This window comes from Schistocerca gregaria, chromosome 2 (genome assembly GCF_023897955.1).
Source record: "Schistocerca gregaria isolate iqSchGreg1 chromosome 2, iqSchGreg1.2, whole genome shotgun sequence".
NCBI lineage: Eukaryota > Metazoa > Arthropoda > Insecta > Orthoptera > Acrididae > Schistocerca > Schistocerca gregaria.
Genome location: NC_064921.1, coordinates 644,484,682 through 644,628,860, shown reverse-complemented (window position 1 = coordinate 644,628,860; position 144,179 = coordinate 644,484,682).

Sequence of the window (144,179 nt, the reverse complement as noted above, 5' to 3'; positions counted from 1 at the left end):
CGTGTCTCTCGAACAGCAGCTTGTGCATCACTAAACGAGTCATACTCATAACAATATGGGCCTTGCAGCAACAAACAAACTACAGTAGCAATGAGGCTGACAGGAGCAGTGCAGGATAACAATACTATGCAATAATAAAAGATTTGATAACAGATAGATCAATAATACACCGAAAGAAGTGTGTATTACTTTTTAGTTATATTATTACTTCTACAGCTACTGCTGCTGTTGGCACTGCTGTTGCTGGAAATAACACTACAGTTATTGCTGAGTTAATAACTGTTTCCAAACAAATGTTTGAAAACAATATAGGCTAAAGAACATTTATAAATGTGAGAGGGCTTCTGAAGCCCTGCTTATGCATTCACGGTGTATGGGTAAACGTATTGAATTTTACAAAAAAAACTTAGAAAGATATCTTGTTCTAAGTTGATAGGAGGAATGTCACAGTGTTAGTGAAAGAGTACTGGAAAGCAGTTTGAAATCAAACAAAAAAATTACAGAATTGTTTTAAAAATGAAGACATAAAAGGGCCTCAGAGGACCTGTATGTGCATCCTAGGGTTAATGAGGCCGGTCGTCTGGTCAGTAGGATAAGTGCCTTCAACTGTTTGTAAGAGTTGCTGAGCAAATTGTGCTGTTGTTTCTTCTTTCGACAGTTAACTCTCATATTTTTAGATAGTCGCAGTATTTGTATGTGTGGCCAGAGATGTGATTTTTTTAAAGCATGCACTGATCTCGTCTGCTTGTGTTGACTTGGGGATAACAGGAAGTGTTTGTCGAAAATCTCCTGAGAGTATGAGTAGAGCTCCTTCCATCACTTCGGAATTTCCTCACAACTCTTGTAAAGTTCTGTCCACGCCTTCGAGTGATTTTTTCATATGCCATTGTGCATTCGTCCCAAAAGGTAATTTTACTTTGCTTTAGAAGTTCATCCCGTCCAGATCCTCTTGAGAGTTTACATACCAAAATTATTATTCAGCTATATTTAACGGTAGCTGCAGGGTGGAAAGGGCAGTTCGTCCTCCTTCCATAAGTGTGACTGCTATGCCGGATGGTGCCAATGCAAGTATGCTGTGTTGTTTTGCACGTATTTGCGCCAGCAGTTGATTTATTAGAAAGGTTTTCCCGTTGCCGCCAGGTGCGTCCCAGTAAAGAATTCCATCAGTGTTGTTGCCGGTCCGGTCCATGATTCCTTTTGATTGTCATTGAGGGTGTTTTGTCGTCAACATTGTATTGAAGTAGTTCGTTGATGTTGTAGCTTTTTACCTTTTTAATTTCGAAGTGTAGCTCACTGATAGCACCTTTTTGTAGTATTAAGGTTTGGTTGTTTTTTTGTTTCGAATATTATGGAATCTTCCCGAATATTCCAGAACATCCCAGAACATTCTGGAACACTCTGGAACATTCTGGAATGTTGAGAAATGATTATGAATACTCTCGAATGTTCTGGAGTCTTCTCGAATACCCTCGAATGTTTTGGAATGTTATAGAAATTTCTGGAGGGCGACACTTCCCATCCCTTATATCTTCCAAAGCACGCCCTTCAGATGAAAACGGGAACCTTCCTTATGAATAGGGAATGAAGGGCATCCACACCATATAACCCCCTTGATCGTATCGGGACTCGTTTCTGAGTTTTAGCCGGAGGCACATCGTACACTTTTATAATATGTATTGATCATGATTTTCACTAGGGGTAAGATAGATACTGCCTACAGGAAAATAAAAGAGATATTTGGAGAAAAGAGAATCACTTGCATGAATATCCAGAGCTCAGATGGAAACCCAGTTCTAAGCAAAGAAGGGAAAGCAGAAAGGTGGAAGGAGTATATAGAGTGTCTATACAAGGGCGAGGTACTTGAGGGCAATATTATGGAAATGGAAGAGGAGGAGATGAAGACGAAATGGGTGATGGGATACTGCGTGAAGAGTTTTTGACAGAGCACTGAAAAACCTAAGTCGAAACAAGGCACCGGGAGTAGACAACATTCCATTAGAACTACTGACAGCCTTGGGAGAGCCAGGCCTAAGAGAGCTCTACCATCTAATGAGCAAGATGTATGAGACAGGCGAAATACCCTCAGACTTCAAGAAGAATATAGTAATTCGAATCTCAAAGAAAGCCGGTGTTGACAGATGTGAAAATTACCGTACAATCAGTTTAATAAGCCACAGCTGCAAAATACTAACACGAATTCTTTACAGACGAATGGAAAAACTGGTAGAAGCCGACCTCGGGGAAGATCAGTTTGGATTCCGTAGAATTGTTGGAACACGTGGAGCAATGCTGACCGTACGACTTATCGTAGAAAATAGATTAAGGAAAGACAAACCTACGTTTCTAGCATTTGTAGACTTAGAGAAAGCTTTTGACAGTGTTGACTGGAACACTCTCTATCAAATTCTGAAGGTGGCACGGGTAAAATACAGGGATCGAAATGCTATTTACAGTTTGTACAGAAACCAGATGGCAGTTATAAGAGTCGAGGGACATGAAAGGGAAGCAGTGGTTGGGAAGGGAGTGAGACAGGGTTGTAGCCTATCCCCGATGTTATTCAATCTGTATATTCAGCAAGCAGTAAACGAAACAAGAGAAAAATTAAGAGTAGGAATTAAAATTCATGGAGAAGAAATAAAAATTTTGAGGTTCGTCGATGACAGCGTACTCTGTCAGAGACAGCAAAGGACTTGGAAGAGCAGTTGAATGGAATGGACAGTGTCTTGAGAGGAGTATATAAGATGAACATCAACAAAAGCAAAACGACGATAATGGAATGTAGTCGAATTGAATCGGGCGATGCTGCGGGAATTAGATTAGGAAGTGAGACACTTAAAGTAGTAAATGAGTTTTGCTATTTGAGGATAAAAATACCTGATGATGGTCGAAGCAGAGAGGATATAAAATGTAGACTGGCAATGGCAAGGAAAGCGCTTCTGAAGAAGATAAATTTGTTAACATCGAGTATAGATTTAAGTGTCAGGATGTCGGTTCCGAAAGTATTTGTATGGAATGTAGCCATGTATGGAACTGAAACGTGGACGATAAATAGTTTGGACAAGAAGAGAATAGAAGCTTTCGAAATGTGGTGCCACAGAAGAATGCTGAGGATTATATGGGTAGGTCACATAACTTATCAGGAGGTATTGAATAGAACTGGAGAGAAATTTGTGGCACAGCTTGATTAAAAAAGAAGGGATCGGCTGGTAGGGCATGTTCTGAGTCATCACGGAATCACCAATTTAGTATTGGAGGGCAGCGTGGAGGGTAAAAATCGTAGAGGAAGACCAGGAGATGAATACACTAAACAGATTCAGAACGATGTTGGTTGCAGTAGGTGCTGGGAGATGAAGGAGCTTGCACAGGATAGATTAGCATGGAGAGCTGCATCAAACCAGTCTCTGGACCCAAGACAACAACAACAACAACAACGACATTGATTATGCTGCAGTACGGATGCACGTATTTATCTCCTATAGAGATCCAATACTAATCCGATGAACTGATCGTACCGACAGTAATATTCCAGCCACTGAAAATACGGCTCCCTCCGGTGCCATATTGGCTGCTTCAATCGTTTGTGATAATATGTGCGATACTAGTGAGTTCAAAAATAAAACGTATCATTACTGCAAAAATAGTGCGTCCAATTTAATATTGTAGATTAGCAAGTTCGTGTCTGTAGACTTTCATTCTGTGATGACGAATGCTATTTTTTTAAATATATATTCGCCCGAATGTAGCAAGCGAGACTCAGCCCTCTTGTGTACTTAGAGCGAATGAAGACAGCTAAACAGATGTGCCACCAGAATTTCCTTCTTCCCGTGTTCTCTAATCAACACCTATAGCTCATCACAATTCATATCCTTTTTTTTTGTAACTGATCTGCTCTTAAATTAATTAACTGTTGAGATCATCATGCTGCATCAGAGACAGCATGAAAGTTCTAAAGTGACTTTTGTTGCTAATAAAAGTCTTTTGTGGAGACGTTGATTCCAACTGCACCAGGCTGAGTATTTCAGGTTTGTCCTTTTTTCCTATCAGGTACCTAATGTGGTAGAATTAGGTTAGTCCGTGTGTATTTTACTGAATTTTGGCGAATGGAAAAAACTGTTGTAATATTTAGTAAACATGTAAATGTCGTGTGACTAGGGCCTCACATCAGGTAGACCGTTCGCCGGGTTCAAGTATTTCGATTTGTGCCACTTCGGCGACTTGCTCTTCGATGGGGATGAAATTATGATGATCAGGACAACACAACACCCAGTCCCTGGGCGGAGAAAATCTCCGACCCAGCCGGCAATCGATCCCGGGCCCTTAGGACTGACATGGTCACCACTCAACTACCGGGGGTGGGCGTAATATTCAGTCCCTGCCACCGATAAATCCCGTTATGATTCTTTACTTTGGTCTCGTATTTGTTTCTCCTTGAAGTGAATAGTGCGGTATTCCGCCTGTGCAGCCACGTGGTAAACTTCGCTTGGTGCTGACTCTTTCCCGCCGTGGCGCTACTGTAACGTACAGATATTAGTGTCGGTATGATTTTTCAACCTTTACTTTGGAACCTTTTTTAAATTTATTTTTTGATTGTTTAAATAGGCTTATGTAAATAATTCGCAACTCTGTCTTCGATCATGCGCTGCCAGACTGACACATAATTTTTGTGGCTATATTAAACCATTTATATGGCCCTGTACTGACCGTAATATCCTCTGGCTTTCTGGAAGTTCAATCCACTTTCTTTTGAAGAATGGTGTAACCGTATTAAAATTGATAAAACCAACCTACTAATCCTTTTTACACGTACATCAATGCATCAGCCTATTATAGCATAGAACAGAGGTGTCATTTGGACACTTAATTATTCTGAACTCTAAATACCTTATAAAATACCTTTGTATCAGTATGATATACTGACTGATCGATTAGTTTCAGTATAATGATTGTATTTTGTCCACCGTTTGTAAACACTTACGTAGTCTTTTAACATTAACAATCTTTGGCTAACGTTTTGGAATTATGAGCATTTTTGTGCCAATTTCATCGTATTTCTCTTTTGTTGCTTTGTTTGTGGTTCTTTACTTTCATTGCTCCAATATTATACTACGAGTTTACGTGATATACGCTATAGTATTTACTTTTTTTTGTCGACAAGTTGGTATAGACTGACGGAAAAAATGGCAAAACCAAGAAGTAATTGATATAGTGTCATAAAATTTCGGGAATACATTTGTCTAGCTAACATATTTAAACGATTAACACTGAAGGTCATAGGATGATGAAGCGAGAGTTAAGCCGTTGCGAATGTGAAACGTTGATACATTAATAACCGGTGCAAAAGCCAGAATGTTGAATGTAAGTATGCAAACGTGCATGCACTGTGTTTTACAGGCGCTGGATGTCAGTTTCTGGGATGGAGTTTCATAGATGTTGGACTAGGTCCGTCAATATAGGGACGTTTAATGCTATTTGCCTGTGCGGCTGGTCTCGGCGGAGGTTCGAGTCCTCCCTCGGGCATGGGCATGTGTGTTTGTTCTTAGGATGATTTAGGTTAAATAGCGTGTAAGCTTAGGGACTGAAGACCTTAACAGTTAAGTCCCATAAGATTTCACACATATTTGAACATTTGAGTGCTGTTTGTGGATGACACTGGAGTTGTCATCCGATGATGTCCTATATGTGCTCTATCGGAGACAGATCCGATGTTAGAGCAGGCTAATGCAACATGCTGGCACATTGTAAGCACGTTGGGATACGAGGGTGGTATGTGGGCGAGCGTTATCCTGTTGGAAAACACCTCCTGTAATGCTGTTGACGAACGGCAGCACAAGAGATCGAATCATCAAATTGACGTACAAATTTGCAGTCAGGGTGCCCTGGATAACCACGAAACTGCTCCTTCTGTATTGTAAAGTCTCACCTCAAACCATAACTCGCTATGTAGCTCCAGCGTGTGATACATGCAGACAGGTCGTTCGCAGGCCCTCAACTGGTCCCCTTCTAGCCCGGCCATCACTGAGGCAGAACCAGCAGTCATGAGGAAACACAACAGACCATCTCGCTGCCCTCTAATAAGCTCGCCCTTCACACCACTGAAGTCACAAGCAGCGCTGGTTTGGGGCCAGTGAAATGCACGATACAGGGCTCCTGGCTCGCAGCTGTCCTTGAATTAACCGATTCGTAACAGTTCGATGTGTCACTGTGGTGCCAATTGCTGCAGTATCGCATAAGGAACGTCCAGTTTTTCGTAGCCCTGTTACACAACCCCATTCAAATTCAGTAAGGTGTTGATAATGGTGTCCTTGTCGCCTTGAAGGCATTCTTCACTACGTCCAATCTCAAAGGTGGTTAACGCTCCCGACCGCTTCAGTGCGTATTTAAAGCAAATCAGATTTTCATCCTCATAGTGGCGCTACTAGCGCCACTCTTACGCGAATGGCGTAACATCTGACTAGACATCATCATTCGGTTGTAAAAAGACGCCTGCCAGCTGTCGTTTATGTACCAGAATTCCTTCTTGGTGCTGCGATATTTTTTCCGTCAGCTACATGAAAAGTAAGTCTGCAGGCTTTCGTGACCGTTGACAGTGAAGTTAAAATCTTCTTGGTTATTAATCCGCGTCATATTTCTTCTAAATGATCGACGTTTGCCGGCCGCGGTGGTCTCGCGGTTCTAGGCGCTCAGTCTGGAACCGCGGGACTGCTCCGGTCGCAGGTTCGAATCCTGCCTCGGGCTTGGATGTGTGTGATGTCCTTAGGTTAGTTAGTTTTAAGTAGTTCTAAGTTCTAGGGGACTGATGACCTAAGATGTCAAGTCCCATAGTGGTCACAGCCATGTTTTTGATCGACGTTTCGGCCCCTCTGCTGGGATCATCCTCAGGATCTTCTGGTGTTCACTACTGATAGAACACTCTAGCAATAGTGGACACCAGAAGATCCTGAGGAAGATCCCAGCAGAGGGGTCGAAACGCCGATCATTTAGAAGAAACATCAAGCGGCCTAATGACCCAGAAGATTTTAATTTCAGTTACTCTTTCAGTTAACGGTACAAGAGTGTGTGCGCCTTTCGTATGTTTTGAATAGTGTCCTCTCTTTTGAGTTACTTAACTTTTCTATTAAACTAGTCACATTTGCTTAGCTCACTTATCAGAGGCCTTGAGAATTGAAACGTGTTCATTTATCAGTTTTTTTCATTTCCCCATTTTGGTGAGTGGTTTTTTTTTTTTTTTTTTTTTTTTTTAGTTCCATCATATGATGTAAATTCATATAAAGGCTTTGGTGTGGAGATGCCTTTCTGTTTTCCGCTCACTGCGACATCTCCCAGCTCCTTCCCCCTGCGCCTGTGTGTGAGTGCACCACAACTCTCATATTTTAACCTGTTGTCTGGACTATATAACTCCTCGGTGTTCTTCGATACTGTTAGTTGCTTTATGTTTGTCATTTTGTGACGTGACCGTACAGGCAGCACTTTCAAGAATGGTTAATTTTCTCTTTTCTTGTGGCAAGCGCAGTTCCAACATTTCAGTGTTTCTAGTAACTGTTTACTTATGTAGTAAATATTTCAAATAAATATAAAAATTTGGCGAACAGAGATATACTACAGACCTTTCGGGAGTTTGAAACGTATTAAATAGTTTCCGAAAGTAACGATTTTAACTGTATGCAGAGTGAATACAATCTTAATTTACCACTAGTGGCTAGTCACTTTCTCTTCAAAACTCTCCCTTGTATTCATTATCCTGAGGACTCTATTGCCACAGTACAGAGAACAGAAACTCCAGACACCTAAATTTCTAATAACATCTTAAAATGATTCGTCCTAAGCTATGAGTTGTCTCAACGGTGGGTTATTTCCGTAAATGGGAATTTATATCGCGTCCAATGTGTATCGTAGCCTTGAATTTCGACTTTTTTTTGCATTCAGTCTCTACAGTTTAAGTCGAGAAACACAGAGCTCAGGAGACAAAACTGGCCGATTGTATGAAAAGTTGTGATGGGTATTGTTGCCACAGCAAGTGTTATGTAATGCAGCAGTACATCCTCATCCATCTTGCTGTGAGAGTAACGTTCAGTGATTGATAAGCACGCAAAAGTTTTGTTTCATATTGTAATACCTGAAACAAACTATCAGCTTCACAGATCGATGACACGTACTGATGAAAAAAGGCCATCGTGGTTGCAAGACATGAAAATTGCTCGACGGATTTTAAGTGAACTTCGTTGCACCTGGAATAACGTCCAATTGGGTACTTGTCAAAGATCTTGGTTGTTAAGACGATACTGTGCAAGAGGAGTGGGACCGGCAGCTGCTGCACTGCTTCCAGCACGTTCCTCGCCGGCGTCGATCTGTTCCATGATGCAGGCAGCTCGGGCATAACTTCGCAGCGCTGCTTCCCAAACTTCTGCCGTGTTACACATTGCCGCCGGAGTTGCAGGAAGGTGGTGAGAGAATAATTGAACCGCTATCGGAGGCGTGGTGAGACGTCGTAAATCCTACCCCACGTAAGGATGGAAGCAGGAACTCGGTCACGCGACACGAGCTCTTAACGCAGCCACTGCCGTGCAACGGTACGTATAACGCAATGTAGCTAATGACGTTAGACGTCTCATCCGAAGGGGGAAGTAATGAGACAGAGCAGTACTGACAGTTTCTCTCCTTGCCAACTTACTCAAGGCAATACAACAGCCGCAGAATAAAACCTCATCTATTTCAGTTAAACTTTATTATGCCTATTGTGTCGGATAGTAGTTCACTTCGTTTTTTTGATTTACCGATACCACAAATCTTTTGGAAATAAGAATAATATCAAAGACAAAAGGTATAGTAACTGGAGACCTATTTTCCTATTATAGTGATAAATATGAATAAATATTGTTAATAAATATCTGCCAACTATAGAAGCTCATGCAATTAATTTAAACTTTTAGTTGCTTAACTTCCATACACAAATAATTCATAGACATTTAAAAATTATCAGAGCTAAACGCTGTTGCATTTCATGTTCGAAAAATAACGGAAAGCAAATTCATTTTCAGTCACTTCTTAGCTTTCGCTGCAACTGTGGTGTACATTTCGCAATAGAATTCGATCACCAGTTCCACGTTTAGGAAATTTACTTCGCTTTGTCGGTTTCAACAGGTTAATGAGTCGTCTGCAGATGAACTGAATTTTATTCTGAAACATTCCATAAGAATTTCGAAGTTTGTAAGTGTAAGCAAATATTTAACGTCAAATACTAAAAGGAAATTTTTGGATACAGGCTACAACATTTAGAAATAACGAAGTGTAAGTGATTTCATTGCTAAGTGACATATTTCTGTATTCCTGAATTTCCCTGAAGATTTATTTTATGTCTTTCTTTCGTAGATGTTCTGCAAACAATGGTTTGTTCGCAGTTTCATTATTTGTACCTCAGACTGTCCGTCCACCTTCGCAATTGCTCTTTTCACATACGTCTGTCCCTCTTCATCTGAACTGCCTACTACGGTTTTCATTATCGTTATTATCTATAGCTTTAGAGAAATTTAAGAGTTATGTATCATGTACTGGTTGCGGCCCACAGAAATTAAAGGCCAGTTAAACAGTGCATAACAACGAACTTCCAGTATGCCAGAATAATTGCAGGTATGGATCAGTACAACGGAAAACCAGCCACAGTGCTAGATTTCACGTTTTTATTTACTTGATTACTAGTTTCGGACCGGGACCCATTTTCAAATCATCCAACATGATAGGAAACCAAATTTACAATCGTGTACAATAGTACAGGTGTTGCCAAAATTTAAAAAGCACACACCAAAAATACAGGATGAATTCTTTCAGGATTTACGTACCAGATAGTCAAAATGGTATTTCCAAAACCACAAAAACCAAATCGGAAAGGCATAGTATTATGAAGCTCAAATGAACAGTTACAACACATACAGATTAACTGGCAGCCTACTCCTCACGCTGCCATAAGGAAATCTCAGGATGTAGGAAATCTTTTGTATTTATTGCAATATTTTTCTAATTCACTTCACTGATCCCCGCTATATATACATATATCCCAAGCCTTTGCACTTCCGTCGGCCGAAGTGGCCGAGCGGTTCTAGGCACTACAGTCTGGAACCGCGCGACCACTACGGTCGCAGGTTCGAATCCTGCCTCGGGCTTGGGTGTGTATGATGTCCCTAGGTTAGTTAGTTTTAAGTAGTTCTAAGTTCTAGGAGAATGATGACCATAGCAGTGAAGTCCCATAGTGCTCAGAGCCATTTGAGCCATTTTTTTTGAACTTCTATTTCCAGATTTTATAGCTTTCCTATCAACTTCATACTTCTGACAGTTCACTCTCCAACTCGTGGTGTGCTACAATGCATATAGTCACTGGACAAATGTTGTACATAGTGCATTGGCGTTAAAGAGGTTTACGTCGAAAATTAAGTGCATTTTAAGCTAAACAAAACAATACTTTACTGTCAGGCTGAGAAATACCATATCGCTATATAGCTGATGACTAACAAGGATGTAGCACGGAAATAAATTACTGAATCTTAGTTATTATAGAGTAACTCCGAACTTTCCATTCATGACTACATCAGGAATCTTACATGTGATAGGCTAAACTCCAAACAACCAGGAATAAAAACTGCTGCATGATATCTTGATAAAGAATTTGATTATAAAATGGGAGAAAATATGAACACCCGCACCAAATCAGCACTGACGTACGTGAGAAACTGCAGTCAGGATCACGGAGAACGATGGAGTACGCAAGGGCTTTCCTTTAAAAAAAAATGCGTAAACTATTTTACAGACAATCCTACACATCGTAAAGGAGTGAACTTCTAACACCGTATCCAGGTAATCCAAAGGACGTCCTGACACTACACTCACGTGCTATGGCTGGATTGAGAAATTAATTTTACGTTGTCAGCTATTTTATAAAGTCACTATCCATCCGTTCTACAGCCAAGTTCTTTGCTTTCTCTGAGAGAATTACGATTTTTTTGTTTTTCTCCCTCAACTTCAATTCCCTTTTCAAATTTCCCCACGGTTTCCTTCAACAAAAGTAAAAAAGGGTAATGCAGTGCAGTCGAGTTAAATAGGGCGTTGCTGAGGGATTTTGATCAGGAAATGAAACTCCAAAAGTAGTAGCTAGTTGATCAGCAAAATAACAGATGTTGTCAGAAGTAGGGAGGATATGAAATGCAGACTAGTTATAGAAAGAAAATCATTCAAAACACGAATAAATGTCTTAACATCTATACATACTGTAAATTAATGTCCCCCAACGCTTTTTTTCTAGTTATGTGTAAGGCGTAATCTCACTAACTGCTGTAGGGATCTTATACGGTTTTCATTAATAGAGAGGCTGATTCACGAAGAAGGTTTGCGTGAGTATAATTCGTTACCACTTGGTAATTATGATTATGTAATATATGTATTGTTTCCGTTCCATACTTAATTGGTGTTTGGGTTGACATTTCACAGTGACTGGGGATATGAGCTTATCAGCTACAGACGGGGGCGGTAACTAACGGGTAAATGAGTAAACAGCTACAAGAAGTTGCAGAGAGGCCCGAAGCTTGAACGGAATATATGCTGGTCCTTGTGCTGTTGGTTCCCTTCATTTTAGCAGACACGGTGGCTTAGTGTGTTCGGTTGGGGGACTAGCCAATCCCTCTAATGAAAAACCGAGCTAAGTTTTTATCGATGGAATTTGAGAGTTGTGTTGCTAGATGCACGTGGAACTACAGAAGGAAAACGACGAAGAAACAGGCAGAAAGAAAAGACTAGTTAGTTTGTCAACGGGCAAACTTCATACCTGTCAGCCGAAGTGTTGGGGTACCGTATCCCGGCTGCATCAAGTATTTTTCAGTCTCTCAATGATGTCGAGATTCATAAGAAACGACAAGCGGTTCGAATTCTGCCTCGGGCTTGGGTTTGATAATTGGGGTAGATTAGGGGCAGACAGTTTGCTAATTGGCTTTCTGTCGATGCACTAGACCATCGAAGTGCAAAAAATTTCTAATTACCAGAATGTATATGTATCTTCTTGTTCTACAAAAAATTTCACCACCGTGTATTTCTGTAAGTAAGTGATGGTTAACCTCAGGGACTACTGTAGGAATTGTAATATGGTTTTCGCTATTAGGCTGATTCACGAGGAAGGTTTGAATATATAAGGTATGACCGTTACGCCAGATATGTCGTCCTTGTGTACATACACAGTGCTACCCGTGCGAAGCCGGGTGGTCCACAATAAATGAAAGTGGTGGGAAGTCGTTGTTGAGAGCTCTGTGGAGGAGTGTAGCCTTGTATGGAATTGAAAAGTTGTCAATAAACAGTTCCGACAAGAAAGGAAATAAGCTTTTGAAATGTGGCGTTACAAAATTGCTGAAGATTAGGCGTATGAATCGAGTAACTAATGAGCAGAGACTGAATCGAAATGGAGAAGAAAAATTGTGTGGCAGAACTTGACTGAAAAAAAAAGAGATCGGTTGGAACCACATATCATGAAGCATCAAGGAACCAAGAATTTAACAATGTAGAGAAACGTATGGTTTAAAAATTATAGAGTGAGATCGAGGCTAGAGTACATTAAGCAAGTTCAAATGTTTTAGGAAATGCAAGTTAACTTTGCTGTATTGAGTTTTATGCATTTATTCCGACGGTTATCTGTTTTCATGCATTACCCAGGGACCACATCAATAGACAGAAAGCAACAATACATATTGCTGAAACATCTTACATGGTGAAAATCGAAAAGAAGCGCTTACAAAGAAACACAATACGAGCTTTACGTTTTATTGATCGTGACCGGTCCAAATATCTCACAAAATAAGCGTTAAACGAAAAAAACTACAAAGAGCGAAACTTGTCTAGCTTGAAGGGGGAAACCAGATGCCGCTGTAGTTGGCCCACTAGATGGCGCTGCCATGGGTCAAACGGATGTCAACTGCTTTTTTAAAAAAATAGGTACTCCGATTTTTATTACATATTCGTGTAGTACGTAAAGAAATATGAATGTTTTAGTTGAACCACATTCTTCTCTTTTTGACAGATGGCGCTGTAATAATCACAAACATGTGGATCACAATTTTAGACGAACAGTTGGTAAAATTAAACACAGAACGTAGGTACGTTTGAACATTTTATTTCGGTTGTTCCAATGTGATACATATGCCTTTGTGAATTTATCATTTCTGAGAGCGCATGCTGTTATAGCGTGATTACCTGTAAATACCACATAAATGCGATAAATGCTCAAAATGATGTCCGTCAACGTCAATGCATTTGGCAATACGTGTAACGACATTCCTCTCAACAGCGAGTAGTTCGCCTTCCGTAACGTTCGCACATGCAGTGACAATGCGCTGATGCATGTTGTCAGGCGTTGTCGGTGGATCACGATAGCAAATATCCTTCAACTTTCCCCACAGAAAGAAATCCGGGGACGTCACATCCGGTGAACGTGCGGGCCATGATATGGTGCTCGACGACCTGTCATGAAATACGCTATTCAATACCGCTTCAACCGCACCTGAGCTATGTACCAGACATCTATCATCTTGGAAGTACATCGCTATTCTGTCATGCAGAGAAAGATCTTGTAGTAACATCGATAGAACATTACGTAGGGAGTCAGCATACATTGCACCATTTAGATTGCCATTGATAAAATGGCGACCAATTATCCTTCCTCCCAAACTGCCGCACCATACATTAACCCACAAAGGTCGCTGGTGTTCCACTTGTCGCAGCCATCGTGGATTTTCCGTTGCCCAATAGTGCATATTATGCCGGTTTACGTTACCGCTGTTGGTGAATGACGCTTCGTCGCTAAATAGAACGCGTGCAAAAAATCTGTCATCGTCCGGTAATTTCTCTTGTGCCCAGTGGGAGAACTGTACACGACGTTCAGAGTCGTCGCCGTTCAATTCCTGGTGCATAGAAATATGGTACGGGTGGAGTCGATGTTGATGTAGCATTCTCAACACCGACGTTTTTGAGATTCCCGATTCTCGCACAGTTTGTCTGCTACTGATGTGCGGATTAGCCGCAACAGAAGCTAAAACACCTACTTGAGCATCATTTGTTGCAGGTCGTGGCTGACGTTTCACATGTGGCTGAACAAGTGCTGTTTCCTTAAATAACGTAACTATCCGGCGAACTGTCCGGACACTTGGATGATGTCGTACAGAATACCGAGCAGCATACATAGCACACGCCCGTTGGGAATTTTGGTCACAATATCCATACGTCAACACGATATCGACCTTTTCCGCAATTGGTAAACGGTCCATTTTAACACGAGTAATGTATCACGAAGCAAATAATGTCCGCAGTGGCGGAATGTTACTGATACCATGTACGTATACCTTTGTGACTATTACAGCGCCACTGTCACAAACCGAAAAAAGTGGTCCAACTAAAACATTGATATTTCTTTACGTACTACACGAATATGTAATAAAAGTGGGAGTTCATATTTAAAAAAAACGCAGTTGATATCCGTTTGACCTATGGCAGCGCCATCTAGCGGTCCAACCATAGCGCCATCTGGTTTCCTCCTTCAAGCTAGACGAGTTTCGTTCTTTGTAGTTTTTTCGTTTGATGCTTATTTCGGGAGATATTTGGCCAGATGACGATCAATGGACCACTCTGTATATCATGCCAAAGAAGAGTGCCATACTGCAGAGCATATTCTGGCGTACATCAACAGCTACCAGTGAAATATTGACTGATTCAACTGAGATACAGAGACTCAGCTTCAGGGAGACTTGTAGAACCACAGTAAACATATGGTGTCACAGCAAATAATATATCCGTCAGAGATGTTACAATCCAAAAGAAAGACATGATTTACAATCGATCATTATGAAAGTATCCAACGAATGATGTAACGTTTCCTGTTATAGTACAATATAATCAGATATTCACATATGTGTTCGATCAGGATGTCAAAATAACATTAGAAACCTCAGACTTCTATAAGAACCTACTAGATGAGGAATTACCCATATAGATGTGAAATACTTAATTGTACTGTGTATAAAATAAAGTGAAAGCTTGAAGATTAGAGATTGAACTTACACATAACAAATGGTTCAAATGGCTCTGAGCATTATGGGACTCAACATCTGTGGACATCAGTCCCCTAGAACTTAGAACTACTTAAACCTAATTAACCTAAGGACATCACACACATCCATGCCCGAGGTAGGATTCGAACCTGCAACCGTAGTGGTCATGCAGTGGCAGACTGAAGCGCCTAGAACCGCAGAGCCACACCAGCCGGCTTACACATAACAACAACGTACATTAGTTTGGCATAAAAGCAAAATTGTCTTTCTTGTATATGATGCAATGTCTAAAATTAATGAATAAAGAATTCTTCCAAAGCCACAAGAATAAAATTATTGCTGAGAAGTAAAAAGTACAAAAAATAACATACTACATAAAATGCATACAAGTGCATGCTGGAGGATTATTACATGATAAATGAAGTGACATATAAACAAGAATTGTAATTTAGGTCATGACAGACAAACATGGAACGCCTGGGTAAAACACCAGCACAAAAAGCTTTCCAAAGTTTTTAGAATAATGAAAGACATTTACACACAAATATCGAAGCAACTTTATAATTACATCTGTGCTATAACATTTATAACACCTTCTCCCCATATTTCAATAAGAGATTAGGTAGCACAATGTGAATATCCATCTTAGTAACATCAATTGTTCATTTCTGTCTGTGTGGTATAGTCCGTGAATGATGGCTGAGACGTGAGACCAATCGGAAGAAATGCGTAAAATCCAGTGCAGGAAACTTAACATGCATTTCTTAAAAAACATTCGTGCTGTAGACTGTCGCCTAAAAATGTTTGCAGGATCAGATGGATGGATATTATTCGGAACAAAAGAAGCGTGCACAGCGTACACTAACTTGAGAGTTGTATCAGGTCACTGTTCAGACCGAAGACAACAACAGCAACAAAAGCTATTGTATCATATATTCTCAAACTGTGGGTTATATTTTTAATAACACAATTGTTTTACATCTATATAACAACGCCATGTCTTGTGTTATACGTTGAATAAATCCTGATACTGGTAGAAGATAGCGGAAATATTTCACGATGAGACAGTGCTCCTCTGGCAGCTACAGGAACAACGCTGCTTGTGTTTGATCTATAAAACTACCGAGAAGACTGGAGCATTAAATCAGTTTCAACAATAACTTACGGTACAATAACAGTCTTGCAGGTTCTCAGAGTTCGGAGTACAAAGCGCGAGTTAGGAGGCAACTAAGGAAACAGCAGGTGGCAGCGCGGCCGGCAACAGCCGGGACCCTGCCCTGCCCTGCCCTGGGAACTGGCCGAGAGCAAACATTTGCCGGTTGTGCCACTGTGCGCTCGCTGAAACAGCAGGCTCGCCCATTACCGGCTGCGTGCAGTTTTAGTTTCTTCTGGTGTTCGGTTCTCTGCGAAATTACTCGCTGCAATATTTTTGTTGCCTCCGCTACAGCTGCAGCGCCTGCCGTTGTTGGAACTCACGTCACGTCACAGAAAATTTTCTATACTTGCGTTTTCTATAGCTAGTTCAGATGTCAGGGAAGACAGTATCTGCATGTTGCTAGCCCCTCATAACATTCTACAGTGAAACGGGGATGTGAATTATTACTAATTTAATTTGAAATCTGATTTTTTCTTTACAGATGGTTTTTGTATCCTTTGTGTGCAATCCTTTCACTAAATGGTCGCGTTTTGCAACTAAAAACTATCCATTATGCTCAAAATAAATTAAAAAATAATGAAACGACAAGAGACACTGTAGAAAAAAATTTAAAAATTTATTACGAGGGTAATCCCAAAAGTAAGGTCTCCTATTTTTTTATAAGTACATAGACCTTTTTATTTCTACAATGGTTTAAATCAGTTTACAGCATGAACATTTAGATATTTTGCGACATAATCATCATTTCTGTCGATGAATTTTTGTAGACGATGTGGCAGTTTTTGTATGCTCATGTCATACCAGCTCGCTGACATGCTGTTAAGTTATGAACCTCTTCTTTCACCTCGTCGTCGGAGCTCAGTGGCTATCCGGCCAAATGTTCTTTTAACTTAGGAAACAGGTGATAGTCACTGGACGCCAAGTCAGAACTGTAGGGTAGGTGGGTGATTATGTTCAACTGAAACTGTTGCAGGATAGCAACGGTTTGCAGAGCGATGTGTGGGCGACAGTTGTCATTGAGAATTTGTATGCTTTTGCTCAACATTCCTCTTATCCGGTTCTAAATTGCCCGTTTGGGTTTTTTTCAGAGTCTCACAGTACCTGTCAGCGTTAATGGTGGTCCCAGTGGGCATAAAGTCGACCAACAATACCCCTTTCCGATCCCAAAAAACGGTTGTTATGACTTTAGCGGCAGACTGTGTTTGTTTGAATTTCCGCGGCTTTGGCACGTGTAAAGTGGAATGCCCAGGTTTCGTTACCCGTGACAATTGAGTCCAGAAAGTTGTCCTGTTTGGCTGCAAGGTGGTGAAGCAATGCGTGGGAAGCATCAAATGGTTGCCGTGTGTGGTCCTCAGTCAGCATGCGTGGCACCCATCATGCACACACCTTCCGGTAGTTCAATGTTTTCGTTAAAATTCTGTGCGAGATGCTTCGGGAAACCTCAGGAACAAAAGCGCAGAGATCATTCAGGGTGATCCGCCTATCTTCACGTATGCTTTGCTCAACCTTCAACATTGTCTCCTCAGAAATTGACGATCTCCCGCTCCTTCGTTCGTCGTGAATTTCGCTCCGACCAGCTGCAAACTCTCTACACCACGAACGAACATTTTTGACATCCTTGCACAACTCACCATATACTTTCGTCAACTGACGATGGATTTCAAATGGCGCAGTGCCTTTTGCGTTCAAAAACCGAATAACTGCGCGCAATTCGCACTTGGCATTAACATCCAACGGGAGCTCCATTCTCAACGGCTGCCAAGCCGAGACTGAGCGCCTCAGTGCGGCGTGTGCCACACACAGCGCGCGAAGCACTCTTCATAACAGTGTGACCAACTGCCACACAAACAGAGGTCTGTACTTATATAAAAAAAGGAGACCTTACTTTTGGGATTACCCTCGTAGTAAGACACCAACACAAATTGGATGAGAAATGAGAGGTAATATGAATACTTGATAAAGAAGACAGGAATTACCGAAGGCAAATGGTAAAACATAAGATGGAGTTGAGATGAAGTACACCAATAGGACAGGTCTTTTAGTACCAGAAATGTGAAAGAGAACTCCTAACACTAGAACAGCGAAAGGGGTCAAAAGACACCTTCCCTTTCTGAAATAACGAAAGCAGCTTTCAACATCTTTCCACCAAACTTCTTGCCTTTCCCTCAATTGTTCTACTTCTGAAAACAGCATACTGAATTTTGGTGCAGTTTTAGGATTTCATATAAATTTCATGAAATATACCTAGCGCAGCACGAGGGGTATGCTGACTCCTTTTTAGAGTATTGGTGTTCTCATAATTACAATTTTACTTGCACTGGATTTTCGTTTGTTCATGTGTCGCTACCTCGAATGATGATGTACAGACTGTCAGAAATGTTTCCTCGCAAAAATCGTAGCATAATTTCTCAGCCGTTGTCGTGTTGCTCTAGTTACTCGTCTCATTAGTGAGTTTGTTTCTCTCCCGTAACAGACGTATTCAAGTAATATTGCGTCACCTCGGTATTAGTAGGAAAGAGATATTTCGTATTCTGGAGAAATACATTGAATCAAAAATCGTTTATCAGCTTCAGATGGTGATTTTCCATCAAAGACAACTGAAGATGGAGACTGGTGCTACCGCCAGCAGAATACTGCCCATCTAATTTTTTGCCGTAGCGGTCTGAAAAAGAAAAGAAGCTCGTTCCTCCTATCTCTGGTCCTCCCCCTCCCACGTCCCACCCAATTTCATTTCACTTCCTGCACTTAAAAATAACACTCTATCACTATTTTTCCATTACTCTTACACAGTACGTAAATATACAACAACAAAATTAAAACTTAATCAAACTGAATAACACACATATAGTTCACTAAAGAAACAAACTAGTGGCAATGTTATGCTGGCAACACTACTAAAAGTAATACACATTCAGAAGTATAAAAATAAACAGCGAACAGTGGTGGGCGAAAAAGTGTGCTATGGGAAACGTAAGAAATATGTACTTCTGCAGAGCAACGGAATATTGGACAACAAGTATTAGTGTCTAATGAAGAAAGACACCAAAGATGTTCTAGCAGATATAATTTCACGATGTAGGCGGGAAAACAAGCAGAAATCACCGTAAGCGAAGACCAACATATTGTTAACGAACTGTTTTCTGATCTTAAAAGCATTTCAAATTGTAAATATCCTCAGTTACAGACCATTCATCAGTGGTCTGTAATTAAAGACATTTACAATTTGCCTCAACAGAACGAAACGTGTGTGGTGGAAAAAAAAAAATATTTTCTCGTAGTTGTTAAGAAGGAATGGAAATACCATCAGGAATTGTAAAAGAAGTACGGACAATATGGCCACACACATGAAGAAAATATTATTGTGTTTACATCGAAAGATCGGTCTGCCGTCTGGCGCATATATTATATATGGTGGTGGTTAGAGTTTAACGTCCCGTCGACAACGAGGTCATTAGAGACGGAGCGCAAGCTCGGGTTAGGTAAGGATTGGAAAGGAAATCGGCCGTGCCCTTTCAAAGGAACCATCCCGGCATTTGCCTGAAACGATTTAGGGAAATCACGGGAAACCTAAATCAGGATGGTTGGAGACGGGATTGAACGGTCGTCTTCCCGAATACGAGTCCAGTGTGCTAACCACTGCGCCACCTCGCTCGGTATATTATATATGTATGGTGTACTTATGCAATACATTTTATTAGCAAACAACTACAATTCTTGTAGCGACATTCCTCGGTGGCCCCCTACCCCCTGCCTTCACCCCTCTCTGGCATGAAAGTGCGCTGTCAACGGCGGGCAATAGCTTCGAAACAATGGACACGCTGGGACGTTGACGCGTGAAGTCCACAGCAGCACGTGCACGTATGGCGCCGTGGACTTCACGAGTACCCTGCTGTTCAGGGAGGGACGAACCAGTAGGCATGGAGTCTTCTATTGTGGGTGGTGATATACAGCATCTGTATGCCCAACCAGCTTAAGTGGTGTAGCTGTTGCACTATCCTTGACTCGAAAGGTTGACCCCAGGGTAGAATGGCTTCGGCTAGTGTGGACCGGTAGATGGTATAAGCCCACAGTGGGGAAACAGCAGCAGGCCTGCTGTTGGTAGATACTGCGTCTTGTAGTGACTGTGTCTTGTAGTGACTGTTTCCAGTTCGGCGTCTACTTGTTTTTTCAAAGCACTGCTTCCAACATCATACACCTAACCAAGTGTGTAGCTCAGAAGTCTAGTACCCAGCCTTCCGATGTCACAATGGCCTATGTTTCTGCTGTATCGATGTTATTGAGTTGTTGGGCGCTGGACCGGCCTGCTACGTGGATATCGATTGGACAGGCCTGCTATGTGGATAGTGATCGGAGCGCTATTGCATGTGACGTAATGGTGTTTTGACCGACAATGCGATTCCTGGCTTCCATACCCCTTTTGTAACAGCCATGGTAGTGCCACTGTTTAACTCTGTAGCATCTATATAAATTGCAGGATGTATACTTGGAAAAGGCCGGGAGAAACGGGAAGATTTCATTTAGATTACATCATGCTCAGGCAGACATTCCGAAATCAGATATTGGGTTATTAGACGTACCCAGGTGCAAATATAGACCCGGATCACAATTTAGTAATGATGAAGAGTAGGATAAAGTTCAAGAGATTAGTCAGAAAGAGTCAGTGAGCAAAAGAGTGGGATACGGAAGTACTAAGGAATGAAGTGTAACAATTGAAGTTCTCTGAGGCTATAGATACTGCGATAGTGAATGCTCACTATGCAATTCAGTTGAAGAGAAGTGGACATTTCTAAAAACGGCAATCAAAGAAGTTGGAAAGAAAATAATAGGTACAAAGGAAGCAACTGCAAAGAAAATAGGGGTAACACAATAAAGACTTCAATTCATAGACGAAAGAACTAAGTAAAAATACAGTCAAGGAAATTCAGGAATACAGAAATAAAAGTCAAGAATGAAATAAACAGCAAGTGGGGGAGGCTAAGGTGAAATGGCTGCATGAAAAATGTGAAGTAATCGAAAACGAAATGATTTTTGGAAGGGCTGACTCACCTTATAGAAAAGTCAAAACTAGCTTAAGTGAAATTAAAAGCAAACGTGGTAACATTAAGACTGCATTAAGAATTTATCTATGAAATGTAGAAAACAGAGCGGATAGAGGGAAAGAGTACCTTAAAGACTTCTGTGAGGACGATTTGTCATAAAGTGACAGAAGAATTATCAGAAGTCGATAGGGAAGATGTAGGGGATCCAGTACTAGAATAAGAATTTAAAAGAGCTTCGGAAGACTTAAGATTAAACAACGCAGAAGGGCTGCACAGCATTCCGTCGGAATTGTTAAAATCATTGAGGGAAGCGACCACAAATCGACAATTCTCGTTGGTGTGTTGAATGTATGAGACTGACGATATACCATCAGACTTTAGAGAAACATCACACGCACAATTCCTGAGATAGCATGAACCGACAAGTGCGAGAATTATCGCACAATCATCTTAACAGATCATGCATCCAAGTTTCTGACAAGAATAATATACAGAATCGTGCAAAAGAAAACTGAAGATCCTTTAGATGACGACGATTGGGCCTTAGGAAAGGTAAAGTCACGTGATAGATAGTTCTGACTTTGCGGTTGATAATGGAAGCAAGACTGAAGAAAAATCAAGACTCGTTCATGTGATCTGTCTGCTTGGAAGAAGCGTTCGATAACATAAAATTGTGCAAGATGTTCGAAGTGCTGAGAAAAATAGGTGTAAGCTATAGTGAAAAGCGGGCACTATACTCGTACAATATGTAAATGAGCAGAAATGGAACAACATGAGTGGAAGATCAAGACCGAAATGCTCTGATTAAAAAGCGTCTAAGACAGGGATGTAGTCTTTCGCCCCTACTGTTTAATCTTTACATCGAAGAAAACATGACTGAAATAAAAGAAAGGTTCAAGAGTGGGATTAAATTTCAATGTTAAAGGATATCAGCGATACGATTCGCTGATGACATTGCTATTCTCAGTGAAAGTAACGAAGAATTACAGGATCTGTTGGATGGAATGAACACCTTAATGAGGACAGGATATGAGTAGAGAGTAAATCGAAGAAAGACGAAAGTACTGAGAAGTAGCAGAAATGAGAACAGCGAGAAACTTGGCTTTAGAATGGGTGGTCACGAGGTACATGAAGTTAAGGAGTTCGGCTATCTAGGCAGCAATATATCCGATGACGGACGGAGCAAGTAGGGCATAAAAAACAGAGCAGCACTGGCGAAAGAGGGCATTCCTCGCCAAAAGGAATCTGCTGTGTCAAACATAGGCCTTTATGTGAGGGGGGAATTTCTAAGAATGTATATATGGCACTCAGCATTGCTGGTAGTGAAACATGGACTGTGGGGAAAATCGGAACGGAAGAGAATCGAAGAATTTGAGTTGTGGAGCTATAGAAGAATGTTGAAAATTACGTGGACTTATACGGTAAGGAATAAGGAGGTTATCTACAGAATCTGTGAGGAAAGGAATACATAGAAAACACTGACAAGAAAAGGGCAGGCTGATAGGACATCTGTTAAGACATGCGGGAGTAACTTCCATAGTAATAGAGTGAGCTTAAAGGGTAAAAACTGTAGTGGAAAACGGAGATATGAATTCATCCTGCAAATAATTGAGGACGTAGTTTGTAAGTGTTACAGAAGACAAATGACTCAAAAAGAAAAAAGAGCAATTATAAATAGTGCCTGCTACTTATGGAACAAGTTCGTGCAAAACTGCGTCTACTGTTGCTGTCTTCATGAAAATCTTGTAGTTGACGAGCAGTTAATTCCAAGAAAGGTACAAGGTTCCCTAGGCTATCTAAGTGTATTTGTAATGCCTTATCATACACTGGCAAGGAAAAACTCCAACCAGATAACCAACCATTGGAAGAATATGTCGTTCCTTGCCTCATGGAGATGTTTCTGAATCGAGGATGTAACGTAACAGACGACTCGTTCTCATACATTCAGCTTGCCCAGAAAATGTTACAGTAAAAAAGGTCGTTATTTGGAAAATGAACTAAATTCACCGAAAACTCTCCAATTGCTCGAGGAAGAACAATTCTGATGTATATTCTACCATCATCTTGAAGACTGATGAGCCAGAGGTAACCCTGACAGTAGACCAAGGGTGGAAGAACAGGAATGTGTACATCTTGAAGTGGAAGTGAGCAAATAAGGAAAGAAGATATCCGGAACTGTTACATTTTATATAGCAACAGGGTTTGATCTTGATGTTGTAGATCAAAAAATTCGTAAATATTCAACTAAGACTGTTTGCACGAGATGGCCGATATGTTGTTGTTGTCATCGTCTTCAGTCCTGAGACTGGTTTGATGCAGCTCTCCATGCTACTCTATCCTGTGCAAGCTTCTTCATCTCCCAGTACCTTCTGCAGCCTTCATCCTTCTGAATCTGCTTAGTTTATTCATCTCTTGGTCTCCTTCTAAGATTTTTACCCTCCACGCTGCCCTCCAATACTAAATTGGTGATCCCTCGATGTATCAGAACATGTCCTACCAACCGATCCCTTCTTCCAGTCAAGTTGTGCCACAAGCTCCTCTTCTCCTCAATTCTACTGAATAGCTTCTCATTAGTTATGTGATATACCCATGGTCGATATAATATTTTATAAATTGCAGTATGCTAATCATGACAGAAACAAATATGTGCATCTTCTACAATCAAATAACCAAAAATAATGTGAAGTGAAGGTGTTCATTTTCCAGGTGGTGAATGGACTCATGAACGAGAAGCAGCAAAGAGCGACACAGGAACAAGAAAGCTAGTCGAACGAAGAGGCAGTTGTAGGACCGGACAAATCAAAAAAGGAGTGTCAAACTTTACAAGCCCAGGAAACAAGACCAACGACGTCCGAGAGAAATGCAGAAAAGCTGCATGTATGAGAAGTGGTATGTCCGCAGACTGAACGATTGAACAAGTTTATCAAAGACTACAGCACTTCTACTGTAACGTGGATTGCAACTAAACATAAAATAAGTCACTTCTTGAATATGGCACTAATGCTTCTTTCGGCCGAAGCCCTGTTGCATTCTCATTGAGTCTAGTTCATTAAACACACACGTTATATACCGAGTGATAAAAAAGTCAGTAAATTTGAAAACCGTATAAATCACGGAATAATGTAGATAGAGAGGTACAAATTGACACACTTGCTTGGAATGACATGGGGTTTTATTAGAACCAAAAATATACAAAAGGTCGAAAAATGACGGACAGATGGCGCTTCATCTGATCAGAATAGCAATAATTAGCATAACAAAGTAAGACAAGCAAAGATGATTTTCTTTACAGGAAATGCTTAGTATGTCCACCATCATTCCTCAACAATAACTGTAGTCGAGGAATAATGTTGTGAACAGCACTGTAAAGCATGTCCGGAGTTATGGTGAGGCATTGGCGTCGGATGTTGTCTTTCAGCATCCCTAGAGATGTCGGTTGATCATGGTACACTTGCGACTTCAGGTAATCCCAAAGCCAATAATCGCACGGACTGAGGTCTGGGGACCTGGGAGGCCAAGCATGACGAAAGTGGCGGCTGAGCACACGATCATCACCAAGCGACGCATGCAAGAGATCTTTCATGCGTCTAGAAATATGGGGTGGAGCGCCATCCTGCATAAACATGTACGTTCCAGCAGGTGTTCATCAGCCAGGCTGGGGACGATGCGATTCCGTGACATATCGGCGTACCTCTCACCCGTCACCGTAGCTGTTACAAAACCAGAATCAAGCATTTCCTCGAAGAAAAAAGGCCCGATAACGGTAAATGTGGTAAATCCAACCCATACCGTGATTTTGTCGTCGTGCAATGGAGTTTCCACGACAGTTCAAGGATTTTCGGTAGCCCAAATTCTGCAGTTGTGGGCGTTGACAGACCCTCGGAGCGTGAAATGAGCTTCGTCGGTCCACAACACGTTACTCAACCAATCGTCAACTTCCGCCATCTTTTGAAACGCCCACACCGCAAATGCCCTCCGCTTCACTAAATCGCCAGGTAACAGTTCATGATACCGATGGATTTTGTGTGGATAGCATCGGAGCGTACGCCTAAGTGCCAACCAAACAGTGGTGTATGGAATGCCGGTGCGACGTGCGACTGCACGAGGGCTGACTTCCCCGTGCTTAGACAAACCCGCTACAGTCTTGATTTCTTCTTGAACTGTCTAAGCAGCATTACGCCTTGTGCTCGGTTGGGCACTACGGGGCCGATCGTCCAAACAACCCGTGGCTTCGAAGATCGAAATTATTCTCGCCACTACTGCATTTGTCAACGGACCTTTACTCATTGGAATCCCCTTCCTATGGCGATAGGATCGTAACGCTGAACTAGCACATTCACCATTTTGATAATACAGCTTCACTAAAAGCGCCTTTACAGGTAACGTCAACGTGTTGCGACTGCTAGCGCATCTGATTCTCTCACTCTCTTTTCTTTTCTTTATTGTAATTTTAAAACCTGTACAACAGGCAGGCTGTCAGCAGCGTTCTATGCTGCTCTTCAGCCAGAGGATACAAGATGATAAAAAACAGAAAGATTACACATAGGTTACAGAACGGTGGGCAAGAAAACAGTTGACACAGAAAGGCAAACACGGAGCCGTTCAAACTTGACGATAGTCCACACTTAAAACTGGTGACACGACGCACAAACACGGAAGACGGCGATGGCACAGATGAACGATGGAGTGCGACGGTGAACACTGAACACTAAACACGACGGCACACACGAGACACTGATGGCGATGATCTCTGGCGCGCGAAAGTCCACGTAGCGTGTGCGAGTCTGGGGACCTGCCAAGAGGGGAAGAAGGGCGGAGGGGGAGGGGTTGAGAGGGGAGAACAAAGACGCCAATGGCTGAGGACATAGGAAGAGGAGTAGAGGGACAGGGGAGGGGAAGCCCAGGGGAGGAGTGGGGAGAAAGGGATGAGGGAGGGAGGATGCCCAAAGAAACAGAGACAGGAAGAGGGAAGGAGGATCAAAGTTGGTAGGAGGGGTACATGGAGGGAAGGAGGACATCATCCGGGAGGGGGAGCTGGTGGAAGCCGCCTTGGGAGTGGGTAAGGTGGGTAGAGAGATGGAGACCGGGTGGGACGTGGGAATACAGGCTCGGCAGCGGGCGGGGGCGGGAGAGGATGGGCGAGACAAGCGGGTGAGGAGGATCGAGTTTGCATGAGGTGTACTGGATCCGTAGCCTCTCAAGGAAAAGGAGGAGGTGGGGGAATGGAATGAGATCATACAGGATCCCCGTGGGGGAGGGTAGACGGATGCAATAGGCGAGGCGGAGAGCATGGCGTTCAAGGATTTGGAGGGATTTGTAAAAGGTAGCGGGGGCAGAGATCCAGGCTAGATGGGCATAACAAAGGATAGGGCGGATGAGGGATTTATAAGTGTGGAGTATGGTGGAGGGGTCTAGACCCCACATACGATGGGAAAGGAGCTTGTGGAGATGGAGACGGGAGCTTGCCTTGGTTAGGATTCTCCGGAGATGTGGGGTCCAGGAGAGTCGACGGTCGAGGGTGACGCCAAGGTACTTGAGGGTGGGGGTGAGGGTGATAGGACGGCCATAGACGGTGAGATAGAAATCAAGGAGGCGGAAGGAAGGGGTGGTTTTGCCTACAACGATCGCCTGGGTTTTGGAGGGATTGACCTTGAGCAACCACTGGTTGCACCAAGCGGTGAACCGGTCAAGATGGGATTGGAGAAGGTGTTGGGAGCGCTGCAGGGTGGGGGCAAGGGCAAGGAAGGCTGTGTCATCGGCAAACTGGAGAAGGTGGATGGGGGGTGACGGCGGCGGCATGTCCGCCGTATACAAAAGGTACAGAAGGGGGGAGAGGACGGAGCCTTGGGGCACACTGGCGGAGGGAAAAAAGGTGTAGGAATCTGTGTTATGGATGGTGACGTAGGAAGGACGGCGGGAGAGAAAGGAGCCGTTCAGACGGACGTAATTAATGGGAAGGGCGAAGGTTTGGAGCTTGAAGAGGAGACCGGAATGCCATACGCGGTCATAAGCACGTTCGAGGTCCAGGGAGAGGAAGATTGCAGAGCGACGGGAGTTAAGCTGTTCAGAAAGGAGATGAGTGAGGTGAAGGAGAAGGTCATCGGAAGAGAAGGATGGCCGAAAGCCACACTGGGTGATGGGAAGGAGGCAGTGCTGGCTGAGATGCTGGTGGATGCGGCGGGTGAGGATAGATTCCAGGACCTTGCTGAAGACCGAGGAAAGGCTGATGGGACGGTAGGAGGAGATGGCGGATGGCGGTTTACCAGGTTTAAGCAACATCAGGATACGTGAGGTTTTCCACAGGTCGGGGTAGTAACCGGTGGACAAGACTACATTGTAGAGCCTGGCCAGGGTGGAGAGGAAAGAGACAGGAGCTTCACGAAGGTGACGGTAGGTGACACGATCGTGACCAGGAGCGGTGTTGCGTTTGGTGCGGAGTGTAGCAATGAGATCCCGTGTAGTGATAGGGGCATTGAGTTCTGTGTGTGCAATGTTGTCCAAGTACTGGAAACCAGGCGCCAGGGGAGGGACAGAGCTGTCAGTTCGATCGCGGACATCCGGGAAGAGGGAGTAATCGAACTGGGGATCATCGGGGATGGAAAACACATCGGAGAGGTAGGAGGCAAAGTGATTGGCCTTACTAAGGGTGTCAGGAAATGGGTGATCATCATGGAGGAGAGGATAGTAGGGGGAGGGTTTAGTTCCGGTAAGGCGACGGAAGGCTGACCTGAACTTGGACGAGTTGATAGGTAGGGTGGCATTCGAACGGGTGCATGTCTGTCGCCAGTCCCGGCGTTTCTTGGCCGCGAGCAAATTACGAATGTGTCGCTGGAGTTGCCGGTGGCGTCGGAGTGTGTCCGGGTCACGCGTGTGGAGGAAGGAACGGTAGAGACGACGGGATTTACGGAGGAGGAGGACGGCCTGTGGGGGTAAGGTAGGACGGTGGGGGTGGATGGCGACAGTAGGGACGTGGGCCTCCACGGCCTCAGACAAGGTCTGCTGGAGAAAGGAGGCGGCATGGGTTACATCGTCAGCGTGGCGGTAGGTGAAGGGGTGGCTATCGACCTGGATGGAGAGGGTATCCCGGTAGGCATTCCAGTTGGCACGGGAATAGTCATGGAGATTCTCTCTCTCATTACAGCTCCTTTTATACACGATTGTCATGCACAGTCACTGACGCATTGCTGTCCAGCGCCATCCGTCGTACATTTTGTGAACTTCGTTTTCTTTGGTTCTAATAAAACCCCATGTCATTCAAAGCATGTGTGTCAATTTTTACCTCTCTATCTACATTATTCCGTGGTTTATTAAGTTTTCCATTTAATACTGACTTTTTGATCGCCCGGTACATCAAATTGCCGAGGGACACTCAGAGTTGAGGTACAAATGAATCAACAAAGACCAATGGGGCAAGTTCAAATTTGCCGGTCCACAAGTTTGTCAAGATGGCAGAGTTTGGCAAGGAGCAGTCGCTGAGTGTATGGCTGGCAGCTCTTGCGGTCGCGATCTCAGTTGTGACTGACAGCAACGTCATGAAGGTGGCCCTCGATAGAGAATTCTAATTGATGGAATCCTTGCGGAATTTGCATCTTGCCCAGGAAACTCAGAATGAACTCACCTGGTCTGCCCAAAGCACTGCCGTAAATACCATTCAGCGCTAGGATGTAACCAGGCCTATTTTCGATGCTTGTCTCGCGGAAGAGAATAAGTTTGTGCGGCCTGCGTCCTCTTGCGTCTGTGGTGTCGCCTTCTTTGACGATCGGGCCATGGCCGCCTGTCTTCCGGAAAATTGTCCCGTATGTGTTAGGGGTCATAGAAGCACTGATATCATGTTGGCTGCTGACACGGCAGACCTTAAGCCTCAGTGCAGTAAAAAGTACCGATGTTCAATGTTTAACTTCTATGTTTTGAAACAAACGAATGAAATACATGAAGAATGGTTAGAGACTTTGGAAGTAGGTCACATTTCCGAGTGGATGAATGGAAAATACAGCAGTCTAACGTTAATCTTATCGATTTTTAAGATTATGTGATCAGAGATAAAGTGATGTCTTCCCGCCGTTCAATGGGTCTTACATACTTAAATGAAGAAGAAACTGAGGAACCATGTTCTGTTTTGACAAAATAAAAAGATGAAAGTTTGAGAAAACGATTAACCTGTCAAAACGTAGGGAACTATAATGACCTAATAACAAGAAAAATTTCGTTTAATTTACTCAAAAACATGTTTAGCCATTTCGTATTAGACGCCTTCTATAGGTTTCTCTTACATAGCATCTGCATCTTTCAATGACTGTTACTGTGAAGGAGGAGTACCCCTTAACACAACATTACCTGTAACTTGCATTTGTCAATAATTAATGGAAATAAGTACTAATCGATAGAATAATGCACTGATTGGAAGTTGTATGCCGATAGCATTACATTTCGAATGTACACGGGGTGGTTTTGTAAAATGCACAGTCTCAAAAATAAAAGAGGAGAAACCAGTGTGACGAGTGACCGTTAATCACACTATACGTTGTTTCATAATTATCATGCTGTACTCACACAGCTGAAGTCCGTATCAGACACGAAGAGCTGTATTTCGAACTGTGAAAGAGAAAAAGAGTTGATCATTTATAAGCAACGAAGAAATACACAGGATATAATGAAATGAACGATAGGAGAGACTGTACAGAGGTGTCCAGAGGTCAGTGGAAAATAATGAGTCAGGTCAGAGATGCTGAATCTTGCAACGGCAACGAAGAAGGAGGATATTCAGTTTCATTAAATTCACTCAAGAGACTTGTTTCATAGGGAACATGACGTACGGTTAGTAGACGGAACAGCGTTTCGTGAAATGTTTGTGTACAGAGCTTTGAAAACAAATGCAGCTAAATATTTTTTCGTTTTATTTCTTTATTATCGGAGCTTATTTAATATGAGTTCAGCCGGCTACAATGAAAGTAGAAACTGTGTACCAATACTTAATAATGAATCGGTGCCCCGGGGAACAACTGTTAACGGTCAAATAATAAGTCTGACATTTGTTTTAGTGAGCGCTGCCGAAAGGCATTTGTAGGAGAGAAAGTTTCTGTATGTACGGAAGACTTTGACTTTGGTGGTCAGCCAATGATTGTCGACGTCTAGAATGGTAAGCACGTTCATACGATAATGTTATGAAATATGTGCGTAATACCACATTTCAGTTACTTACGACGAATTCAGAATTTGAATCAAATTCTGCACCAAACTGCCCTTTCGGACACATGATCATTATAAAAATCAGACAATTGAAACAAATTTATTAGTTGACTCAGATTGATACATTACCTAAATTACTGTCAGTATAAACAACAAAACTGATTTCACTGAACCAATCCCATATATATTCTGTACGGCATTACGGTCAGCTTCGTGAACTTGTTTTATGGAAAGCCCATTGTACAGATTGTTATTTAAATGTTGTATTCGGTGTAGATGACGAGGGAAAATTACGACAAGTAGACCATATAATTTAATGTGCGCATCAGATAACCTATTCAGTAGAATAATAAATTTGCAACTCAAAAAATAAAATGTATTACGAGACCTCGTTATTGTGACACTAAAAAGTGAATGAGTGATACTTCATCTTGCAGAATTTGTTTTAAAGCTACACATCCAGCGCGCATTGAAAGCATTTTCACTAAAACTTTTATACAAATCAAAGTACATAATCTGACCTTTAAAAATTTGACTTGCACAATTTCAGTTTCAATTTACAATGCTTTCCTTTTCTAAGAAGTCAGTGAAGGGAAAACTGTCAGCATAGTCCTACTAATCCGTCTAAGGATGTCAGGGAAATACTTAGGGTAGCTACAGAAACGTAAAGGTTACGATTTAGAAGATCAAAATGAAGCGAGTTCGCCTAAAAATACGAAACAGAATACCGTGCAAGCGACAACAACGATACTAACTTAAGTAATCAAATATGTGATACAGATACTAGGTACACCTATTAAAATCAAAATCTCTTTGATCATCTACAAGATTTCCTAGATTTATTCTATGGTTACGGTCTTTGGAGAAGAACGGTAACGCTGAACTATTACAGACCTTACAGAAGATTGATGAGAGAATAGTATAAAGCCGCTGCAGACAATATCGTTCATTACTTGTGTATGAAATTTAGAGAACTCGCATGGGCACACTCTGCGTTCATCCATTCATTACAAATACACTAGATTGCTTTTCTAAAATCCTCAACCAAGTGCACTCCTGAAGATCCTTTCAGAAAAATCAGAAATCAATTCAAAGCATAAAGACGACAGCCATTCCTGTAACAGATATAATTCGACGTTCCTGATCCATACTTCGCTAAAACTAATTGAAACAAGAAGAAAAAAACTACATTAACAAACACATATTAGTAAAATTACTGGGGACAGCCAAGCAGGCGAGGGCTGAATGCAGTTCTGCCACACAGGGGTGGAAAGGACGCCTGAAAAGTGACGTGGAAGTGCAAGGTTAAAAGGAAAGGGGGAAGATGAAATTCTGTGCTCCAACAGGAACTCATAAGTAAACCTTGTTTCTTTAACTGGAGCACGAATGCCATCAAAATGCCGGAGGGTACGGAAAGTATCAGAAGCAATTTCTCTTCGTAGCACTTTTACGATTAACGTAAAAGCTGAGAAATGACTGAGGCGTGTATATTAAAGACAGATTCCTCTTAACCTGCGTGAAAGTGTTTATCATATACCAATTACCCACGACACACATTTCGAACGGAAGTGGTGGACAGAGTATTCATCATTTTGAGAGAATTAGGCTGCCATTGTTCCTTATTACAACTGATTGTATCTCAGGTATCTTGCACTGATACCAAGCAGTTGCTCTTTCTGAAGGGAGATGTTACAATACGATGATATTTGTTTCTATCAGTATGTGTCCTCACATTCAATGTCGTCTATCTCCTCCGTTCTATCCATAATAATTGGTAAGGATACAAAGTTTCCAGTACACAGCTGGCCAGTAACAATCATTAACATGGCAGCCCCATGCTACTGGATCCAAACAATACCACTTGTGATTATTTCGTCCTTATCGAATACTCTATGGAAAATAGAATGACTATACCTGTAACGAACGTCTAAGTGTTAGTAGAAAACATTTTGAACTGGAACCATTATCTGGAAAAATGCTGTTTCCCTGCTACACCCATTTGAAAACATACTGGTAACACGACCACTTTTACAAATAATTGATTAGGCGTGAGCCAGTACATCACTATTTTTACCTTTCACACATCAATAAGCCAAAGAAATAGCTCGTGTACCTGTTGACGGGTGCTCTTCAATGTGGTGAAGTATCGCCTCTCCCAGTTCGGGTGTGCTGCGTCTCCTCCGAGCACCACAGCTGCGCCTGCTGACTGAAGGTACTGTTTCTCGGAGTCGCTTAGTAATTGTGACGAAACGGGCTTGTCATGCAGTAGGACGTTGTGGAGAACAATCTTAATAAAGGCGACGAGCAGCTTCCATTATTGTGAGCTTCGCCACTCAGGAATATCAAGACGGTGTATTCTGAAAACGTGTACTCACCCATGCTGTTCTAACACTCACAGGCACGTGAATGCCGCTCGAACCGGGTCAGAGATGTAGGATATACTGAGTATTGGCTTTAATGTTTAAGCATATTCTTCAGCAGTCCTCTAGAAAGATCCAGAATGTGTGCATACAGAAGTTCAGAAGCGCTTATTACTATGTTGCTTCATTACATATCTCACGGCCGTTGTACGGTTGGAGTACTATAAATTTCAGACTGAAGCTTTAAGTCAAACCACGTCGCGTTCCTTGGTGGCTTAGCTGGTAAGAGAGATGAGCGCTATAGATACGGACTCTTATCTCGTTCTGTAATTTGTCAGGAAGTTTAATGACGGTGAACATCCTGCTATAGACTGAAGAATTCAACCGGGAAACAATCTGGAAATTTTGTGCAAGACTTTGCCTGTAGCAGTCACTTCCTCGTGGATCCTAGAGCGGCAAGGTGCCCAAGAGACGGTGTAAAGAGTGATGAACACGTTCTGGATGATGGAGCTTTAAATCTGCATCCGGGAACATAAATCACTTGAGGCGAATGCGGGGATGGTTCCTTCTTGTAGGCCATGGTATATTTTTCCCCATAATTGCCCATCTGAGTCAGTACCCCGTCCCTTATATCTGTGCCGGCCGGTGTGGCCCAGCGCTTCTAGGCGCTTCAGTCTGGAACCGCGCGACCGCTACGGTCGCAGGTTCGAATACTGCCTCGGGCATGGATGTGTGTGATGTCCTTAGGTTAGTTAGATTTAAGTAGTTCTAAGTTCTAGGGGACTGATGACCTCAGATGTTAAGTCCCACAGTGCTCAGAGCCATTTGAACCATTTGAACCTTATATCTGTGACGTCGACTTAAATTCTAACATTATCTTTTCCCTTTGAGCTACAAAATATTTGATCAATTTAACATCCGCAGTTGAGGAACCCACGACCGATTTCGAAAGCTTAAAACTTCATCTCCAGGTGCCACAAAAGAATTACGAGAAAATAAATGTGTGGCGGCTGACACAGTAGTCATGACACCTGAAGACTAAGCTTTATGTTTTGAAACCCGTCGTGCAATAAATTAAGAAAATTACTGGCAACTGAAGCGAATTTTGGCTGTATAAATATTTCGTTTTAAAGTTATAAAGACGTAGATATGGAACGGCAGATCGAAGTTACTGAGTCCTGCCGCCTTGCCCTGACGTTTGCTGATGTACCTCAGCTTGTAAGAGTGCCATAAAAGAGTCCATATTAGGCAGTCAGTCCAACGTCCTGATGTAATCTCTGACAAGCTTGTATATCGCAACTCCTTTTACGATGGCTTAAAGAAAAAAAAAGAGAGGACTCATTTTTAAAGGTGTTTAACTCTTTTCCTTTAAGAAAATAGGTCGGTCAACTTAATAAATCTTCGGTAATGTCTTACATTTAATGCTGTAGAATGTTTTTTGTATAAAAATTTTTCAAATCCGTTAGTATGTGTAGACGCCACTCAGTACCACCACAGGCATTTTACACCAAACAGATATCTTTAAAATTTCAACACAAAGCTATAGCTTACAACGTTGGATTTAGTATATGATAGTAGGCATACTAATATTGTAAATGCCAAAGTAGCTCTGCCTTTTGCGTTTTAACGACTAAACCGCTGTACAACTTTCGATGAAATATGGTGTGGAGATGGCTTGAACCCTGAGGAAGAACATAAGCTACTGTAGAAAGTGTGTAGTCATTAAAGATACCTATTGATCTGAAGGATACTACGCGAAATAGGGAACATATTTACCGTTTGAAAAAGCTATTTACTCTTTGAATTTTGAACTTTATCATAGTTGTGAAAAGGCTTTTATTGGTTGATACATTCTATATACGATACACAGCGATGAAGCGATGAATACAATGCATACACAATCCTCAATGTGTTTGATCTGTAATTCCCTGCTGATATTATTAAATACATAAGTAATCCTGTACTAAGTTTTCACGATTAAAACGCTCTACCGGTTTTGGTGAAATTTGCTACGGAGATGGCTTGAACACCTAGAAGGAACAAAGGCTACTTTAGGACATCGTATAATATCTTCGAGCATTATCAGTATTTTTAAATATGCTATAAGAAAGTGGGATACAGACGACCCTTGCGCAGAGCTTGACGACTCGGTGTGTTTACAGATTATTATGTTACTATGGGATGCCACTGTTTACTCGTGCTTGCGGCTTCTGAATTTTTTTTGGGAAAGTATTGCTACACCACCTGGCGAAGACTGACATTTTTTACAAGGAAATATTGTGGAGGTACAATAATAAAATTCGACGGTAAGCCCGACGGCTGGATTTAAAACTTAACTACCTAAAGAAATATATAATATATAGTATTTATTTTACGATATGCCGCGCCAATGTGAGACTGATTTAAAGCATAGTTATGTGAGAGCTTGAACTGCGAGAGTTACCTTAACCAAACAAGCTTCGGAGCAATCTCAGGTCCGCCGGAATTTGGATTCAGAACGTCATGCGGCCTTAAGAGATGGAGAGACATCAGAACAGCCTGTCGCAGTTTAGACGCTGAATACCAAGCCTGAAGACAACGGCGTCATTTAAATGCTGTACGACAAACGGAGAGCCCTTGTGCCTTCACATATAGAATGTCGGGCGCTTTTAGTGAGGCTCATTATAACAAAACTACTGATACGCCACCGCAACTGCGCAGCGGCTAATAAGATACTGCATTGGTGCATAAGTTCGGAGCTTTTCCCGTAAGTCTAATAATACAACAGATACACACAAAAGCAACTTTAGTCACCAATAATAAATTCTTCTTCTCTATTTATAACAGTCTGTCAATGCTGGCGTAACTTTTCGATTCCCGACTATATAAATCACGTAGTTTTAAGGCGAAGGACTCGTCGAGCTATGTTCGTAGCGTGTTTTCATCCGGAAAGGAAGTTCCTTGAAGCTTGTTGGATAGAGAGCGGGGAAGGTGGAAATCTGAGGGTGCAAGATCAGGTGAATAAGATGGGTGCTTAATGACTTTCAACCTCAATTCCTGTGTGGTGTTTTTGTCAGTCCTGCAGAATGTGGGTGGGCGTTATCGTGGAGTAGCAACACTTCATGCGGTCTTCATGGTCACTGATCTTGGACTGCAATTGCAAGACACCTCATTTTTTTTTTTACAGTAAACGTCAGCCCTGGTTGCTACTCCTCGGGGAAGCCCTTCCTACTAACCACATAGTCGCTGTTCCGCCAGATACATAACGTCACCTTTTGTGGATTTGCGCAGGTGTTTGTGCGGAGAGTTGCGGCTTTGGTAACATGAAGACATCATTTCTCGTCATCAGTGACGATACAGGATAGGAATGATCGGCGATGTTCAAGAGCCAATTGAAGATGACCAAGGATAGACGCATATATGGCCACCCGCTGATTTGAGTGGTTTTACCTTAGAACAAGTGGTACCCATACACCGGACTTTTGAACCTTCTCCACTGCGTGTAAATGGTGCACGACTGTGGAATGGCCACAGTTAATCCCATTTGCCAGTTTCTGAGCACAATGATGTGGATCAGTGTGGATTAACGAGTTTGAACGATCATCACCAAACCTCGAAGGTGTTACTGAGCGTGGAGAGTCACTAATATCAAAACGATCATCCTTAAAACGAGAAAACCGTTTTCTTATGGTGCTCTGTCCGACGGCATTATCCCCATACACGGCGCAGATGTTTATGGCTTTGTCACCCCTCTATTTAAGACAGAAGAATATGTCAGAAATGTTACGATTTCTACAGGTGCCACAGCGTCCTGTAGCGTCCACAGCTCCACTCACTATCTCAAAATGACAATATGTAAACTCAAATATGAAGAGTGAACTAAAAATAAAAAATCGCAATAGATAAATAAACCCATAGCAACCGGAATACCAACATGCAAAAGAAAACCGTTACGAACGATAATCTCAGGAAGTACGATACGCTTTTCTCATATAGACAGTCTGATTCACGAGGAAGGTTTGTGTGTATCACAACGTATTACAAATAAGTCGTATCGCCGTAGACAGTCCAGCCGAGCGGGATTAGCCGAGCAGTCTGATGCGCTGCAGTCATGGACTCTGCAGCTGATTGTGGTGGAGGTTCGAGTCCTCCCTCGGGCATGGGTGTGTGTGTTTGTCCTTAGGATAATTTAGGGTAAGTAGTGTGAAAGCTTATGGACTGATGACTTTAGCAGTTAAGTCCCATAAGATTTCACACACACGTAATTGCCGTAGACAGTGCTACGCGCACGAAACCGTGGCGGGTCACAAGTGAATGTATAAGACTGGTTACTTTGGGACTATGTGAGTGGTATGTAACAGAGTGTTTCAGTTGTCAATAAGTAGACATTACCTAGCTCTGCAATACTGAAACACAGGATCAAAATGTAATAGTCATTTACGTTTATGTTTTTTAACAGATCTGAAGGTTGGCGACGTTCCCTCAACCAGCAATATTTACATAAGAAAACAGCAGTCGGGGGGCATAAAATAAGTGTACTTTTTAGATGATAAAGGAAACGAGTTATTTGACAGTTAGACAGAATCCTGCCGAATAGTAAGATCGCAAATAAAGAGAAAAATGTTTACAAAACGTTAGTAGAAAGCGTGGGTACATGCGAATCAGAAATTTGGGAAATAAGTAAGAGAGAGGAAAAAATCAGCTGCTACGTATGGAAATGAATTACTGGAGACAAAGTGCTGAGGAGACGAAATTAGACACCAGAAATAAATAAATCTATAGACAACAACAAACGTATCTATACTCTAAATTTCCTTTGCTTCACGTCTGTGGTCACAAATTTGAGTCATCAGACTACCAGTTTCGGTCTCCAACGACCATCTTCAGATCTGTTTTAGAAAAACATGTCCTAATTAACTACGTTAGGTACGTAGGAAGTAGTGGGTCGAGGCTCAGGAAGCTATCCGAGGTTGTCAGTCCTTCACCCTCACCACAACAACGTTAAACCGGTACATGATAATTCAGGTGTAGGCAGGTTATTATCCTGTGTAATCGATTTCGCACGCTGCGATTTTTTTCATTTATTTTCATAGCTATTGTGTAACTGATTTGTTGTATTGTTTTGTTTATAGTGGTCTCCTATTCTTAATTTTCATGTGTGTGTGTGTGTGTGTGTGTGTGTGTGTGTGTGTGTGTGTGTGTATTGTAGTGTGGATGTTTTGTCAACTGAACAGTGCAAGTGGTGTGCTTACGTAAAACGCTGTCTGATGAAAAGAGTCGCCAAATTAATCTGAAATTATGTAACTGCATTCCAGTTAACATTTGCTAAAAGTAATTGGAAAACTTAAACCTGTATGGTAAAAACGCTATATTTCGAAATTCTGTGTTATGCAGTGCGGTGAACTGTGCTACAATAGCCGGCCAGGGTGGCCTTACGGTTCTAGGCGCAACGGTCTGGAACCGCGCGACCGCTACGGTCGCAGGTTCGAATCCTGCCTCGGGCGTGGATGCGGGTGATGTCCTTAGGTTAGTTAGGTTTAAGTAGTCCTAAGTTGTAGGGGTCTGATGAGCTCAGCTACTAAGTCCCGTAGTCCTCAGAGTCATTTGAACCATTGTTTTTGGTACTACAATACGTGATGTAACAGTACATGTGTTGCAATACTAACACACATAACTAACAGTGTAAAAATTCTGCATAAAATTAGAAACTGAACTTTGAAGGAACAAATGACCAGAATGCTTCTGTTAAATTGCTCTGCAAGTCTACGTACCGGAATTAACCAAGTAAAATTTCGAACGATAAATGACATTCGTGTGAGCGTGTAACACTGGACTGTAAGAGTATGTCAGACAAAGAAATGAATCTGAATCAAACTTAAACTGCTGTGACCTTGATGATAGTTTTGAATTGCTTTGCTTGCTTATAAATAATCTTACTGTGTCCTAACAGTGATGTGAAACTGGCCATTACAAACTTTTGTAACTTACCTTGTGACAACGGAAACTCGGTGTTGCTAGGAAGTGACGAATATTAAAATGCAGCACAGCAGCAAACCACCTAAAGAGAATCTTGCTCAAGTATAAAAAAAGAAAAAAATACTGTTGCACTTAGCACAGCGTACGTTAAGCTTTAAATAACTGCGGTCCTCTAAGTGCAATGTACTGACATAGGATTACAAAATAAAACTTCAGTAAGAAGACGGCGAAAGAGACTGCTCTTAAAGAATGATATAAAACAGACTTAACTATGAAACTGACTTTTATCTATTATAACGATCTTTAAGAAATTTACTCCTACAATATAAAAAAAATTAACTTTCCTAAGTACTCGTTAATGAAATGATAAACGGGTGGTGAATCTATAACTCTGGGTCCCAAACATGTTAGCAGAAAAATATGCTTAATCTTGGCTCGACAATCAAACTAATCGACCTGAATCAATAAAGAAAAATCACGCTGAAAAATTGCCTTTCGCAAGCTCATCATAAATTATGCCCGAGCAATGAATGCGGTGACAACAATCTTCACATTGCTAAAATCACCCTTTACTGAACCATATTTCCAAAAATCGCCGACCGTTATGGCAGAGCGGTTGCAGGCGCTTCAGTCCGGAACCATGCGACCGCTACGGTCGCAGGTTCGAATCCTGCCTCGGGCATGGATGTGTGTGATGTCCTTAGGTTAGTTAGGTTTAAGTAGTTCTAAGTTCTAGGGGAGTGATGACCTCAGATGTTAAGTCACATAGTGCTCAGAGCCATATCAACTCCCGCCCCCCCCCCCCCCCCCCGAAAATCAACATTCTCTGTGTTTGTGTCGCTGTGCCCTTCTAGGTTTCCTAGACCGTTCAGCAGGGTGACCATCACTACACTCCCTCGCTCAGTACTCCTGAATGATAACACGCAGGCAACAACAGTACTATCTCCGTGGCGTAACACATTGACTTCTGCCTGGAAAAAAAATCCACTGTACAAGTATGAAGTAGCTTATAGACCTCACAGTGGCTATTATTCTTAGTTGTTGGTTGTTACTGTTGTTGTGTGCCTGATACTGAACAACGTCAGAAGTAAGTTCATCAGATGCTATGAGTAGAAACATTCGGAGTCGTTCTTCCCTCCCCTCGTATAAGACCAATTGAGGAAGATACTTTACGTTTTACATGTCTACTTGGAGGACAAAAAAGGTAGTGGAGGTCCAAGAATCTTCATTAAGAAGGAGGGCAGAAGAACTCCTACAGTTCTGAGTGCAAACAAAAACACGGTTGTGAAGTTTGGAAAGGAAATGTTGGATAACGAATCATTGAAGTTGGAACTTGGGCTTGACGCTGTATTGACAAATAGAGGTACATTTGTTGATGGTGGTGAACGTAGTTTTGTCTATAATTACAGAAAGGAGCATCCGACATTCAGCAAATTATCATGCTTAGAGAAGCGAGTCTCTTTCAGGGCAGTCACACATCGTTATACACAGTTATGGACAATCTGGGTTCTCACTAAATATCTCTATCTGATCAGAAAGTATAGCAAATGGCTAACTGTAAACCCAGGGATATTCTTCTGGCCTGCTCGTGCAGTGTAACGAGCAGTGCGCTAGCCTGTGAGACAAGGGGAAGAGCCAGGCCCTGACAGATTAAGAGAGGTGAATAAACGACAGTGGCTGGTGCGCTGGCCTATGGGGGTGTGCTCTTTAGGTGGTTTCCCACACGCGTTTAGGCGAATTTTGGGATAGTTCCAACGTTATGCCTTAGAAAATACGATGCGCAAACAAAATACGATCATACACACATCAAGGTTTGCACAGTTTACAGACAGGTGAAGCACGCACGACTTCCTTGCCTTCGGTAAATGGGAACTGAGGCGATAGTGAGGACATCTGGCCGCAAAGTAAGTTAATGAAAAGCAGAAGCGATCTGTGTCTCTTTTGAAGCATGAGCGCCGCATAACGCGTAATATTCAATTAAAAGTATATCGTGTTAGAAATTCCGACAGAGTTCCGATTTGTAGCAGTTGAACACATTGTTTCTTCTTAAGATTCAGTTTGCATAATATGTGCAACTAACTTCAAGAATAAAGAAGTTCCTCGCCTGTCCAAAAATCGCTAACGTCTACTGGATATGCATTTTCGAAAACGTGCTGTAAACATCCCAAAATTTGAAACTCAAATGAAAAGACAGGACAAGACCTCTGGAACACACTGATGCCAGTTGCGTCTTTGTGCATCACTGCATAGTTTGCGAGTTTGAACGGAACATATGAATACACGTGTGTCCTGTGCAAGATGTGGCAACTTTGCTCCACGTCACCATGCGGCTATCGAAGTATCAGTTACAAAAGTAATTTTGAACAGAGTAGAGTATTGGCTATTTTCGTTAGATGCTTCGGTGGTAGCTGGAAAAGATTCCGACCAAACAATAAAATAAAACTTTTGTAATCAAATTCATTTTTATTTTTCAACATAATCTCCGTGAAAGTCCATGTTCTTCTGCCGGCGATTATCCCATCCTTTAATCAGTGCAAATAAGTGTCTTTTTCTAGATTTTTTTTATTCGACGAAAGCTTAATTTTTAGCCGAGGGAACAAAGTAAAGTCGCTTGACGCTGGACATGGTGAGTAAGGACGGTTGTCAAACAGCTGAAACCGCAATTCGTGGATTTTCGCCATGACAACAGCTGAGGTGTGAGACGCCGCACTTCTTTTCTTCTGCAAAAGTGACCGTTTTCCCTCAAACTCCACTATCAGCTTGTCAAGTAATGTCGCGTGGTATGATCCTATAACTGCTTTTCCCTTTTCTTTTGCAGCATTTGGTGAACCCGAGCAATGATGGTTGCAGTTTTTGGCCGTCCCGGAGTTCATCGTCACCAATGCTGGTATGGTCACATTTAACTCAATTGCCCAAAGCTTCACGTTGGCAAATGATGGTGCAGACTCACCGTACACAGCGTCTAAATCATGTTTAATTTTCGTAGGCTTTCGAAAACAAATATCTACTGGACGACTCGGTACTCGAGTCTCTCCATTTTTCACAAAAACTCTCTCATCGATTCCGTAAAACGGCTGTCAAACAACAACTGTGAGTCCAAAATCGCTGAAATTCTGGTCAGTGTCTTATTACGCATACCAGGACAAATTCGTCAACGCTTGTTGATATATGTTGCTGTCTTCATGTTGAGGTCGGGAACTTCTCACAGTACCCTCGTATATGAAAATTACTTTACTCCCCTTTACTTTTCTTTCATGCCCCTCGCTCATATTGTCAGCAGTACAATATTTCTTTCTTCGACCAGGAGAATTAAAAAGTGTACAGAGAGAATGACAAACATTAAGGCTCTTTTTTATTTTAAATTAATAACCAAAGACGGATGCCTGCTAAAAAATGAAAAAAATATATATTTTAAAACACAATGCAAAATGGTGAATGCCTTAAAAAACACTGAAACATTGGACTTTCACCTAAAATCTGAAGGACTTGCACTGCGTGAGAGGTGCTGTGGGAGGAGAGATTGTGTTCCATAGAGCTGAAGGAAGTGAGTAAATAGATAGAGGTCTGTTAGTGGTAAAACTAAGGAGATGATAGGTGGCAGTTAAGGCGGATATTGGGACTGAGGGAAAACCAGGTTGAGGAGTACTGCGGTGTGTGGGTAGAATAGTGGTTGTAGGAGTACTGACTACAAGAGGAAATGGATGGGAATGGATGGAGAGGGTAGAGGATATAGGAGCCTTGATGTGGAGTAGGATAGGTGGGGAAGAGTTAAAGTTGGAAGGAGGGATAAATCTCGGGGCAGATCTCATTGCCTGGGAGGGCAATTGGAATGTGTGTAGAAGTGTAGGGAAGAAGTGAATTGTTTGTGAAGGCGTGGCAGCATACTAGCCTGGGTGGTCACAGCGGAGACAATGCAGTTTTAGGAATATAGTTCGCTGTTAGTATGGGAGCGTCGGAGGTGTTCGATGTGGGTGAGGAGGGGTGGGAATACTGTGCCATTTACGTTGCGTCTTCCATTTTTTATTCATGTTTGCTCGGTAGTCTAGCTGGTGACTGAAAGAGTAATTTTACGTAATGGCGACTGGAGTGCCTTCATCTCCTGATCGCTTAGAAGCGGAATATTCTGTTTGGGTACATGAGAAGCAGCGGGAGTGAACGCCCCAGTCACACGCTACGATAAAGCGGCGCGTCTACGACGACGTCAAAGAGCCGAGAGACGTCACGGTGTGCAGCAGAGCCCTGGCCTGCGCGAAAAGGGCGCGCGACAAACTCTTGGAGCGGGGCAAGAATATGGCGGCCCCGGCGCTTTTGTGAGCAGCGGAAGGCCGTCTTGTCGCGACGCCAGGCGCGGCAAACCCATTCTGCGGCCACCTGCTGGTGACGAGGTTGGCGGCTGCTTTAACGCGCGGGGGCTGCTGCTCGTTACCGCCGGTCGTGGGAGAGCGAAAAGGGGGCACGTGCGCCTGAGAGCCGGTGGTGTGGTGTAGATACTTCTCAAGTACCCTCTATGGCGAATGCAATCTACTGCACAGTGGAAAGTTCGCACAGCTGTAAATGCAATCGGCTGGAGTGAGATTCAAATCCCCGTTCCAAAATTGGTTTCCACCGTGCTATGGCCGAATCACTGCAGCGACCAGTGAAATGGTACCTTTGAAATGGCCGCAGTCAGTATTCTGTATTCATCCTTATCCGATTTGAGCAAACGGTCCGTCTCTAACTAGTTTGCAATAGATAGATTGCTGAACCTTAAATTTATTCTTTCCTTAGTTATTTCATGCATTATGAGTGCAACTGCTAATGTCTGGTGCGTTACGTACAGGCAAAGCAACAAACATTAATCACGCTGCTTGAAATTCGTCAGCCTTATGCCAACTAAGTACTTGCTTGAGTAAAGATGGTATCTCAGCATCAATATTCATGAAGCAGTACACTCTTTGGGTATTAGGAGAGTGTGTTTCTGTTAGGTTAGAAGAGACTGTAGCGATGATAGCTTTTGTGTGATTAGGCACGCACTTTGCTAGCGACGGCGAGACACCGTGGACCTTCTTCTGAAGAGCTGCGCTGCAAGCTGTAGGTAAGGAATTCTTCATCATTCTTTTACATGTTTCGCGAAAGGCTTTTGATCATTCCAATTACCTGTGTCATTCGTCAATGTTAACGAAGTGCTCTGGACGCATTATACTAGCAGATTTTACGATAGTAGGTTCTTGTAGCTTTTAGCGTGCAGGGCATAAGATGAAAATCAACAAAAGCAAAAAAAAAAAAAATGTAATGTAGTCAAATCAAATCAGGTGATGCTGAGGGAGTTAGATTAGGATCTGAGATACTTAAAGTAGTAATGAGTTTTGCTATTTGGGGAGCAAAAAACTAATTATGGTCGAAGTACAGAGGACATAAAATCTAGGCTGGCTGTGGCAAGGAAAGCGCTTTTGAAGAAGAGAAATCTGTGAACATCGAGAATGGATTTGTCAGGAAGTCTTTTTCTGAAAGTATTTGTAGAAAGTGTAGACATGTATGGAAGTGGAAGTTGGACGATAAACACTTTAGACAAGAAGTGAACAGAAGCTTTCGAAACGTCATGTTACAAAAGAGTGCTGAAAATTAGAAGGGTATATCACGTAACTGATGAGGAGGTACTGAACAGAATTGGGGAGAAGAGGAATTTGTGGCAAAAAGTGATTAGAAGAGGGAATCGGTTGGTAGGTCATGTTCTGAGGCATCCAGGGATCGCCCATTTAATATTGGAGGGCAGCGTGGAGGGTACAAATTGTAGTGGAAGACCAAGAGATTCATAAGGATGTAGGTTGCAGTAGTTACTTGGAGATAAAGACGCTTGCAGAGGATAGAGTAGCTTGGAGGGCTGCATCAATCCAGTCTTCGGACTGAAGACCACAACAACAACAGCCTGCAGTTGGTGTTTCGACACGTTTTGTGGCATACATGAACGATCTTGCTTTCAGCGCTCGTTCTTCAAATTTTCTTGTACCCATTATCGATGCATTTTTGACTGCCTTTTTATAATTCAGATAGTTGTAAGAGGTTGTGAGCTTTGCATTCCTGGTAACTCTCGGCCACACAGTATATACCTTTGAAACTCCGTCATGTGTTCGCTTACATTGTTATTGGAACACCCATTGCGTTCATGTTCGGCTCTATATAGATTTATTTTAAACTGTAGGTAGTGATCTTATACACCCCCTGCATAATCTTCCTTAATCCGCAGACAATCTTTCTTATGGTAGCGATTTAGCCTTCTTTATCTCTTTATTGGCTTTCTGGACATGCCCATATAGCCCTCTCAATAGTGGAATGTCATTTATGACGATACAAAAGTAAGAACAACACAACACGCAGTCCTCGAGCGGAGAAAATCTCCGAGCCGACGGAAAATCGAACCCGGGCCCCATCGCTTAGCAATCCGCCGCACTGGCGGCGCAGATAATGAGGCGATTTCGCCTTTCTGAAATAGATGGAGATACTTGTACTTTCCCTGCACACACTAGGTACATAAATGTTCTTTCTTTCAGCGTATACGCTAAGTTTGTCACTACATGAGTCTGAGTGTAGGACAGGAGCACAGAGAGATTCCGTTGCGCATGTTGTTAAGCACTATTAATTTGCTTCAGGGTTTTAAGAAGGATTACAAATGCTTATAAGTTATGGGCGTCAGAAACTAAGGATAAACTTACGAACACTTCATTCAACTAGCAGTAAAAAACGAAATAAAACAAGCATAAGTAAAATTACGAAAATTTCAGTGTAAAAGAAAGTATTGCACTTTCTCCATACTCTACGAGATTTTCATTTATCATCTTTAAAACAACCCTCAGCACTACAACGGTTGCGGGAGAAGGTAGCTAGTTACAAGACAATTGTAGTCATGCCCAGTATGGTTTAAGTTGCAGAAGCATATTTGCCATAGCACGAGAGTGATACATTAACCTTATAGCACCACGTAAACTGCCCGTCTCTAGGCAGAGACCCATTTGCAAAGACAGACGATGGCACCCTCCCCCCCCTCCCCCCCCATACACACACGTATCACCAAGAGCCAAAGAAACAGGTACACCTGTCTAATATCGTGTAGCCCCCACCCCGAGCACGCAGAAGTGCCTTCACATGACAGAGGATGCACTCGAGTAATGTCTGAAGTAATGCTGGAGGGAACTGACACCAGGAATCCTGTGGGCTGCAAGGCGTCCGTGTTATGCTCAATAATATTCATGTCTGGGGAGTTTGGGATAGCCATCGGAAGTGTTTAATCTCAGACGTATGTTCCTCGAGCCACTCTGTAGCACTTCTGGACGTGTGGGGTTTGGAATTGCCCAAGTCCGTCGGAATGCACAATGGACATGAATGGATTCAGGTGATTAGACAGGATGCTTACCTACATGTCACCTGTCAGAGTGGTATTTAGATATATCAGGGGTCCCATACCATTAGAACTGCACACATCCAACACCATAACAGAGCCGCCAAGCTTGAACAGTCCCCTGCTGACATGCAGGGTCCATGGATTCATGGGGTTGTTCCATACGCGAACACGTCCATCTACCCGATACGATTTGTAACGAAACTCCTCGAAACAATTTGAAATGAGACTCGTCCGACCAGGCAACGAGTTTCCAGTCATCAACTGTCTGATATCTTTGTTGACGGCCCAAGTGAGGTATAAAGCTTTGTGTCGTGCAGTCATCAGGGGTACACGAGTTTGCCTTCGACTCCGAAAGCCCATATCGATGATGTTTCGTTCAGTGCTCCGCACGCTGACACTTCCTGATGGCCCAGCATTGAAATGTGCAAGAATTTGCAGAAGGGTTGCACTTATGTTACGTTACACGATTCCCTACAGTCGTCGTTGGTCCCGTTCTTGCAGGATCATTTTCCGGCCGCAACGACGTAGGAGATTTATTTTACCGGTTCCTGATATTCAAGGTACGCTTGTGATTTGGTCTTACCGGAAAATCCCCAACTCACCGCTACCTTGGAGGTTCTGTATCCCATCGTTCGTGAGCCGACTATAACACCACGTTCAGACTCACTTAAACCTTGATAACCTGCCACTGTATCAGCAGTCACCGACCAAACAATTGCGCCAGACACTTGTCTTATATAGGAGTTGCCGAGCGTAGCGCCATTTTTTTCCTATTTACATATCTCTCTATTTGAATACGCATGTCTATAACGGTTTCTTTGGTGCTTCAGTGTTTTCAAATATGCCGAATACTTTGAGAGATGGTAGCGCTTATCGAAACAAGAAAAGTAACTCCAATAAACAAGCGTCCGGAAATTCATAGTTTCTGAGATACACACTTGTTTACACAGACAGTTATTGAACTACGTGAAGAGAAAAGTATATCAGTTTCAAAGAACTGCGTACACACACTTTATTGAACCTGCCACAGATATTCGGATCTAGATAATGACGTGTTCGAAATGCCTGCCATCGTTGGCGATTAAGTGACCCAGACGAATAGCGAAATTCTGCATGACGCGCTGAAATGTCGGATCATCGTTGTTCAGCAATCAATTAGGGGTTATTGCTGTACACCTTGTCTTTAATATAGCCCCACAAAAAGGAGTCACATGTGTTTGGATCTGAAGAATATGGTGACCAATCGAGGTGAGCCACGCCAGTGCTTTTGGGTAGCCAGTGCCAGAATGGGATCTTCAAAGTGCTCCTCCACGACATTACTTTCCTGCTTGCGGTCGAACTCCGTCTTGCATGAACCACATCTGATTGAAATCAGGGTCACTTTGGATAACAGGGATGAAATAATCTTCCAAGACCTCGACGTGCCGTTCAAATGGCTCTTAATATCTGAGGTCATCAGTCCCCTAGACTTAGAACTACCTAAACCTAACTAACCTAAGGACATCACACACATCCATGACTCCGAAACTGCACATCGTTCGACAGTTTTCCGTTTTAATTGCCGTGCCGCATTACAGACACTCAATATGACAATAGACACTGAATATACGCTTCTCGAACATGTAAAGCAGTCTAACTGCTTAATACAGCCAAATTTCAGGAAAAGTAGTGAGCCAAAATAAACCACGCCACTCACTCGTCGTCAACAACAGTTATAGAAGAGAGTGGTCACGTCGACAAGTGTCGATTACTTTGGGAGGTGAAAGAATGTCCAAGAAACATGGGTCCGGAAATACATACTTTCTGAGAGAAGTCGAATAAACATGGGTCCAGAGTAACATACTTCCTGCGATAAACACGTATTTGCATGGAGTGTTAAGGATGGCATCTATTCATGACAATGCGGGGACAGCCCCTTTCCCACCTACTCCGGCGGTCCTGAAATGACTGCGTGAAAGTGTGCTGGTGCGCCATCACGCATGAACCACACTTGCATTCGTTGCTGCATTGGCACAGCATTCAGCATGGTAGGCAATACATTAATTAGAAAGTCCAGATAATACGCCCCAGTTAACACTTGTAGTAGCACGTATGGCTCTATTAATCCATCGCCAAGTGCGCCTATCCATACATTGACTGAGAATCGGCGTTGATGCCCATACATGCTGGTTATGGAAAGTCACAACACCATCTCTTGTAAACCGTGCCTGATCGACAAATAAAATCTTAGACGCGAACACTGGATATGCAACACACTTCTGAAATAGCCATTGACAGAACCGCCGTCTTCCATCATGGTGCTATAGCCTTAGGGACTGAACCGGCTGTAGATGATATGAGTACAGGAACTGTACATGGAGCATGCCCCAGATAAGAGCGTGAGGCACGCCCTGTGTTGTAGCTAATCGTCGCACACTGGTCCCAGAGGTTTCTTTCACTGAGCGAAGGGGCTTTCCACTGTCAATCTTCCCACGTTCAGGGGTACCTCTATCCCTCAAACGTTGGAAAAATTTGCCGAACAGCTTATCAGAGGGCACTCTGCGTTTTGGATACAATTCACCGTAGAGGGCATTGGCTTGCTGGCTACGTCCATTCGCTAAACCATAGCGGAATATCATATCCACTATTTCACTTGTCAAGTAGTAGGTTGGTTGGTTGGTTGGTTTGGGGAAGGAGACCAGACAGCGAGGTCATCGGTCTGTCAAGTAGTAGGCTTCCATTGTTTGTACTATACTATTTGTACGTACAAAGAGTGCTGTAACCCTTGGAAGAAGTTAAAATACCATGATACGTACACAGGTGACAGTACAGTATATTAAGGCACACAAACGCAACGAAAACTAACGTAGCCTACAACACGACTCGAATTACACCACTGACTGCAGACCATCTAGTTGTAGGTAGAGTAGCGTGAGTAAGAGAGCGTAATACGCTGCTGACACATTTGACAGAGCGCCATTGCAACGACTGTGCTAATATCCGCAACCAAGAGTCGCGCAGCCCTTTCTACAGGGTGAAAATTACTGAACTAAATGAAATAAAATCGTAATAACTTTTGAACGGTTTTCGTTAGGATCATTCTGGGACAGAAGTGACCATGGCTGATAGGGGTGTCAACATTTCTGATACTATGTTTCAGCACCCTTTCGTATAAATATCATGGCGCACCAACTATTTCTTTACAGGGAGGCGGGGGGGGGGGGGGGGAGGTATGCAATCAAACCCATTGACTAATTTCGTCTCTCAGCAAAACCGTTAAGAATACATGAATACCGATAGCGTGGTAAAATGTTTTACGTAATGACCGCTATGTTGTTCTATAGAGAGAAACAACTCATTAATACTAATATGGACCCAATTTTATATGAAAGCAATTACGTTGCTTCAAATTTTAAAAAAGACATTTGTTTGGGAAGATACTGGTCCTACTTTGTTTCCAGACCATTTACGAAAAGGAGTTAAAAGTTACTGTAGACTACATTATCAATTGGTCAGACAGAAATATTTTGTTACTGTGTACCATATCATAATGAAAAAAGAGAAACATAATTTGGTTGAAAGAGAAGGCGATATTGTTTTTATATAGATTAAAAATTTTACGTAAATTTTCCAGATGTAGTTTTCCTTTCGACAGCTTGCAAACAAGTTCTTTCATGACATCCCTAACATTATTTTTCGAGCCCTGTCTTGGTGAACCTGGAGGAGGAGTAGGCGAGTGAGTCTCGACTCAGTAATTGTTGATCTGGGACAAGTCTTAAGTCGTCTCAAACCACTCAGTCTTACACCCTTTTCAATATGATCAGCTAGAGGCGGTTGATGAACTGTTAGCGGCGTTTTTTTCCACTTCAGTGACAGAATTTCAAAGTCTTTATAAGAATAGGTAGCTATCTACAGAATTTTAATTACTGAGTTGTGAGAAGCTTAGCCCTGTCTCCCGAGTTAAAGTAAGTCTCGAGATAATTATTTAGATTGATTTTACAAGTGGAAAAATGTAGAGTTATAACTGTTCGCCAATAAACGCTTCCGGGACAGTCTGCCAAGCATCACGTCAGGTGATCTGTCTCGCGCGCTGCGAGTGTAGGCATTGAGATCGGTTGCGACTGCGGGTTCATGCGTCGTCACAGAAGCTCCGAGAGTGAACGAAAGGAGCATTTAAAGTGCATTCCTGTCATCATTATCAGAAGCTTATTGCAAATCTACAAATGTAGTAACTGTGAATTTGTGTTTTCAGCAAATATCTTCTGAGATAAGTCGCCGGCTGGAGTGACGGGTTCTAGGCGCTACTGTCTGGGACCGCGCGACCGCTAAGGTCGCAGGTTCGAATCCTGCCGTCGGGATGGACTTATGTGATGTCCTTAGGTTAGTTAGGTTTAAGTAGTTGTAAGTTCTAGGGGACTGGTGACCTCAGAAGTTAAGTCTCATAGTGCTCGGAGCCATCTGAACCATTTTTGGGATAAGTCGCAGGATCGGTATTGCTACTCTCAAGCCAAACGGATTTTCTCTGTCAGTTTCTACGACTCATAGCAGATGCTACGAAAATTTACGAGAATTTGAATATTGCGCCCATCGGCGGTAGAAACGCCCGCAGTTGGACAGCTGTAGTTGTGTATTTCAACTGCCACGTGGCATCATTGTGAAAGTTGCTGCTGATTTCTTTACATCGTGTTGTACTGTGTCTATGAATTTGGGAACGACTGACTTTATATAAAAAAGGATATGCGAATAATAGTTTTGTTTTAAGCTTGGCAAAACTGCAGCTGAAACAATGCACATTCTAAGAAAGTCTTTTGGTGAACAAGCTTGGAGGTAAGCAAGATCGTTTGAGTGGTTTAAAAGATTTCGAGGTGATCAGGAGTCTGTGTGGGATAACAGACACTTGGACCGACCGTCTCTATGCACAACCCCAGATACGATCACGAACGTATCTGAAATGATTCGCAAGTTCATCTAGCAGACAACCATGACGATCCACTTGGAATTACATACGGGACATGTCAACACATTCTAGCTGATGAATATGAGACGAATTGCAGCTGAGTACGGTCCTCGTCCTTTGAACAATGCATAATAATATCGTCGGTTTCAGATGTGAAGTTAAACGCAAACATTTCCATATGATACAAATTTCCTGTCTAGGCTCATAACTACCAATGAGTAGTTTGTCCATAGAGTATTTCTTCCTTCTACATCTACTTCTACATTCATACTCCGCAAGCCACCTGACGGTGTGTGGCGGAGGCAACCTTGAGTACCTCTATTGGTTTTCTCTTCTATTCCACTCTCGTACTTTTTGTGGAAAAAAGGATTGTCGGTATGCCTCTGTGTGGGCTCTAATCTTTCTGATTTTATCCTCATGGTCTCTTCGCGAGTCATACGTAGGAGGGAGCAGTATACTGCTTGACTCCTCGGTGAGGGTATGTTCTCGAAACTTCAACAAAAGCCCGTGCCGAGCTACTGAGCGTCTCTCCTGCAGTTTTCCACTGCAGTTTATCTGTCATTTCCGTAACGCTTTCGCGATTACTAAATGATCCTGTAACGAAGCGCGCTTCTCTCCGTTGAATCTTCTCTATTTCTTCTATCAACCCTATCTGGCAAGGATCCCACACCGCTGAGCAGTATTGAAGCAGTGGGCAAACACTCGTACTGTAACTTAATTCCTTTGTTTTCGGATTGCATTTCCTTAGTATTCTTCCAATTAATCTCAGACTGGCATCTGCTTTACCTACGATCAACTTCATATGATCATTCCATTTTAAATCACTCCTAATGCGTACTCCCAGATAATTTATGGAATTAACTGCTTCCAGTTGCCGACCTGCTATATTGTAGCTAAATGATAAAAGATATTCCTTTCTATGTATTCGCAGCACATTACACTTGTCTACATTGAGATTCTGTTGTGGTTGGCAGTACAGCCAACACCGTGTTACTAAAGGAGGCCGAAATGCACGCGTTTTAGCTCACGCAGGCTGGCGTGAGGTCTGGAACATGACAAGGGAATTAGAATTGAGAAAAACGGACGTCGCTCGTGACATTACATGATTCACAATATCAATGTTAACTGTTAATGGCGCCTTGCTAGGTCATAGCAACTAACGCCGCTGAAGGCTATGCTAACTATCGTCTCGGCAAATGAGAGCTTAGAAGTCAGTGAACCTTCGCTAGCAAAGTCGGCTGTACTACTGGGGCGAGTGCTAGGAAGTCTCTCTAGACCTGCTGTGTGGCGGTGTTCGGTCTGCAATCATTGATAGTGGTGACACGCGGGTCCGACGTATACTACCGGACTGCGGCCGATTTAAAGGCTACCACCTAGCAAGTGTGGTGTCTGGCGGTGACACCACAGATTTAATTGCCATTCCCTGCACGATGCATCAATTCGTTGCAGATCCTCCTGCATTTCAGTACAATTTCCCATTGTTACAACCTCTCGATATGCCACAGCATCATCCGCAAAAAGCCTCAGTGACCTTCCGATGTTATCCACAAGGTCATTTATGTATATTGTAAATAGCAACGGTCCTACGACACTCCCCTGCGGCACACCTGAAATAACTCTTACTTCGGAAAACTTATCTCTATTGAGAATGACATGCTGCGTTCTGTTATCTAGGAACTCTTCAATCCAATCACACAATTGATCTGATAGTCCATATGGTCTTACTTTGTTCATTAAACGACTGTGGGGAACTGTATCGAACGCCTTGCGGAAGTTAAAGAACACGGCATCAACCTGGGAACCCGTGTCTATGGTCCTCTAAGTCTCGTGGACGAATAGCGCGAGCTGGGTTTCACACGATCGTCTTTTTCGAAACACATGCTTATTCCTACAGAGTAGATTTGTAATCTCCAGAAAACTCATTATACTCATTATACTCAAACATAATACGTGTTCCAAGATTCTACAACTGATCGACGTTAGAGATATAGGTCTACAGTTCTGCACATCTGTTCGACGTCCCTTCTTGAAAACGGGGATGCCCTGTGCGCTTTTCCAATCCTTTGGAACGCTACACTCTTCTAGAGAGCTACGATACACCGCTTCAAGAAGGGGGGCAAGTTCCTTCGCGTACTCTGTGTAAAATCGAACTGGCATCCCATCAGGACCAGCGGCCTTTCCTCTTTTGAGCGATTTTAATTGTTTCTCTGTCCCACTGTCGTCTATTTCGATATCCACCATTTTGTCATCTGTGCGACAATCTAGAGAAGGAACTACAGTGCAGTCTTCCTCTGTGAAACAACTTTGGAAGAAGACATTTAGTATTTCAGCCTTTAGTCTGTCATCCTCTGTTTCAGTACCATTTTGGTCACAGAGTGTCTGGACATTTTGTTTTGATCCACCTACCGCTTTGACATAGGACCAAAATTTCTTAGGATTTTCTGCCAAGTCAGTACATAGAACTTTACTTTCGAATTTATTGAACGCCTCTCGCATAGCCCTCCTCACACTACATTTCGCTTCACGTAATTTTTGTTTGTCTGCAAGGCTTTGGCTATGTTTATGTTTGCTGTGAAGTTCCCTTTGCTTCCGCAGCAGTTTTCTAACTCGGTTGTTGTGCCACGGTGGCTCTTTTCTATCTCTTACGATCTTGCTTGGCACATACTCATGTAATGCATATTGTACGATGTTTTTGAACTTGGTGCACTGATCCTCAACACTTAATGTCAGGCAGTCACGGGATAGCTCCACTGCGATGATTCGAGGACACTGAGGGAACACGCCAGACGCAAATATACTGCTAGATGGGAAAATAAAGACTGGTAACCCTATCGCGACAATACATCTGGATACACTTCGTTAATTGTAAAACAGTTACTGATAAAAAGTATGGCAGCCGTCTCTCATGTCCTACTCGCCTGATCTAGCTTCTTGCGATTTCCTTCTCTTCCCGAAAATCAAACTGAAGTTGAATAGATATACTGAGTCCATAGAAGAGATGCAAGAACCAGCAATCTCCTATCCGGACGGGGTGATAACGTGTAGAAAAAAGGGAATCTCTGAAGATAAAATGGGGGAAGAGGGGAATGGACAGAGAGAGGGAGGGGGAAATGGTCAGAAAGGGTTGAGGAGGATATGGACATAGAGGAAAAGTGGAGTAGACAGAGAAATGAAATAGGTAGACAGGAAGAGGAGAGAGGGGGAGATAGAGGAAGGAAGGAAGGAAAGAGGTTGAGGTGGTCAGGCAGAGGGTGAGGAGGTGGGCAGAGAGGTGGGAGAAGGAGATAACCTAATCGAAAATTGGGGTCAATACCTAACCTGCAACACTGGGGACTTGGCTAGTCGTTAAATAAGCTATAGCGGCGGTTGCAAGCTGACGGTAGAAATTAAGGCAAAATTTCTGAATTTTACGGGGATAATGACTGAAATTTTGTGTAGCAGCCTGTAAAAATGTAATGCCTAGTGAGGTGTGACAAAACTTTCAGAAAATCACCAAACTGTGGTTTCTCTCTCCGTTTTGTTAACGAAGGAAAAGGAGAGCCTACAGCCATTAACAACGCCGGCGAAGTGGACTGGAAGAGCGAGCGAGCGCCTTTCGTTCGGGCTATTACACGCCGCTGCCGGTGCTTCGCAGTCGGCCCTCATTACGCGCCGATACTTCAGCCGGAATAAACAGCTGGCAGGTAGGCGGCTGGCGCGGGATTGCCGTCGTTATTTCGCAGGCTGCACAGCGCCGGAAGCACAGGTCGGCCCTGGCCACGGCCGGCGCCGGCTTCAGACCCTCGGCCGCCGCTCGCCGCGCCGGCAGTGCCTGTGCTGCCCGCGGCGGTGCCGCCCCTAACGAACGCCGCGCGGCCGCCCGCTGTACTGTGCTCGGCGGTGCTGCCTACCCCGGCTGGCCTCGTATTTCCCCAGATAATTGCTGCCGGAGCATTCGATGCCGTCCTCTGCGAAACAGCCCTAACGGCGGCGCCCGCTTTATTCCTGCCAGAACCGATTGCGTAGTTACTGCCACATTTTACCTCTAATCGACCGAGAGCCCCCACTCGTGTACAAATTACACTGCTAGCGTTAGCGGGGAGACAAGAGACTACAGCGGAGAGGAGCGCCTTGCGCAGAATTCGTTTAATTAAGTCGCGGCAAAGTTTCCTTCGATCACAAGTTACTCGCTCCAAGTTTAAAGAGACTTCTACGAAGGAACGACCTTCTAATAAGGTTACGAAATTTGTTGATAATCAATTCGTAGCGTTGTAGTCTCTCCACACACTTATCCTCATATACGGCTTCATTTTACCAATATTAGCTACAAATATCGAGGCTCACCGAAATAAAAACAACAAAACTCCGCCCTTTGAGATACCTAATGATCGATATGTGATTGTTCCGGTACAACTGCCCATTGAATAAAACTTTTAAGTCAGTAGAAATGACAAACCACAGAATGCCGAGTAACCGCATGAACTACAACATGATCTGGTACTTGAACTCAAGTGGCGCTAGAAACCGTATATCTATAAACAAATAGAAATAATTCAGCAGCCAAGATCTCTTACACACAGTTTACTAGATGACCGGTTTCGACACATTAAAGGTGGCATCATTGGTTCTGAATGTAGCTTAACATGTATAAATCATTTGAATGCAACGATACATGAGTCAGACCAGCTGATATAAAATCACTGTCGCAGAAATAAAAATTAAAAAGCACTTGCTCTCATGGTCATTCTGTTCCATCAGATATATAAAACTGAAGTGAGAAGATAAAACTATTTGACACATGACCGCAGCTCGACTAACAACAGTCGGCACAATAATGTGATGGGCATGGGCATTCACAGTGAAGTATAATCTAAGATTCACTAACTTTTGATGGCAATAAAATGGCTTGTCCAAATATTTCTTTCCTCAGTGCTCTGAGGAACTGTGGGTGTCTAAGGTTAGTACACAGCATTCGAATTTAGGTTGAACGGTTTTCAAATCCCCAACTGGCCATGCACATTTAGGCTTCTCGTTATTTTTAAAAATCACTTGGGTGTAGTGGTTTAAGCTGCAGAACAGTAAAGAGACATGTGACAGCGTGATCGTTTCGAGAAAAAAACGGCGCGCCAGGAATGAATTATCAAAAGATATCGAAATCAATAGATGTGATGTACATATACAGACAAAAAATGATTCTAATTTCAGAAAAATTGGACGGTTTATTTAAGAGAAACAGCTTCATAAATTGAGCAAGTCAGTTGATCATTTGTCTACCTTTGGTCATTACGCATTCAGTTATTCGGCTTGGCATTTATTGATGTTCACGTGAGGCATATCGTGGCAAATTCTGTCTAATTGGCATGTTGGATCGTCAAAATCTCGAACGGGTTGATGGTCTCTGCACCTAATGCTCCAGAATACTCAACTGGGGAGTGATCCGGCGACCTTACTGGCCAAGCTAGTGTTTGGCAAGCACGAGGACAGGAAGTAGAAACTCTCAAACTCTCACCGTGTGCAGGCAGGCATTATCTTTCTGAAGTGTAAGTCTGGGATGGCTTGCCATTAAGCACAAGGCCTCGAATATCATCGACGTACCGCAGTGCTGTAGGAGCGCCGCGGATGGCAACCCAAGAGTGTAATGCGATGGAAAGTAATGACATCCCGGACCATCACTCCCGGTTGTAGCGGCAGCATGGTAAGCGACAGTCTTGTAGATATCCCACCACTCTCCGGGGCGTCCCCAGGTAGGTCTTCACTGCTCATCGGGGCTCATTTCCATGCAGTACTCATCACTGAAGACAGTTCTACTCCAGTAAACGAAATTTCAGGCCAAAGACATGTCTGGGGACGTCAAAGACGACTGTGCGACACCACCCTGACTTTCGCCTACCATACTGCCCAAGAGCCACGAGTGATGGTCTGCAGCTCTATTTCTTCTTATTCAAGGACCTCTTTGTTTGTTACCCGCGGCGCCCTTATACAGCACAGCGATAAGTCTAAATTGTTCTTCGCGTCATTTTGATACCCATAACGACAATCCACCCCAGGATTACACTTCACAAAGATAATGCCCCTCCACACACGGCGAGTTTCTACTGCTTCTCTTCGTGCTTGCTAAACCCTAGCTTTGCTAGCAAGGTCACCGGATCTCTCCTCAATTGAGGACGTATGGAGCATTATGGCCAGTGCACTCCCACCAGCCAGATATTTTGACGTTCTAACGCGCCAATTGAACAGAATTCGACACGATGTATTTCACGCGAACATCCAACAACTCTACATTCAACGCCAAGGCGAATAAGTGCTTGCATAGGGGCCAGAAGTGGAGTAAAACATTATTGACTCGCTCAACTTGTGAAGGTCTTTCTCTTGAATAAATCATCAAATTTTTCTGAAATTTTTATAATCTGTTTGTTTGCACATGTACATCACATCTACTGATTTCCATTCCATTCAGCTAATTCCTTCTTAGTGCTTTTTCTTTGTCTTGGATGTATTTACGTTTATGGACAAAAATTAGTCTGAGTAGGCCATATCTGCAGTGAATTCATCGCAGAGGAACTTAATATATCAATGACCATAGTAACATTCTTGCAACTCGATATTCTATTAGTTTGCTAATGTCTAGATGATATATTCTGACAGATACGAATGGTAAACCAAATATTGGTTGAAAGAGATAGGGGGTATCTGTGATGGTCTAGCGAGCAGTGAAGTGTCTGGCCACGGAGGTCCAGGTTTCAATACCGGATGGGTGCGCAGATTTTTCGTCGTTCCAGTCCCTTCAGGATGGCCGCAGGTCCATTCAGCCTTCTGTCTTGTGAGTACCGAGGATCTTTCCTTGGGCTAAAACATGGCTGCGGGGATGGTCCGCCACTCGCTCCCTCGTAGTGGTGCGGCGAAGGAAGGTTGAAGATATTGCACACATAAAAAAAAAATTGCATCACCCCCGTTCCCAAAACTGGTTCCCAGAACTGCTGAAGATAGACGTTGACCGTGGATATTGTATCACAGACACAATCCCTTTGACTGTTCAGAGGTGTCACTACACCCACCGACAGATGTTAACAACCTTGCATGAGCAGCGCCTATTAGATGGAGGGGGCCCGACAGCTGATCAGTTCCAGTCATTCCACCAGGAAGGAGGTACACGGCTCGTGTCGCCTGTAGTTCAACCATGCCTAGACGATTAGTATAGCGGGTGGTCATGGAAGGCTCTGTAACGGCTGCACGATACGTACGATACGTGAATGCTATCCTCCGACCGATAGTGCCACCATATCGGCAGCATATTGGCGGGGCATTCGTCCTCATGGGCGACAATTTGCGCCCCCATCGTGCGCATCTTGTGAATGACTTCCTTCAGGAATACGACATCGCTCGACTAGAGTGGCCATCATGTTCTCCAGACCTGAATACTATCGAACATACCTGGGATCGATTGAAAAGAGCTGTTTATGGATGCTGTGATCCACCAACCACTCTAAGGGATCCACACCGAACCGCCGTTGAGGAATGGGACAATCTGGTCCAACAGTGCCTTGCTGAACAATTGGATAGTATGCCATGACGAATACAGACATGCATCAATGCAAGAGGTCGTGATACTGTGTGTTAAACGTACCGGTGTACCGGTGTACCGGTGTGTACAGAAATCTGAACCTCCACCTCTGAAGGTCTCGCCGTACGGTGGTACAACATGCAATGTGTGGTTTTTATGAGCAAGAAAAAGGGTGGAAATTATGTTTATGTTGATCTCTATTCCAGTTTTCTGTACAGGTTCGTCCGCAGCTCGTGGTCGTGCGATAGCGTTCTCGCTTCTCGCGCCCGGGTTCGATTCCCAGCGGGGTCAGCGATTTTCTCTGCCTCGTGATGACTGGGTGTTGTGTGATGTCCTTAGCTTAGTTAGGTTTAAGTAGTTCTAAGTTCTAGGGGACTGATGACCATAGATATTAAGTCCCATAGTGCTCAAAGCCATTTGAACCATTTTTATGTACAGGTTCCGGAACTCTCGGAATCGACGTGATGCAAAACTTTCTTTGATGGACCGTTTACCATCTACGGGAAAGGTCGATATCGTGTTGATGTATGGCTATTGTGATCAAAACGCCCAACGGGTGTGCGCTATGTATGCTGCTCGTTATCCCGGACGACATCATCCAAGTGTCAGGGCCGTTCGCCGGATAGTTACGTTATATAAGGAAACAGGAAGTGTTAAGCCACATGTGAAACGTCAACCACGACTTGCAACAAATAATGATGCCGAAGTAGGTCCTTTAGCTGCTGTCACGGCTAATCCACACATCAGTAGCAGACAAATTGCGCGAGAATCGGGAATCTCAAAAACGTCGGTGTTGAGAATGCTATATCAACATCTATTGCACCCGTACCGTATTTCTATGCACCAGGAATTGCGTGGCGACGACTTTGAACTTCGTGTACAGTTCTGCCACTGTGCACAAGAGAAATTACGGGATGATGACAGATTTTTTTGCACGCGTCCTATTTAGCGACGAAGCATCATTCACCCTCAGCGGTAATGTAAACCAGCATAATATGTACTATTGGGCAACGGAAAATCCACGATGGCTGCGACCAGTGGAACATCAGTGAACTTTGCGGCACTATGGGAGGAAGGATAATTGGCCCCTGTTTTATCGTTGCCAATCTAAATGGTGAAATGTATGCTGATTTTCTACGTAATTCTCTACCGATGTTACTACAAGATGTTTCACTGCATGACAGAATGACGATGTCCTTCCAACATGATGGATGTCAGGCATGATTAAATATCAGCTTATACCAAAGTTTCTCTACTACTACTCAATGCAGCAAGCGTGAATATGTAGAGGTCTGGAAACATCAACAGGTAGTAGCTCTCGATTACACATACAATAGTTGGTGTCATCCACATTGTATTGCATGAGAAATGAACTTCCCAAATTTTCCAAAATGTTGTTTGTCTACGAAAGGAACTGCTTATAAAACACTTTTAGGGTTAATACTCAAATACACATTCACAGGACCTTCTGAGTCGCTAGAGAGCATCACAGAAATGTTGGATAGTGTGAACTGACAGGCACTTACCAAATACGGCCGACTGGACGTTTCCAGAAGTTTCTTTTCTGCAGAATATCTGTGAATATTCTTGCAGCTATGCAGAAAATGAGTGTTTCCTACTTTTATATTATTAATGTTTTCCTTAATATCCGTGCAGAATCGCCAGGTGAAAATTGGTTACTCCTGTTTTATTTGCCCTTTTCTTTGAATTCTGATAGAGATGTAAGTGGTCTTATAAAGTGATCTGATATTACGCGAAGTTCTGGTAAAAATCTATAGATGAAGGTTGCCTAAGATAGCAATAACAAAATTTTAATGTCTTCCGTTATCCGATTTATTTTGTCATTCAGGAATTAAAAAAGTTACAGAAACTCAATATTACTGACATTTGGTGCTCAGTATTCAGATCAAGTGAAGGACCACATGAGCTCAAGCAACTGATTCCTGAATACTGTTAAATAAACCTTCTACAATGAAGAAAATTACTGAGTTAATTATCGGAGTAAGCAAACCGCATAGAAATTCATACTGGAAGGCTGAACGAACAGAAAAAGTACCACCATGGCAGGAATCGGCGTGATTTCTGGAAAAACTAAAGTAAACCAATACATGCTCAAATGAACTTCTATGGATCGTCAAGTTTCATATGCCAAAATCACGGCGTTTGAACTAACAGTATGCAGGTTTCCCATAGGCATACCTGTGAGTACAGGATGGGGCAAACAAAAGTGGCCCAGACGAATGTATATGGCTGGATGTGAATGTATGCATTTAATTACACTCTGAGGCGCTTTCTCCACGTATACCCCCGCCACGTGATCCGCAACGGTTCAGAGCGCAGTGCGGGCTGTGCCAGTGTGAGTGGTGCAGTGCCAACGGGACGAAACGTGACAACAGAGTCGTGAAAACGGTGTGGCCAGTTGGTTGCTGAGAAGTGTAGGGGTTCAAAGTGCCAGCAGAGAGCGTCATGCAACGATTAGTCCGAAAATGGCGTCAGCAGGATCTGTTTTTAACAAGTCAAAAAACGTTCCGAAATGTGCCCTCGCACCAGAAAATGTGGCTGCAGCTCACCAGGAAATGCTTCAGAGTCGTACAAAATCAACCCGACGCCTGGACCTGGAGTCTAGTCGTGGCCCTAGCTGGCCACCCGGATCACCTGATCTGTCAGTGTGTGGTTACTTTGTGTGAGGAGCCCTCAAGTACAAGGTGTATCTCACCAACCTTCATAGTCTTCACAAACTGCAGCAGTTCCATCAGTCAATCATCTATCCGCCTTCAGAAACTTGCTGACCGATGCTCAAAAGTATGAATGGTGGTCACTTTCAACATATCCTGTAGTGAGGTTGTACTGTATTTCCTTTCCTCGGCTATATTTCTTGGTATGTTCCCATTCTGAAGCTCTCTTTTCTGGGCCACTTTTATTTTCCCTATCCTGTATAATGTGTTAAAATTCATGGTGGACCTTTCAGCGGCGCCCTATGTTGCACAATGTGCTTTGCTACGAATTCGAATAATTATTTGGCTGCTGAATATCCGCACCTGCAAACATACTGTATAATGTGGTTTGGCCACTCGCTGCGTCCCACCTTCGAAAATTTCACCAGGAAGTGATGCAAGTACGCTGCTGCATTCAACGCCCTTTCCTTCTCAGACAGAACTCTTGACGTCTCATCCCGTTAGTGTTTGCCAAACTACCTATGAGGCTTCCAGAGACATCAGTCCACACTGTGACAGTCGCTCTCAACAGGCAGAGGGGCGACAGAGATGTGTGTATATGTGTAGTAGACCAGCGAGCATCGTCTGCTGCACGAAAAAAACAAGATGATGTAAGGTATTACGGAGTGAAAAGCCACTGTTCAAAGGCAGGACAAATGACAAGAAGCCTCATATAATCAGTCAATCTAGTAAACGTCCTCCCGTGCATGAAGCGACAGGACACCGTAATGTATTTGTCCATGAAAGTACCCCCCTGGCAGCATCACTTTGCAGTAATATGCAGACTGTAGAGGTCCATGTAGATGGACCGGATTACATACATACTCCCATGGAATTAATGCCGCTCCATATATTAATATTTACTCCGAAATGCTAAATATGAGCAACAAATGTCATGATATCTCTTCTGTTGGTTGCATAAATTTTCTCTTTAGTGCTTAATTCTTTTTCCTATTTTTCAAGGCTGACGATATATGACACCTTGAGAACCTAACAGTACTTGTATGTTTCGAAATGCTAGGTATTAACTAGAGTTGTTGCTTCTGTTGGTTTACTGTATTCTACAGGTGCTCTTGGCGGCAGGCGGCGCTACTCACGTGTAGTTCGGCAGCGGGAAGCCCTGGGCAGCACACGGCAGCTCCGCCGGCTGCCTGCGTCGCACCGACACGTGGCTGCGCGAGTCCGTCACCCGCGGCGGCACCGAGCTCTGCGGCTCCGTCACCAGCAGCCTGCAACAGGGGGCCACCATCCCAAGGATACAGCGTCCGCAGGCCGCACCACACGGTCGTACACTGACTGCAGCAAACGTTCAAATGTGTGTGAATTTCTAAGGGACCAAAGTGCTGAGGTCATCGGTCCCTAGACTTACTACTTAAATTAACTTATGCTAACAACGACACACACACACACACACACACACACACACACACACACACACACACACACACACACCCATACCCGAGGGAAGCACCGGCGGGAGGGCTGCCCAGTCCATGCAAGGCGCCTCTAACCGCGCGGCACTAACTGTAGGCCCTACCTCCGTGTACCACGTTTCAGTCTGCCTTGTACTGGAGGTACTACAGATTATACGAGGGTCCTTCAGTAAGTAATGCAACAGGTTTCTTTGTTGGCCAATTTCGATTGACAAAATGCAGACCCTATAGTTTTATGAAGTTTTGATAAGTAGCGGCGCTAGACATAGCCTTCAAAATGGCATCTGTAATCGAGGTGCTTTCCAAATGCTGTCATTGAAATTATTTTGGCTGAAAATCAGATCATCGCAGGTATTAATATAAGTTTGCAGAATTTATACGGAGACCTGGCAGTGAACATAAGCACGGTGAGTCGTTGACCGAAACGTCTGTCGTAATCGCAACAAGGTCCCACAGAACTGTTCGATCTGCAGCGTGCCATCCGGCAGCACGCATCTGTGACTCCTGCAATGTTGGAACGTATGGACACTCATTCGACGTGATCGAGGGTTCGGAATCTCACACCTCGCTGCTCAAGTGGACGTCTCTGTTGGTAGTGGTGGAACACTAGTCTGCCATTAGGGGAATTCAAAGGTGTGTTTCTCTGCCTCGTCATGACTGGGTGTTGTGTGATGTCCTTAGGTTAGCTAGCTTTCAATAATTCTAAGTTCTAGGGGACTGATGACATAGATGTTAAGTCCCATAGTGCTCAGAGCCATTTGAACCATTTCAAAGGTGTGTGACCTGTGGGTTCCTCGCCGCCTAACCAAAGACCATAAAGTGCTTCCATCTATTTGGCACAATAGAGAATGTACTCCTCCAGAAGCAGAACGTGGATGGTGGGTAAGTTATTGATGCAGCAAGACCCTGGCTCTGACGTTGATCAGTAGAATGCAGTGTGCGAGCGTGCAGGCCCCCACAGTAAGGCGGCGTAAGGCCATCGCATTGAACAGACATGTTGAAAAACAGTATTTTGTAGACAAAAGACAGAGGATTATTACTATGTATTAGAATCCTGAATAAAACCAACCTGCTTTCAGAAAAAAGTGTTACATGACTTTTGTGAATGCTCCTTGTAGTACCGTGTCCGTGTCATTGCGGAAAAATGTGTAAACAGAAGAAAGGCCTCTTACCATCTCTCCCCGTCCTGTGTCCTAAACTGCGGGCAGCAGGTCGTAAAATGGTTCCCATTGAATTTTCAGCCTTTTCACCTGGCTCTGCTTCTTGGGACGGAAGTTTGCAAGGCTTTCAACTTTGATTGAGGTCTTTTCTCGATCGTGAAAGACAATCAACATCGTTACTACTTACAGAGCATGCCAGCAGACTGAAGAAAGTGGACTGAATGCTAATAAAACAGATTACCTAACAACAGGGAATATCTGCTATTAGAACTCATAAGCCGACTTGGATGGCCGAGTGGTTCTAGGCGCTACATACTGGAACCGCGGGACCGCTACGGTCGCAGGTTCGAATCCTGGCTCGGGCATGGATGTGTGTGATGTCCTTACGTTAGTTAGGTTTAAATAGTTCTAAGTTCTAGGGGACTTAAGACCTTAGAAGTTAAGTCCCATAGTGCTCAGAGCCATTTGAACCATTAGAACTCATAAACATAAATTCGAGAACAGTCTTCACTGAAGGGTTAAAGTTACTAACGTTGAGAGATAACTATCAATGAATGTATGAATCACTTTCACTATTTGATCATCCTGGTCCATCAACACGAGGCCTTAGTGATCAAGCTGTAACTGTGTTTGTTCCTTCGGGTTTCCACCTCATAGTCGCATCAGCAACAGTCCACCTGGGAAGCTTTAGAAGAGTTGAAATGTCACTGATGATTGTACTGCTCAGGTGTCATCTACTGACCAGTCCACGTTCAATGTCACTGAGTCATCCCATCCTGACAACACAGTACTCCCCACCTCCTCCTGTACCGGTGGATCCGTCTCTCGTGGCATCTAGTGGTCAGTTCTGCATTACTTGTGGCGTGTAATTACCAAAAGAACTTAAACGACACCTGGATTAATAACGTGCTCGAGAGAGCTGAATTCATGAGAGGACCCCAACGTGCTAAAGAGAGTTGAATCCAAGAGAAAGCAATCGACAGGACAAACGGAAAGGGAGGGGCAGTGGTTGTGCTAATTGCTTGTAACAGGGAGTGAGGATGTCTCTAATGGCAATAGCGTTATGTAGTTGCTCGTGCCAATTGAAAACGGCGGCATTTTTACCGGAGTGACATTATCTTCTGCTCAAGGTATTGAACAGGTAAAAAAAAAAACCATGAATCAAGCCTGCAAACACTAAGAAAAAAGCGCGTTCGCTTCTTAGCTGTCTTGCTGCTACGGTTGGTCCGAAGAGAAGCTGGTAAACTGTGGCGTGGGCGGCTGCAGTCTGAGGTTTTACGACTTTGGAACGCTCGCAATCCGGTGAGCTTCCAACTTCAAGAGATAGAGCTGACGCTAGTACGAATTTCTGGGAGTGGCGAAGGATTACCTGCTGAGCTTACAAGGGAGCCCTTGAGTGGGAGGTCGCAAGTTCAATCTTTAGAAACGTTCATTTGAAAGTGTTGTGTTAATCATTACGACAGGCAAAACATTAGTCGCTAATGACTCACCATGAGTATCAGGAGGACGAGAGAAAATGTGTGCCCTGGAGGTGCAGAGAACAGTCTTCTGTAGGATGTTTGTATTACACTTCGCAAAATCGACATTGTCGACATTCAAAAAATGTCCAAAACGAAACATTAATTTTACCAGGAACATCGAATGAAAATGGCGCGCCACAGTAATCACAAATGTTCGCACCATCAAGCTCGACGGCGAACTTCTTGGGGGTTACAAACTGTGCAGGACGTTCACCTACGTATCCGTTCTTAATTAATGCATATAGAATCACACTGGTGTAACACGGTGATGAGAACTGATGGAATGTGAAGGTATGCAACCGAATGCGAAACAGGCTGTTGTGAAGCTTATCGTAAATCTGGCTACACTTTAAGGCATAGCTGCAGGCAGTGCGATAATATTTTTTATAGGCATCGAAAAAAATAAACATCCAGATACTGAATTTGCCCTGTGGTTCCAGGTGCTGTGGATTGCAATGTCACACACTTTCCAGGAAGGATAATTTGCTTTAAAAAACTATGCTTTTTTGTACACAGACCAGGAATCAATTAAAACCAATTTATGTTGACCAGCTGTTGGCCAAAAGCTTGTCCTCATAGCATAGTTGCAGTTCTCTTCCTCCCATTTTCCTACTCGTGCTTGCTGAGACATAAATATTCCCTACTACCCTTAAAAGATCACGCACTTGAGAAAGAATCGTAGAGGGCAGAGTGCCTCCAACTTCTCGCAGCACAATAAAAAGGACTTTCACATCAGTTTACCATCCGTACGACCAGTCGGCATAATTGTATACGAACACGTTAAGGCACCGATGTAAGTTGATCTTGATAAAACTCTCTTGGTACCTCTAATTTCCGAGTCTCTTTTCATATGTATTTCTTGTTCAAATCCCGATTGGTTCGGAGTTGAAAACATATGCCTTACTGCGCATCGTCAGTTTAACGCTTTGTTTGAAATTTCATTATCTTACATCTTCCAATAGTATTCTGTTTGAAATTATACTACCATCCACAGCTTCCCTTGAAACCACTGTAATCTGTATCGCGCACAATTTGATACACATAACGTAGGAGGTCACTAACATCCTCCTTAATGAAGATAAAGAGACATTTGAATTTTTTCTGAAACTGACGGTTTACACCAACTTGAAGAAATAAATAAATCCTCTGAAAAGGAACGCATCCAAATTCGGATTCTAAAATACTGTTCCTCGGATGTCAGGATCCTGTATATTTTTCTCTGAATTTTTAATCAGGATTAAATTTGCATTAATGTTTCTGGCTCGAAATAAAAATGATAACCCTGTAGTAAGTTTTCCAGTGACTCAGACGTTAATAATTGGTTTGGAATGTGCCGTGATATCGATTGATTGTTTATTCTCTGGGGTTTCGCCCTTTGTTAGTGGCCTCTTGGCGATCGCACAGGTGAGCGTCCCGACGGGTGATGGGTAGGGGTTACTGTCGTTGCATTACACGTACTGAGTAAATACCACTGACGCAGTACGACTCTCTGTTCTCAAAAAGCATCAAAGTGAAAACCGTTTCCTCTGTTTCCATCTAACCAAGTATCTTCATCAACTTTGCCTTAGCTACGCCAAGATTATGTAACCAGCCACTTCCAATTCTTGAATGCACAATATTAGACAGGTATTGGTCCTAATTCTACACAATCATCTATCCCTCCGTATTATTCCTCCAACGATTCCTTCCAGTACTGTTTATTACTAGATACAAATCTATTAATTGTATGAGGTTTTCAGGAAATGTATTGACGAGAGTTTACTTCTTTCCACCCCAGTTTGGAGCTGCCCGATTCCGACTCCGGGTACAAACAACGGCGCTGTGGTAAAACCCGATTCTAATATATTCCTTCTCCGGTCCATATTTCTACCGGTTCTTGCACTGCAAATCCGTATAATTGGTGTCCTGTCAAACGTGGAAATCAGAAATATTTCATGAATGGTTTAAGCTATCGAAACAGTGTTTTCGGTGCGTGATAGTACAGATATATGCAACGATGCTGCATTTGTAGTAATCAAAACTTTTGAACATACAGAAAGTTATTTTGTCCATGTAACTTTCTTCATCTGTGATCAGATGTCTCTCTTCGTTCAGTCAGTTTGAGTTACGTTGCACCTAGACAGAATTGTTTCATGTATATGTTTTACTGTGAAAATTTTAATATTTAGTAATCATAGTTATCTATAAGGGGCGACCAAAAAGTTTCAGTTCGAATGCCACACTACCGCCTTGCCTACGTGTCGGTGCTTATATACACGCGTCGGAGTAGTGCTGGGTTGCATATACGCTTCAGCAACGCCGTCAAACGGAAACTTTTTGATCACTCCTTATATTTTACTACTGTTTATCAGTTTCGTCTTTGTTTTGTGTTTAGCGCTAACGTTGCGCCAAGTACTCTCGCCATTAGAGTTCCGTTCTGTTTCACTTTACACTAGAAAACCTATTAATAGTACACCATTACTCCTTTTTTGAAACGTTTCTTCCACTTTCTTAATTTCTAACCTGATATGCAAAATAAACAGCATTTCTGATAAGTGCCTTACGTGCTTCTCAATTCAGTCTACTCTACTTTGATTTCACTCTTTTTCGACTGGCTATGGACTGGAAGTAAACTACTATAATGTCACTGTGAGATGGGAGAACAGTTCGAAATCATTAGAAGAGGAACAAATGAGAAGAGGAAAAATGACAAAATTCCCATTGTCTTAGAGTGTTGTTTTAAAATTCCCGTCTACCTGTTTATAAACGGAGTAGAACTTAGAATTGAACAAGGATGTGGAAGGAAATCTCCTGTCTGGCCATGCTTGGGATATCATGATGACATTAAATTAAATGATCTGTGGGAAATTATCTAAAGCGTAAATTAATTGTGTTAATGAGAATGACTTTTTTTAATTTGTAATCGCAGGTGTGTTGAGCAGTGCATCGTGTTTCAGTGAGAAACGTACGACCAGATAGGGGTGACAAAGTGGAAAACACAAGCTATGGGCTCACCAGTTTATATACCAGAAACTTTGAAGTTGCACGGAGTGGGAATGATTTAAGAGGCTTTAGTGGATTGGTACTCGAACTTTTTTACTCATTTTTCCGTATATTTGATGAGCTAAGACTCTGTTCCAGTCAGGGACTTCTTAGGCTCCACATATCATTCTTGCAGCTACAACGCAATACGCCATGGCGGCTGAGCTTTGTGGGTTTGCTCTGTTACACGGGTGCAGCGCAAAACACCACTTCAATATTGTCTTCAAAATGTAGTACAAAACACTTCTATCACACCAATATTGTCTTCAAAATTACCAGTGAAAGTATCAAGGGGTTCCAGTTCTGGCGAGCACTCATTTTTGCCTTCTCTTTTTGTTGGTATTCGTTGTGGTTAACACAGCGTAAATTTATTGAAAATCGGATATTTATGAGAGCAAAGAGACCTATTGAACTGGCTGGCAACAATATTATAAATCAGTACTTCCTTGTAAATATCAGACCGTAGGATTTTTTGATGCTATCTGAATATCTATCTTGAAGGTAGTCCCTAATACTTAAAGGCCGTAATGGTTCGTATTGCATCGTGCCTGTAAGTGTAGTCAGCTATACAGGGTTATTCATAAGTGCCTATGCGGCTTCAGAAGACGAATGCGTGGAAACAGACACCTCTGCAAGTTTTTAATTCACATTACACGTGCTCAGTATGGACACCTTTTGCTACAGGGCAAGCGTCAATACCTGCTGGCTAACCTCTGTGGCTCGGAAGGTGCAGCGATCGCAGAGCGCTTTGTAGATCTGTTCTCCGAGTTTCCTGTCTGTAGGCGTGAACTAACTCCCTGCAACAATACGGAGCGGATGATTTTTCTGTGATCTGACACACCTGCCCCCTAGTGGTGCGCTTTGCAATTAGGCCACGGGACGCGTTACGTATTGAAGCTTGCAGAGATGCTCTATCCACTGATATATCTCATATTTCTGTGCGTCGTACAGTTTCTGCGTAGGCATCTTTTGAAAGCCAAGAGATAGTTGTATGTAACCCTATATATTTCCAATAGACGCAATATCGGTCGATAAACATTATAGCTGTCCATCTAAAGTCGTAGTTAAGTTTTGACAATCACCGAAAACCTAAATCAAGATGGCCGGACGTGGGATTGAACCGTCGTCCTCCCGAATGCGAGTCGTGTGTGCTAACCACTGCGACACCTCGCTCGGCTTAACTTTTGTTCAAAGTCGATAAGTATCCTCATGTGAGACACTGACAGAGCATAGACTAGCTAATTTGCGCTCCGTTTTAAACAAAAGCTAGTTTTTCAGGCAGCTGAGTGTTTACGATGTCATGTCTCCTAAACTACGAGGAACTCGTGAAAAGTAATGCCTCCGAAATTCTTATATGAACTACGATAGATTGCTGAAAAGTAATGCCTCCGAAGTTTTTATGCGAAAACCGTTGAAAGTTGTTAACATTCTACACGAAACTTCTTAGCAGTGTAACGCTGTGCGTCAGATCAAGGCTCGAACCCATTCTGGAAATATTCTACATATTTTTCTTCATGACTACATATTTCAGCCCTCTGCCGCAACATGTCTCCGAATTTTAGCGTGTAACATGGCGATGTGTAACGTAACTATGTCGTTGCGTGACAAACAGTTCGAGCAGTTCTAGGCGCTTCAGTTTGGAGTCGCGCTGCTGTTACGGTCGGAGATTCGAATCCTGCCTCAGGCATGGATGTCTGTCCTTAGGTTAGTTAGGTTTAAGCAGTTCTAAGATCTAGGGGACTGATGACCTAAGATGTTAAGTTCCATAGTGCTTAGAGCTATTTGAACCTTTTTTTTTTTAGAAGCAGCGTGCTGTAACCGAGTTTCGAATACGAAGAGTTTGACCACATATGGAGCACGCTCTCCTTCAGCCTGACCATGCCAGGGCACACGCGAGCGTTGCGACGTCTGCAACAAACCGACGCCCAGGCTTCACTCTCATCAGTCATCCTCCACACAGTCTCGATTTGGCCCTATCCGATTTTCATAAAGAACTCCTTCCAGGAATTCTCTTTGATAGAGATGAAACGTGTGAGGAGAGGTGATGTTGCGGCTCCGTCAACAAAGTCCAACATTCGGTAGTGGCTGTATAAACGAAGCTGTCTCTAGTTGGGAGAAATGTGTTTGTCGCCAGGGTGACAATACTGAGAAATAAATAAGTAGGCATGAAAAATGAAGATGTAGAACGTTAGTAACAACTGTTTTACTTAAAACGTCATATGAGTTCATACATAAGAAATTTGGAGGCATTAATGTTCAGCACGCCCTCGTATTTCCGTTAGTCGATGTACATTACAGATATCTTTTTTAAAATTGAGTAAGAAGTAGACTTAGTTCTAATGACTTTTGTTTTCGGCTAACTGGGTCATTTTTAAGATGATTTCTGAAGATGTCCCAGTAATCAGAAACCTGGTTCAAAATCAACAAAAAGCAGAACAACTACAGAATACGTGTTACTCATCCTCTAAACATGTAACTATATAAAATCGACAGGAGGTGCAAAATGGCTAAGGACGGATGGCTAGAGGACAAATGTAAAAATACAGAGGCTTATTTCACTAGGGGTAAGATAGATACCGGCTACAGGAAAATTAAAGAGACCTTTGGAGAAAAGAGAAACACTTGTATGAATATCAAAAGCTCAGATGGAAACTCAGTTCTAAGCAAAGAAGAAGTATATAGAGGGACTATACAAGGGCGATGTACTTGAGGACAATATTATGGAAATGGAAGAGGATGTAGATGAAGATGAAATGCGAGATATGATACTGCGTGAAGAGTTTGACAGAGCACTTAAAGACCTGAGTCAAAAAAGGCCCCAGGAGTAGACAATATTCCATTAGAACTACTGACAGACTTGGGAGAGCCAGCCCTGACACAACCCTACCATCTGGTGAGCGAGATGTATGAGACAGGCGAAATACCCTCAGACTTCAAGAAAAATGTAATGATTCCAATCCCAAAGAAAACAGGTGTGCAAATTACTAAACTATCAGCTTAATAAGTCATGGCTGCAAAATAATAACGCGAATTCTTTACAGACGAATGGGAAAACTGGTAGAAGCCGATCTCGCGGAACATCCGTTTGGATTCGGTAGAAATGTTGGAACACTTGAGGCAATACCGACCCTACGATTTATCTTAGAGTAAGGAAGGGCAAACCTACGTTTCTAGCATTTGTAGACTTAAGAGAAAGCTTTTGAAAGTGTTGACTGGAATACTCTCTTTCAAATTCTGAAGATGGCAGGGTAAAATACAGGGAGCGAAAGGTTATCTACAATTTGTACACAAACCAGATGGCAGTTATAAGAAAGGGAAGCAGTGGTTGGGAATGGTGAGACAGGGTTATACCCTCTCCCCGATGTTATTCAATCTATATATTGAGCAAACAATAAAAGAAACAAAATAAAAATTCGGAGTAGGTATTAAAATCCCTGGAGAAGAAATAGAAACTTTGACGTTTGCCCATGATATTGCAATACTGTCCGAGACAGCAAAGGACTTGGAAGAGCAGTTGAACGGAATGGATAGTGTCTTGAAAGGAGGATATAAGATGAACATCAACAAAAGCAAAACGAGGATAATGAAATGTGGTCGAATTAAATCGGGCGATGCTCAGGGAGTTAGATTAGGAAATGAGATACTTAAAGTAGTAAATGCGTTTTTCTATTTGGGAATCAAGGTAACCGGTGATGGTCGAAGTAGAGAGGATATAAAATGTAGACTGGAAATGGCAAGGAATTCGTTTCTGAAGAAGATAAATTTGTTAACGTCGGCTATAGATTTTAGTGTTCGAAGTCGTTTCTGAAAGTATTTTTATGGAGTGTAGCCATGTATGGAAGTGAAAGAGGGACGATAAATAATTTGGACATGAAGAGAATAGAAGCTTTCGAAGTGTGGTGCTACAGAAGTGTGCTGAAGATTAGATGTGTAGATCACATAACTAATGAGGAGGTATTGCATTGAATTGGGGAGAGGAGGAATTTGTGGCACAACTTCACTAGAAGAAGGAATCGGTTGGTAGGTCATGTTCAAAATGGCTCTGAGCACTATGTGACTTAACAACTGAGGTCATCAGTCTCCTAGAACTTAGAACTACTTAAACCTAACTAACCTAAGGACATCACACACATCCAGTCCCGAGGCAGGATTTGAACCTGCGACTGTAGCGGTCGCGCTGTTGCAGGACATGTTTTGAGGCATCAAAGGATCACCAATTTAGTACTGGAGGGCAGCGTGGAGGGTAAAAATTGTAGAGGGAGACCAACAGATGAATACACTAAGCACATTCAGTACGATTTAGGTTGCAATAGTTACTGGGAGATGAAGAAGCTTGCACAGGATAGAGGAGCATGTAGAGCTGCCTCAAACCAGTCTCTGGACTGAAGACCACAGCAACAACAAACAATAAAGTCGTAGTTAAGGAGTAAGTAGTTATTGCTTTTACTGCGTTACGAAATACAGTATACCAGCGAAGAATCAAATGCTCATGCAAGAAACAGCTTCAAACGTCTGATTACTTTAAAAAACGAGTTAATGTGTTAAATATTTGACTTTAAGCATGTAAACAATAAAAGGTTTAGGAAATGTCTGAATTTAGGCATCACGTTTGTTGGAAGTGCTTTCATTGTGAATAAATTTTAATCAGAAGTTGTTTTTCACGTATCGAAATGTCTATGACGTCACCCGTATCATGTACCTCAGAGTGACATAATTTTGCAGGTACATTTATCGGTATATGTGGAGACAGTCTTGAAACTGTGTTGAAAATAAGGTAGATAGTAAAGAAATAATAAATTGCAACCTCTTGTCTGATGCTGAAAATTTGCTGCGTAAATAGCGAAAACGTAGTAAGCGATGAAATTTTTCCTTTCTCTATCCTGCCGGGGGTGTTAGCGCCAAAAGGTTTCGTAAACGTTTTAAATTACGTGTAAAATCTGTTGGAAGTCGCTAAATGCTCACATTCACATCAAAAACTGGATGAATAAACTCCGGGAATTAACGCGCTGCCATTTACTGTCCCTGAAGACAAAGACACAGTTTCTAATTGCAATAATTATCTTACTGCGTAACAGCTCCAACGTAAGATTATACCTCTTAGTTAAGAGATTATGCCAGCATTCTGCTGGAGTGGCCGTGCGGTTCTAGGCGCTGTAGCCTGGAACCGAGAAAACCGCTACGGTCGCAGGTTCGAATCCTGCCTCGGGCATGGATGTGTGTAATGTCCTTAGGTTAGTTAAGTTTAATTAGTTCCAAGTTCTAGGCGACTGATGACCTCAGACGTTAAGTCGCATAGTGCTCAGAGCCATTTGGAACCAGAATTCTGAACTTTTAAATTCGGTCAATGATTGCAGGAAGTACTGAAAACAAAATTTCGCCTTTCCTGGAAAGCGTTAGGAAACCTGAAAGTGGAACTGTGTTGCGTGATGCGGGACAGTCACTTAGTAGTGTAGATGTTTATGTGGAATTAAATCTTCAGAACGGCTCACGTATTCAGCTTCTAAAATTTGTCGGCTTCCTACTAAAACAACCTGTACGTGATACCGGCTCGAAACGAGAGAGAACAAGCGCAGCAAAAACCCCATAATCACCAAGTCAATATTGCGTCGATCGCTGACAGAAGGGGGACTGCGGTACAGCGCTTCTGCAGCATACTAATATCTGTCGCGGTCGTGGTAAACGTAGGGGGTGTAGCGGCAGCGGCAGCGGCAGCGGAAGCAGCAAGTTGTGGCGCCGCGGCTGCAGTCTGCAGCCTGCAGGGCCAGGGCGTGTTCACAACAGCGCGCCACGCGGATTTCCGGGCTCGCCAGCAGCGCGTGGTCGGCATGCAGAGCGAGCGAGCGCCGGCAGCCAGCGGCCGCTGACTCAGCCGCGGGAAGCGGGCGCGCTCCTTACATCCCGGCAGGCGAATCACAAATCCCCCACTTACGTTACACACCGCTGGCTAACCGCTCCTGATCTTCTTTCGCGTTGTGCGCGACTGAACCGGAGAAAATGAAGGAGATCTGATCACGAGCCACATCTGCCATCTACTCTTTTTTTTTCTCTGAATTATCCTCCAGGCGAATGTAAGTTATCAGATGGGCCGGTCACGTTTACCGGTAGAATATCGACATGCTCTCGACGAGGAACTACATTGTAAGTCGTCATATTTTCCACGGTGTTTATCACTAAGTATCACTGAATGCGATGAAGGATTACAGGACGTCTTGAACGGAATGAACACTCCAATGACGGGTTATGAGGAAATGAAAGAAAGTCAAACGGAATGAGAACAGAATTTAGATTACGATGAACTTAAGGGGGGTAGGACGTCCAACGGGCCGACTTGGAGCAGGACAGGCACCACAGGACTTCTATTTTCTACTGTCTACACTTTTACAAATAAATTCATAAAACTTTGTCAGCATGACCAGGAAGGATTCAGGATTCACACTTGTAGCAGCGGTAAGTTCAAGAAGATAACAAAATAAGTTTTTTTATATGTGAAATTTCATCATTTTTTCGCTTACTGTTGGCTGCATTTGCTGCTATAGGAACAGTTTTCTCCACAAGTAAGAGAGATTCTTTGATGAATTTTGCACAGCATACAAACCATACTTACAGGTGTGTGAAACTCTAGAATTTTCCAAATCCATTAAAAACTGTGGTAAAAATTGAGATAATTAACTACAAAATTTGATTTTTTTCCAAACATAAAGTTTAAAATGTAACAGCTCATTCATTTTACATAAATTAAATAGATTCTAGAGTTTCAGACACCTGTAATTATCGTTTGTATATTGTGCAAAATTCATCGAACAGCCTCTCTTACTTATGAAGAAAATTGTACCTATAGCAACAAATGCAGCCAATAGTAAGCGAAAAATGATGAAATTTCACATGTAAAAAAACTTATTTTGTTATCTTCTTGAACTTCCGCTGCTACAAGTGTGAATCCTGAATCCTTCCTGGTCATGCTGACAAAGTTTTATGAATTTACTTGTAAAAGTATAGACAGTGCAAATTAAAATATCCTGCGGTGCCCCTCCTGTTACAAGTCGGCCCGTTTGACGTCCTTAACATAATGACTGAGGACAAAAAGTAACACTGCACAACAGAATAAAAGGGATTACTTTTTTAGTACCCCGTAATTGCCTACCATTCCCATGCATAGGTGCCTAAAACCTTACTTAATGGTACGCTTCAGGGGCTCAGTGGCCGCTCTAAGAACCTCCAGTTCGGCAATGCTCCCGCACTTTTGTTGCGCAAGTTACGAAAGTAACTTCGGCAATTTCGAAACAAAATCATCTGGCGGTTGCGCTACCGCCGGAGGGTCAGGCAGCCCGTTCGACAACTCTCGGATTGGGTTTTCCTACCTTCAGCCGCTAGACCAAACCGAGTGGGGTTGAATGGGTGGCCCGAGCCTCAGGTGCTACAACCATCAGGCTGAAATGGTATCCAAATTTCTGACGGGCACATTTGTAACGTGTTTAACAAAGGTGCATGGGTGGCACCGAGAACGTTGCCGAACTGGGGCTCTTAGAGGGACCCTTTGCCATTTTATCCACCCTGATGATAATGTTGCACTCCCACGTCATCACGAGGCAGGTGGAAAACAGAAGGGCTGAAAAAGCATAAGTACCCGTGGCTGCTTAGATTACGATGCGCAACAGAATTAAGGGATTACTTTTTCAATAGCCCGTAATTGCTTCCCATTCTCATGAATAGGAGCCTACAGCCTTCTTTCAGATTTCGTTGGTCCCTAGTGGCTCCAACCTGTATACGAGAGCAAAAATTCCGGTCGCGCTTCTCTCCCAAGGCGTGGGATCACTTTCAGTAGGGATGCACCCCCACGGTGTCCTAGAGAAGGGTTGATACGTCCTAGCAGCCGTATCAAAGGTTATCAAGAAAATCTTCGTGTTGTTCGTCGGACTGGAAATTTTCCTTTTTGACCGCAAAATGTGTGCGTATTAATGCCCTCGGGATATGAGTACTTCCATTGATGCCATCTGTACAAATCCCTCAGACCTTTCCGTGTCGATTCTGAGCAACGGTGTGTTTGAAATGTTTTCTTCGCCCACCCACAAGAAAATGAAGTCTAAAATGTGCCTCCGAACTCAATAGAATATTGCGTGGATCAACATAGATCCGTGCCAGAAACCGAAGAGCAAGGTCAGAATTTTGTTGCGGATCATGAGGTTTCAGTTGCTACTCCGTCTGGATCTTGTACGGGGATCAGAGTAACGTAGATCGCAAACTTTCCCTACTGTTGGACAATTGTCGTGAGACTGCACGAGCACTGAATCATGAGCACCTGAATCACATGCTGCATGGTCAGTTGCGGCAACAACAACCTCGTCAGTAGCTGCCTCAGGAAGAGGACGCTTTCCTCTTCCAGGTGCCACACCAAGCTCTCCAGCGTCTTTAAATTTCATTATAATCATCTTGAAATCATTTAATGATGCTGGGCCTCTCCTCAAGTCTTTCAGCCGGTCAAACTCTCTCGGTACAGCACTGTAACTGCTGCCATTCAAATAAAAAGTTTCACAAACTGCGCTCGGTCTCTTTCCTGTGTAGCCATACTGTTCAATCAGATTATTACTCGTCAAATGACAGAGTGGACGTCTTACCGTCATAAAAAGGGTGTACAGCGCCCAATTTACACCTGGTGACCAAAACTGGAACTAATCTTTTTCCAGCGTAAATCCATTACGCATTAATGCATTAGCATATCTACCAAATTTCGCTGCCGTACGATAATGACAGCCCGCACTGGACCTCGGTGAGTAGCTGCACTTTAATTACAACCACCCATTACAACTCCAATCTACAGTGGGTACGAGGAGGTTTATTGAGAAAATTATTAGATAATGGGAGCCAAGAAGTGTCAGTCATAGTACATCCACGTAATCTCGCCAAGCAGCTATGGCGGCGAAAAGAGAGAAATTCCATCACGTTTGGTATTGTCATTTTTCCCACACACTGCCTGAAAGTATAAATTATCGTGGTATCTAAGGCACTCTTTAACAAACTCTGTAAGGAAGTAAGTTTCAGATTATACATGTAGATGTACACGTAGTAACAGAAGCGGCCTTAAAGTGTTTTGCTGGTTGACCACCATGGCTAGTTGTGATCCCAGCGACATATCTTCTAAGCAGTGGCCTCTGACACCGCGCCTATTTTGTCCCCTTCCGCTTTATAATCCTGATCCCACAGGTGACTGTATTTAAAAAAACATCATTGACGGAAGGTAGTGATACGCTACAAGCTGACAATAATTACTATCATAGCTATAATTGGATATAGCAAGCATATATTTCATAGTGACACGAAATTAATAATTGGAATACTCTTACAACTCTTACCTTAGGATGATCGTTACTATGTTACCTTTCAGATATTTACAATGAATTATAATAACTCTTAGTGTTTCCATGGAAATCAAACAATATTTTAAAATTTATATGAAATTCCATTATGTTGTAGAAAATTTTCTTTTTTCTTCCGACAATATTTGTCAGCACCTGCTATCAGCTGTTGAATGTGTGCGTGTACCACTGTTTATGTAAGCAAACAAAGTATCTGAAGTCTTCTTAGGTTGTGTGAATTCTACTTTCAATCACCATATGCTAGTGAAGGATAGGAATACCACTTTCAAATTTACCTCAGTTCACTGCATCCAGGTAATTAAGCAAATTACCCGCTAGCTTAATCTGTAAAGTCAACATTTATCACAAGAGACAAAAAATAAACGTCCTTTCTGGCGACATATCTCTCTAAGAGGGTTTGAAGCGTTTTCAGAAGTAAATTAGTTGAGGAGAGTCTTTTGTTTCTATAACTATTTATTAAAATTAGTTTCAGATTACCATTACGACCTGTGCAGATGGACACTTGGAACAGAGCTATTACATCAAGAAACACCCTCTCATTTTCAGATTTAATTCATGTCGTTTAAATTTCTACACTATTCACTACAGAGAATTGGAACTGGAATGAGTACGCTATGGAAGAGTTGTGCTATACTTTCGTTTCCAGTAGGCTGTTTTTAACATGCTGTACGAAATCTTTAAGTAAGTTCATTTCCTTATGATGGGACCAAATTTTCGACGTCCTAGTAACAATTTCGTCCTAGACATTATGTGTACTATGCAAATAAAATGGAAATATAATGACGTCTGCTTCAAACCGGAATTCTGTTTCAAATGTTTAACACGATGTCTTACAGTGAAATATTCCGTGTACACCTGCAAGAGTCACCAGACAAGGTATTAATCAACCATTAAAAAAGTTTAACCTGCGTATGGAGGATGTTCCAAAAAAGTGATAAATACTTATGCTCGAAAACGAATGACGCTGGAATACGACGAGTACGCTATTGTATACTATGAGTTAATAGGAACGTATATATTTTATCTCTGCCTCCTGGCTGAAAATGACTGAGCTTTCAAAATATATTTAATTTACTGAATCTGTCATACTTCTTTTCTTTTTTCCAATGGTATGGTGCAGATGGTAAGGTATTTTCCAAAAGTTCTTAGCCACGAATGGAATGTGAAAACAACGTGAGCACAGAGCTTCAGATTGGTATGCACTCTTTATCGAGATGTAATTAAACAGAGAGCTTGTTTAAAAGGAATTGAAATTCGAGGTTTATTTGTTGTGTATTATATAAACGTATGCTTCGTGTACCAACGATCACTTTTATTACGATTTTATTTTTTAATAACAAAATATTATGCAGTGGTGTTTTAACTGGGCATTTGTAGTCGGAGTAATGGTGGGGTGTTCAATTGACTGTCACGCCGAAGAGTTATTTTGCCGTTCTCTCTATTTAATGAAGTAATAGACTGAACGATATTTAATGTAATGGTTATTCTCTGCCTGAATACTTGGAAAACAGCGCAAAATTCTGTTTCTACTGTGTGCTGTATCTTGTGGCACCTTTCAATCTGCTAAATGTCTACCAACCTACTCGATGCAGTTCACAAAGTGCGCAGGAGAGACTCTGAAGGGGATGAAAAAGTATGTGCGAATTGCTGGCAGATTGAATCTTTGAGCAGGACAGTCAGGCTTACTAGGATGGTTCAATCTGCAGAAACTGACGTTAATGGGTTTCTGTGTACAAACTTTCAAGATCTTCAAGATGCTTGTTGAAACGTATTTTTCTATTACAGTACAGTGTTGTCATCGTAATTACCGTTAACCGTTTGACTACGCTTTAGTCGACCAGTCACAGAACTGCAGAGCCCTCGAGTATCAAGAAATATCTTTCCGTGGTGATTTGAAGTGGATATACGATATAAATGTAATAGTGAGAAAGGCAGGTCAGTCTGGAACTTCTCTGAAGAATCCAAAAACAAAAGAATTAGCTTAAAAAATTCCTCGCTTGACCAACTGTTGAATACTGTTAGGGCAGCCTTTGTTGCCGAGCGGTTCTAGGAGCTTATATCCGGAACTGCGTTGCTGCTACGGTCGCAGGTTCCAATCCTGCCTCGGGCATGGATGTGTGTGATGTCCTTAGGTTAGTTAGGTTTAAGTAGTTCTAAGCCTAGGGGACTTATGATCCGAGATGTTATGTTCCATAGTGCTTAGAAGCATCTGAACCATTTTTTAGATGTTACAGTGAGATAGAGATGAAGAGATAAGCTCTAAATGGTTACAGTCGGTCGTCGCAAGAGTAATGGCTTAAAACTAAAATATACAATAAAGAAGTGTACTATATATATGTAATTCCTCATGTAGCCGCTGTTGTAGGAGAACATAAAAACAATTATGTATGACGATGGTTTTCTCGGACATGTCCGAAAGAATAGATACCATCATCATGTAGTTCAGGCTAACCGGCCATTGACTTTCTTCTTCTGTGCTGGATGCCCACGTATTGCCCGAACTCTTACGGGGCTCGGTAAGATTGTCTGCCACGACTAATGAGAGTAATGGGAAGGGGCACTACGTATGTGGTGTGTGGACATTAAGTTGGGAATGTGGGCCTCACCAGGGGCGTGCAAGGGATAAGTCCCTGCAGTCGCACTATCCTCTTTTCCCTCGGTGGCTCAGATGGATTGAGAGTCTGCCACGAAAGCAGTAGATACCGGGTTCGAGTCCCGGTCGGGGCACACATTTTCATCTGTCCCCGTTGATGTATTTCAACATCTTAGGGTCTTCATTTAATTATTATTTCAAAACAAATAGGTGAAAGCAACAGAGCAAATGTTATTAACTTTTAACCAACGCAAGTAAAAATTGTGTATAATCACTATTCTATAAGGAAAATACTGTCTCCTATAACGTCTTATTATGTCTACTGAAATAGACGAGCAGATAGATTTTTATGTAGAAAAACAGAAATGGCTATAGAGTGCATTTGGTAAATCGAGGGCTTTATATCAATGGTAATTCCCAGCGGAACTGAAACAGTAGGTTTACTGTATTTATGTCACTCATGGCAAGTTATGAACGTGAGACACAAGTGAAAAAGTTGGCAATGGAAATACGTGTTTCGACAATAACGGGATAATAAATGAACTTGCAGACGAAGCAGAAGTTTATGTTGATAACGGTAAAGAAGATCAGAAAATACTACGTTGTGCCTATCAGCATCGATGTAAGAATAAGCTATATCCCTATCGTCCATTTTATGTTCTTTGTGATGGGATGTTTCAGTTGTACATGGAATCAAAGTAATGGTGTACGCGATAGTGGTTCGAGAAGTATGTTTACTGTGAAGGTTTCATTTATTGTCAACATCCCAATTTCTCGTCAAGGCATAAAAATACCAACTGTAGTCTCTTACATTTTCTTTCCAAAATGAACCACTTTGCACAAACAGTAGTTAGTTTTGGGTAAAAGAAATATAATGAATACTAGCTCACTAGCTTCCTGCCAAACAACACAGTTCTAAATGAGACTGAGAACGAGAACAGTTTTTTCACCTATAATACGGATGTCTGCAATTGTTCTAAGCTAATTATTGACACAATACAGCCGGCCGCAGTGGTCTAGCGGTTCTAGGCGCTCAGTCCGGAAACCGCGCGACTGATACGGTCGCAGGTTCGAATCCTGCCTCGGGCATGGATGTGTGTGATATCCTTAGGTTGGTTAGGTTTAAGTAGTTATTAGTTATAGGGGGCTAATGACCACAGATATTAAGTCGCATAGTGCTCAGAGCCATTTTGACACAATACATTCTTAAACCTAACTGAAATAAGAATGAAGCTAGAACTTTGAGGATTTGCAGTGATCAAATTCACAGTCACACTACACAGGTTATAGTTGGGAAGAATGTACATTGTGGATAGGAATAAAATTTTCCTTCCTGTTCCTTTATGGATGGCCGGCGAGAAGAGAAATTTTTTGATACTTTTCAACATAAACCGTAATCTCTCTAAGCTTACCATCGTCGTCAGAAGGTGAAATGTATGCTGTAGCTGTAACAGAATACAGGGATTCGAAATTTCCTACGACTCTTCGCGATTCAAAGTTTCTCAAATCTAGCATCTTAAACTTAACTTCGTTAAAAATTTCATTGACACCCTCCTGCTCTCAAAACAGACCGGTGGTGAATCTAACGTCTTTGATAAAACAAGCTAAACATAGAACTACTTAAACCTAACCATCGCTCACATCTAAAATTTTCGGTTGTGTTCGTTATATAGTCCGATCACTGCCTCCATAGTTGTTCTCCTCGAGCGTTATTTCAGTTACACGGTAGCATTTATTGGACGTATTATCCAATAAATGTTACACTCTCCCTTCATTTGATGCGATATTTTCATGGACTAATTGACACCTTTTTCTGGGAACTCTTTATATAGAACACCATTTAACCATTTTAATTACTTGCTAAAACGTTTACTACATTAGTTCACGTGAAGCCACCTAATCCACGTTATTTTATAGTTATCTAGTAATTGATTGTTGTAATGTAGTTGAAAATTTAGTCATAATATAAATATGTTGTTCTGGTCTTCAGCCCAGAGAATGGTTGGATGCGGTTCTCCATGCTACCTTATCCCGTGCAAGCTTTTAGAAGAAAAAAAGAAGTTCAAACGTGTGTGAATTCCTAAGGGACCAAACTGCTGTGGTTATCGGTTCCGAGATTTACATACTACTTAAACTAACTTAAACTATCTTATGCTGAGAGCAACATACACGCCGATGCCCGAGAGAGGACTCGAAATTCCGGCGGGAGAGGCCGGGCCATCCGTGACATGGCGCCCAGCCCGAGCGGGCAGTGAGCGCTGCAAGTCTTCTTCCTTCTCCAAGTAACTACTGCATTCTACATCCTTCTGAATCTCCTTAGTGAATTCATCTCTTGTTCTCCCTTTACGATTTTAACCCTCCACACTGCCCTCCAATACTAAATTGTTGATCCCTTGATGCCTCAAAAGGTCTTACCAACCGATCCCTTCTTCTAGTCAAGTTGTGCCGCAAATTCCTCTTCTCCCTAATTCTCTTTACTACCTCATCATTAGTTACGTAATCTACCCATCAAACCCTCAGCATTCTCCTGTAGCACCACATTTCAAATGCTGCTATTCTCTTCTTGTTCATGTTTCACTTCTGTACATGGCTACACTCCATACGAATACTTTCAGAAAAGACTTAACTGACACTTAAATCTATGCTCGATGTTAACAAATTTCTCTTCTTCAGAAACGCTTTCCTTGCCATAACCAGTCTACATTTTATATGCTCTCTACTTCGACTATCATCAGGTATTTTGCTTCCAAGATAGCAAAACAAGTCTACTGTTGTAAGTGTCTCATTTCCTAATCTAATTCCCTCAGTGTCACCTGATTTAATTCAACTACATTCCATTATCCTCATTTTGATTTTGTTGATGTTCATCTTGTTTTTCCTTTCAAGACACTGTCCATTCTGTTCAATTGCTTTTCCAGGTCCTTTGTTGTCTCTGAAAGAACTACAAGGTCCTCAGTAAACCTCAATGTTTTTATTTTTTCTCTATGGATTTTAATTTCTACTGCTTTTCCAGGTCCTTTATTGTCTCTGACAGAACTACAATGTCCTCAGTAAACCTAAATGTTTAAATTGTTTCTCTATGAATTTTAATTTCTACTCCAAATTTTTCTTTTGTTTCCTCTACTGTTTGCTCAATATACGGATCGAACAACATCGGGGACAGGCTACAACCCTGTCTCACTCCCTTCTCAGTCATTACTTCTCTTTCATGCCCCTCGACTCATAACTGTCATCTGGTTTCTGTAAAAATTGTAAATAGCCTTTCGCTCCCTGTATTTTACCCCTGCTACCTCAGAATTTGAAAGAGAGTGTTCCAGCGAACATTGTCTAAAGCTTGTTCTAGGTCTACAAATGCTAGAAACGTAGGTTTGCCTTTCCTTAATCTGTCTTCTAAGATAAGTCGTAGGGTCGGTATTGCCTCACGTGTTCCAGCATTTCTACCGAATCCAAACGGGGCTTCTACCGGTTTTTCCATTCGTCTGTAAAGAATTCGTGTTCGTATTTTGCAGTCGTGACTTGTTAAACTGATAGTTCGGTAATGTCAAAACCTGCTTTCTTTGGGATTGGAATTATTATATCCTTCTTGAAGTCTGAGGGTATTTTGCCTGTCTCATACATCTAGCTCACCAGACAGTAGAGTTTTGTCATGTCCCGCTCTCCAAAGGCTATCAGTAGTTCTAATGGAATATTGTCTACTCCCGGGGCCTCGTTTCGACTTAGGTCTTTCATTGCTCTGTCAAATTTTTCACGCAGTATCATATTTCCCATTTCATCTTCTTCTATGTCCTATTCCATTTTCATTTCCATAATATTACCCTCAACTACATCGTCCTTGTATAGACCCTGTATATACTCATTCCATCTTTGTCTTTCCTCTTTTTTGCTTAGAACTGGTTCTCCATCTGAGCTCTTGATATTGATACAAGTGGTTCTCTTTTCTCCAAAGGTCTCTTTAATTTTCGTGTAGGCAGTATCTGTCTTACCCCTAGTGATATATGCCTCTACCCTTACATTTGACCTCTAGTCATCCGTGCTTAGCCATTTTACACTTCCTGTAGATCTTATTTTTGAGAAGTTTGTATTTCTTTTTACCTGTCTCATTTACTACCTTTTTATATTTTTTTCTTTCATCAATTAAATTCAATAATTCTTCTGTTACCTAAGGCTTTCTACTAGTCCTCGTCTTTTTACCTACTTGATCCCTTGCTGCCTTCATTATTTAATCCCTGAAAGCTACCCATTCTTCTTCTACTGTATTTCTTTCCCTCGTTCTTGTCATTCGTTCCACAACGCTATCTCTGAAACTCTCTACAAGCTCTGGTTCTTTCAATATATCCAGGTCCCATCTCCTTAAATTCTCACCATTTTGCAGTTTCTTCAATTTTAATCTACAGTTCATAAGCAATAGATTGTGGTCAGAGACCACATATGCCCCTGAAAATTCTGTACAATATACAATAATACAATAAATATGTATGTCTCATTAAATTAACGTACTTCGATTCTATTCGTTATTCAACAAGTACAAATTTTCTCAAAACTTCTTGAAAAGAATTCGTCAAAGTACACTTTTGTTTGATCTCTAGATAACTCCGAAGATGTTAGCGGTTTCCATTGTAGCCTAATATAGACAATAATTAGTCACATCGGTCTCGTGTTTCTTCATACTTTTGAAAACTTAATCCTCTTTGTTCATTTAGTTAACAAATTTCCCTTTTGCATTTTTGTGATGATCTTTGGGCGCAGTTCCCCGTTACGTGTTCCAGTTGCGAATAATTCTTTGGAAGAAAGTTTGCTCGCAAGCGTTCTTGTGAGCTTGAATCTCTACAGTTTTATCTTTACACTCTTTTCGTGGCGTTCTTTTAGCGAAATATACGCAGAAGAAAGAAATATACTTGTTGGCTCTTCTAGGAACGCACGCTCTTGGAACTTAATAATAGTACATCACACCGTAACGCAGAACGCCTCTCTTGCAGCGTCAGCCAATGGAGTTTGCCGAGCATCTCCATGATACTTTCGAGCTTACTAAATGAATCTGGTGTTAATTTAAACACGAATGAAATGGAATGCAACCAGTTTAATGCAACCAGTTTCAGACAAGTTATGATTCTATACCGAAGTGTTTTCTCTTAAGGAAGGTAAATTAGAGGTTATTTGCAGTATTGTAAAATATACTAATCCCGTATTTCCATGTTGCAGTTTACAAGCCAACTTTTGGATTGAATTTGTTTAGGATGCGTACAGTGTTTTTCTGAGAACATTCTGCTGACTTTTATCTTCTATCGTTTGTTCTATGTAGTTTGACGGCCCTTACAGAAGTGCAACTCTTCTGCTCGCCTGCTGCAGCATTGAAATTTCGTGATATACTTTTGTTGGGCATTTTTAAAAAAATTATTGACTGTATTGACTGTTTCGACTGGTTTGAGAACGAAAGCCTAAAGATATGTGTTGTTATGAGGAACGTGTTTACTTACTGCGGTAATTCTTAGAATGCGAATAGCGTGTCTATCGATATCAACAGTAAAGTATATCGCACCGGGTTTGTTATATTCCCTGCATTTACTGGTTGCTGTATTTGTGCCCGAAGTGTTTCAATATAATCATCGTGTTCCGGAATGGCGTTTCGGCTTAATGCATGGCGATCAGATATTTATGGGTCATGGCACCGGCACATTTCTGCCGCTTCCTGAGACTTAGTTACGAAGGTTCTTAGGGAACTTTTGGAGTGACTTACATACTGTGTTTTATTTGTAGTATTATATGTATGTTTTGGTGGCTTTTGGACCACTGTTTGTCGTGTTGGATTGCTGGTCACCTGGAGATGTTCGTCTAGAACGAAACAGATTTAACGTAATAAACATGTCTGAAATACATCTATGTTGTTTATTGTTAACCTTCAAACATATTTTTGACTATTCGATCTGCCCTTCATTGTATATCTTCAATACCTCCATGTTATTTGACATGTGATTCAAACACTCGAGCAGTATTCTAGGATGGATCACACAAGTGTACTGTAATTAGTCTTATCTGTAGGGTAAGTGAATTTACGTAGTATCCTACCAGTGGACCGGTTTGCCTCCTTTCTTATTTACGGTTCAGCCTGTGTGATCATTACATTTCGTGTCTCCACAAATTGTTACGCACAGGTGTCTCTATGAGTTGACTGAATCCAATTGTGACTCAATGATATGGTACTCATATTTTTTCGTTCTGTGAAGTACCCAATTCTACGTTCCTGAATATTTAAGGTACGTTGTAAATCCAGTTTAGCTTCCTCCTCTTTCTTATTTACATTCTTTATAGGGAAGGGGCCGTACATTCCAGGTTCCTATGTTTGCATGCTCTAATAAACTAAGTCGTTCGTCCTTTAAATTGACGTTATTGTTTCCATTTTCTTTGTTCCGTTTCTGAGGCTAGTCTAAATTTAACCAGTAATATTAATTTTCCGCTCGCCGCCATTCGAGCGCTGCGCAGAGAATAGCGTAGTAGTGGGCCTACCACTTTACTGCTTCTGTGTCAGCAAGATGTTTTTCCGGGGTTATCTCCTTAGGGAAATTGGTTTCAGTACACCTTGAGAGTCCTCCCTGGCCTATGATGTGGGACAAAGTTTCTGTTTCTCATGTGGAGACCTGTCCGGCGCGAATGATCGAATGATCATGACGGTATTTACGTCACCGCCGTCACAGCTCCCGACGTCATCAAAGCTCTCAAACCCTCCCCGTTCAGCACTGAAAGTTTTTTTTCGATAAGGTCGTGTTACATTGCGGAGGGGAAGGGGGGGGTGGAGAAGGAGGCTGACAGCATTGTGTGGTAGCTGCACAGTGGGAAAACGGGAAAAGAAGAGATTCGAGGCGCTTGAGATAGGGTGCTATAGAAGGAAGTTGAAAGTTAAGTGGACGGACAAGATAAAGAACGAAGAGGTTCTCCGCAGAATCGGAGAAGAAAGAAAATACGGAAAACGCCGATATGCAGAGGGGAAAGGATGACATGGCGTTTAAGACATCAGGGAGTAACTACCATGGTAAGCCTACTAGATGGAGCTGTAGAAGTCCAAAACTGCAAATGGACACACAGATTGGGATACATCTGCTTAGGGAGAAAGTGGAAGAAGTTGGCGTAAGAGGAATTCGTACCTGGCCACATCAAACCAACCAAAAGACTAATGTCAAAGGAAAAATAAAGGAGAGAAGTTACTTTTCATGTGATAAGCCATGTGAAGCCGTAATCGACAGTAAACGTGACTTTTTAGTCACATTTGATTTTGCTTTAATTTTAGAAAATACGTCACTCACAGAACAAGTTATTATCCGCTGCCGTAAATGATATGTTCTCATACATAAATTTGCCAAGACAGATGTGAATGAAAGCGCTGTGAAGAAAATTGTTAGTGCCGTGAAATTTGTATGTACAAATGTGCCTACATGAGAGTTACACGGTGAAAAACCTGGTTTGTATCAATAATTACTACCTGCTACTAGTCAAATAATGGTGAGTGTTTAATCTCTGTCTCCAGATGTCTCGGTACAAATGTGCCTACATGAGAGTTACACGGTGAAAAACCTGGTTTGTATCAATAATTACTACCTGCTACTAGTCAAATAATGGTGAGTGTTTAATCTCTGTTTCCAGATGTCTCGGTCGGCGTGTAGTATCCCGAAAATGTTCTATAGTATTTTGTTCAATTACGGCTTGGAGAGCGATTTGTTGACCACAAGACCCTCCATATCCGCCTCCAGAGACGCCTGTGGGCTGAGTATGATGACACGGCGCTCCGTCGGTACCGTTGGACCTTCCAAGGCCTGTTCGGACGGAGTTTAGTTTCAGTTTAGGTTTATTTTGTACAATAAGAATTTATAATTCTGTTAATTCCAGAGAGTCGAGTGCGTGAACTGTAATACCGTTGTTTACATTCTTCTTTCCTGCGCCTTTAGCTGAAAAACTGAAGTATTATCCGCTATAAATTTTGCACTCACTCTTGTCTTCCTTGGACTCCTTGGAAGGCAGACGATAGTTAATATAGGTATGCTCTTGTGTCTTAATTTAATAAATAACTGTGCGAATTTAATCAAATAAGACTTCCGTGTTTACTGTTGCATTCAACCGTGAAAATAATATGTAGTTTTAAGGTTCATTTCTTTTCGAAATCATACATGTATCCCTTTTATGTATCTATTTACGATGTATATCCCTGACAATACAGGGTGTTAGAAAAAGGTACGGCCAAACTTTCAGGAAACATTCCTCACACACAAATGACGAAAAGATGTTATGTGGACATGTATCCGGAAACGCTTAATTTCCATGTTAGAGCTCATTTTAGTTTCGTCCACCTACGCTCAATGGAGCACTTTATCATGATTTCATACGGGATACTCTACCTGTGTTGCTAGAACATGTGCCTTTACAAGTACGACACAACATGTGGATCATGCACGATGGAGCTCCTGCACATTACAGTCGAAGTGTTCGTACGCTTCTCAACAACAGATCCGGTGACCGATGGACTGGTAGACTCGGACCAATTCCATGGCCTCCACGCTCTCCTGACCTCAACCCTCTTGACTTTCATTTATGGGGGCATTTGAAAGGTCTTGTCTACGCAACCCCGGTACCAAATGTAGAGTCTCTTCGTGCTCGTATTGTGGACGGCTGTGATACAATACGCCATTCTCCAGGGCTGCATCAGCGCATCAGGGATTCCATGCGACGGAGGGTGGATGTATGTATCCTCGCTATCGGAGGACATTTTGAAAATTTCCTGTAACAAAGTGTTTGAACTCACGCTGGTACGTTCTGTTGCTGTGTGTTTCCATTCCATGATTAATGTGATTTAAAGAGAAGTAATAAATCGACCTCTAGCATGGAAAGTAAGCGTTTCCGAACACATGTCCACATAACATATTTTCTTTCTTTGTGTGTGAGGAATGTTTGGCCGTACCTTTTTGTAACACCCTGTATACAGTAAAACGGAGTCTGATTCTTTACGTCCAGATTAAAATATAACAAACGAGCCAACAGTAACAAGATTAATTCATCAAATTTGTCATGTTTGAGAGTGTACATTAGTCGTCCAATAAGATTAGAATGCATTTAACTTCAAACTTCAAACACTTTATATTACATTTACAACTTATGGACAAAGTCCACGTCGATCTACTGCACGCTGATTAAGTTCATAAACGCAAAACAAAACGGTTTAATATTTTGAGTATTTTCTTTTGTAGCCTTGAAGACAAATGAAATTTAGACAACAATTGTGATCTCTTACACATTTTGTAAGCGAAGTTTGCATCAAATTTAAAGACGCAAGACGGATGTGTATGAAAACGGTTTAAAGAAGATTGCAAGGACCGTGAAATGTAGCAGCGCTACGTTGCGCGGCCTCGCCAGCTATGATAATTCGCACCGATATGAAATGTGTGCGATCTGTTTTTAGCTGAGTTTAGTTCCGTTTTTTGCGTGTTCTCTGTGTCATATTCGTGACAACTGGCTATTATGTGGGACGCGTCAGTAACTCACAAAAAAGATAAATTTTCTCTGTGAATTCATAGCTACGTGCTGGCCATTTACCGAACTGAAATCATCCTCTCTCAGTGCGCCAAACAGGAAATTAAATGTTTATCTGTGTTTTTTATTGCGTAGTTTTGAATATTCGTGACATCGTGCTCGTAAGGTAAGACTGAAGTATTTGCTAGACAGCGAACTCTAGGTCAAATAAGCTCTCACCAGTCCAGCGTAAATCGTGGCATATTTGCTTTAGGTACTTCTTTTTTTTTTATCACGTACCGTAATCTGTGACTGACAGTCCTGAGAGTCGCTGTTGTGTTTGGAATATTTACGTTCATAGGGTTCTAAGCCTGCCACACCGTCCTTTTATGAGCTGCAAGTAATAACTCTCAGCAGCGCACCCAATACGGATAGGCTTACTGGCTTTCATAGTATAAGTTCGAAGCATATTTTATAGGTTAGTGGAGGCAATATTTTAGAATATTGCGTCATTTATGTTTAGGATTTTCAAACGAAAATATAAATTTTTATTAAGTGGCTTCAAGAAAATGTTGATGAAAGAATTGTATACTCAACAACTGGGTTTCACTTCCCTAAATAAAATCAACGAATTGTTGTTCTCAAAAGTTGTAGCTCTGGTAGTCTCTACTGAAATAATTTTTAATTCACTATTTATGGGAAATTTAAAGCAATGTCTCACCTGTCTACAAAGCAGCTGATAAAGAGTGCACGTGGAATCTCCAGAATTTACTGAAGGAATAAACAGGAAATGAGCATCACTAGTATTTTATTATGTGAAGTACCTGAGTACCCGGCGTTGCGTGGTCTGTATTTATTCCACTTGTATTAGTCCATCTTCTCTCTCCGCTCTCTCCTTCTCTTCCTCTCCCCTTCTCTCTCCACTTAATCAGCCACACCTCAATAGGAGGATGCTGATTCTTATCCCCACAGTATTTCTTTCCAGACAATAACTAATACGTATACCAAGTTCGGATGAAAGCGATCCAGGGGTTTACGAGGACTTTTCTTTTTTTTGCGACTGCGTTGCCCACATACGTACATGTCATATATGTTTCACATTTATTAAGTGTGAGTCACACGTATTTGAACACATATTTCACCTGTATCTCCAGCGAATTTTTCAGTATAGTTTCCACCCAGTTAAATGTTTATGACGTCATATCTCCTGAACTACTTGTCGTAGAATGATATAATCCTGTGGGTCCTTTCACCGGCAAAAGTGGATATTGTATGCGAAAAACTTTTCGATTAGATTTAGTAGCAAAGCAGTAATAAATTTAAACCTAACGTATGATTCGACATTTTCTCACGTCGTATCTCAGGAGATATGATTTTCCAGGTACCTTCATTGATATATTGTAATACTGTATGAAAAATGTGTCACGAATACAAATGATAGGAAAGAAGTAAAAAATTAAGACGTAATGCGGGAGTTTTACTGTATGAACAGCGAAAATGCAGCAAGCGATAAACCTTTCTCCTTTCAAGATTTTGTCTGGGTCGTCAGCGAGTAAAATTTACGTAAAAGTTTGAAATTAAGTGTAAAGTTTGTTACAGGTAATTGTTACCACCATAGCGTTTCTTTCCAGAGAGTAAGTGATATGTGTATCAAGTTTAGTTGAAATTGGTTCTCTGCTTTAGGAGGAGAAGCGGAACACACAAACATTTTTGTATGGATGTGTACAGCCGTCATAATCGAAACTGACGAAAGTGCAGTCATGTGTCTACTTTTGCTTTAGCAATCATATTGACTGTTCTGTATCGATAGATATCGGAGGACCGGGTTGTTGGTGTTTTGTGCCCAGCTTCTGCCAACCTTTGCAACGAATTAGTGCAGTTGCACTGTCGTAGTCACTGCTGAACACAAAGCTTTATTCCTTATGCTGAGTTCGGGCTTAGTGATGAAGCAAGTCCTCAGCAATAATGGGCTCCAACTACGACTGCTTCTGGGAAATGAATGCTAACCGCACACAGTGAGGTCAAACTCTCGGTACGATCTACGAAGTATAGGTGTAGTGGCAACACTGAGTGAGAGGCGTGTCCGCTCCCTCTGGGCCCTCCACGCCGCAGTTAAGGTGGTGGGGGAGGCTTCGTTCCACCACTACCTGCAACCCGCTCTATTGGAAAAGTTTGCAGACACTAAATTAGTTTCCATCAGAAATTTTTGCAGAAAGTTATTCCTACAGCCTCTGGTGCATACAATGTTTGAAAATTTCCAACTACATTAACAAAGACGAAAGCATTTGCATAGCTCGCATAATGCGCAATCACTCCTTTCATCTAAGGCGCTGATGCAGGAAACTGTATAGTTCGATCAGAATTCACGCAAACAATCTAAAAACGTTACTTCCAGGTGAAAGCATGGTAGTCTTCAGCCTGTATACAACCTCTTCATTTGCCTTTGCATCGCTTTATTAGTTTATTTCCCTGAATGCAATCTGTTTGCCGGTCTGCTTGTCTTGTTTATTGAGCGAATGCTTCTTGCAACAGAAAATGAATGGGTCTGACGCGCTGGTGCCTAAGTGTTTGTAGAAGGAAGGAAGAAGGAAGACTTAGTTTAACATCCCGTCGACAGCACGGTCGTTAGAGACGGAGCACAATCTCGGATTAAGGAAAGATGGGGAATGAAATAGGCCGTGCCATTTTCAAAGGAAGCATTCTGTAAGTGTTTATACACTTATTTCCTCCAGATTCGCTCAGAACTATAAGAAGCACACTCTCCTTATTTTCAAATAAATCTTACGACTAAATTCGTAAATTGTAGATATTTCATCATTTAGTGTGTAAGGTGATGAAAACAGCTCAAATTCGGAGACACTATCGGTGCGTGACGTCATAGAGTAGCATTTAATTTTAATGCCTGTGTAAGAGACTAGGAAAACAATAATACTGATTGCTTGGAAAGAGGCAGTATTTGAGGTACCTGTACTCAAATGAAGTATTAATACTGATACCCAGTATTCAGTCTAGGTCGTAAATTTATTTAAGCGTCTTACGCAGTTTGAAGTGTTTGGACCATTACTGACATCAGAATCAAACTGAATACAACGGACTTTACAATTCACGTTAGGAAGTTTATCTTTCTTTGCCAACAACAAGATCACTTATTCACAAAAGACAAAACAAGGTGCAGTGTGTGCGATAGTGAGTAGTGACTAATAAGTCGGGCCCGAGTGTTAACGGCCTAAAAACAGCGAAACATGCAAGCATTTATGATCTAAGGCTTATATAAATATAACCTTAAAAATAAAGTATGACTTCGTGTAAGTATACTTAAAATATTGTGTTGATGTGTTTATATATCATATAAAAAAATCCAGTTCTGAACATACTGTGAGTATAGTACTGACTTTTTTAGTGTCTGAAACTAAATAGCACTTACATCCGAAATTTATGCAAGTATCATTGTTTTCAAATGTTGTGCAATTTCCGAAAGAAAGTCACTAATTCTGCACAGGATTCCGCTGGAAACTCTTTGCAAAATGTTGTTCACTTCGTTAGCCACATTACCCCGAGGTCGACCCAACTGACTCTCCGCGTGTGGCACAACAACTGAAGACTTGGCGTTGGTGTACGACAGGTATCTGTAAGGACCTCTTTAACAGTTTTGATAACAAAACGACTATTCTCGTTGGTGTGTAGCATGTGTGAGACTGGCGATACACCATCAGACTTTCGAAAAAACGTCATACAAACTATTCCCAGGATAGCTCAGCTTAAGAGCTCATGCATCCAAGTTATTGAGAAGAATAATATACAGAAGAATGGAAAATAAAACTGAGGATGTGTTAGATGACGATCAGTTTGGTTCCAAGAATCGTGGCAGTTTTGACGTTGCCGCTGATAATGGAAACATGATTAAAGAACAATCAACAAAGGTTGGTAGCAATTGTCAACCTGGAATAAGCGACCGACGATGTGAAATAGTTGAAGATGTTCGAAAGTCTGAGAAAAGTAGAGGTAAACTGTAGGGAAAGTCGGATAATGCACAATATGTACAAGAGCGAAGAGGGAACAATAAGAGTGTAAGACCAACAACTATAAGCTCGGATTACCTAGCGTAACACAGAGATGTAGTCTTTAGCATCTGTATACGATATACATCGAGGAAGCAACGACAGAAATAACAGAAAAGTTCAAGAGTGGAATTAAAATTCAAGGCAGTCAATGATTAGATTCGCTAAGGACATTGCTATCCTCAGTGAAAGTGAAGAAGAATTACAGGATTTTCTGAGTAGAATGAACAATTTATTGAGAACAGAATATGGATTGAGAATAAATCGGAGAAAGACGAAAGTAATGAGAAGTAGCGGAAATGAGAACAGCGAGAAACTTAACACCAGAATTGGTGATCACGAAGTAGATTACGGTAAGGAATTCTGCTACTTAGGCAGCAAAATAGCTAATGACGGTCGGAGCAAGGACGACATAAAAATCAGGTTAGCGCAGGCGAACAGGGCATTTCCGCCAAAGACAAATTTACTACTATCAAACACATTTCTGAAGGTGTATTTTTGGAGACTCAAGGCATGTGGTGCTACAGAAGAATGTCGAAAATTAGGTGGACTGACAACGTGAAGAACGAAGAGGTTCTCCGGAGAATTGGCGAGTAAGGTAAACATGGAGAAGTACTGACATCAAGGAGGGACAGGGTGATAGTACATCTATTAAGACGTCAGGAAATAACTTCCATGGTACTAGAAGGAGCAGCAGATGGGCGGAACTGTTGAGGAAAACAGAGACTGGAATACTTCCAGCAAATAATTGACGACGTTGGTTGCAATTGTTACTCTGAGATGAAGAGATTGGCACAAATTTGCTCTCAGGAACAGTACCAGAAAACACAGGATTCAGAATAATTATGTAAGCACTTTTTGATAAGGGAAACATTAAAAGTGCCTGTACCATCTCTCATCTTCCAGCAGATTTTCCACAATTACTTTCCACATATTTGAAACCAACGTCTTTTATAATTCATTGCGTTGACGAAGCGCTACTTTTGAAGCTAATTTTCTCGTGGATAACTATACCGTTGATATATTCACCACGTTTCAAACTGTGTGCTCCTCGAAGCATCACTGTCAAAATCATCACCTTGTGTTATAGGTTTCTTGCGATTTTGGCGCTTTTCAGGCGACACAAAACCAACGTTTCCTGATGTTTCTACCACTCAGACTGTTCAAATATGTTTCAAATGGCTCTGAGCACTATGGGACTTAACATCTGAGATTTTCAGTCCTCTAGGACTTAGAACTATTTAAATCTAACTAACCTAAGGACATCACACACATCCACGCCCGAGGCAGGATTCGAACCTGCGACCGTAGCGGTCGCGCAGCTCCAGACTGAAGCGCCTAGAACCGCTCGGCCACATCGGTAGGTCAACCACTCAGACTCTTTCGTTTATAATTCGCTGTACATTTCTCTTGCCGACACCAAATGCTGTCCGTTCTTCTATATTCACAATGTCAATAATAGGTGTCCCACTTTGCGATTCTCGTTTTAAAAAGTTATAAACGCGGTGAAAAATCTCACACGCCTTCATGTTTGTTGTCACCCTTGTCATACATATGCTGAAATCACAGTGAAACTTTAACAGGTGAGTATTGACAGCTGTACAGTTACAATAAAATAACTTCGACTCCGTCTCGGTAGCCGCTCGTTCAGCGTAGCGGATTGCTAACTGAAGCGACCCGGGTTTGATTCCCGGCTGGGCTAGAGATTTCTCTGCTCGTGGACTGTGTATTGTGCTGTCCCTGCGTTCGTACCATCAAAAACGGCATTCCACTGTTGAGATGGTTGAATGGGCACGACCCGAAAATTACTTGATAAAAATAAATAACATCGACAGTTGAATGAGTAATTCTGTCGGTCTTTACATAAAACTTCATAGTAATGAAGTCTGGGAACAGCGCAGCCTGCAGAAAAGACAGTATCGTCAAGTGGCGCTAACTTTCGTCTTGCCGCGCGTGAATAGAATGAATCTTATTGGCTGCCAGCGATAAATGGAGGGGGACACTCAGAACGACTTAAAACTGGACCTCTTTCCTATGTGACAGGGTCTACAGCACGCCACTATAAGAACAAAACCAAAATAGATCAGTGGAGACGAGCTGGCCCATTCTGATTTTGGCCCCTCTTGCGGCGATTTAAAGTGCCGTGGAGCAGTGCAAACAAAGAAAGGATTATACTGTTACTTAAAAACCGTCTTGATTGCAAATATTTTTATTCATATGACCGGTTTCGGTTCATTCAGAACCATCTTCAGATCTGATATTTCAGTTACAGGAGTAACCCGTCCAAATCCAGCAGTTTTCACATGCTACGTCACAATGGTGACAGTATAATTTCACTGATTGCTGTTGTCCCATAAGACATTATGTATGCTTTTGCAAAGAAAGGATTCATAAAGTAACATTATTTTTTCGGTGTTATAACTTTATATGCACCCTCTGTAGACCGTGTGATAGTTTCTTGTATTGCATTAGAATTCTTGCACATTACCTGACGTAATGAGCGCATGGTTCCGTCTTTTGGAAGGGGACGTTAGTGTCGGAGAGACATTATGGTGGGTAATGGGTTGCCCGGGTATGGATGGCCCTGCCTGTTGTCCGATAGCAGCTCTCATGTCGGAGTAGGAGTGACCTCCTTAGGCCAGTGACGACGTGCTCACCTGCCGGAGACGGTGCTGAGCCGCGTCTCCCCGGTGAGCCTGTGCCTGGCCTCGCAGCGGTAGGCGAGCGCGCCGTCCGCGTGCGTCACGTGCCGGATGTGCAGCTCCCCAGAGGCGAACACCGAGTACCGGCCGCCTGCAACCAGACGCACAGCACTCCGTACTGTCAGACGATTCACAGTATGCTTATTGGTGAACAATAATCGTGATGGAAATGGTACTTATGAATCTAATATCTATAATGTGGAACAGTGTAGCAAGCAGTAAATTACACTAGTGGCCATTAAAATTGCTACACCACGAAGATGACGTGCTACATACGCGAAATTTAACCGACAGGTAGAAGATGCTGTGATATGCAAATGATTAGCTTTTCAGAGCACTCACACAAGGTTGGTGCCGGTGGCGACTCCTCCAACGTGCTCACATAAGGAGAGTTTCCAACCAATATCTCATACACAAACAGCAGTTGACCGGCGTTACCTGGTGAAAAGTTGTTGGGATGCCACATGTAAGGAGAAGAAATGCGTACCATCACGTTTCCGACTTTGATAAAGGTCGGTTTGTAGCCTATCGCGATTGCGGTTTATCATATCATGACATTGCTGCTCGCGTTGGTCCAGATCCAATGATTGATAGCAGAATATGGAATCTGTGGGTTCAGGAGGGTAATACGGACCGCCGTGCTGGATCCCAACGGCTTCGTATCACTAGCAGTCGAGATGGCAGCCATCTTATCCTCATGGCTGTAACGCATCGTGCAGCCACGTCTTCATCTCTGAATCAACAGGTGGGGACGTTTGCAAGACAACAACCATCTGCACCAACAGTTCGACGACGTTTGCAGCAGCATGGACTATCGGCTCGGAGACCATGGCTGCGGATACCCTTGACGCTGCATCACAGACAGCAGCATTTGCGATGGTGTAGTCAACGACGAACCTGGGTGCATGAATGGAAAAACGTAATTTTTTCGGATGGATCCAGGTTCTGTTTACAGCATCATGATGGTCGCATACATGTTTGGTGACATCGCGGTGAACGCACATTGGAAGCGTGTATTCGTCATCGCCATACTGGCGTATCACCCGACGTTGTGGTGTTGGTTGCCATTGATTACACGTCTCCGTCACCTCTTGTTCACACTGACGCCACTTTGAACAGTGGACGTTACATTTCAGATGTGTTACGACCCGTAGCTCTACCCTTCATTCGATCCCTGCGAAACCCTACATTTCAGCAGGATAATGCACGACCGTATGTTGCAGGTCCTGTATGGGCCTTTCTGAATACAGAAAATGTTCGACTGCTGCCGTGGCCAGCACATTCTCCAGGTATCTCACCATTTGAAGACGTCTGGTCGGTGGTGGCCGAGCAACTGGATCGTCACAATACGCCAGTCACTACTCGTGTTGAAGCTGCATGGGCAGCTGTACCTGTACACGCCATCCAAGGTCTGTTTGACTCAATGCCCAGGCGTATCACGGTCGTTATTATGGCCAGAGGTGGTTGATCTGGCTACTGATTTCTCAGGATCTATGCATCCAAATTGCGTGAAAATGTAATCACATGTCAGTACTAGTATAATATATTTGTCCAATGAATACCCGTTTATCATCTGCATTTCTTGTTGGTGTAGCAATTTTAATGGTCAGTATTGTATTATGACTGCAACGAAATAGTACCCACAGAGGGAGGTAGCGTTGCTCACGTCCGTAGGTTTAACCTTAAAATACCCTACACGTGCCTCCTGGGTGGTGCTAATTGAGCAACAGTGATTACAGGCAGTTAGACTATCCATAGGATCTCCTGGCAATGACATATTAACTAAATAGCAGAAACAGTCCTTTTCAGAGCTCATTAACAAGAAACGTTGGACCAACTATCAGACTCCTTCAACTGAATATTGAAAGCATTAGCAGGGCAAAGTGTGTCTAGCTGCCAAAATTTTTGCTGGACAACAATATCGATGTCGTCGCCATTCAAGAAACTCGTGTTTCCAGCGAAGAAATATTGCGAAGCCGAGGTCGAATTCCTGGATGAGGTGTATGGAATTGCTGCGTATGTCCGTAACATAAACGAAGGATCAGTGATTTCTGTAAGCGTGGAGATACATACAGTTGTCATACAATTGCACGGCATTACTATTACAAATGTTTACAAACCACCCAAAACAACATGGCTCCATTTTGTCCGACACACAGCAGAACATCCTGCAATTTACATAGGAGACTTCAATAGTCACCACGAACTTTGGAAGTACTCTCAAAATGATGAAAATGGGAGCATTCTTGCAGAATGGATTGAAGAGAATAATCTCCATCTACTGTTTGATGCCGAATATCATTGCACTTTCAGGTCAGCTGCTTGGGACAAGGATTCAAATCCTGACTTATGCTTTGTTAGCTGCAACGAAACTGGCTTTTCCATCAACACCACAAGGAAAGTGATAGATGCCTTTCCTTACAGCCAACACAGACCTGTAATAATACAAATTGGCTGCACTGTTCCTGTTATACGATCAACTCCGCATGATCGATGGAATTTCCAGAAGGCTGGTTGGATGAAGTTTTCAACTATTCGATGGATACCTCCATCACATAAGAACTATCAACGCTTCATTGATGCAGTAACAGCAACAGCAACAGCTAAAAAGTGTATGACAAGAGGATACCGAAAAGAATATGTTCCAGGATGGAACGACGAAAGTGAAAAACAGTACCAACACTTCCAGCAAAGTGGTGACCCAGAGATGGCTACGGAACTATTGTCCAGCTTGGACATGTCTCGGAGGCAGAAATGAGCAGAAAGAGTCGAAAATATGGACTGGAGGAGGTGAACCAGCATGCAGAAAAAATTCCGATGTAACACCAGACCAAATTGCTTTCACATCATTACTACCTCAAGAGTAACTCCTGACAAGAAACATACAAGATATATCAGACGACAGCTTCGTGACCTGAAAAAGAGGCATCTCCCTCATTTGAGTATATCCATCCCTTCACAGTTTCAGACATTGACTATGGACTGAAGGACCTCAAACCTCTTAAGGCATCTGGATTCGATGGTATCCATCCAGAATTCCTGATCCATTTGGGAGGAAAAGCTAAGAAATGGCTGGCATAATTCTTCACTGACATCCTGCTGACTGGTCAACTTCCATCGGAGTTTAAAAAGGCGAAGATAATATCCGTTCTGATACCTGGAAAACCCAGCAACAAGGTAGAAAACTATCGCCCCATATCTCTACTTACCTGCTGCTAAAAGCTTTTTGAAAGGCTAATATATAACAGAATAAGTAGCGCTATCTTAGAGATGTTTCAGTTGATCAGACAGGTTTCAGACCAGGGCGTAGCTGCTGTGACCAAGTATTGTCTCTCACATCCTTCATAGAGTCAGGATACCAAATGAAACAGGAAACATCTGTGGCATTTGTTGATCTAACTGCCGCCTTCGACACTGTGTAGAGGGAAGGCCTTATCTACAAATTTCTTCGCATCATATCCTGCAGAACAATGGCTAGACTGATTAACAGCATGCTAAGTGATCGGAAGTTCCAGGTAATCAGTGGAAGCAACATAAGTAAGGGGAGGAAGCTGAACAACGGATTGCCTCAAGGATCAGTTCTCTCACCCTTACTGTTCAACCTATATCTATCTGATCTACCTGACACTTCGTCCAGAAAATACTGCCATGCCGATGACCTGGCTCTAGCCGTAAAACACCAGGAAATGAAGACAACAGAAGAGATTCTAGCCCATGACCTGTCTGCATTAGATAATTACTTCAAAATCTGGAGACTCCAACCCAGTGTGAGTTAAACAGAAGTGTGTTGCTTCCATCTAAATAACCGGTTGGCGAACGTAAAACTGGAAATAAGTTTCAGAGGCAGAATTCGTCGTCATAATTGGAGCCCAAAATATCTTGGTGTCATCCTGGATCGTACGCTATGTTTCAAACAACACCTTCTTAACTTAGCTCAAAAGCTGAGGACTCGAAACATCATCCTCCATAAGCTATGCGGAACTACCTGAAGATCTTCAGCAACCACCCTGTGATCTTCAGCTCTGGGCTTGGTGTACTCAAGTTCTGAGTATTGTGCACCTGTTTGGATGAACAGTCATCATACAAGGCTTGTTGATACCCAGCTGAATACGACGATGCGCATAATATCTGGCGCAATCAGACCTACTCCAGTTTATTGGCTTCCACTGTTAACCGGTATAATGACTCCTGATCTGCGCAGATGTACTGCCCTTATGAGAGAATTCCACAAGATCTCCAGGAATTCTAACCTACCCATGCATAGCGACCTGCCACTTTTAAATCGCAAGAGACTGAAATCACGCCATCCAACTCTGTGCGATGCTGCTGACATGGTTGCTAGGAATTTCAAACCTCTTGAAGAATGGAAAGGTCGGTGGGAAGTAGTGGCAGATGTGCACCTGCATAACATCTTCTCAGGTGCTAAACTTCCAAGTGGATTCGACTTACCACGCAAGACCTGGACTACTCTCAACAGAATCCTTACCGGCCATGAGCGATGCAGGGATGCTCTCTTTAAGTGGAAGAAGCTGCCTGATCGAGCTTGTGACTGTGGGGATCCATACCAGACTGTTCACCACATTGACAGTGAACGCAGGCTTCGAGCCTATCACGGCGACAAAGAGGACTTCCTGCTAGCGGCTCTAGATGCAGTGCACTGGATTGAAGGACTGGATATTCTGTTGTAAAGACAAACTTTAGTTTCTTGTGTGTCAATATGTACGTATGTATAGGTAATTTAATTTCATGATATGTCTATATTAGCCCTACGCTAAATAATAAGTACCCACAGTGGCCTGGAAGTTCCTTCTCTTATCTGATCGAAAATGTCTTGCAGCAAGTGGAAAGCCGGGAAGGAAAGTGTGTATGTGAAAGTGATTGCCAGTGTGAATAGCCCATTCAAAGTGAGTGAATTCTAACGGCACCTTCTTGGAATGCGCAATGCGCAGCACCCTAGCTTGCAAGACATGATGACTGAATTCGCGCGGTGGATTGACGACCGGTGCACTGCCCATCTTGAGTATAGTTTTTAGACGGGTTTCTGTGCTCGTTTATGTGAATGGTGCACTGATTCCCAATGTCCGGCTCGGGAAATAAGATACACAACTAGGTAAAATATGATCACGTACGGGATATGGTTTATGCAATTCACAGACATGAGGCTACGCCGCAGAAGTGTACACTGACGGAAAAAATGGCAACACAAAAAATAATTAATATAGAGTAATGAAATTTTAGGAACACGTTTGTCTAGGTAGCATATTTAACTGATTAACATTCCAAGATGACAGGTTAACGTGAGTGTCAGATAAGCCATTGCAAATCTAAAACGATGGTACATTAATAACCGGTGTAACTGCCAAAATGCTGAATGCAAGCATGCAATCGTGCATGCATTGTGTTATACAGGTGCCGGATGTCAGTTTATGAGATGGTATTCCATGCATGTTGCACTTGCTCGGTCACTACAGGGACGCTTAATGCTGTTAGTGGATGGCGCTGGAGTTGTCCGATGATGTCCCATATGTGCTCGATTAGAAACAGATCTGACGATCGAGCAAGCCAAGTCAACATGCCGGCATTCTGTAGAGCACGTTGGGTTACAACTGCGGTTGAAGAGTATTATCCAGATGGAAAACGACTCCTGGAAAACTGCTCATAATGGCAGCACAACAGGTCGAATCATCAGATTGACGTACAGATTTGGAGACAAGGTGAGTGGCATAACCATGACAGTGCTCCTGTCATCATAAGAAATCGCAACCCACACCACTCGAGGTATACGTCCAGTACGTCGAGCACACAGACAGGTTGGTAGCAAGCCCTCAACTGGCCTCCTCCTAACCAACGTGGGCTCATAACAGGCAACGAGGGAGAACTACCTTTCATAATAAAACAGAACAGACCTATACCCTACCCTGTAATGTGCTCTGACGTGAGAATATTTAAATCTCAAATGGTGGTGGTTTGGGGTCAGTGGAAACCACGCTACAAGGAGTCTGGTTCGGGGAGGGGGGGGGGGGGGCGGAGAATCTATTTGTAACAGTTCGTTGTATCACTATGGTCGCAACTGCTGCTGAAATCGCTGCTCCAGATGCAGTACGATGAGCCAGAATCATACCCCGAACACGAAGGTCTTCTCTCTCGGTAATGCAACGTGGCTGTCCGGAGCCCAGTCATTCTCGTGACTACCATTGCCAGCAATCATGTACAGTGGCTACATTCCTACCAGTCTTTCTGCAGTATCCCAGAAGAAACATCCAGAGTATCGTAGCCTGTTACGCGGCATCATTCAAACCCAATGAAGCATTGATAATACTGTTATTCTTGACTAACATCAGCGCATCACGTCCAATGTCAAAGGTTACAGCGTGCATTTGAAGAACCCCTGATTTGCATCCTCATAGTAGCACCACAAGGGCCACTGTTATGCGGTTGGCACGAGATCTTAGTAGAAATCATATTTCAGATGTAGAAAAACGTCTAACAACTTCCGTGTATGTGTCACAACTCCTTCTTTGTGGTTTTGCCGTCAGCGTATTATGGGCAAAAGTAACATTTTTAACACTTCTCCTGCTATAACAATTCAGGACAATCAGAACGAAAAACACTCCGAAAGTTGATTTTGCGAGAAACAGTGCAAACCCAGAAGATATTGTCTCATCTCGTGTAAATTTCCATGTCTGAATCGTAAACTCAGCAACGTGACCTTAGCGAGGCAAAGACATAACATCATTCTAACAGCACAGCTTATTTTGCAAGAGAAAGTAAATCACAACAACACCTATCAGCCTATTGGTATGGTAGGTAGGCAACAAGCCGAAGCTCTAACAGACGTTCTTGCGAAATAGAAGGTTGATTAAGACCACCCGTGAGTCTGGGAAAGTAAGCCACATTCGGTCATCGCTAGCCAGGCATAATGTCATTGCTTCTGCCGAACAGTAATAAATACCCAGGCTTCCAAGCCCTTCTAAGAATTACGTTGCAGTACACCAGCTATGAGGCTGAACCATATGGTGCGGTGGTGCTGCCAAGATGACTTTCGCCTCTGAAACTGCTTCCTGTCTGCTCTGCTATACTCGGTCGCTGTGAGCAACCGACCTCGGAACCGCTGATGAGAAGACTTGGAGACTTCTACCTCCGATTTGCTGAGCCGAACGGGTGGTGACTGGTGCACCGTCCACTTGCTGCAGTATATGGAAGGTGAGCTAACCGTTGCTAGTACCTGCAAGCAGCCACTGACATCCCTACACTTCTTTGGTGAATGGTCTATACTGCTGAGAGATTACCCGAGCACATCATTTCTATTTCTACGGGAGTACTCCCGTAATACGCAGCCGCTGTCTGTACAGCAGCGCCTGCTCTACTGGATACTCATGACGTCAGCGAGACCTGGAGCCCTCCAGGCGCTGTGTTTTACACGTGAGTGGACGCTGAAGGGGTGGCGTCCTCCAAAGGTTAGTGAGACGGCACGTAGCAAAGCCGTGCGCTGCACTGATGCTGGCCTGGGCTCCTCCATACAGAAGAATAATCGATTGTAAACTTGAATGCAACAAATTCCTCCAGAATGAGATTTTCACTCTGGAGCGGAGTGTGCACTGATATGAAACTTCCTGGCAAATTAAAACTGTGTGCCGGACCGAGAATCGAACTGAGGACCTTTGCCTTTCGTGGGCAAGTGCTCTACCGCCTGAGCTACCCAAGCATGACTCACGCCCAGGCCTCGCAGCTGGAGACAAGGTACTGGCGGAATTAAAGCGGTGAGGATGGGGCGTGAGTCATCCTTGGGTAGCTCAGATGGTAGAGCACTTGCCCGCGAAAGGCAAAGGTCACGAGTTCGAGTCTCGTTACGGCACACAGTTTTAATCTGTCAAGAAGTTTTAATAAATTTTGTTTCCCTAATGTTGTACCAGTGGCGTCTAGGGTACCGATGGGCCTTCTCCACAGCATTCCTTGCTTCGTCATCCCAGCAATAGTAGTCGTCTCAGCCCAGGCCCCTACATACCTGCATCAGGATTTATGTTGGTTGCCTCTGCCACATCCCAACCTCGTCTGCAGCATCAGTGTCATCACTCTCTGGACCTCAATCCTGACGCAATTCAGTGCGGTGAGTGAATATTTCTTCTCGTTGGGCTTGCTGGAATCATGTCAAATCGCAGGGTCGTTAATTCCACTCTGAGTGTCGATTTTTAAACTGTTGCAACCTGCAGCATTGTCATTATTTTAAAAAAAAAATCAGAGGAATGTATTTAACGCCAGTGAACTCCAAATCTGGTAATGTATCAGGGCATGAGTTACCATGTACTAAGTCAGTACCAACTATATGTGCCATTTGTAGAAAGATTGGATTATGATCTGGCATAGGAATTATTTCATTGTATTGTTTTGTGTAATGTAAGTGTAGTTTTCCACATCTTTCTTTTGTAACGGTGGTTAATAGAATCCGCAAAACGGTGCAAAGGTGCTATACAACATCGGTGAAACCGAAATTACTTAAACAGAGTGAGTAAAAACATTTGAACAGTAAAATGAAGACGTGCGTAAGCAAGTTCGAACCTTATAAGCTGCGGTACAGCTGTTGCAGTTACAGTCATAAGACGCTAAGGTCATGTTACGTGCACCTTCCCCTCCTGACGATCCGTCAGCAAAAAATTTAGTAACAAATTTTTCCGGAAAAAAATCGACTTTGTAACTGCGTTTGTTAGAGGTGTTTTTAGCTACCACCAAAATGTGCAGTTGGACTAATGAAACATGTTTGTTTCTGGTTAACTTACGGTTAATGGGCGAATCTAAAACATACGTAATGTGAGATACTATCAAGGAAGTTACGTCCCTGGGGCTGCCTGATGTTGCATTGTTACCAGTAATAAAACTGGCGAGACTTCTTAGAAAGAAATTGAGTAATTCAATGCAGAAGCCTAACGAGTCGGTGGAATCTTGTATCGATACTATACAGGAGATAAATGCACAAGCTTACAAGCTGATACAAAGGGCAGGAGATGATGCAGTTTTCTTGCGTGAAGTTGAAAATAGGGCTCTCGATGTTTTTTAAGGAGAATTTCAGCCTACATGTCGCAGAGAGTCAGAATGGAGAAGTCATCTGACATGGCCGGTTAGAACCGCCTGGCTGCTGTAACAAATTTGTATTGCTACGAAATGGCGTAATTATGGTCAGGTCTTCGTGTCTGAAGTAAAGTGCTATAGGTGTGGACGCAAGAGGCATCCATAGAAGCATTGTTGCCAATCATACTGTTTTGAGTGCAGTCGAGTCGGTGTAAGACGCAAGAATGCAGGATAAGAAACAAGGGAAACACCACCAGAAAAAGTGTACGTTAAACACAAGTGGGAATTCGTCGTCCACCGGAAGGCATTCCCAGTAAGCCGGAATGCTACACACAGGTATGCAGTGGCATGCATATGAGGCATAGTACTAGAGAGCAAGGAACGTAAGTATTTTTGTAAACAAAGGTGCACACGTGAAAGTCGTTAGTCTAGACCTCTTAGGTATGTAGAGACTTAGGTCTGTATGATTCAGATTACCTGGAGTAGGTGACAATGATACGAAGTCATTAGGGACAACATTGCTCAACTGAAGCACTGGAGATAAGAGTTTTCGGGAATACATGGAAATGTTGCCAAATGTTGGTGAAGATTATTCTGCGATTGTCGGACTAGACTTTCTTCATAAAGATTATGCCAATGTAGATCTTTCACGTTATAAAATTGAACTTAGTGGAACTTTGTTTCAACTTGGAACAACAACGGCAAGCAAGAAAATGTCACAAATTGCACCAAACATGAAGGTGTTGACAACTAACCTGTGAAAAGTATGCTAAAGATAACATATCACCAGGTACGACAAAGCTTGAATTCGTCTAGACACCGATATACCACAGGAAGTGAAGTGAGTGACAGAACCACTAAAAGTAGCACAGAGTTAGAAATAAAGCATTGTTTTGTCCAAGAAGTGTGGCGCACATGAATAATGTAAACAGAGAGTTTATGGTTCTTGTTGGCATGAACGAAGTCAGTCTGCTGAAGGACTTGATTATTACTAGTTTAGATGTTCTCGCACTACCTGAGCCACAACCAAACCGTTAGCGCTTGTGCATTACATAAGAAAAGTGAGTCAGGTAAGTGGCCGATAACCGACGGAAGCTTTCTTACTTCGTCTTTTAGATTTGATTAACACAAATGGTCCTTTACGAGCCTCTCTTGTTACTCGACATCATATACCAATAGCTAACAGGAAAACATACTGTGTACGCAAGCATCTACAGCTATGGACAGAAGAATTTATTGATTAGCAACTACCAGGAGGAATAATAGAACATACTGATAATCCATGGAGTGCAAATATCGTCATTGTCCCGAAGAAATCATCGGATGATACCAAAAAGATCGGGTGCTGCTGCGATTACAGGTACTTGAATCACAAAAGCATCACTAATGTATATCATATCCCATACATTACCGAGATAATGATAAACCTGAGTCAACGCAGATACTTTCCAACTGTGGATCTAATAAGCAGGTATCACCAACTAGAAATAGTTCCACAAGGCAGCTGAATATTGCCATCATGACATGTGGCCGAGCGATTCTAGGCACTTCAGTCCAGAACCACACTGCTGCTACTGTCGCAGATTCGAATCCTGCCTCGGGCATGGATGTGTATGATGTCCTTAGGTTAGTTAGGTTTAAGTAGTTCTAAGTCTAGGGGACTTATGACCTCAGATGTTAAGTCCCATAGTACTTAGAGCCATTTAAGCCATCATGACACAATCGACTCATTACCAGTATTGCACAAAGCCATATGGACTGAAAAGTGCTCTGTCTACATTTCAGTGACTGTTGAATGGTGTATTTCACTAATTGAAACCTGCTTGGATGAAGTTCTTGTTCCTTCAGAGATATGGAAGAACAAAACAAGTGTTTCTAATAAGTATTTAGCTAAATACCCACAGCGAATCAGCCACATAGCACGAATAAATGCTTTTGCAAACACAAAAGTCAAATGTCTTGGCTCTGTAATTAGTGCAGACGTGTAAAAACTGGTGCCCAATTAATTTCGGAAGTCCACGACTTCACAACACTACAAACTACCAAACAACTTTAGTCATTCCTAGGTCTATGAAATACACTCCTGGAAATTGAAATAAGAACACCGTGAATTCATTGTCCCAGGAAGGGGAAACTTTATTGACACATTCCTGGGGTCAGATACGTCACATGATCACACTGACAGAACCACAGGCAAATAGACACAGACAACAGAGCATGCACAATGTCGGCACTAGTACAGTGTATATCCACCTTTCGCAGCAATGCAGGCTGCTATTTTTCCCATGGAGACGATCGTAGAGATGCTGGATGTAGTCCTGTGGAACCGCTTGCCATGCCATTTCCACCTGGCGCCTCAGTTGGACCAGCGTTCGTGCAGGACGTGCAGACCGCGTGAGACGACGCTTCATCCAGTCCCAAACATGCTCAATGGGGGACAGATCCGGATATCTAGCTGGCCAGGGTAGTTGAGTTACACCTTCTAGAGCACGTTGGGTGGCACGGGGTACATACGGACGTGCATTGTCCTGTTGGAACAGCAAGTTCCCTTGCCGGTCTAGGAATGGTAGAACGATGGTTTCGATGAAGGTTTGGATGTACCGTGCACTGTTCAGTGTCCCCTCGACGATCACCAGAGGTGTACGGCCAGTGTAGGAGATCGCTCCCCACACCATGATGCCGGGTGTTGGCCCTGTGTGCCTCGGTCGTATGCAGTCCTGATTGTGGCGCTCACCTGCACGGTGCCAAACACGCATACGACCATCATTGGCATCAAGGCAGAAGAGACTCTCATCGCTAAAGACGACACGTCTCCATTCGTCCGTCCATTCACGCCTGTCGCGACACCACTGGAGGCGGGCTGCACGATGTTGGGGCGTGAGCGGAAGACGGCCTAACGGTGTGCGGGACCGTAGCCCAGCTTCATGGAGACGGTTGCGAATGGTCCTCGACGATACCCCAGGAGCAACAGTGTCCCTAATTTGCTGGGAAGTGGCGGTGCGGTCCCCTACGGCACTGCGTAGGATCCTACGGTCTTGGCGTGCATCCGTGCGTCGCTGCGGTCCGGTCCCAGGTCGACGGGCACGTGCACCTTCCGCCGACCACTGGTGACAACATCGATGTACTGTGGAGACCTCACGCCCCACGTGTTGAGCAATTCGGCGGTACGTCCACCCGGCCTCCCGCATGCCCATTACACGCCCTCGCTTAAAGTCCGTCAACTGCACATACGGTTCACGTCCACGCTGTCGCGGCATGCTACCAGTGTTAAAGACTGCGACGGAGCTCCGTATGCCACGGCAAACTGGCTGACACTGACGGCGGCGGTGCACAAATGCTGCGCAAGCTAGCGCCATTCGACGGCCAACACCGCGGTTCCTGGTGTGTCCGCTGTGCCGTGCGTGTGATCATTGCTTGTACAGCCCTCTCGCAGTGTCCAGAGCAAGTATGGTGGGTCTGACTCACCGGTGTCAATGTGTTCTTTTTTCCATTTCCAGGAGTGTAATTATAGGATATTCAGCAAGAATTTGAAAAATTACTGAGCCATTGAACCAGTTTTGGTGAAAAGGTGTAAAATTCGAGAGGACAACAGATTGACAAAGAGCATTTGAGAGGTTGAGAAAATACTGACATCAGATCCAGTACTAATAATTTCGAAAAAGAATTTTTTTAGTGAAAATTTAGATGGTCAAGAAAATCTTGTGTCTTATGGGTCTGGACAATTGAACAACGCAAAACGAAATTATTCTAAGACAGAAAAAGAGATACCAGCAGCGATTTATTGAAGTACATACTTTCCCTGTTATGTGTATGACCAAAAATTCAATGTAATAAAAAACCACACGTCGCTAAAATGGTTATTAGAATTCAAGGATCCTTCTAGTAGATTAATGAGATGAACACTCAAACAATTTTAATTTCATTATGAAGTAGTTTATAAGTCAGAAAAGAAGCATACAAATGTGGACAAACTGAGCAGAAAAATCTTAGTACCACTAACAAAAGCTAAAAGTTTAGCTGAATGGCAGGAGGCACAAGAGAGTGACAAGGAATGCCAGGCATTAAAAAAACAGCCACAGTTCGTTAGGCACGATGGCTTACCCTGCAGATAGATAAAGTGTGGAACATGTGTGGCACTTCCAACAGCACTGAGGGTCGAATTTTTGAAAGAGGCTCATGACAACATGTTAGGAGATCGTAGAGGTCAAGAACTATCGATAGGAGAGTTGCTGGAATATGCTGTAGGAAAACTAGGAAACGTGATGTGCAAGATCACATAAAAAATAGCATAGCTTTTCTCAAAGCTGCTGAAATATATTGAAGGAAAACTCGGAAACGCGATGTGCAAGATTACATAAAAAATTATATAAATGCTGCACAAAGAGCTGATTTTAGCCACTGAAAAGTTTCATTGCAAAGAGTGCCAGAAGCTAACAAACCATCTGAAGTGATAGGAGTGGATGTCTCAGGACCATCTAATAGAACTCCTACAGGGGATAAAGTCGTGTTAACAATAAGACACCATTTTTTCCAATATCCTTAAAAGTTAGCAATCCCAGATCAACAAGCTAATGCTGAAGCACAATCCATAGTAAATGATTAAATCCTCAAGTTTGGTGCACTGGGTGGAGCACTGGGTGCAAATTTCATATCAGATATTATGATGCATTTCTGATGTCTGATTTGCATTCGCAAGTTAGCAACAAGTCTCTTCCATCCACAAGCGAGTGTACAAGGAGAAAGAGTTCGTGTGACAATTTACAAATTATTCAGTCACTATGATATCAGCCAACAGGATAAGTAGGTCACACACCCAGCATTCATAATTTCAGCATTCTTTTCTAAAAGTGACACCAGTGCCATTTTCTCACCATACGAGGTGGAGTTCGGCAAGGAAATGTCCTCTCTTTTTGAAATTATGAAATCCAAGCATGGTGATAACAGCGACTGAGTGAAAGTTGCAAAATGTTTCAGTGAACTTTGGCGAAGAATAAAACAAGTCAATACAAAAGCGATAGAATGCAAGAACAAACAGGGCAATAAATAGGAGAAACTATCACAATGCAGAGTTATTAACCTCCCATATATTTCAAAAAGCAATACCAATAATTTGTAACTAAGCACCATAGCCCATACCAAGTGAAATGACGGTGCGAAATGACATCACCAGTAAGTGACTCGTTGCAATTGACAACAAAAATATCTGGCGTGCAGATTAACAAGACTGAACCACTCAAAAAAAAAAGAGTTGATGCTTTTCATACATTCTGTCAGTTATAACAGTCTCTAAAAAAACACCCGAAACCTGTAGGAAACTGGTGTCTAATTCCGATCAAGAGATACGCAGTATTCCTTGTGCACTCAGATCGCAAAATAAGAAGTTGTGATCAGATTGATATTGTTCTAGTGTTTGATGTACGTACGTTATCTTTATAGTTGCTATGTATTTATTCACGTATCATGTGCGATGAAGTTCAGAAGGTTGTATTGAGTATGGAAGAGGTTATTTTCTTTTTCTTTAGGCGTACACACATTTTTGGAAGGGGGAAGGAATTGCTGAAACGTTCCTTTCTCTTGAGTGGTATACCACTACGGACGTACGGAAAGTAACGTTATTATAGTGATGATAATGCTGCCCTTCGTTAAGCGAGGAGTACGAAATTCAGTTCGAAACTACCTGCTCAATTCAGTGATGTGCTATTAAGTAGTCGTTGGTGGACGTTAAAAGTAATTTTTCATTGGGGAAATACGAAATGAGGTGAGTAGGTTGCAGCAGGTATTCACGGAATTACATTCAAAACAGTGGTGTATTAATAATTGGTACAGCCTGTGACACAGCGGAAGCACAGTTTCGTCTTCCAGCTACTATCACGGTATGACCACTGTCCATTTCTCACAAACTAAATTTTACTTACCAGAAAACACGTTGGAGGTGTTACCAGTCAAAAACCTAACATTCCTCAATAAAACCTTAAACCCCAACCCACTGCACTCACTAAACGAGCTGACAGCGTCACAATAAGGAAGAATTTCGGCAGAACAAATGTTCCAGCATGTTCAGAACTATAAAGACAAACAACGGCATAGCGTCATGACTGTAAGCACGTTAACAACCACTGCCGCCATGGTTCTACTAACATGTGCAGTCTATTTTTGCTCGAAGCATAAAACCAACCATCCACCAGAATCACCAATCCCACAAATACCAGTCGAGCAACTAAACAGTAGTTATAAGAAATAAAAATGTGTAATGTAAAGTAAAATTATAAACCTGTATTAGAGAAAAGGACTCAATAGAGACAATATAGGATTAAGGGCACAAAAAAAGTTTTCTGAACTTTACAAACGTTTAAGTGACACAAGTTGTGCAGTGTGTAATTATTTATGCATTATGCATGCCGTAAGATTGTTTCAGAGCAAAACTAGGAAAATGTCTGGACGATTTTTTAAAGAAGAGTGGAATGATGCACAGTAGGAATGTGTTAGGGGAAAATGTAAAATTTTCTCAAAGTCCTCGCCAGACAGTACCGAGTAAGCCAGGCCAAAGCCACGGGTCACAATGGGAACGACAAACAGGCAGTAAGCTAGCATTGCGAATAACAGAGCAAACCTGGAAGAGATGTTGCCCTATTGATGTCGAAACTGAGTGACAGTGAAGTTATCTGGTATAACTGGTCTAGGTGAAATCTAGATAATTATCGGGTGCTTTTACCGGCAACCCATTCACACTGTGACAGTTTTAGAGTGCTTCAAACAAAGTCTGCTGTCAGCAGTGCGTAAATTCCCCGATCATGCAATACTAGTTGTAGGTGACTTTAACCTACCTATTACAAACTGGGACTTGAATGTATTCATTGCAGAGGGTTGAGGGAGACAGTCTTGCGAATTGCCGTTGAACACGTTTTCCGAAAACTGTCTTGAGCAAATGGTTCGACAGCTCACATGCAGCGGAAATATTTGATACGCTGAACATACATACTCGGCTGAGTTTAGTGCCGGCGTCAATTTAGAACACTAATGATCGTGATATCACAGCGACTCTAGTTACTAAAATTAATATCAGTCAAGAACGCTATGAGAAATTTTCTGTTACAAAGAGGAGATAAGCAGTTCTTTGAATCTCACTTAGACAATGAACAGACATCATTAAGTTGCAGTATGATGGACGTAGAGGAACTATCAGCAAAGTTTAAATGGCTTGTAAATCGTGCTCTGGAGAAGTATCTACCTAGTAAGTGGATTAAGGACGGGAAAGATCCACTGATGCTTAACAACGAAACTCGGAAAATACCAAGGAAGCAAAGACTGTTTGCACTCTGTTCAAAAGAGAACGCGCAAATGACAGGCAGAGGTATGTAAATGTTTGTTAAAAGATCTAAGGGCGAAACATCCAGCTACCACCGGAGTATCTTAGCAAACAATTTGGCCGAGAACCAGGGAAAATTCTGGTCCTATGTCACACGTTGACAATTCTGTTGTGTCAGTAGCAAAAGGGAAGCCTAGTTTTAAATTTCGCGTTTAAGAAATCGTCCACGTTGGAGAATCGTTCAAACATTTCGTTTGACCATCACTCAGACTCCCATAGGGACGGATTAGTAATAGGCACCCCGGGCGTGGAGAAACAACTGAGAGAGCTGATAACAAATAAGTCGCCGGGTCCGGATGGAATACCGTTTTCCAATTCGTTTTTACGAAGAGTACTCTACGAGATTGGTCTCTTATTTAGCTTGCATTTATCACGATTCTCTCGCGCACCGCGAAGTCCCAAGCGACTGGAAAAAAGCACAGGTGACTATTGCATATAAGAAGGGTAAAAGAACGGACCCGCAAAATTAGACCAATATTTCTAACTTTGCACTGCTGCAGAATCCTTGAACATATCCTCAGTTCGCATATAATAAATTTTAATGAGACTGAGAAGCTTATGTCCACAAATCAGCTAGATTTTAGAAAGTATCGTTTGTGCGGAACTCAGCTTGTCCTTTTCTCAGATGAGAGCCTGCGAACTATGAACGAAAGACAAGAGCCAGATCCCATACTTCTATATTTCCGAAATTCATTTGACACCGTGAACCATTGCACACTGTTAACGAAGGCACGAGTATGTGGAATAGGTTCCCAGTTATGTGAGAGGCTCACAGACTTCGTCAGTAACAGTACACAGTACGTTGTCCTCATCACAGACAGGAGTATCGTCAGTAATGCCCCAGGGAAGTGTGAAAGGACCGTTATTATTTTATGTTTACATAAAAGGTCTGGCGGACAGTATGGGCAGAAATCTGCGGTTGTTTTTCTGATGTTGTTGTTGTCTATGGCAAGGTGTCGCCTTTGAGTGGCTGTTGGAGAAGATTTCTAGTTGGTTTAATTAATAGCGGCTAGCTCTATACATGGAAAAAGGTAAGTTAATGTAGCTGATTGGGAAAGACAAAGCCGTAATTTCCTAATACAACATTAGTAGTGTCCTGCTTGGACACAGTCACGTCTTAAATACCTGGCCGTATCGTTGGAAAGCGATGTGGGATGGATAGAACATCTGAGGATTGTGGTAAGAAAGGCGAATGGTTCCCCTTGTCGGAGGTTTGAGTCCTTCCTCGGGCACGGGTGTGTGTGTCATCCTTAGCGTAAGTTAAAGTTAGATTCAGTAGAGTGTAAGCCTAGGAACCGATGACCTCAGCAGTTTGGTCCCATAGGAACTTCGGGTTTTTGGGAGAATTCTGGGGAAATGTGGGTGATCTGTAAAGGAGAGGGCAAACAGCACGCTAGTGAGACCTATTCGTGAGTATAGCAGGAATGTTTTGAATTCACAGCAGATCAGATGAAAGGCAGGCAGCGAAGTAATTCAGAGGCGGACTGTAAGATTTGTTGCTGGTAGGTTCGAACAACATGCGATTATTATTTAGACGCTTCGGGAACTCAAATTAGATTCACTGGAGAGAAGGCGATATTATTTTCGAGGTTCACTTTAGAGAAATGGCATTTGAACCTGACTGCAGAACGATTTTACTGCTACCATTATACATTTCGCATGAGAATCACGAGGACAAGGTAGAACAATAAATTACGGGGTTACGGAATCGGATTTTGGATTAAAAAATCGATTTTCGTTTTATTGACGTATTATATTACGCCAGCTTTCCTCTTTAAAATGACGCCACATACTTCGCTCTACTAGAATTATAACTATTTCGTTTTTACAGATTTGTCAGATCGGGTATTGCGCTTTAGTTATACACATCTCTCAAGGTTGACCATACACTTTTTGGCAGTACATTTACGTGACATGAGTTCAAATATCCCGCGTTCCAGTGACTTTTTATACACTATTTGTACAACAATGTTTCCCTCTGGTTTCCTCAAGTTACTCTTTGACTTGGTAACAGAACTGTTTGTAAACAGTGTGCTATATGAAAGTTGTTGTTGTCGAGTTATTTCGTATTTAGTGCTTCATTTTTCGCAGTGAAAATGCCTAGAGCTAGAGCCAAACTGTTTAAAAAGCGTTTGAACTGGCAAAAGAAAAGACATGATGGTACATTAGCAAAGCAAAGCAGTTCTTTATCATCACTTTTGGGAAATGTGGGTCCACGTACGATTGATTTGCCGAACGAACTTACTCCAAATGAAAACAGTGATTCTCATAAAAAAACTAAGAGATTTGGAAGAGAAATATAATTTACTTGATAAAGGGAAAGAAGTTTTTGAACTCATTGATACAAGTATATTGGGCGAAGCTCTTGAAAACAAGGGAATGTTTCTCTGAAAGTAGCGTCCCATGTTGGCCTGGCTGTGTAGTTTAATTTAATATACAGTGTTTGTAAGTACAGATGTAAGTTTCCAAATTCTTTTTCAGTAACTGTAAATAATGGATACAAGAAAACTGAACTTTATAGTGTAAATATTAGATTTGTTTATGGATTTCGAGCAATTGGTAAGGGCAAAGCAGCTGGTGATATGCTATGTGGTGTTCTAAATCCTCCAAGTGTACCTTCAAACTTTGATGATTGTAACTATGTTCTAGCATCTGCAGTTGAAGATGTAGCACAAAAGTCAATGCAGGTAGCTGTGGATGAAGCGGTGAAAGTAAAAAAAAAAAAAATGATGGTAGTCATGACCTCACAGTAGCTTTCCATGGCACGTGGCAGAAAAGGGGTCACACCTCCAACAATGGTGTTGTAGCAGCAACTAGAGTTGACACTGACAAGGTTATTGATGTTGTACTGCAGATGCATAGACAGACTGAAAAATGAACATAGTGATGATTGTGTTGCTAATTATTATGGTAGTAGTTGTGGCATGGGGGTTGATGGGGTGAAAAAAATTTTTTCATCGCTCTTCAGAGTGGGATAATGTTCGCTATGTCAAGTATCTGGGAGATGGTGACTCTTAAGCAATCAAAGAAGTTTTGGAAAACAAACCATATGGGAACAGTTAAATATAAGCAAACTTGAATGTATAGGACATGTGCAGAAGAGAATGGGTGCCAGGCTGAGAACGCTAAAATCAGTTATGAAACGGAAAAAACTAGATGATGGGAAAACCTTGCATGGCAAAGTAAGATTGGCTGATTCCATAACAGACCACGTTGAGAATTGCTATGGCCTTGCAATCAGGCAAAATACAGGCAATCTGGAAGAAATGAGGAAAACTATATGGGCTCCACGTCGCATCCACAAATGAGCATCCAAAACTTGGTTTGAGCCCCAAAGGTGAAAAGAGCTGGTGTAAATACAGTAGGAGACTAAAAACTGGAGAGAAATGCATCCACCACCACAATCTACCATTAGCCATCACGGAAGAAATAAAGCCCATTTTCAGAGATCTGGCTGACAGAAGTCTTCTGATGAAATGTCTTCATGGAAAAACGCAGAACCTCAACGAGTGCTTGCATAATGTGATATGGCTTCGTCTCCCATAAACAGTGTTTGTCAGAATTAATACACTATATTTTGAGGTGTATGACGCTGCGGCAATCTTCAATCTAGGATATAACTAAATGCCAGGTCCTTCAAAAATTGGGTTTCCGTGTTGGTTCCCGCACAGTACGTGCTATATTGACTGTAGATCACCACAGACTAAGGCATGATGACAATATAATCAATACATTAGTGAAAAGCAAGACAAGTGAAGAGTTGTGCCAAAAGAAGACTTGAAGATGATTATAAAGACTGTGAATGGGGTATTAACAATGGATCAGGAATGTTTTAATCCACTTAGCCCGTTTCCGGTAAGTTTGCTTTTTACTTCTTCTAGGAACATTATCTCAGGTACTGGTAAACCTACAAGTCTGAAATTTTGATGACTTAATGACATGGGTTTCTTTTACACACTGAAACAACAATTTTGTAATTACTAGATTTCCAAAAGACTTAGGGTGATAATCTAGTAAAAAGTGATGGATAAAATTTACTTAAAAATAAACGTAAAATATCTCTGTAAGAAAATACTTTGACGATAAACTGTTGTTTCAGTATTGTTATAACGTATCACTGCACATACAGTAAAAATATTCTCTCTTTGTCTCCAGTAGTTTGTGAGAAAATGTTCCCCATAGTAGGCGTGATTTAACATTGCGGGGTTAGGCGACTCGGTATCCCCTTAAGTCTCATAAGGAGGCATATGATTTTCCCCCGTACTGTTTCCAAGTTGAACAGTAAAGGCAATGATTAGTGGTAGTACAGTGTGTCCTCGACCACGCACCGTGCGGTGCCTTATGGAAGGTATATGTAGACGTACATATTGCGTCATCTAGTGCGAGCGGCAAGCCTGAATTGTGAACTCAGCAACATGACCTCAACGACTGCAAGACCTAACGTCATTCTAACAGCATAGCATGATTTAGGGAGAAAGAGTTAAATTTTCGCAAGGACATCTATCAGCCTGGCAACAAGCTGAAGCCCTAAAAGTCGCTCTTGCGAAATAGAGGGATGGTGAAGACTTCTAATGAGCGGCGGCCGGAGTGGCCGAGCGGTTCTAGGCGCTACAGTCTGGAACCGCGCGACCGCTACGGTCGCAGGTTCGAATCCTGCCTCGGGCATGGATGTGTGTGATGTCCTTAGGTTATTTAGGTTTAAGTAGTTCTAAGATCTAGGTGACTGATGACCTCAGCAGTTAAGTCCCATAGTGCTCAGAGCGATTTGAACCATTTTGCTAATGAGCTCGGGAAAGTAGATCACATTCGGTCTTTGCTGGTCAGGCGTATCGTCATTGCCTCAGCCGAGCAGTAATAAATAGACTTCCGAGCTCTCCCAAGAATTACCCCTGAGTGTACCAGCAAACAGGCCGAGCCACTGACTTTCTGATAACGTTCGTCAAGATGACTTCCGCCTCCGCAACTGTTACCTGCCTGATCTGCAGCGCCGTGAGCTATCAACTTCACAACCATTGATAAGACTTGGAGATTTGTACCTCCAGCTCGCTGAGTCGAACTGACGGTGTGTGGATCACCGTCCACCTGTTGCAGTATTTGCGACGTGCGCAAACGGCTGCTGTCCTCGTCTAGTACCTGTACGCAGTCATAGATATCTTCGCCCTTCCTTGGTGGAAGGGCTATGCTGCTGCTCAACCACACACCCAGCAGATCTGCTGATTAGACTACGCGAGCACACCCCTTCGATGTGCACGAGAGTGCTCTGGTAAAACGTCTATAAATGCTCTGCAAATATTTTACTTGGATTTTCAGGTGATGTCCTCTCGGATCTGAAAAAGGTATTGTAAAAACTAGTTGTATCCGATCGTGAACCGGACACGCGTATTTCAGTCTGTTATAAGATGGCAAGGAAGATGAATGCAGTGTCTACACAATTTGTCGAGTAGTGGATAACAACTGCAGCAACTGTCAAAGCCTAGTTGCAATTAAAAGAAAGTTCGAAGTAGATGTTATTAAACGGGTAAGCGATTGCAGGTCATATCTGTCATCCAACTAATCGTTGATACTTGCTATTTCACCACAAGCTGATGTGTGTAATTTTGTAATATTGATTACATATTGAAAACATGAACACATACGTATTATAATCATTGTATTCTGAAGAACAGTATTACAGGTTCCAAATACTTTTACTCTAATTTCAATGAGAATTCTGTCCATACACGGACTCCTTTCTACTGTTACATAAATTAATATGATGCATACATAACAACGAATTCTTTTGACATCAATTACACATTGTCGTACTTGGGTAGTCGCTGAAGTTGAAGTTCATATATGTCCTTAGTTTTCATGGAACAACGCTTTCAACAGGATAGTTATTGTCAGCTGCATGAAGCGCTTGGCGCCGACAGTTACTGTACAGGGCAATAAAGTAGATACAATTAGTGGCGTCTCCAACTTCTTCGTGTTGTAGAGAGTCATAGCACTCAATTACACGACAAGGACAACGGTAAACTCCTTCGTACGACTTAGCAGTACTATGATCGGTACCAATGACCCTAATATAAACAGAGTCGTCACCATTAGGAATCGCAGCACCATTTCCATCATAGCTTGCTAGGTCATCGGCGACAGCACCGCTAGCAACAGAAACAGTCGGACGATCACCAGAAACTGCTGCAACGCAGTTATGAGGTTTACATCGGTACCATCTGGTAAAACATTCCTTACTCCCAGTTAGGCTTACAACGGTACACGCCGGTAAAGATTGCTAATCACCATTTATTCCAAAATCTCCGTTTCAATTTCGATCTAAACGTTTCACGAAAACCAATAAAAGACCAAGTACAACTGAGCGCCAGGGTGAAACACTAACGACATGTGGGTTAAAATCATTCCAGAACCTCAAAGCTCAATTTCTGGTTCAGCAGATGTGAGAGCAAATTTTTAAACTCCCGATCCGTCGAGAGAGGGAGAGGGGGGGGGGGGGGGAGGGAGCAAAATCCTCAGGGTCCAAGGCTAAAGGGGAGCGCAAGTCCCCTAAGGGTTCGGTTCACCAAGGGTGCTAAGTTGACAAAAATCAACCTGCTATTTTACAATAATTTTTATATCGTTTATAAAATTTTTTATATCGTATTATAAATAAAAGATAATTACTCCAGCACCAGCATAGCCAAACAACTCTTCCATTCCACTTCAGTTTTATGAGTCACACAGGCCAGCTGCATAAAGTTCTGATTGCATGGCTTCGCGGCGATATCAGTTAATAAAATTTTCTCGGGATCTAGCAGCGTCAGGTAGTTAAAATCCCAAGAACGTTTGACCGAGCTCTCCTCAGTCATTGTCAAGTGGTAAGACAGACTGCTCTGTCGCAGTGGCCGGGTCCTAATACAGCCGCACTGCTGGCTGTGACGTCACTAGTGCTCTCTTCCTCGCCATATACGATGTTTTCATGCCGCGTCCGTCGCGCCCGTTTTAACCTCGTGATGGCCCGGTCCCAGGCTGTGCTGAGCTGCAAACCGCCGTCCTTGTTGATGGTGTTTTCAGAGGTTTTTATTTCAATAGCTTCTTTCATGACGCTATCCCAAAATCCCTTCGTCCTCATAACGACAGATGTTCCGTTGAATAGAATTCGGTATCCATTTTCTAAGGCGTGTTCTGCTTGTAACAACAACGACGCTGTACTATTGTACATATAAATAATATCTTTTCCATCTGATTTTTCGATAAACTTGTGTAATTGATGTTCTGATTTCATTTATTTTTTGTTTCATGTCATTACGTTAAGAAAACTGTAAATAAGTTTCAGTGTGAATATTAATGTTTATGTCAAATGTCAAGCAATATTGTAATAGAATTGAAATGTAACAAATGTTGAAACTGTTGTAAGATGTTTAAAATTGTAACTGTCCGTCTGGTCCATACGTTGTCAATGTGTTAGGATATGTAGTATGCAAAACCTCGGGTGGATACCCAGTCTGTAAGGGGGCGGTAAAAGGTGGATGGCAGACGAGCGCGGGAAAACGCACGCGGGCACTGCACGGCAGAACGGGCTCAGTAGTTGTTGGAGTTTGGCACTGGTTTGAGCAACACCTTCTGGAGCGAAGACGCTTTCCCGGAAGACATAGCTTCACTGAGCCTAGGGTATGCCGTTCCAACGCCCACTCAGCATGATAGAATTCCATAGGCACTAAATGGAAAAGTATTGCGACGCTAAGAAGATTTAAAGTGCCCATACGTCAAGAGCCACAGCTGTGGTTGTATGTGTGCTCTTTGCCTCGTCATCTCGCCGCCCGCCAACCGCCGCATCGATACTAGCAGGTTGAAACTTTTAGTACTGTATTCGTATGTATCAGAGAGTGAACTGTGCAACAATAACCAAGATTTTACCAGAACTTTCCCATCATTTAATTATCCTCACAACTAACCTAGACAGGGTCCTTTCCAAATGTTGTGCAATCCGAGTGTCCCAAAAATGAAAATGAAAATTCGTGTTAATAATAATTATTTGCAGATCTAGTTATGTTAGAATGGTGTTTAAAGAAATGTTTTCTTAATAAACCAGTAAATGAATAACTAAGGTCTAACGAAGTTGAAAGATAACTTTAATGTTGATATAGTAATGAAGTATATTATTTCGAGACAGATATAAAGGTATTTAAATAAGTAGTAAATAAGATGAAAAGAGTAGTAACTTATATACTGGAAATCTTGAACGCATAATAAATTCAGTAATCAATTTTTTAATACAGTGATCATAACGGTTTAACAGTTTCAGAGTGCCCCCCCCCCCCCCCCCCCCCCCGCATTTTATTCATTTGAATTCTGAAGTGTTCTAAATTGGTTTGACCAGCAAAAGCTAAAGTCAATAGAAAAGTCAAAATTTATCAGTGTTTTATATTTATCAAATTAGACATTTTGTGTGTGTGGCACGAAAGTGATATTTCTAGGGTAACCTATGCCCGATTTTAATCAGATTAATAGACAGCTTTGTAGTATACATTATAGTGTAGTGTTATGCATTCATGGTTTTTCCATATTAGAAGAGAACCTGAAACTATCAGTTCAATGCATTTTCTGGTTCTAAAATTCTACTATTGGTTGGTTGTTTTGGGGAAGGAGACCAGACAGCGAGGTCATTGGTCTCATCGCTTTAGGGATGGACGGGGAAGGAAGACGGCCGTGCCCTTTGAAAGAAACCATCCCGGCATTTGCCTGGAGCGATTTAGGGAAATCACTGAAAACCTAAATCAGGATGGCCGGACGCGGGATTGAACCGCACGTCCTCCCGAATGGGAGTCCAGTGTCTAACCACTGCGCCACCTCGCTCGGTAAAAATTCTACTATATTATGCAGTGTTACTACTTGTTGTTTTGCATGAATATCTACCAACTTTTACAGGGAAGAAATTCAGTTAATGCCTTATTAATCTGGGGACCGTATTATTATCAAATTGGTAGCATCTTCAGTGTTGCTTTTGGTTCATTCTGACGTGTAATTGCATTTCGAACTTACATGACGGATCATTGTTATTACAGAGTGGGTGTAAGTCTGATTTGCCACCATTCAGGTACACGCGTTCGATATCTATACGACAATCCTTTCTCATCAGGTGAACCCCGCTTACTTACCATAGTAGAGGCTTTAACGAGTATTGTGTCACGCGATAGTGAGCCTACAAGTGGCTTCCCGGTGACAGGACATCCAGTTGTTGAAGGCCACAAAATAACGTGAATACCGAACAGTGGATGTTCAGTGGCACGAATTGCAATAATATTCAGTGAAGTAAATAGCAGTGAACGTCAAGTACGGTCGTGAGGTGTAATTTGCGTTCGGTATGGACAAGAACGTAGACACAGTAGATGTGCCGAGCGTAATGGAAGATGCGGCTGGCAATGACAGGAGTTTACGCTGCGTGATAACAGATGGCGTTAGCGGTAGACAATTGGCGTACATACAATACCACGAACATGTTAACGAACAGATTGAAATGTCGAGATTGCCTCGAACACAGCAAGGAATAAATCAGGAAGTAGAGGATGAGTTTATAGATGATAGTGGGTACGTGAACGAACCCACTGACATATTTGATTCACCATAGAAAAAGAAAGAACCGAAAGAAAATTTTGAAGTAGGATCGGAACACACCTATTCCGTAGAACAAAACAGTGTGAAAATTTTAAGCATGAATGACTTATTTGAACGATTAACCAAACAAACTGCAGGACAGAATGAGCAGCTTAAAACACACGTTGATCAGCTCAAAACACAGAATGATCAGCTTAAAACACACGTTGACGAGCAGCTTAAAAAGCAAAGTAATCAGATCAGAACACATGTTGGTCACCTTAAAGCACAGGTCGAAGAACAAGGAATTAAAATTAGTAAAAATCGAACAGGTAGAACAAAAAGTGGGTAATTTAAGTTCTGCAATAATTACTATGAAATCTGAAATTAACACAATTAACAAAAATATGAATACTATGCATAGGGAAATTGACGACATTAACAATAGATTTGATATTGAAATTCTCAACATTCAAGAGAAAGTAGAGCCTCTAGTTGAAACAAAAGGAGACGAAAAAGTTTTCGGTACTAAAACTGAGATCGTAAACGAATGACAACATGGAATATCACAGTTGAAAAAGGCAGTTTCAGACTTACGCGAAAAAGTTACCGGATGTGTACAAAAGTGTGAACAAAATACATCGAAAATTCAAGACAAAATTTTCGATCTCGAGAGTAAAATCAAAGATAGGCCTGGTGTTGCCTGTAATGGCACACCACTTACGATTCTGTTGGAAGGTGAGGAGCGCTTCGACCCGGCCAAGAAACATAGCGGATGGCATCCGTTGGATTTCAAAAAAATTACGAGAGGATGTTTCCTGAACACTTGTCTGGTCAGCAGAAAATAAACGTAGTAATTAGCGCTTTAGCCGGTGACAGTAGGCGCTGGGGAATTAACTTGAATACCGAACTAATGACGTTCGAAGAGTTTAAACAAAAGTTTGCGGAAGAATACTGGTCCGAACAAAAACAGGATCATTTGTGGTGCGAGTTTATCATGGACAAATATCATGATTACAGTGGCAGGAATTCTTTGAAAGATTTCTGCGAATATTGGTACCGAAAGTCGACACATTTAAGAGGGAGAAGATCCGATTCTGAAATCGTATAGGAGCTATATAAAAAGCTTCCAGAAGATTCGAAGAGATATGTGGGAAGCAATCATCGCAGCTTCTAAGCGTTTCTCGAAAGGCTGGAAGACGAAGATCACTGGCGCGAAAGTCGTGCCAATTATCAGAACTTTAGTAACAGGAGTTACTGCAATAATGACGAGAGGAATGACGGCGATGGGTTTCGCGTCAACATGATACAGAGAGGTAGAGGCAGAGGAAGAGGAAGAGGGGGTTATCCAGGTCGCAGTAGAGGGTAGACCGCGCAAAATAACTACGACGCGGGAAACTGATTTCCGAAAATGTTGCGGGCCAAACGGAAGCGGACAGAACATATCGGCCCCGATTTAGAAACATTACCGGACTGACAGTCAAGTTATGAGAAAGCTTAGGGACAGGCGTGGAACGACGCAGCATTTTGTTGCGAAACAAGCGTCAGGTGCGTGCGCAGGTGATCATCTTCGCCGCACAGTGCGCTTCATGTTAACAGGCGAGTGGAGCATCAGAGAGCAACGGCCCAGCCTAGCAGATCAGCTGTTCAGAGAGAAGCCGCTAGCAAGGCGGCAGAATTAGGTACTAACATTGCCGTAAGAGCTGGCGAATACATTACGAGTGGCAATTCCGTGGTGAAGGTTATAGTAGATGGAACAGTGCATACACAGAGTGGTGCGGTTAGCAGTGCCACCAATGAAGTAAACGGCGAGAATGAATTAGCAGAAGTAACTGATCGGCGTGTGCAGATCGACGATTTGTACAAGGGCGTCAAGCAGTGTGAGTGGGAGGATTTTAAGAAGGAATATGAGGCAAGGAGGTTAATTAGTGAAAAAGGAAATAGTAGGGACGTCGATAAAATGGCGTGGCCTGAATTTAAGGAGAAGGGAGTAAATAGCGCCGCGAAAAGTACGCTTGCTGCCGATAGGACGATGATTAAAGATAGGAAGGAATTGGAGGTGAAATCATAAGCATTGACGAGGAAGTAAAGATACGCCAGCAGTTCTAGCTGTTACCGAAAGGCACCGTGGGGAAAGGGCAGGTAATTACCTACGAGTAACAGAAGTTCACGAGGATTACACTAAATATGAAGTAACAGTGGATGTGAGTAAAGCTGATAATGAGGTCGTTTTGCCAAAAGAGGATACTGAGTTAAAATCAAAGCCTGATGAAAATGCAGAGGAACTTAGTGCCTGTCTCAGAAAAGCTTTTATGTAAGAACCTGAAAGCGATCCAGAATGGTCAGATTCTGACGATAGTTCAGATGACGAGTATATCGATCCTAGTGAAAATAATGGGAATACAGCTAATTGCGATATTGTACCTACCGATAACGAAGTTTCAAAACAAAACCCAGATGTTGAGACTGAACACAGAAAGAAAGAGCCACCTGACGACTCAGTGCCTATTTGACAAAGAGTTCAAGTAAGTAAAGACTTTGAACTCCAGAAACCGAGAAAGCCACCAGATATAAATGATTCACAGCTCAAGAATGTATCTTGGGACAATGTCATAGTCGACCAAGGTGAATTGTGGAAAAAACAGGAAGGGGCATGATTTAGAGCCTGTGGCAGGTTTATATAGAACTTTGAGAATGTCATGAACACTTTACATCATGAATCTGCTGGGTTCCTACCGGAGAAAATTTTGTTAGGCAGCAGAAGTAAAAGTTTAATTGAGGAAAAACTAGAGTTTCCACCTTTTACAAGCTTGGAGTTGAGTCAAAAGAAAGAATTAGTCAGAAAAAGGGAGAAGAAAAAGCTGAATTTAGATCTAAAAGACTTGATAAAAATCTGAAAGTTTCAAAATTTAAAATTGGGGATTATGTTCTTTTAAAAACCCACGAAAAATCTAGTCAACTGAACCACGAAATTTCCAAATTTAAATATATTTATAATGGACCGTATATAATACAGAACATTCCACACGATAATTCTTACTACCTGATCTACCCACAATCCAAGAGACCTTTAGGTGTAAGAAACGTTGTGGACTTGAAACTGTATATTTCTAGGAGTGAGTGGCCTGAGTACACTCAGAAAGCAATCTGCAGTAAATCTGCTGTATATTACGATGAAAGTATTTTATTCTAAACGTAACAAATCTTTCTAAATGTATGTATACTAATGACAGTGTGCTAATGTACTTATGCAAGTTTCAGATTACCAAATGTACTATAAATGTAAAGGTGTACGGAAAAAAGGGCTCAAAAGAAAAGGTAAAGGCTGCAAGCCAAATAAAGGATATGACTGCCAAAAAATCAAAGTGGACAGTACGTGACTCGTGATATAAAGGACTGCCAAACACCAAAGAGGGTAGATAAGTAGTCAAAGGAGAATTGTAAGTGTGGTACAGGTGATGTGATAAAATGATGCGAAATGGACTGCCCAAATCTGAATAACAGGCAGCAAATATATGTAGTGATTTTTCTAAATAGTATCGTGTGTTTATTAGTAAATAAGGAAATGGACTGCCATTCAATGCAAACAGCAACAAATTGTTTTATAGTGTTTGTGTTCCAAATTTTGATTTTATTTATCAAAGAAATAAAATAATAATACGTAATTTGCTACTTAAATCATGTTGTGACAGGAGGGTGAACTGTGCCAAAGTCACTTAAGTACATGACAGGTTAATTTTCTCGATATATTAAAAAGTATAGACCTATATAATGTGAGTGAAAGGAAGTTGTGATATAAAATTTTATGATCGTACATTCACGCAAAGATTTAGAACCCCTGTATAAATATAAAGTTCAGTGTTCCCTTCAAATTTGCACTTAGTGAAATTTACTGGAAACAGGGACATGTGTAACAACGACGACGCTGTACTATTATACATATGAATAATATTTTTTCCATCTGATTTTTCGATGAACTTGTGTAATTGATGTTCTGATTTCATTTATTTTTTGTTTTATGTCATTATGTTAAGAAAACTGTAAATAAGTTTCAATGTGAATATTAATGTTTATGTCAAATGTTAAGCAATAATGTAATAGAATTGAAATGTAACAAATGTTGTAAGACAGTTAAAATTGTAACTGTCCGTCTGGTCCATACGTGGGCAGTGTGTTAGGATATGTAGACTGCAAAACCTCGGGTGAATACCCAGTCTGTAAGCGAGCGGTAAAAGGTGGATGGCAGGCGAGCGCGGGAAGACGCACACGGGCACTGCATGGCACAACGGGCTCAGCTGATGTTGCAGTTTGCCACTGGTTTGAGCAACACCTTCTGGAGCGAGGACGCTCTCCCGGAAGACATTGCTTCACTGAGCCTCGGGTATGCCGTTCCAACGCCCACACAGCACGACAAAATTCCAAAGGCACTAAATGGAAAAGTATAGCGACGCTAAGAAGATTTAAAGTGCCGATACGTCAAGAGCCATAGCTGTGGTTGTATATGTGCTCTTTGCCTCGTCATCTCGCCGCGCGCCAACCGCCACAACGATACTAGCAGGTTGAAACTTTTAGTACTGTATTCGTATGTATCAGAGAGTGAACTGTGCAATAATAACCTACATTTTACCAGAACTTTCCCATCATTTAATTATCCTCACAACTAACCTAGACAGGGTCCTTTCCAAATGTTGTGCTATCCGAGTGTCCCAAAAATGAAAATGAAAATTTGTGTTAATAATAATTATTTGCAGAACTAGCTATGTTAGAATGATGTTTAAAGAAATGTTTTGTTAATGAACCAGTAAAGGAATAACTATGGTCTAACGAAGTTGAAAGATAACTAATGTTGATATAGTAATGAATTATATTATTTCGAGACAGATATAAAGGTATTTAAATGAGTAGTAAATAAGATGAAAAGAGTAGTAACTTAAATACTGTAAATCTTGAACGCATAATAAATTCAGTAATCAATTTTTTTAATACAGTGATCATAAGAGTTTCAGAGTCCCCCCCCCCCCCCCCTCTTTTATTGATTTGAATTCTGAAGTGTTCTAAACTGGTTTGACCAGCAAAAGTTAAACTCAATACAAAAGTCAAAATTTATCAGTGTTTTATCTTTATCAAAATTGACATTTTGTGTGAGTGCCACGAAAGTGATATTTATAGGGTAACCTACGCCCGATTTTAATCGGATTAATAGACAGTATAAAGTTTTGTAGTATACATTATAGTGTAGTGTTATGCATTCATAGTTTCTCCATATCAGTACAGAACGTGAAACTATCAGTTCAATAGATTTCCTGGTTCTAAAATTCTACTATATTATGCAGTCTTACTACTTGTTGTTTTGCATGAATATCTACCAACTTGAACGGGGAAGAAACTCAGTTAATGCCTAATTAGGCTGGCGACCGTATTATTATCAAATTGGTAGCATCTTCAGTGTTGCTTTTGGTCCATTCTGACGTGTAAATGCATTTCGAACTTACTTGACGGATCATTGTTGTTACAGAGTGGGTGTAAGTCTGATTTGTCACCATTCAGGTACACGCGTTCGATATCTATACGAAAATCCTTTCTCATCAGGCGAACCCCGCTCACTTGCCATAGTACAGGCTTTAACGAGTACTGTGTCACGCGGTAGTGAGGTTACATGCTACAGCTTATTTTTCTGGATAGCGTAGGCGTAAGCACCTCTCGTGTTGCGTCCGGCGTTGCTTCGCACTGCGTACTGTTTGGCTGACGTAGTAACAGCCACACTGACATGGTAATTTATACACTCCAGGCGTTCTGAGTGCTAGATCGTTCTTCAAAGGCCTCATGAGCTGTCGAATTTTTGCTGGGGGCCTGAACACGGATGAAATGTTGTATTTCTTCAGAAGACGGGTAATGTTTCCGGACATTGTACCACAGAAAGGCATAAACACAAGGTTCTTGCTTTCCTCTTCGGTGGTGTTCTCTTCTCTGTTGTGTGTTTCTTGCCTGTCACACCAAATATAGCCTGTGACACCTGTATGTGGCTGTACGCGTTTTCCCAGAAGACTTTTTGGAGATGGCTCAGATCCAGAGGCAGACTTTCAGCGTCTGAGACGACTTTAGGACGATTGGGAGGGTTTTCAGAACTCCACGTTTTTTGCGCCGGATGGTGGTGGGTGAGAGCGTGCACATACCGCTCTGTGTGTGTCGGTTTCCTGTAGACACTGTGGCTAAGGTACGCAGTGGTTTTCTGTCGAACGAGGACGTCAAGGAAGGACAATGCGCCATCTGCCTCGACTTCCATCGTAAACCTGATGTGGCCCTGAATGCTGTTCAGGTGTTCTAAGAATTCTCCCAGTTTTTCACGACCATGAGGCCAGATGATAAAAGTGTCATCGATGTAATGGTGAAAGCAACTTGGGTTAGCTGGAGCCGTGTTCAAAGTGATGTCTTCAAATTTTTCCATAAAAAGGTTGGCTATGGAGGGAGCTAATGGGCTTCCTATAGCGACGCCGTCCAACTGGTCGATATACAGGCCGCCATGTAAGAAATACGACGATGTCAACGTGTGCTTACACAGTCCCACAATTGTGCTACCAAATAACGGGGAGAGGAGATCTACACAGCTCTTGACCGAAACACGTGCAAACAGGGAGACCACATCAAAATTAACCATTAATTCTCCTTGACTGAGACGTAGTTGTTTTAATTCTGTCGGTGTTTTTGATGTGATGCACACAACGACCCGCATGCGGTGCAAGGAGGCTGGCCAGGTGTTTCGCCTGTCTGTAAGTGGGTCACCCTTTCTTTAAATATTCTTGGAAATTCTATCAAATCAGCTCCCAACGAATGCACACCGAAACAGGTGCGAAACGTCTTTGTAATTTGGTAGGACAGCCAGCAACATTCAGAGATAACGCACTCCAGATTTTCATCATATGGTGATTTTACACGATAAACGAGTACATAGAAGATATTTTGCATTGAAGAGTAAACACGACATAATAGATTTCTATTTGTATACACACTGAAGCGCCAAGAAACTGTCGTAGGCATTCGTATTGAAATACAGTGATAAATAAACAGGCAGAAAATGGCACTGCGGACTGTAACGCCTATATAAGACAACAAGTGCCTGGGGCCGTTGTTAGATCGCTTACTGCTTCTACTATCGCAGGTAATCAAGATTTAAGTGAATTTGAAATGGGGTTGAAGTCGGCGCATGAACGATGGGACACACCATATCAGAAGTAGCGATGAAAGGAAGATTTTCCCATTTCACGAGTATATCGTGAATATTAGAAATCTTGTAAAACTTGAAATCTCCGACATCGCTGTGGCCGGAGAATGATCCTGCAAGAAGGGGACCAACAACGACTGAGGAGAACCGTTTAATGTGACAGAAGTGCACCTCTTTTGCAAATTGCTGCAGATTTCACTGCTGGGCCATCAACGAAACATCATCGATATGGGTTTTAGGAGCCGAAGACCCACTCATGTTCCCTTGATGACTGCACAACACAAAGCTTTACACCACACCTGGGCCCGTCAGCACCGAGATTGGACTGCTGATGACTGGAAACATATTGCCTGGTCGGACGAGGCTCGTTTCAAATTGTGTCGATCGGATAGACTTGTACGGGTATGGAGACAACCTCATGAATCCATTGATCCTGCATCTCAGCGGGGACTGTTCAAGTCGGTGGAGCCTCTGTAATGGTGTGGGACAGTTGGAGTGAGGTGGACCCTTGATGCGTCTAAATACGACTCTGACAAGTGACGCACGTAAGCATCCTGTCTGATTACCGGCATCCATTCAGGTCCATTGTACATTCCGACGGATTTGGCAAATTCCAGCAGGACAACGCGAAACCTCACACGTCTAGGATTGCTACAGAGTGGCTCCAGGAACACTCTTCTGAGTTTAAACATTTCCGCTGGCCACCAAACACCCCAGACATGAACATTATTGAGCATATCTGGGATGCCTTGCAACGTGCTGTTCAGAAGAAATGTCCATCCCCTCGTACTCGTACGGATTTACGACTTAAAGACATGACTCGAGTCCATGCCACACCGTGTTGCTCGCGGGGGCCACACGGTGTTAGGCAGATGTGTCAGTTTCTTTGGCTCTTCAGTGTAATTCTCCTGGAAGAATCGTAAAACTGAAGAAATGAAATGACATGAAACATATTCATTGGCCATAACGATGCTCTAAAGAAAAGAGGCACCGGTAATCATCTTCTTTTATTCGTCCACAGAACAGTCAACTTACGAGGGTACTCTCATGTGACTTGATGTGACACTATTTCTTGGTCAAAGAGGCTTGGCCTTCTGATACTCTGCTCACAAAATTGTCAACTGAAATAACGAAAATCTCTTTGGAGTACTAGAGCTCTTGACTCACTATGATGTAGTTCTAGCAACATTCATTAGCAAGGTCAGAGATCGACAAGTTCTGGAAAACGTCTACAAGAGTATTAACATTCAAGTGATAGTCAGAATGAATTTATTTCTTGCGGTGGCCATCGTGTCAGTCGTACCATCTTGGAGCAGAGAGAAAATGAGAAGTATTATTAGATTATTGTTGGAGCAAGTCCTGACTCAAATCACACTGAAAGAACAACATTCACCTGCGTTATGTGAACTTCAGGAATGAAATTGATAAATATGAATTAAATGAATGGTTTTTGTAATTCATGGATTGTAATCAGAAAACTGGAGATACTATTGCAAAATAATTCCATCAACATTTGTGAAACTGTCAGTTCGAATTAGTGAATTCCATGGACAAGTTTATCATAACAGAAGTAACATTAGGCGCTCTTATCAAAGAGCTCAGGCACATTTTTTTCACTGAAATCTTTCGAAATGTTTTCTCTGTGTGCTGGTTATCACGTAATGTAGAGTAGGCAGCCGGGAGTTGTCATGAAGCAGATACTTTTTTCGGAGTGATTTAACTTCTGTGCAGCGTGATTATTAGCAGTCCATCTGCTCTGAAACAGTGTTAGAATTTCTTTATACTCCATGTCTGTTACCAGTTGGGGTGCTCGGGCTGATGCTGCAGTACCAATTGCAGCTCATTTGGATAAAATTGTCATTGCTGCTGAAACTCTCAGTAAGTTAAATTTTTACACTAAAACATGAGCTGCGTTACGAGTACTTTTGGACTGTGTGACGTCACTGAAATGTTTGATCATGGCATTAATTCAGCTACAGTTTTTACTACCAGTTGACTACAGAAGGATACTACACTCCTGGAAATTGAAATAAGAACACCGTGAATTCATTGTCCCAGAAAGGGGAAACTTTATTGACACATTCCTGGGGTCAGATACATCACATGATCACACTGACAGAACCACAGGCACATAGACACAGGCAACAGAGCATGCACAATGTCGGCACTTTCGCAGCAATGCAGGCTGCTATTCTCCCATGGAGACGATCGTAGAGATGCTGGATGTAGTCCTGTGGATCGGCTTGCCATGCCATTTCCACCTGGCGCCTCAGTTGGACCAGCGTTCGTGCTGGACGTGCAGACCGCGTGAGACGACTCTTCATCCAGTCCCAAACATGCTCAAGGGGGACAGATCCGGAGATCTTGCTGGCCAGGGTAGTTGACTTACACCTTCTAGAGCACGTTGGGTGGCACGGGATACATGCGGACGTGCATTGTCCTGTTGGAACAGCAAGTTCCCTTGCCGGTCTAGGAATGGTAGAACGAAGGGTTCGATGACGGTTTGGATGTACCGTGCACTATTCAGTGTCCCCTCGACGATCAACAGAGGTGTACGGCCAGTGTAGGAGATCGCTCCCCACACCATGATGCCGGGTGTTGGCCCTGTGTGCCTCGGTTGTATGCAGTCCTGATTGTGGCGCTCACCTGCACGGCGCCAAACACGCATACGACCATCATTGGCACCAAGGCAGAAGTGACTCTCATCGCTGAAGACGACACGTCTCCATTCGTCCCTCCATTCACGCCTGTCGCGACACGGGCTGCACGATGTTGGGGCGTGAGCGGAAGACGGCCTAACGGTGTGCGGGACCGTAGCCCAGCTTCATGGAGACGGTTGCGAATGGTCCCCGCCGATACCCCAGGAGCAACAGTGTCCCTAATTTGCTGGGAAGTGGCGGTGCGGTCCCCTACGGCACTGCGTAGGATCCTACGGTCTTGGCGTGCATCCGTACGTCGCTGCGGTCCGGTCCCAGGTCGACGGGCACGTGCACCTTCCGCCGACCACTGGCGACAACATCGATGTACTGTGGAGACATCACGCCCCACCCGGCCTCCCGCATGCCCACTATACGCCCTCGCTCAAAGTCCGTCAACTGCACATACGGTTCACGTCCACGCTCTCGCGGCATGCTACCAGTGTTAAAGACTGCGATGGAGCTCCGTATGCCACGGCAAACTGGCTGACACTGACGGCGGCGGTGCACAAATGCTGCGCAGCTAGCGCCATTCGACGGCCAACACCGCGGTTCCTGGTGTGTCCGCTGTGCCTTGCGTGTGATCATTGCTTGTACAGCCCTCTCGCAGTGTCCGGAGCAAGGATCGTGGGTCTGACACACCGGTGTCAATGTGTTCTTTTTTTCATTTCCACGAGTGTATTAACTCTGAAGACTATCATTGGTATTGAGGTAAGGCCCCTCGAGAGCTTACTAAGTAACAAAATATCTTCGCGAAAGGTGGGAGGCCATTCTCCCTGATAAAAAGTTGTTGCCAATGCAAAGAATATGGATCCTGAATTTCCGGAGATGAGCACTGAGAAGAGGAAATCATTTCGTACTTACGCCAGGAATGAAGTGGCAGATGCGAATTCAGTATATTTATACAACACAAATATAATTTATGTCATTGTTGATAATCTAGTGTTTAACTTGAAAATCCGTTAGGAAACAATGAAGATTTTACATTGAACATTTTTGTTTTATCAAACTACTTGAATATGACTGACGATGAGATCGCTGAGGCGTGCAAGTTATTTATCGTTGGATACCATTATGATGTCACAAGCGATTTAGAAGAAAAAAATTAAAGATTTGAAAACAACTAGTACTTCACCCTCTGAATAGATTACATTTGAACCATTAGAAATCTTGAATAAGACCCACGAGCTTAAAATTTTAAGCTTGTTTCCGAATGTATGTTTATGTACGCGTGTCCTTTACAGTCACCCCCGTGACTCCAGTTCTAAGCAAATGGCTCTAAGCACTATGGGACTTAACATCTGAGGTCATCAGTCCCCTAGACTTAGAACTACTTAAACCTAACTTAACAAAGGACATCACACACACCCATGCCCGAGGCAGGGTTCGAACCTGCGACCGCAGCAGCAGCGCATTTCCGGACTGAAGCGCATAGAACCGCTCGGCCACAGCTGCCTGCTCGTGACTGTAGTGCCTGTAACTGAAGCAGTAAGGTCCTTCAGCGCTCTGGCTTGTGTTAAAAGTTGTCTCAGATCAACTATGCATCAATACCAGTCACAAATTTGTGAAGCATGGAAAATGAATATAATCTGGCAAGGCAGCTAGACTTCGATGCTATGATTCGAACATTTCCTGAACGAAAGGTTCGGAAAGCGTCACTGACAGTGATATAGGTAAGTAGATTATAATATACTCCCCGTTGGCATGACTGGTGGCTGTTTATACTTGAATGTGCTGATGTCTATTTGCTAAAATGTGAGGGCATGCCATAGAACGAGTGGGTACGGAACCTCAAAATACACATTTCAGTATAAAACTTAGCCTTTTGTTTTAAATTAAGTGAAGGTAAATTAAATCTATTTCAAAAATGTTACTAACTGGAGTCTGTAGCCATATTACAGTAATTCCTTATTGAGTATCCTTTAGTAGTATCTGAGGTTTGTAAGGCATATCAGTTTTCTGCCTTGCCTCTGCCATTGTCTCCTCTCTTACTTAGTTTGCATATTTTAATTTTTATTTACCAAAGCCACTATCTTCACCATACCTTGACAGCAGAAACATTCTATATGTTAAAGTTTTCTGGTCTGGGAGGGTCCAGGGCCTCCAAGCTCCTCTCTCTTTTCCCCCCATTCCTCCTACCTCCATGCATCTGTTTTTTATCTTTTGCTGCCACTGACTCTCACTGATCATAAATGTCTCCGCTCTCTTTGGCAGCCACTGCTGTTGTCTTCGTGCCTCTCTCTTTCTCTTTCAGACACTTTCTCTCTCCACGACTATCACTGTCCCCACTCTCTTTCTCTCTCACTAGCACACTCTTCTCTCTCTTCCACCGTCACTGTCTCTCTGCTATCCTCTTTCAGCACAAAAAAAACACAAATATGTTCGCATGCCGAAAGTTTTGGTGAGAAAGGTAGAATGAGGATTGAGACAGCTGGTTCCCCAATTATCTATCAGATTCTATTCAAGATGAATATATTCTCCCTTTTGTATTCCAGCAGGAGCATTTTTCCGTTGCTTACATCTTTTCCCTGCTACAGCAGAGTAAACAGCTTATATAAAACGAATTCTAGGGGGCAATCAAGTTATGACAGTTTATTTGTGTATTTCGACACATTTACAGAGTGTTTAAAGATATGTCGAATACTTTCAGAAGTGGTAATACTCCTCGAAACAAGAAAAATAAGCCGGACACGCATACTTCCCGAGATAAACACGTGTTTACACGAAGTGCTGCGAGGCGCTTGGTTAAGCACATTCGTTGCACGACGCTCGACCAAATGTTTCGGCAGGGTATTATGACTTCTTACTCACAGAACTCTACCTACCAATAGGTGGTCTGTAGTCAGTTGTGTGATTAGAGTCGTGTTGTAGACTACGTTAGTTTGTGTGCCTTATTGTACAGTACTGCCAACGCTGGGTACGTATCATGATGTTTCACCTACTCCCAAAAGCAGATTCACATATGTCTTTACTGTTATTGCTCTATTTGTACGTACAAATGATGTAGGAAATTTACATTTTCTCTCACCCACTAATTGTTAGCAAGGGAAGTCTACTACTCGACAAGTGAAATGGCGCATATGATATTCAGCTAGGGTTTAGCAATTGGCGCAGGTTCGAATCCTGCCTCGGGCATGGATGTGTGTGATGTCCTTAGGTTAGTTAGGTTTAAGTAGTTCTAAGTTCTAGGGGACTGATGACCACAGATGTTAAGTCCCATAGTGCTCAGAGCCTGTGAGTCCTTGCCCTTTGCGCTGAAAAAATATCCCCAGCGCAGATTGCCCTCTGATAAGCTGTTAGGCAGACTTTTCTAGCGTCTCAGGGACAAAAGTAGCCTTGCACCACGGAAGACTGGAGTGGTAGGCCCCGCACAGTCCACACGGCTAACTTGGAGGAGTGTGTGGTGTGTGCTACATTCAGTAGAAGGAACCCCTGGGACCAGTGTACCACGATTCGCAGCAGCAGAAGGCATGTCTCAGTCTCTTACCGGAGGTGGGGTGGGGGTACTTCATGAACAATTGCTGTACACATATCATGAACAGCGGGTTCAGGCCCTAAGGCTACATGGAGGAGTGTGTGCTACCTTCGATTGAAGGAACTCCTGGGACCATACAGGGTCATCATTGCAGACGGCGTTTCTGTCAGTGGCTGTTGTATGCTGCATATCGACTGTTCACATCTAAGAAATTATTTACCGATGAGGCAGGGCTCACGAGATATGGTGTTGTGAATTTCAGGAAAGAAGGCATCAACATCGAGTCTCAGTCAATGTAAGGGCAGGCGTACTTGGCGATAGATTAATAGGATCATACGCGCTACCACAGAGGTAAACTTTGGCACATTATCTGGACTTTTTCACTAACTTGCTGGACAATGTGCCATTGCAACAACGAATATAAATGTGCTTCATGCACGATGGCGCACCAGAACGCTTTCGTCACAATCTGCGCGAACATCTGACGCAGACATTTCAGAACTGCTGTCTTGGACGGGAGGCCCCACTCCTTGTCCAGCACGTTCCCCAGACCTCAATCGCCTAGGCTTTTGATTATGGGGACACTTGAAGAAATTGGTCTGCGCAATGTCAATCAACGATGTGTGAACATTACAGGGTCGCGTCTTCAATGCGTGCCAGCGGGTAGAACAAGAATCAGGTGCACGTGAAAGGTTGCGTCATTCCTTACGCCGGAGGGCAGAGGGGTGCTTTGTCATGAATGGACGCCACGTTGAACACGTCCTGTAGAGACCTATTTATCGCAGAAGGTATGCATTTCCAGATCCATGTCTACTGGACTTATTTCTCTTGTTTCGAGGAGTACTACCATCTCTCACCGTATTTGACATTTTTTGGGCACCCTGTATATACTGTATGTTGACACGTATTATGAGCAACAAATTAAGTGGGTATAATATAAGGTTGATGCTAAATCGTTTTCTGTGCGTTTTTCTTAGTACTGTGTTCTTATACAGCAGTTAATCAAAAACGCCTGGTTTATTATTTGTATCATAGACGAGTGAAAAAGTTATAAGAAATATTTACTGAATTTTCAGTTTGTACAGTTTTACATAATTTTCGAAAGTCATTTTCAGTTTTTTTAGACATGTTTAGACCCTTTTTAGCCAATTTTTTTTGTTACTGCAATACTACTTTTGGATTATTTATGTGAGCGTAAAGTACCCACTACACTGAGCCAGTGCGTCATAAAGTTTTATTTGTGAAAAGTGTAGACAAAAAACATACTTTAGTGACCTCAGAATCCTTGCGAAGAACTTAGAACCCTTGCTATGTGTCCGCAATGTTTGCTAAAACTACATTTACCTCTCAGACCGCGTTTTACGTGCATATTTTACTGGATAAGTACGACAGTCCTCTGCATCTTTTGTTAATGGATAATGATATCTAAAAATGTTTCCAAACTTCCCGAGAATATCATCTTCAGAACATACGGCAAAGTTTTTCACGATCTGCAATGAACAAACACTAGGGCACCATAAAATCGTGGTTATTCGGGATTTTCTCAGGAATCACCCATCGACAAACGATGATTTTCTAAGTCACCTGAGGTCCATCCAAGACTACACCAATACAAAAGAGCCACGGGATTTGCTCAGTTTGCCTGGGCTGGAGAAAGTCTGTAATGTTTAAACTTTGACCCTGGAGAGTAGGACAGGTACAGTATGCCAATTCTCCCGATGGACATACAAATGGTAAGTAGGCTGAGGGCTTTCCAGTACGGTTGATCCCTTATCTCTGTAATCAATAGAATCCGAGATATGAACCCCTGAAAAACGGAATTTTTGTGCTGTTTTTTTGGGTTCATACTGATAGCGTGCACTATCGTGCATGGACGGATTACATTTCTGAAGATATGCTTGGTGTTTAATAACAAATTATATTTATTCTATATTTCTTTCTGAAGATCACTTTTGTGTAACCCCAATATTCTCCGAATTGCATTATGTTTAAATCAAGTCCTTTAAAATAGCAATAAAGTTGTGTTGCTATATTTGGAGCCCCGTCACATGTCTTGCCCAGGGCCTAGTCTTCCCACTCAGCGGTCCTGCTAGACCCAAACACACTTCTTAGTCACATTCAGCAATGGCTAACAACAATGCAAATCCAGCAACTCATCTCCAGGAGAGACTCGATCACCATTTAAATCAATGACCACCATTTCGATTCGTCCTTAAGCAGAATTATACCCTCTATTGGAGGAAATGTAACCATAACTATCCTCTCCCGAAGCAACCACACCCCCAACGTCCCCAGAAATAGTCAAAAAGGTTGGCTAAAAGTATACAGACGAGGAAATTGAAAGTGAACTGAATTCGCAATTAGGAACCAAAGTGCTGAAATCACTACGCATTCATAGCAGTAATCGACACAAATTTCTTAGTAGCAGCATTCTCAGAGCCATGCGACAGCGTAGATGAACTTGTAAACAATGGGGGCCTTGGCTTACTGCTGGAAGCATCCTGTATAATCGTCTCGAACAACTACACAAGCATATCGCTGCCGCTAAGTCTCCATTGCAATGACCACCTGACCGACGATTGTAAGAACCCATTTTTCTTCACTGCAAGTGCGTTTACAAAAAATGCTTGAAACTCCATGTTGGGTTCGGTTGGGTTGTTTTTGGGGAAGGAGACCAGACAGCGAGGTCATCGGTCTCATCGGATTAGGGAAGGACAGGTAAGGAAGTCGGCCGTGCCCTTTGAAAGGAACCATCCCGGCATTTGTCTGGGGCGATTTAGAGAAATCACGGAAAACCTAAATAAGGATGGCCGGACACGGGATTGAACCGTCGACCTCCCGAATGCGAGTCCAGTGTAAACTCCATGTATTTGCAACACCTGGGAGCAGTCTCACTCTATACACCTTCACAATTCAGAATACAACCCTCCTCCACAAAAACTTGATCTTGCTGTCCCCATGCACACTGCTGATGGACCACTCCATTCAGACAACTCCCTCTGTCCTCCACCCACAATGGAAGATAACACCTATTACGTAACATTAGTCGTGCAAAACGTACGCCTTTTTGGAAGAACCCCGCATCCTACAGCAAATAACCCTCACCAAGTTCCATCTCAACAGATACGTAACCTATTGGCAAAGCCAGGCCCCTTTAATTTTTGATCACCTCGGAATAGCGGCTTAAGCCTATCTTCAGACACCTCCCTGTAGACATACTACATCCTGTACCAAAAAATCCGTTGGTTCCAATAAAAATCTTCTTATCCGTACCCTTCGGCAACACAAAACCAAACTCCTCCTTCTCAACGAAACATTCTCGTAATTATTTAATACATAATAAAAGGTGTGGAGAATGCAAAGAGGGCAATAAACTACAGATCATGTCTAATAAAACTGACACCTTCTAAGGCGGAAACAAACATTACATTACGATCAAACAATAATTTACTATGGCCCTTCAAACAAAGGAAATTATTTGTGTAATGAAATATGTTGATCATCGAGAATAATCTCTCAGTGGGAGGTGGGATACGATGTTTTGGAAGTAATAAGGAACCAGGGTTACACGGATTGCACCAAAGGATTATCTCACAAAGTGAGGAGAAAATATACGTTCGGTACTCCCATTGCAATTGAATTATTCCGATAAAATCTAATACTGGAAAAGATTATCATGTATGTAGGGATTCATGACAGTCAGGATAATTAGTACCACACGATTAGAAAGGTAAACTACGGATATATGACAGAAAATAGAACCAGCATGCATAGATAAAACTCATCAATTGCATCAAAATTGGTTGCAAAAATTATTATCATGAGTGTTGGGGTTCATTAGTGCATTGAGCTCTCTCTCATAGAAGAGATCTCTAATCTTTCAACACACATTGGTTGGTATTCACTGTTACATGAAGGACAAGTTCAAACTATTGAATGTACAGCCTCGAATGAAAGAGAAATACAATGGACCTTGGCTGAGTGATAACAGAAAACAGAAAAAGCACGTGGGATCATCATTCATGAAGCAAAAGGTCCGTTACACTGAAAAGTTCATTCACATTGAGTGCACGCCAGATTAACTCTCCACGAAACCAAAGGTACGAGGGCGTGCTGAAAAGTAATGCCTCCGATTTTTTATGTGAAAACTCTTAAAGCTGTTTACTTAAAACAAACGGTAGTAACATTCTGTATCTTCATTCTTCTTATGCAAATATTCATTTCTGAACATGATCACCTTGGCGACGAACACATTTCTTTCAACGAGAGACTAATTTGTTGATACAGTCGCAGTAGAATGTTTGACTTTGCGGACGGAGCTACAAACTCACCTCTGTTTGTACTACTTCGTCTCTGTCAAAGTGTGCTCCTCCGAGGTATTCTTGAAGTTTTGAAATCAGGCAAAAATATGACGGGGCAGAACTGGGACCATATGGGGAATGACACATAGCAGTGAACCCAAAGCGTCAGATTGTTGTAGATATCGCAGCGCTCGTGTGTAGTCTGACATTGTCGTGCTGAAGGAGAGGGTGCTCTATGTGTGGAAGAATTCTTACATTACACACCGCCATGTTACACGCTACAGATGACTCTAAGCACTATGGGACTTAACATCTGAGATCATCAGTCCCCTAGACCTTAGAATACCTGAACCTAACTAACCCAAGGACATCACATACAGCCATTCCCGAGGCAGGATTCGAACCTGCGACCGTAGCAGCAGCGTGGTTTCGGACTGAAGCGTCTAGAACCGCTCGGTCACAACGGCCGGTTATACGCTACAGTTTGAGGCGCTCTAGCTGTAGAGGCCTGTACATATGTAGACATGAAGTGTAAGGATATAGGATGTTAATGAAGCTAGTTTTATTGAAAAGCTTTAAGAGTTCACACATAAAAAATTCGGATGCATTACTTTTCAAGACGCCCTCGTATTAAACGTAGGGAGATATAAAGCACTGACGTAGCAAAACACGATCAGCCCACCGTGGATGGATACTGCCAAAGCCCATCCACGAATCCTTGTAATACCCGAAAATACTTGCATTCAAAACAAACGTCATTAGAAATAACATTTTTAATTACCAGAGGGGATAGAAGTGCACATCCCTTCGTGCCTAACAACATCCTAACGAACACAAAGCAGCCTTACACAGCAAGCTCTGTTACTGGACATCAATGGAGCTCAAAAACATGGACTTTAGTGGATGGACACTACTCTGTTATACCAGGCTACATTTGAAAAACCCTTACACACGCATCCAAGTAGTAGATACAGATATCAGAGCCTGCCAAGGGAGCAGGAAAAGGCTGGTAAACTCAAAATAAATGAAGCAGTCCCAGATTATAGTATTCATTTATCAAGTACCGGTACAGCCTCAGATAGACAGAAAATGGAACAAACTTTCGTCATTCTCAGTTCATATTATGAAAAGGTGCACAGGATGTAACAGTCTCACAGACCCCCTCATTTACACCCCGTACACTGCATACATCCCTAGACTACAACACCCCAAAGACCTTCACCAAAGTGCTGCACCTTCTGCGTAGCCACTCACCACATCCTTCAAGTCCTCGATACCTCCCTCAAGCACCACTTGAACCTCCTGGTCGAGTGGTGTAATACTTGGAAACGTCAAGTAAAGCAACAGAAGAACCAAACCACCTAGTTTGTTTTCCCCACTGGGCGTTTCCGTAGTGTAGATTTTCATCTGCATATGTACAACCAACCCATCGTTCTAATGAAGACAGTAGAGTATTTAGGACTAACCCTCGACAAAAACGTAACTTGGAATGCACACCTCCTTACTATCCAACACAAATCCCGAAACATACTAAAACCAGTAAAGACCGCACCTGTGGTCTACATCCCTCTATTGTCCTCATCTAGAAATTTCTCATGCATCCCACCATCACCAATGCCAACACTGCCACCCCTCATAAACACTAGAGGTACCTTGAAACCTGGAAATATATCGCCTAGCCTTCCGCATCCGCCAAGCTTTTGCAACACGTGTCTTGTATCGAATTCTCCACTTCCCACACCTTTTTCTCTTGCTAGAGTACCTTCGGATCCAAAACATTAATCACTAAACTAAGTCCCACGAAGCAGTATTAGAGGCCTTAGGAGGGGGCTATTCGTTGAAATAGACAGAAATATTGTGGCTTTTGAGGTCGAAATGGAATGCGAGAGTAAAGTAATCTGGTCGTGTATAACAGGTATAGATGAAAAAAAAGTTAATTGTTGGGTATTTTTACCTCCCACCCGATTCCGCCGTGACAGTTCTAGAGTCACTCAAACAAAGGCTAAGGTCACTACACGTAACTTCCCAGCTCATGCAATACTAATTGAAGTTGACTTTAACCTACCTAGACTCGGATGCCTTTGGATTCATTGCAGTGGATACAGATACACAGTCGTGCGAGAAACTATTGAACACGTTTTCTCAAAACTGCCTTGAACAGCTAGCTTGGCAACCCACAGGCAGCGCCAGTATCTTAGACCTTGTAACTACAAATAGGCCAGATATTATCGACAATGTCAATATAGAAACGGGGTTAGCAGTCATGGTGTCTTTATAGAAACTATGTTTACGAAAGTTGATAAATCAGTACAGAAGGCTAGGAGAGTTTTTCTGCTAGATAGATAAGCAGTTTTCAGCGTCTCACTTAGAAAGTGAACTGACGTCACTTAGTTCCAGCAGGATGGACGTAGGGGGACTAGGGCAAAGTGCAAGCTGATTGTAAGTCGTGGTCTAGTAGGTGCCTAGTACGTGGATAAATGATGGAAAAGACCCACCATGGTTTAAAAATGCCTGAGAAGGCATAGTCAGTTGCGCTCTCCATTCAAAAGAGAAGGCACAAATGACGACAAGCAAAGGTTAGTAGATACTGCTGCGTCCGTGAAAAGATCTATGAGCGAAGCATGAAATAACTGCCACCGTCATACCGTAGCAAAACATCTGGCAGAGAACACGAGAAAATTCTGTTTCTATGCAAAATCTCTAAGCGGATTTAAGGCTTCCATTCCGTCCCTTGTTGACCCGTTTGGTGTAGCAGTTGAAGAGAGCAAAACGGAAGCAAAAATTTTAAATTTCGCTTTCAAGAAATCTTCCAAGCCGTACCATCGTAAAAACATACCATTATTTGACTATCGTTCACACTCCCATTTGGACGACATAGTAATAAACATCCTTGGCGTAGACAAACAGCTGAACGATCTGGACCACCAGGTCCGCATGGAATCTCAATCAGATTTACAAAGAGTACTCTATGGCACTGGCCCCTTACCTAGATTGCGTTTATCGCTAATCTCTCGCAAAGCACAAAGTCCCAAGCGACTGGAAAAAAACGGAGGTGCCTCTAGTGTGTAAGAAGAGTAAAAGAACGAACCCGCAAAATTGCAGACCAATATCCCTAATTCCGGCTTCCTGCAGAATCCTTGAACATGTTCTCAATTCGAATATAATAAATTTTCTTGAGACTGAGAAGCTTACGTCCACGAATCAGCACGGTTTCAGAAAGCATCGCTTGTGTGAAACTCGGCTTTCCCTTTACTCACATGATATACTACGAACTGTGGATGAAATGCAACAGACAGGTTCCGTATTTACAGATTTCCGGAAAGCATTTGACACGGTGCCCGATTGCAGGCTGGCAACGAAGGTACGAGCGTATGGAATAAGTGTGCAGGTCTGGGAGTGGCTTGAAGACTTCTTAAGTAATAGAACCCAGTATGTTGTCGTCGACGGCATGTTCATCAAAGACACGGGTATCGCCACGTGCGCTCCAGGTAAGTGTGATAGGACGGCTGTTGTACACAAATGTACGTAAATGATTTGGCTTACGGGGTGGGCAGCAGTCTGTGCCTGTTTGCTGACGATGCTATGGTATACGGCAACGTGTCTAAATTGAGTGACTCTAGGAGGATTGAAGATGCCTATGTGTGATGACTGGCACCGAGCTCTAAGTATGGAAAAATGTAAGTCAATGCGGATTGGTAGGAAAAACAATTCTGTAATGCTCGGGTACGGCATTAGTAGTGTACTGCCTGACATTGTAAAGTCGTTTAAACATTTGGACGTAACGTTGCAGAGCGATATGAGTTGGAATGAGCATTT